Consider the following 144,179-nt stretch of genomic DNA (forward strand, 5'->3'; position numbering starts at 1 on the left):
CATGAGCTGAAATAAAAGATCCCAGAAATGTTCCATACTCACAAAAAGCTTATTTTCTCTAAAATGTTGTGCACAAATTTGTTTAAATCCCTGTTAGTGAGCATTTCTCCATTGCCAAAATAACCCATCCACCTAATAGGTAGAGAATATCAAAATGCGGATTAAACAGCATGATCATTACACAGGTGCACCCTGTGCTGGGGACAATAAAAGGCCACTCTGAAATGTGCAGTTTTGTCACACAACACAATGCCAGAGATGTCTCAAGTTTTGAAGGAGCATGCAATTGGAATGCTGACTGAAGGAATGTCCACCAGAGCTGTTGCCAGAACATGGAATGTCAATTTTTCTACCATAAGTCGCCTCCAACGTCATTTTAGAGAACTTGGCAGCATGTCCAACAGGCCTCACAACCGCAGACCACGTGTAACCACGTCAGCCCAGGACCTCCACATTCGGCTTCTTCACCTGTGGGATCGCCTGAGACTAGCCACCCGGACAGCTGATGAAACTGGGGAGTATTTCTGTCTGTAATAAAGCCCTTTTGTGGGGAAAACTCAGTCTGATTGGCTGGACCTGGCTCGCCAGTGGGTGGGCCTGGCTCTCAGATGGGTGGGTCTATGCCCTCCCAGGCCCACCCTTGGCTGCACCCCTGCCCAGTCATGTGAAATTCATAGATTAGGGCCTAATGAATTTATTTAAATTGAATGATTTCCTTGAATGAACTGTAACTCAGTAAAATCGTTGAAATTGTTGCATGTTGCGTTTATATTCTTGGTCAGTGTATATACAGTTGAAGTCGGAAGTTCACATACACCTTAGCCAAATACATTTAAACTCAGTTTTGTACAATTCCTGACATTTAATCCTAGTAAAGATTATTTCTCTTAGGTCAGTTAGGATCACCACTTTATTTTAAGAATGTGAAATGTCAGAATAATAGTAGAGAGAATGAGTTATTTCAGCTTTTATTTCTTTCATCACATTCCCAGTGGGTCAGAAGTTTACATACACTCAGTTAGTATTTGGTAGCATTGCCTTAATATTGTTTAACTTGGGTCAAAACATTTCGGGTAGCCTTCCACAAGCTTCCCACAATAAGTTAGGTGAATTTTGGCCCATTTTTCCTGAAAGAGTTGGTGTAACTGAGTCAGGTTTGTAGGCATCCTTGCTCGCACACATTTTTTCAGTTCTGCCCACAAATTTTCTATAGGATTGAGGTGAGGGCTTTGTGATGGCCACTCCAATACCTTGACTTTGTTGTCCTTAAGCCATTTTGCCATAACTTTCGAAGTATGCTTGGGGTCATTGTCCATTTGGAAGGCCTATTTGGAACCAAGCTTTAACTTCCTGACTGATGTCTTGAGATGTTGCTTCACTATATCCACATAATTTTCCTGCCTCATGACGCCATCTATTTTGTGAAGTGCACCAGTCCCTCCTGCAGCAAAGCACCCCGACAACGTGATGCTGCCACTCCTGTGCTTCATGGTTGGGATGGTGTTCTTCGGCTTGCAAGCGTCCCCCTTTTTCCGCTAAACAAAACGATGGTCATTATGGCCAAACAGTTCTATTTTTGTTTCATCAGGCCAGAGGACATTTCTCCTAAAAGTACTATCTTTGTCCCCATGTGCAGTTGCAAACTGTAGTCTGGCCTTTTTTATGGTGGTTTTGGAGCAGTGGCTTCTTCCTTGCTGAGCGGCCTTTCAGGTTATGACAATATAGTACTCGTTATACTGTGGATATAGATACTTTTGTCCCTGTTTCCTCCAGCATCTTCACAAGGTCCTTTGTGGTTGTTCTGGGATTGATTTGCACTTTTAGCACCAAAGTATGTTCATCTCTAGGAGACAGAACGCGTCTCCTTCCTGAGCGGTATGATGGCTGCGTGGTCCCATGGTGTTTATACTTGCATACTACTGTTTGTACAGATGAACGTGGTACCTCCAGGCATTTGGAAATTGCTCCCAAGGATGAACCAGACTTGTGGAGGTCTACAATTTTTTTCTGAGGTCTTGGCTGATTTCTTTTGATTTTCCCATGATGTCAAGCAAAGAGGCACTGAGCTTGAAGGTAAGCCTTTAAATACATCCACATGTGCACCTCCAATTGACTCAAATGATGTCAATTAGCCTATCAGAAGCTTCTAAAGCCATGACATCATTTTCTGGAATTTTCCAAGCGGTTTAAAGGCACAGTCAACTTAGTCTATGTAAACTTCTGACCCACTGGAATTGTGATACAGTGAATTATAATTGAAATAATCTGTCTGTAAACAATTGTTGGAAAGATTACTTGTGTCATGCGCAAAGTAGATGTCCTAACCAACTTGCCAAAACTATAGTTTGTTAACAAGAAATTTGTGGAGTGGTTGAAAAATGAGTTTTAATGACTCCAACCTAACTGTATGTAAACTTTCGACTTCAACTGTATATATAATGCCTTCTGAAAGTATTCAGACCTCTTGACCTTTCCCACATTTTGTTAAGTTACAGCTTTATTAGAAAATTGATTAAATTGTTTTTTCCCTCATCAATCTACACACAATACTCCATAATGACAAAGCAAAAACTGTTTTTTATACATTTTAGCAAATGTATTAAAAATACAAATGGAAATAATACATTTACATAAGTATTCAGACCCTTTACTCAGTACTTTGTTGAAGCACCTTTGGCAGCGATTACAGCATTGAGTCTTCTTGGGTTTGACGCTACAAGCTTGGCACACCTGTATTTGGGGAGTTTCTCCCATTCTTCTCTGCAGATCCTCTCAAGCTCTGTCAGGTTGGATGAAGAGCGTTGCTGAACAGCCATTTTCAGGTCTCTCCAGAGATGTTAGATCTGATTCAAGTCCGGACTCTGGCTGGGCCACTCAAGGACATTCAGAGACTTGTCCCGAAGCCACTCCTCGTTGTCTTGGCTGTGTCCTTTGGGTTGTTGTCCTGTTGGAAGGTGAACCTTCACCCCAGTCTGAGGTCCTGAGCACTCTGGAGCAGGTTTTCATCAAGGATCTCTCTGTACTTTGCTCCGTTCATCTGTGCCTCGATCCTGACTAGTCTCCCAGTCCCTGCCGCTGAAAAACATCCCCAGAGCATGATGCTGCCACCACCATGCTTCACTGCATGGATGGTGCCAGGTTTCCTCAAGACGTGAAGCTTGGCATTCAGGCCAAAGAGTTCAATCTTGGTTTCACCAGACCAGAGAATCTTGTTTGGTGGAGTGATTGGCCTGATTGGTGGAGTGCTGCAGAGATGGTGTTCTTTCTGTAACGTTCTCCCATATCCACAGAGAACCTGATTGGCTCAAACACATTAAGAAGTAAAGAAATTCCACAAATTCACTTTTAAGAAGGCACACCAGTTAATTGAAATGCATTCCAGGTGACTACTTCATAAAGCTGGCTGAGAGAATGGCAAGAGTGTGCAAAGCTGTCATCAAGGGAAAGGGTGGCTATTTGAAGAATCTCAAATATAAAATATATTTTGATTTGTTTAACACTTTTTTGGTTACTACATGATTCCATATGTGTTATTTCATAGTTTTGATGTCTTCGCTATTATTCTACAATGTAGAAAATAGTAAAAATAAAGAAAAACCCTTGAATGAGTAGGTGTGTCCAGACTTTTGACTGGTACTGTATATCGTTCTTAATTTTTTATTTAAAGAAGAGGCATTTAAAAAATGATTAATCTGACGTGGCGTGTGAGTGTGGAGAGGTGTTCGTTGCGAGTACGAAGCAAACAGCATGGCCGCAGAGCTGAGGACCCACACAGTTGCTCTCTGTGAGAAGGTTAACTAGGTGGGCGGGATGGGGCGGAGGGGAGGGGAGGGGAGCCATCTTGGCTTAAACTGACCAGGCGGCAGGCGGATAAATACTTCTAAAAGGCAGAGCCAAAGGTCAGGTGGCTCAGAGGTGGCGCTGGGATTCACTCTGGCAGGACAGAGGAGGGAGAGGGAGGAACACAGGGACAGGGGGAGACGGAAGGAGAAGGGGGGACACGGGGACGGAGGAGGGAGAGGGGGGACACAGGGACAGAAGAGGGAGAGGGGGTACACAGGGACAGAGGGGGAGGAGGGTGGAACAGAGGTGAGAGGGGGGAACACAGGGACAGAGGGAGGAGGGAGAAGGGGGACACAGGGACAGATGATGGAGGAGGGAGGGGGAGACACAGGGACAGAGGGTGGAGGAGGGAGAGGGTGGGACACAGGGACAGAAGGGGAGGAGTGTGCTCAATAAACACTCAATACATACAGACTGGGCAGGAAATGTGCTTTCTCCCTTTGTGTTTTGAAGAGTTTTCAATAGCCGAACGTAAGTGTAAAGTCTGAGGAAACGTACTGTAATTACACCCCTTTGTGGATTTAAAAGACCCATACTTCTTACATTCGCCTTTTAAATTCATGTGTGTGAACGCAATTTAAGAAAAAGGGAAGACTCTGACTGCGAAAATTATTTTTTAAAGGTGCAGTGCAGTAAAAGAAATTCCAGTTTTTGTATGATATTTCCACACTATGTGGTTGAAATAGCACTCTGAAATTGTGAAAATTATAAAAAAATGCCTGGAATTTCAGCTTGTGCAGGTGGGATGTAACTTTTGGCCCACATCATGACATCACAATGTGATCTGTTTATTATAGACCAATGACTTTTCATCTGGGTAAGGGGGTGGGCTCTAGACCATCCTATCAGCCAATCAGGGCGATGTATGTAAATATCTTCACATTTGTTTTCTAAAGCCCACACTATCAGACTGAACATTTCAAGGGCCAAAGAGACTCAGGGAAATAAATGATAAAAAATACATTTTGGAGTTTTTTTCATTAAATGGACATACACCACCATTCAACAGTTTGGGGTCACTTAGAAATGTCCCTGTTTTTGAAAGAAAAGCATATTTTATGTCCATTAAAATAACATAAAATTGATCAGAAATACAGTGCAGACATTGTTAATGTTGTAAATGACTATTGTAGCTGGAAATGGCAGATTTTTTAAATGGAATATCTACATAGGCGTACAGAGGCCCATTATCAGCAACCCTCACTCCTGTGTTCCAATGGCACATTGTGTTAGCTGGATTTTCTCCTACCATATCTATTGTGTTATATTCTCCTACATTATTTTAACATTTCTACAAACTTCAATGTGTTTTCTTTACAATGGTACCAATTATATGCATATACTGGCTTCAGGGCCTGAGCTACAGGCAGTTTACTTTTGGCACGTCATTCAGGCAGGAAATGGAGAAAAAAGGGGCCTAGTCCTATTAATAACCAGTGATTTAGATTTGAATAGCAGGACATTGTACTCTGCCATGTTTTCTAGCCCTACTTGATAACCTACAGCAACATTATATTTAACAAAAATTGAATCCTATGGCCTGGGGTGGTCTAGTGGTCTAAGAAGCTGCCTCTGAAGCATATGTACGACGTACCACTGCCAGCACAGATTTGAATCCATCCCACTGCTTTTTCAACATACTCTCTCCTACCTATCACTCCGTCGTGTCTTTACTATGGATTAAGTGATATATGACATGCTATTTTATCAAATCAATTCTCTGTAATTAATATTACCTAATTAAACTAATCATGTAAATGTAATTAACTAGGAAGTCGGGGCACCACGGAAGAATGTTTATAGAGCTGTTGTCTTCCGAATAAACTCTTAAAGACCTGGTAATCTTTTATATCAATAGCAGTCAATTATTAATCATCACCTTATTCATTCTCCTGTGAACGTCGTAAAATTCTTGGTTATCTTCACGAACCCTGGCTAACAAGTTGAATCAGCAATGCAGAATTTGGTTTAATTCTTTATTTACTACATACCTAAATAATCACACAGAATTACATATATACGGGATGGATAATACATTGATTACTAATTATGTCATAAAAGAAAACGTCCCTAGTGGACGAAACCGATATGACGGCTGGTTACACAAAGAAAGGGGGTTGGGTTTGAATGAAAAAGCGGGAAGACTGAGGAACAAAAGGATTGGGTCTCTATTGGACCTTATGAAGCTATGCTATCATAAATACAGAATCTTATGCATTTTAAATAACTGCCCATTCGGAAAAGGAAAATGCAAGAATATATTTACTCTGAGCTGCACTTCGATAGATTGGTCGAAGATGGTTTGCCCAGCAGAGATCTCCCTTTGAAGAATATTTCTGGGCGGATACGTTGTAGTCTGTCGTCGTGTGGTAGAACGGATACGTTGTAGTACCCTGTCGTCGTGTGGTAGAACATATACGTTGTAGTACCCTGTCGTTCTGAGATTGCCGTCCTTTCCTAGGCCAGACACGTTTACAGCTGCTGCTGATTACTCAGCAGCAGCTGTCTAGGATGTATCACTTCTTTAGTGAATATTAGTTCAAAGTTCATACCAAGTTGCCATACTAAGCTCATGCTATATTCTGTCTGGTATAGTCAAAATTCATCCTTCCAGCGTGGCGATCGTCACCTCCACGTTGAAATTAGCCCTTTTAAACGTATGGACACCAGTCCTCACGTCGTCGGGAACATAAGTTAATTTTGTTAGGTTGTAGTTGATATTAGCCCTTTTAAACGTATGGACATCAGTCCTCACGTCATCGGGAACACAATGTTAATTTCGTTAGGTTGTAGTCATTCAACCATTCGCAACTAGAGCTGACGCTGAGGTTGGCTTAGTCCGCCGTGAATTGGGTCACGGTGGCTCTTATAGGAATGTAGAAAAAGGGTTGGTTCATAATTTCCAACCAATGCCTATTCACGTGGGCGTGGCCACTGAGTGAGCATATTTTACTTATGAAAACAATTCTCTCATTTTAAAACTAAAGTTACATTTCATTTTTTCACAAATAGTTTCATATTTAAACATTTAAATTACACTACAATTCCATGTGAATCTGATAACTTGAATGTTTAGACTTTCCAAGATACAGTTTTTGTCGCCCTATCATCAGTAATAATCTCTCAGACAACAACTGATCGTACATCATATTCTTTAAGTATCAACAGATACTTTCAACTGGTTGGATTCCAGAAATATTGTTCCGTTCCCAACCTTTTTTTAAACCTTTATTTAACTAGGCAAGTCAGTTAAGAACAAATTCTTATTTTCAAAGACGGCCTAGGAACAGTGGGTTAACTGCCTTGTTCAGGGGCAGAACGGAAGATTTTTACCTTGTCAGCTCAGGGATTTGATCTTGCAACCATTTCGGTTACTAGTCCAATGCTCTAACCACTAGATTACCTGCCGCCCCGATGTTACCATGCTCTCTCTATGTTAACAAAGGGCTTTCCAAGAGTCCATTCTGTAGAGTAGAGAGAGAAAAGGGGGAAAGGTATTTATGGGAGTCATAAACCTCACCAACAGGGCAACGTCATGACAACTCTCTATGTAATATACATGACAAAATATCTAATGAACGCCCCCACGCTTACTACAGTACTACAGTATGGTTATAAAGACAAAATGTATGAGGCAACTCTCTCTAACCTTTTTCCTCCCCACAACCCTCCAACCTAGCCTCAGTCTCTCCTGAGTGGCGTTCTGTTGGCGCAGCCACAGCCCTGCTGATATATTGCTCTGGACACCTGCTTCAAATTCCATAGCCAGTGAGTGGCATACTTGGCAAGGGAGCTGAAGGCCTCTGCGATTTCAGAGCCAACGAGCGACTGAGTGTTCTGTCCCCAAGGCCAACATCTTTACCGAGATATCCAAATCCTTCGTCCTAGGTCGACTTATCCCTAGTCCTACGTTTCATTATCTGCCTTTTCTTCTTCATCCTCCTCCATTTCCTCTTACTCCTCTTTTTACCCATCTTCCACCACCCTTCATCTTTCTCATCCTCTTCCTCCTCTTCCTCCTTTCCTCTTTCCTCTTCCTCCTCCTCCTCCTCATCACCGTCTCAATGTCAAACAGCCTTTGCACAAAAACAAATAATAGATTTTGTTTGGTGGTGTGGAGAGAGAGGGGTTGCAAATAAACAAGATCCCCACAAAATTGATGAGTGGGGAGTTCCCGCTGTGCATTCAAATTGGCGACGCGCGGTTTGACAGGCCACTGCCGAGCCTGTCTCTAGGATTAGGGGCCCTGAGACGCTGTTTATTTGTGTCCACTTGTTCAGCAGAAATCTTCCTCCTGTCCACCCCTCTCTTTCATCATCCTCCCTTCATCGTCGAGATGCAAAGCCTCTGTCAGGAGGAATAGACCCGACTCGTTCTATTTTTGATGTCTTCCTCATCATTGTGGCTCAAACCAGGAATATGTGGATTACAAATAGGCACCGGACAGTTGAATTGTTAGAAGGGACAGTCAAATTGTTAGAAGGGATAGTCGAATTGTTAGAAGGGACAGCTGAATTGTTAGAAGGGACAGTCGAATTGTTAGAAGGGACAGTCAAATTGTTAGAAGGGACAGTCGAATTGTTAGAAGGGACAGTGAATTGTTAGAAGGGACAGTCGAATTGTTAGAAGGGACAGTGAATTGTTAGAAGGGACAGTCGAATTGTTAGACGTTAGCTAATGCTCGGTATGCAGAAGAACTTTCTTAACTTTTCTGTGTGTTTGAGTCGCAGCCGGTAATTCAGCATTCTATGCTAATATATATAGTCTGACTGAATGGGCCTCAACTTTTTTCCATGCATCATACACATGGAGTTGAAGTAGTACCAGGTCGTGGTACTACTAACATAAAGAGCTTATAGATTGCTTTAGCAGGTGAAAAGTCTTTGCTTGCGGCTTCCCCTCTCTAGTACACTTTGACGTTTTGTTCATAGGGTATTATCCACATTGTGTGTGCGTATGTGTGTCTGTCGGTGCCCTCTTGACTACTCAGTGCTCTCTCTCGGAATGAGTGGCTTTCAATGATCTACCACCTTCAAGTCGCTCTGTAAGTCACTCTGGATAAGACTTCCTGCTAAATGACATAAATGTGCTGTGTATATCATTAGGCATACTTACTTTCAACCATTTGCCTTCATCTCCCCCAATTGAGAATAGCAAATACAACAAACCATAAGCACCCTCACACACACCATTTTCACTGTGAATGTTGGGTACTGAACGTAAAAGAAAAATCAGCACAGCGCTTTTCCCATGAGAATTGTACCCTACACATATGTATGCCGCTTCTACTGATCATCGTCCAAAAATACTAGTTTGCTGATAATAATAATAATACAGGTCAGGGATATAACGCGTCTCGGCTAAAGGGGGGGACTACCTGGAAAAGAAGGAATCCTTACCCTGCTTACCCAAGCAGTTTTACCCCCCATCCCATCCCTCCCCAACCCCGTAAGCAGAGGGTCACACTGAGGCCCCGCTTAGTCGAGAACTGGAAGATAGGAAAGTTTTTTCTTAATCTGTGGTTAGAGGGAACTACATAAAGAATAACATAGAGCAGCTTCGAATGTGTCTCCGTGAGTAAGAACCAACTGACAGGAGGAGTAGAGGGGAAATAATAACAATTAGTTCCATGCAGCCTTGTGTTTGTCTAGTGGCCTATACTGTCGGTGTCTGTAGGAACAAGTCATCTATGTTTCATTGATAAAACCAACATCTTTTTGGCAAATGCCTTCATTAGGGCCAAACAAAAGGAATACACTGAGTGTACAAAACATTGAGAACACCTGCTATTTACTTGATGTAGACTGACCAAGTGAATGCAGGTGAAAGCTATGATCCCTTATTGATGTCGCTCGTTAAATTCACTTTAATCAGTGTAGATGAAGGGGAGGAGACATGTTAAAGAAGGATTTTTAAGCCTTGAGATAATTGAGGCATGGACTGTGTATGTGTGCCATTCAGAGGGTGAATGGGCAAGACAAAATATTTAAGTGCCTTTGAACGGGGTATGATAGTAGGTGCCAGGCGCACCAGTTTGTGTCAAGAACTGCAAGGCTGCTGGGTTTGTCACGCTCAAAAGTTTCCCATGTGTATCAAGAATGGTCCACCACTCAAAGGACATCCAGCCAACTTGACACAACTGTGGGAAGCATTGGAGTCAACATGGGCCAGCATCCCTGTGGAACGCTTTCGACACCTTGTTGCCCTGACGAATTTAGGCTTTTCTGAGGCCAAAAGGGGGGGAGAGGGGGTGCAACTCAATATTAAGAAGGTGTTCTTTATGTTTTGTACACTCAGTGTATATTATATTGGGAATATCGCTGTATTCAACCAGGTGTGTTTCTGTTCTAAATCCTAATGGCATCATTGAGCCTCCAGGGAAAAGCTACACATTATCTCTGCCTTTCTAGCTTTGGGTTGGTTATTTGCTATTGAAGGCTAGCTCAGCATTCATAATGAAACATAGCTCTTGTCATGCAAGGTGGGGGAAAGTTTACAGGATACATACATTTAGGGTCATGTTGCCACTTGTGAAGGGTCAGTGATAATCACCCGCATGACAACGGCCCAGTAGAGTGATATATGGTAATATTCCCTTGTATCTGTAAGAGGGCAGTGTACTTAGACAACCTGCTACTTCCTGGTGAGTGACGGTCTCACAGTTCTATTTCTTCCGTCTTCTACGGTCTATTACCATTCAGCTGTTTGAGTACGACACAATGTTCACAACCTCTTCAATTCACCTCACCGTATCAAATAAGATGTGTTGCTCATATTCCTCCATAATGTATTTCGAGGAGAGTGGGGAAACGGCGAGGGGGGGGGGGCATGTATCCCATCTGATTACAAGCCCTCTCTGACGAGTTGCGGCGTAAACGACGTCTGGCGTGTTTCAAAGGGCACTCTCCATCACCGTTATTATTAGCCAGAGAACAGGCCATCGTGAATGTGAAAAAGTCACTGCAGATGCCTAGATGATAACTCTCATAGTGGATAGTATTTGCTCAGTCTGTTTGCAGCATTTCAGGTTGGGTGAAATATGGGTGATATATTATTAGGAGAGTTCATTTCCAGACAAACTAGATGGTCTCCCTTTGCGAATCATCACTCTCTCAGGTTTATTTCAGATGAAATGTTTTTGGGGCTTCGCTACCTAATTTTTTCAGCCCGTTGTACTTACTGTTAAATTACCACTGCGGATATAGTAGAATGTGGACTGTGGAAATTGGTAATATATATGCAACTTCAAAAGACAAGACAATACCACTTCGGCTTTGGAGAAGTGCATCATTGTGGACAACGGCAAGGAAAACAAAGGCCTGGTTGATTAGTGCAGACAGAAAAATAAGCCGTGCTATGACCACTCTGCGTACTGCTTTGTTGCGATTTTTTTTTTTGGTGGGGGGGGGAGTGAAAACAAGCAAGAGGGAGAGAGTGAGACATTTTAATAAATATATTAAATAAAAATAGCCTTCTATCAGCATGGGGAGGAGGGATTTGAAAATATATTATCCTCAAAGGCTTGTGTCTGCATTTGACTGAGGCTGAGGGAGAGAAGGGTAGGGCCTGTCTGTGGTAAATTATGAAAGGCCCATACTCTGGTGACAGCTCCATGGCTTTTCCTGATACCACTAACACCAGCTGACTGGAGTGATCCATGGCGCTTTGTGGAGACTTCTGATATAAATGCTGAGGGCTAGATGTTCAAGATCCCCGCTTCCCCCCGCTGCCTCTGCCTCTGCTTCTACCTCGCATCTCCATCGCCTAGCATCGCCTCGTCTGCCGAATGGGGGGAATTTGTTATGTTCCCTTTTTTCTCTCGCCCCTTCTCGCTCTGTCTCTTTCTCTTTCCGCTCTCGCTCTCTCTCTCTTTCCTCTCTCTCGTTCTCTCTCTCTCGCCTCGGAATATCAGGACGAGGACAGGGGCGACTTACTCGTCCTTGTGCCTTTTTCAATTTGACAAGCAAGCGGCCTTGGGGGACTTTCGACTCTATTTTCAAATTGACCATTTGTAATCAGGTCTCTGAAGGAGAGAGGAAAGGGGGGAAGAAATGGAGATGGTACCTTTGGTGTTGTTCTCAAGGTAGGAAGTAGGGGGTGGGGTTGGTTGTGATAGAACAGGGGAACGGTTTCGGATGTGCCAACAGCTACGGTGAAGAATTGGAGGGCACATAAAGATATGTGAAGAAGAGAATTGACCTCTTCAAAAAAGGAGAAGAAAAAAATGAATCTATTTATATTTCCTCTTGAAAATAAAAACCTAATACCCTCTCTTTGAAAGATGCGCCACCTCTCCATGAACTGGGGGGCTGGTAAGTCGTGCTCTCACTCACTGCGACGAAAGCCCACCAAGAAGAAGAGAAGCATCCGTTTTTCTGAGGCAAATGCGGCTGCATACATCAACAGCCACAAGGTCAGACGGGCTGCACCGTTCGGCCTGCTCAGCCCGTCTTTGAGCCCGGCAGCCTGAGAAGCGTCGAGTTCTGTCACGCTGGCTGCTCTGCGACCCCATCACACGCTGACATTTCTACAAGATGGGTCCGCTGAATTATGCGGAGGTGGCGACAGCGTCAGAAAAGGGCGAGAAGAAAATAAAGAAAAAAGCTCATTTCCAGGGTGTCTGCCTCGCACCTGAAACCAACAGCCACTAGCTTTCATCACAGCCATGTGCCGCTCGTGCAAAATGGCACGCAGGTAATGGGGGAACAATCAGTGTCGCCCGTCGCTCCGCTTTCGCTGCGGACGACCCCCTTTCTTCGGGGCAGAACGACACAGTGTCACCTCCGCGCCGGACCTTTCCCGAATGAATCCCAATTTGCCTGTTAAGCCTGAGCCGCGAGAGGTGGGTGCATGTACCGCGCACGGGGTAATTGGCATTCTCAGCTGCATGCGTTTGTGCTTAGGTGATGCTGGGTAAACCATGGGCTATACACCAGCGGAAGTTTGCCGGGCGCTAGTTTGAATACAGCCTCTTGTTATTTTTGGAGCTAAAGTGTGGAGCAGGAAGCGGTCTGACAGCCCCGCTGTCGTGGAATGTCAGTCTGAAGGACATTTGGTGTAAAGATCGTCTCAGGTGTCAAGCGGCCAATCATGCGGCTGCTCGAGGTCATTTGTACGGATGTATTGATCGCTACTGTGACCCCAGCTCTCTCCTTTAGCTATCGATCTGTCTCCATAGGGCCACATAAACACAAACAATGCCCACGCCACACTCAGGAATAGCCGCTGGGAACTACAGGCATCAATACAGCCACCCGAAGAAAAATAACAAGAATGGAAAATCCTCAATAGGACGGCTATGTATATGTATATGAAATAGTCATTGTGCTGGAGTGGCCGACTTTGGTGTCTGCCGAGGTCATCTTGAAGCGGGTCCATTTTGTATATTGGGATTCCATTAATGTCGCTGAGATTGTCAACATGAGAGTGTTCCGGGAATGACCGTAAGCCATCTTGGAGGGTTGCTGAGAACGAGGTGGTCCACACCCTACATGGAATACCCTCCCCGATATGCCTTCCTCTGCAGATCTCATATGACTTTTAGCATGTCACCTGGGACTATAAATCATGATTACTGCATTTACATGTTACCTGCGAACACCAGGGCTTTTCATTAAGGTAAAAGGGTTCTGAGGCAGGGCCCGGCAATGGGGTCGCCAGGATTAGGGTGCAGGGGGTGAGTGAAGAGGGGGTGTCAGGGATTTGGGTTGGGAGGGTTAATTACAATAACAATGGGGGCGGCCAACAACAACAAAAAATATCACCCCGGCCAAGCTGCTGTCCCCATTTGTTTCAATAAGATAAATTGATTGCAATGTCCTCTGAGGCTATTTGCATAGCACACATTTACTGTGCTGTTCTTTCTCCCCCTCCTCTCCTACCATCCCTTAGTGTCTACTCACTCCACTTGCCGGGAGTCAGGACAATGTTCCATGGAGACACATCGATCTACTGGGGGAAGGCTGCGTGAGAACACACGTGTGCACATGTATGCAGACACATGCACGCAAAAGCAATGAATCCAAGGAACACCACCTTCAGTGCACGCAGACACATACACTCATGGACAAACACACCACCTTCAGCCTCCGCCCACACACACACACACACACACACACACACACACACACACACACACACACACACACACACACACACACACACACACACACACACACACACACACACACACACACACACACACACACACACACACACACACACACACACACACACACACACACACACACACACACACACACACACACTCTCTCAGCTCCCAGAGCACGTTGTGGTGATTTGAACACCTCACACCTCAGCACCTCAAAGAAAAGTCCTTGTTATTGGTCCAGGAATGACATGTGGTCACATTGAGTGACACACCCATGCGTCTACTAGGGGGCCCCAGGCACTTCGGCTAGGCTGGTGATTGATCATACTGGCCACTGGGTCTGTCTCAAAAGGGCAAGCACAGTTTCGTTCTATTCCAGCACTGACACACCTGATTCAACTAATCAATTAATGACTAAGCCTTTGATTGGTTGGATTAGATGTCAGTGCTGGGACTGAACTAAAATGTGCACCCTCTGAAACACAGTACCACCAGCCATTGAAGTGGACAGTACATTTGAGCAGTTTAGCAGACACTCTTGTCCAGAGCAGCTTACAGTAGCAAGCGCATACATTTTCATACATATATATTTTTTCATACCAGTCCCCTATGGGAATTGAACCCACAACCCTGGCGTTGCAAGCCCCTACTATAATAACTGAGCCACACAGCAGAAACACCAATGGACACACTCTGCTGTTTTGCTACCGTGCCCTTCCACAACCATGTGACAACTGCTCCATCATGGCAACAGTGGTCGTCCTTGTTCGTCCGTCCATCCCCCTCACGGGCAAGGCTGCCTGGCAGGGTACTGCCCACCGGCCTCCAACAGAACCTCCAGCCATGGTGGCATCCATCTCTCCCACACACAGCCTCCATTCACCAGACCCACCTCGGAAATCACACACGCACACAGACACAGACACAGACACAGACACAGACACAGACACAGACACAGACACACAGACACACAGACACACAGACACACACACACACACAGACACAGACACACACACACAGACACACACACACACACACACACACAGACACACACACACACACACACACACACACAGACACACACACACACACACACACACTCCTTTCATCAGTATCAGTCACCGTCAGGGTAGATAGCGCCGGCCGTCACAGGAATGAGTGACGACTGGGCTCTTTACCTGAGGCACTGCATGACAATAGGCCTCACCACGATAGATAGAGTGCCGAACCTGCCTCCCACAGCCTATATAGAACACTCTCAAGCAGAGGCTAGTGTACGATGCCCTTTTAACCAATGACAGGCTTGTTTACTAAACCTAGTGCCTTCAGAAAGTATTTACGTCCCTTGACTTTTTCCACATTATGTTGTGTTACAACCTGAATATCAAATGGATTAAATTGAGATTTTGTGTCACTGATCTACACACAATACCCCATAATGCTAGAGCTGAAATGTCTTGACTCAATAAGTATTCCACCTTTTTGTAATGGAAGCCTAAATAAGTTCAAGATAAACAATTTGATTAACAAGTCACAAAATAAGTTGCATGGACATTATTTCTTAAATGACTACCCCATCTCTGTACACCACACATACAATTATCTGTAAGGTCCCTCAGTCAAGCAGTGAATTTCAAGCACAGATTCAACCACAAAGACCAGTGGTTTGCAAAGAAGGGCCCCTATTGGTAGATGGGTAAAAAAACAAACAGACGTTGATTATCCCTATGAGCATGGTGCATTTATCAATTACAATTTGGATGGTGTATCAATACACCCAGTCACTACAGAAATACAGGCAACCTTCCTAACTAAGTTGCCGGAGAGAAAGGAAACCGCTCAGAGATTTCACCATGAGGCCAGTGGTGATTAAAACAGTCACAGAGTTGAATGGCTGTGATAGGAGATAACTGTGGATGGATTAACAACAGTGTAGTTACTCCACAATACTAACCTCAATGACAGAGTGAAAAGAAGGAAGCCTGTACAGAATAAAAAATATTCCAAAACATCCATCCTGTTTGTAATAAGGCACTAAAGTAATACTGAAAAAAATGTGGCAAAGTCATTAATAACTTTTTCCCTGAATACAAAGCGTTACGTTTGGGGCAAATCCAACACAACACATCACTGAGTACCACTCTTCATATTTTCAAGCATGTCATTGGAAAGTACTAGGGAGTTTTTTATGATAAAATGTGCTAAGCACAGGCAAAATCTTAGAGAAAAAACATGGTTTGGTCTGCTTTCCAACAGACACTGGGAGATGAATTCACCCTTCAGCAGAACAATAACCTAAAACACAAGGCCACATCTACACTGGAATTGCTTACCAAGATGACATTGAATGTTCCTGAGTGGCCTAGCTGTGATTTTGACTTAAATTGGCTTGAAAATCTATGGCAAGACTAAAAAATTGTTGTCTAGCAAGGATCAGCAACCAACTTGACAGAGTTTGAAGATTTGTTTTAGGAATAATGGGCAAATATTGTACAATCCAGATGTGCAAAGCTCTTAGATACTTACCCAGAAATACTCACAGCTGATTCTACCCTGTATTGACTCAGGGGGTTGAATACTTATCTAATAAATATATTTTTGTGTTTTATTTTCCATTACTTTTCCATTACTAAATGTTGGAATTGTTCTTCCACTTTGACATAACATTGTATTTTGTGTAGATGGTTGACAAAGTGCTTTTAAATACATTTTAATACCACTTTGTAACACAAGAAAATGTGGAAAAAGTCAAGTGGTGTGAATTGAGACACGGTGTCACGCCCTGACCTTAGAGAGCTTTTTGTGTCTCTGTTTTGGGTTTGGTCAGGGTGTGATTTGGGTGGGCATTCTATGTTCTTTAGTTCTATTATTTGTATTTCTATGTTTTGCCTGGGTATGGCTCTCAATCAGGGACAGCTGTCTATCCTTGTCTCTGATTGGGAACCATACCTAGGTAGCCCTCTTCCCCTCCTTTCAGTGTGGGAGGTTGTCTTTGTTTGTGGCACTATAGCCTTAAGCTTCACGGTCGTTTTTGTATTGCTTTTGTTGGCGTCACCTTAATAAAAGGAATATGTACGCTCACCACGCTGCGCTTTGGTCTCCTCCTTTTGACGGCCGTGACACATGGATTGTGTATGTGTGCCATTCAGAGGGTGAATGGGCAAGACAAAAGGTTGAAGTGCCTTTGAACGGGGACTGGTAGTAGGTGCAAGGCGCACCGGTTTGAGTGTGTCAAGAACTGCAACGCTGCTGGCTTTTTCGCCCTCAACAGTTTCCCGTGTGTATCAAGAACGGTCCACCTTTTCACTTAGGTCCCCCTTCCAGCATTGGGGAACATCCCACGCCCTGACAAGTTATAAATAGCTCTCTCAGGTATGCAATGACTGACATGACAAGAGGAAAACTGATAGATGCACTACCCAATTTCAGAAATTGCACCTTGTGAATTCTACCATTACAACTTTCAAAAGTAAGTTGAAAGTCGGACTGAGTTCCCCTAGGGGGTGCGCCCCACAGTTTGGGAACCACTGGTGTATATTGTCCTCACATCTATGCAATAAACATGTACTGTATGGTCAAGTCTTGGGCCAAGTCTCCCTTGAAAAGTATATTCTAGAAGAGTTATATTCATATAAGAATGATCACACAGTATCCAACATGTTTCAAGTCAGTGCACAGTACACAACAGACTGGTGGAGTTTTTGCGTTCATTGGAGCGGCACAGGGGAGGGGAAGGTTGTTTCAGACTGGTGGAGTTTTTGCGTTCATTGGAGCGGCACAGGGGAGGGGAAGGTTGTTTCAGACTGGTGGAGTTTTTGCGTTCATTGGAGCGGCACAGGGGAGGGGAAGGTTGTTTCAGACTGGTGGAGTTTTTGCGTTCATTGGAGCGGCACAGGGGAGGGGAAGGTTGTTTCAGACTGGTGGAGTTTTTGCGTTCATTGGAGCGGCACAGGGGAGGGGAAGGTTGTTTCAGACTGGTGGAGTTTTTGCGTTCATTGGAGCGGCACAGGGGAGGGGAAGGTTGTTTCAGACTGGTGGAGTTTTTGCGTTCATTGGAGCGGCACAGGGGAGGGGAAGGTTGTTTCAGACTGGTGGAGTTTTTGCGTTCATTGGAGCGGCACAGGGGAGGGGAAGGTTGTTTCAGACTGGTGGAGTTTTTGCGTTCATTGGAGCGGCACAGGGGAGGGGAAGGTTGTTTCAGACTGGTGGAGTTTTTGCGTTCATTGGAGCGGCACAGGGGAGGGGAAGGTTGTTTCAGACTGGTGGAGTTTTTGCGTTCATTGGAGCGGCACAGGGGAGGGGAAGGTTGTTTCAGACTGGTGGAGTTTTTGCGTTCATTGGAGCGGCACAGGGGAGGGGAAGGTTGTTTCAGACTGGTGGAGTTTTTGCGTTCATTGGAGCGGCACAGGGGAGGGGAAGGTTGTTTCAGACTGGTGGAGTTTTTGCGTTCATTGGAGCGGCACAGGGGAGGGGAAGGTTGTTTCAGACTGGTGGAGTTTTTGCGTTCATTGGAGCGGCACAGGGGAGGGGAAGGTTGTTTCAGACTGGTGGAGTTTTTGCGTTCATTGGAGCGGCACAGGGGAGGGGAAGGTTGTTTCAGACTGGTGGAGTTTTTGCGTTCATTGGAGCGGCACAGGGGAGGGGAAGGTTGTTTCAGACTGGTGGAGTTTTTGCGTTCATTGGAGCGGCACAGGGGAGGGGAAGGTTGTTTCAGACTGGTGGAGTTTTTGCGTTCATTGGAGCGGCACAGGGGAGGGGAAGGTTGTTTCAGACTGGTGGAGTTTTTGCGTTCATTGGAGCGGCACAGGGGAGGGGAAGGTTGTTTCAGACTGGTGGAGTTTTTGCGTTCATTGGAGCGGCACAGGGGAGGGGAAGGTTGTTTCAGACTGGTGGAGTTTTTGCTTCATTGGAGCGGCACAGGGGAGGGGAAGGTTGTTTCAGACTGGTGGAGTTTTTGCGTTCATTGGAGCGGCACAGGGGAGGGGAAGGTTGTTTCAGACTGGTGGAGTTTTTGCGTTCATTGGAGCGGCACAGGGGAGGGGAAGGTTGTTTCAGACTGGTGGAGTTTTTGCGTTCATTGGAGCGGCACAGGGGAGGGGAAGGTTGTTTCAGACTGGTGGAGTTTTTGCGTTCATTGGAGCGGCACAGGGGAGGGGAAGGTTGTTTCAGACTGGTGGAGTTTTTGCGTTCATTGGAGCGGCACAGGGGAGGGGAAGGTTGTTTCAGACTGGTGGAGTTTTTGCGTTCATTGGAGCGGCACAGGGGAGGGGAAGGTTGTTTCAGACTGGTGGAGTTTTTGCGTTCATTGGAGCGGCACAGGGGAGGGGAAGGTTGTTTCAGACTGGTGGAGTTTTTGCGTTCATTGGAGCGGCACAGGGGAGGGGAAGGTTGTTTCAGACTGGTGGAGTTTTTGCGTTCATTGGAGCGGCACAGGGGAGGGGAAGGTTGTTTCAGACTGGTGGAGTTTTTGCTTCATTGGAGCGGCACAGGGGAGGGGAAGGTTGTTTCAGACTGGTGGAGTTTTTGCGTTCATTGGAGCGGCACAGGGGAGGGGAAGGTTGTTTCAGACTGGTGGAGTTTTTGCGTTCATTGGAGCGGCACAGGGGAGGGGAAGGTTGTTTCAGACTGGTGGAGTTTTTGCGTTCATTGGAGCGGCACAGGGGAGGGGAAGGTTGTTTCAGACTGGTGGAGTTTTTGCGTTCATTGGAGCGGCACAGGGGAGGGGAAGGTTGTTTCAGACTGGTGGAGTTTTTGCTTCATTGGAGCGGCACAGGGGAGGGGAAGGTTGTTTCAGACTGGTGGAGTTTTTGCGTTCATTGGAGCGGCACAGGGGAGGGGAAGGTTGTTTCAGACTGGTGGAGTTTTTGCGTTCATTGGAGCGGCACAGGGGAGGGGAAGGTTGTTTCCGAGCGATGCAGTAACAAAAATCTGTTCTCTAAACAAAAGGGCTGCTGGAATAACAATTGCCATGAATCTAATCCCGTTGTTATTGAGGTTCCGGGGGTGGCGTCTTTCAGCGACTACCGTGTGATGACAGTTGTCTTCGAGCAACACTTCAAGTGGCCATTGTTGCGTTTTTAAATTGAATTGGGAACATACATTCTAAAATGAATTGGCTACCCAAGGTATAGGGCTTGGTCTCCTCGGAGTGACGCTCTAAAATCCCTCTTAATTGCGCCCCATTCAGTTCAATTCAAATGGTTTGAACACAACATAAAGAAGGGGGCTGTAGAAGCCCCCTTGAGATAGAAGCTGTTTTTCAGCTTCTATCTCAAGGCCATCAGACTGTTAAACAGCCACCACTAACATTGAGTGGCTGCTGCCAACATACTGACTCAACTCCAGCCACTTTAATAATGTAAAAATGTATGAAAAAATGTATCACTAGCCACTTTAAACAATGCCACTTCATATAATGTTTACATACCCTACATTACTCATCTCATATGTATATACTGTACTCGATACCATCTACTGCATCTTGCCTATGCCGTTCTGTACAATCACTCATTCATATATTTTGATGTACATATTCTTAATTCCTTTACACTTGTGTGTATAAGGTAGTTGCTGTGAAATTGTTAGGTTAGATTACTTGTTGGTTATTACTGCATTGTCGGAACTAGAAGCACAAGCATTTTGCTACACTTGCATTAACGTCTGCTAACCATGTGTATGTGACAAATAAAATTTGATTTGATTTGTAAGGAGTTTGGGGAGTGGTGGGCCTTCTGTGTAAGTCACTCCTGTGTGTGTGTGTGTGTGTGTGTGTGTGTGTGTGTGTGTGTGTGTGTGTGTGTGTGTGTGTGTGTGTGCCTTTTTCCTTTTTTTTCTATTTTCTTTTCTCTCCATCCTCTCCTCCCATTGGCCATAACTACATATAAGGAAACCAAGGTCCAGACCTCGGTCATTTCTTGTAGTAAAAAAAGTATTATACATATGCTGTACGTCAGTCAGGTGGCTAGCTTCGTGCAGAGACTATTGCAGAAACGTTGAAGGGCTCTGGTTAGTATTACTCAGCCAGCTAGAAGGATGAAGTAAGAAGCTAACGTTAAACAGAGCCTACCTCAGCAGCAGCAAAAAAATCAGCTCCTAAATTCTCATAATACCTTTGCTTTACGGAGAGTAGGTTACTGAGACAGACGGTGATGTGGCGCTTAGTAGTGAGGCTGAGGCAGGCTGCAATGCATGCGGGAGGAAGCAGAGGAGACAGAAAGAGCTAGCGAGCAGAGAGAGAGGTTAGGACGGTGGTTCCCAAACTTGAGAAAATCTGTACTAATCTTATCAAGGAACTGGATTTTTTTTCAGTATGAACATCTGGAGATTGGCCTATCTTCCCTATAGGCCTAGTCCTGCATTAAAATGCAATCAAAATGTAGACAATATAGTTGTAAAAATGTCATATGTTTTGTTTGTATGGGTGGTTGTTCGTCTTATCCATTACCCACCTTTTTTTACCAATACATTACTGATATTAATACAGAATCATAAGTAATATTTGAATAATTCATGTGAATGTGATAATACGATCATCTGTGTCCGTTTGTGCGGAGCTTGATTAGTAATGCCTAGGAATACGAACGTGAACGTTATGCAATTCGAGAAAAGAGATATCTATATTAATGGTTTTATACAATACGTCATTACAACTGATTGAACAGTCGCTGATGCTACGTGTCAGTGGGAATCATTTTTCACATTTCACCCGTTTTCGGGGTATAACATTACAGTCGTGTAGCTAATAGGCTATGTGCTTGAATGAACCTACAGCAGCCAAAGTGATGATAATGCCCCCCCCTTCACCTCCTCCAGACCTCACTAAAACTCAAACCCTGGTTACGGCTCTGTCTCCTCCCTGTGATGTCTGAGGGCCAAGGGAGTTTGATTTACCTTCATAGACCTGTTCTACAACGCTAATGCCCCACCCCCAACACACACGCACACACATTCACAGACAAAAAAAACACAGACAGACACACACACACACAAACAATACAAGCCCCCAAAAAGCCAGCCAATGCATAAAGCCCATTTGTTTGTAGCCTTGAACTCCACCTGATCCGCTATTTATTACCGGTATCACTTGGAAAAACTCCAACAGCCAAACACCTGAAGGGGGTTGTAACGGCTGTCAATGTCGTTCTCCTCCTCAGACGAGGAGGAGCATGGATCGGACCAAGATGCGGATTGGTAAGTGTTCATTATTTAATGGCAAACCAACAAACACTACAAATTAACAAAATAACAAACGTGACTAACCTGCAACAGTCCTGTGTGGCCCAAACGCTGACACAGGAACAAACACCCACAAAACACAAGTGAAACCCAGGCTGCCTTAGTATGATTCTCAATCAGGGACAACGATAGACACCTGTCTCTGATTGAGAATCACACCAGGCCGAACACAAAATCCCAACATAGAAATAGAAAACATAGACTGCCCACCCAAAACTCACGCCCTGACCAATAAACACATACAAAACAAGAGAAAACAGGTCAGGAACGTGACATAACCCCCCCCTTAAGGTGCGAACTCCGGGCGCACCAGCACAAAGTCTAGGGGAGGGTCTGGGTGGGCATCTGACCACGGTGGTGGCTCAGGCTCTGGGCGAGGTCCCCACCCCACCATAGTCACTCCCCGCTTCCGTATCCCCCTCCCAATGACCACCCTCCAACTAAACCCACCTAAATGAAGGGGCAGCATCGGGATAAGGGGCAGCAGCTCCGGGATAAGGGGCAGCAGCTCCGGGCTGAGGGACTCTGGCAGGTTCTGGCTGAGGGACTCTGGCAGGTCCTGGCTGAGGGACTCTGGCAGGTCCTGGCTGAGGGACTCTGGCAGGTCCTGGCTGAGGGACTCTGGCAGGTCCTGGCTGAGGGACTCTGGCAGGTCCTGGCTGAGGGACTCTGGCAGGTCCTGGCTGAGGGACTCTGGCAGGTCCTGGCTGAGGGACTCTGGCAGGTCCTGGCTGGACGGCTCTGGCTGGTCCTGGCTGGACGGCTCTGGCTGGTCCTGGCTGGACGGCTCTGGCTGGTCCTGGCTGGACGGCTCTGGCAGGTCCTGGCTGGACGGCTCTGGCAGGTCCTGGCTGGACGGCTCTGGCAGGTCCTGGCTGGACGGCTCTGGCAGGTCCTGGCTGGACGGCTCTGGCTGGTCCTGGCTGGACGGCTCTGGCTGGTCCTGGCTGGACGGCTCTGGCTGGTCCTGGCTGGACGGCTCTGGCTGGTCCTGGCTGGATGGCTCTGAAGGCTCGGGACAGACGGGCAGCGCTGGGCAGGCAGACAGTTCAGACAGCGCTGGGAAGGCAGACAGTTCGGGCAGCGCTGAGCAGGCAAGCAGCGCAGGCGGCGTTGGGCAGACGGCCGACTCTGACCTGCTGAGGCGCACAGTAGGCCTGGTGCGTGGTGCCGGAACTGGAGGCACTGGGCTGGAGACACGCACCACAGGGAGAGTGCGTGGAGGAGGAACAGGGCTCTGGAAACGCACTGGAAGCCTGGTGCGTGGTGTCGGCACTGATGGTACTGGGCTGGGGAGGTGGCGCCGGATCTACCGGACCGTGAAGGAGGACACGCGCTCTTGAGCACCGAGCCTCCCCAACCTTACCAGGTTGAATGGTCCCCGTAGCCCTGCCAGTGCGGCGAGGTGGAATAGCCCGCACTGGGCTATGCAGGCGAACCGGGGACACCACCTGTAAGGCTGGTGCCATGTACGCCGGCCCGAGGAGACGTACTGGAGGCCAGATACGTTGGGCCGGCTTCATGACATCCGGCTCGATGCCCAACCTAGCCCTCCCAGTGCGGCAAGGTGGAATAGCCCGCACTGGGCTAAGCACGCGTACTGGGGACACCGTGCGCTTTACCGCATAACACGGTGTCTGACCAGTACGACGCCCTCTCACTCCACGGTAAGCCCGGGGAGTTGGCTCAGGTAACCAACCCGGCTTCGCCACACTCCCCTTTAGCCCCCCCCCAAGAAATTTTTGGGTGAGCCTCTCGGGCTTCCAGCCGCTCTGCCTTGCCTTAGCCTCATACAACCTCCTCTCCGCTTTCGCTGCCTCCAGCTCCGCTTTGGGGCGGCGACACTCCACTGGCTCTGCCCAGGGTCCTTTACCGTCTAGGATCTCCTCCCAAGTCCATTCCTCTTTTCCCCATTGCTGTTGTTCTCTCCGTCCTTCTCCAATCCGCTTGGTCCTGGTTTGGTGGGTGTTTCTGTAACGGCTGTCAATGTCGTTCTCCTCCTCAGACGAGGAGGAGCATGGATCGGACCAAGATGCGGATTGGTAAGTGTTCATTATTTAATGGCAAACCAACAAACACTACAAATTAACAAAATAACAAACGTGACTAACCTGCAACAGTCCTGTGTGGCCCAAACGCTGACACAGGAACAAACACCCACAAAACACAAGTGAAACCCAGGCTGCCTTAGTATGATTCTCAATCAGGGACAACGATAGACACCTGTCTCTGATTGAGAATCATACCAGGCCGAACACAAAATCCCAACATAGAAATAGAAAACATAGACTGCCCACCCAAAACTCACGCCCTGACCAATAAACACATACAAAACAAGAGAAAACAGGTCAGGAACGTGACAGGGGTTATTCCTCATGTTAGTGGGGTTCAATGCCGTCTAGCTGACAGGCAGAAACTGACGCGGACACACGTTTCGCCGCTCACAACAACAATACCTTTATCCAATTAAAGAACTGCAAGCTTGTTTGCTGAAGTGTGAATGGTTAAATTACTAATATCACCCAGGTAATTATTGTTACAGTTCTCCGCCCCCCCCCCCCTCGGAAGGTTTGCATTGCGTCAGAAAGCAATGTTTACACAACAGTCCAGCGTTGGGTTTTGGCGCCAACGGATAATGATTATGCTAATCCAAACAAAATGAATGCTGTTTTACATTTGGCGGAAATCCGCTGTAAACTCGTGACCTTACTAACCTCCCTAATCCTTGACTGTATACCCACTATAAGGGGCTTACACACCCTAACACACACCCCCATGTCCCTTTTTCTCAGGGCACCCCCCCCCCCCTCGCCCAAAACACCTGAAGATCCGTATGCAAAGTCACAGAGCAATTAAACATAATTAACACCTGTTTGATCAATGAAAGTTGCGCTAACGAGCTTTGAGCGAACAGTCTGATCGGTATTAAGTGGTGAGATTAAAAAGCCATCCCATAGGTCAGGTCAGCGGTGTTCATTTGAATGCATTATTACAAGGGCCTAGATAACTCTCTCATTAGCCACACTCCAACCCTGAGTGACAACGTGGAGGAGAGGGGAGCATGTCGTACAACACTTAGAGCTAATTAGTGTTAGCGAGACAGTGGCACATTGTTGCTCCCCACCACCACCTCACCTCCCTGCTCTCTCACTAGCGAGAGGATGGTGGACGGAGGCATCTCCGTTTACTTAGCACCGATACCGTTTGGCGTGAGGCTAAGGAGGCAGCATTCGACGGGGATTACTGAAACTGTATGTTTTAGGGTGTTTTTAGGATGATTATGGGGCTTGTTTTATAAAGTTTTATTGACCATTTTGGTAGGGATAATTTATGTTTTTGTGGAAATGGTTAGATATTGTTTTGGGGTGTTGTGGTTGTTAAATTGGTGAGTGTCAATGACAAGGGTGTTTCAGATTTTGTCTCTGTCTTTGTTGACATTTTCAAAGGGAGTCAGTTTGCATACTAGCACAACAATAGTGTATATTTCTCTCTTTGCTACTCCTGGTATCATCACATCAGAATATATTCACTTCTTATTTCAAGCTGTTGTCCTGGTGTGATACACACACACACACACACACACACACACACACACACACACACACACACACACACACACACACACACACACACACACACACACACACACACACACACACACACACACACTCAGACACACACTCACTCACTCTCTCTCTCCCCTGTGGTTTCCGCCATGATTGAGGTGGCTCATTGGCCAACAACACATACCAACAAGCTCTCACAGTCTCGCTACAGAGTTAGACGTTCATCCATGTTCTCTAAACGTCAAACTTCGAAGTTTCTCCAAATGTGTTTTTGTTGCTCCTGCTGCTCAGTATCGTTCCATTTCTACAAACGTCACATTTGGAAGTTGAGGGTTAAGTTTAGGCACTCATTGGGAAGGGTTAAGGTAAGGGTTCAGGACAAAAAAGATCCCACAACCTTCTGATCCAGAGTCATGGGATTACACCGATCTACCATCCCCGTCCACAACGCCCTAGCAAAACCCAAGCCTACTTGATGGTAATAATGCTCGCTGTTGGCCCTTGTGGCCGGTTATCTAAGGCATTTCCCGACGTCCTCAGACATGGATAGACATCCAATTTCAACATCAAATTGAACGACCTGGCTGACACATACAGGCGGTTTCTCTCTCACCCTGCTAGGCCTACCTACAGCACCCACACGCCCTGAATACCAATCTCCTTACACGTTGTCCGCTGTGCTCTCAGGAGCGGCTGAATATACTACTAGCGTGACATTTTTCAAGGGGTCTGAGAACCCCTGTCACGGAAAGCCGTCATACACGGGAAAAGTTGGGCTTGAACAGTCATTGGCGACGTCATTTCCTGTTTCTCAGGGTGGACCACAAAGAAAATGATGAATAGTTTGTTATTATTACATTTTTTACATTTTTCTCACATGCATACTAGCGTTTTTTGAAACAATGTTGTTGATTTTCAAAACTCAAAACATTAAATGCATTTGTCAAAATATAGTTGCCTTCTCAAAACATAAATACAATCAGCAGAACTATATTATACCATGCCATCATTATACCATTATACCATCAAAATTGCTAATACATGTATCAAAGTGAACACTACTGCCTGCAAAAAGATTAATGCAAGCATACTTATCTCTTGAGTGCAAGCAGAAAAAACGAAGTTAGTCTGTGTTTTAAAAATCCCAGTAGATCAATACATTTTCTTTGCAGTCACTAATTCATGATGATCAAAATTAGAAGTCCAACTATCCAAAGGTGCAGAATTATGGGCAATGCATATTTTACCAAACAATTTCATATACATCAAATCAAATATTATTCCTGACAAAAAAATGCCATTAATTAATCGGTATCATCACGTATTTAATACAAAGGTTGGTTTGCTCATAGTTTTGTAGACTTTCCATTGGCACACATCAACACAATCCACAATAGAAATAAGGAAAGGTGAATAATACAACGGAGGAACACAACTGATATGAATGTATAGGCCTTATGTATGTTATGTAGGTTATGTTATGTAGAAGTAACACAGCTTAATTCTCTGCACCACTGCATGTCCGCAATATTGTAAAAAAGCATAACAATTAGACAGCCCCCCATTGCCTAGATCTTGCAATATATTGTGTACATGGTATGACACTGATGGGATGATTTAGAATGTTGTGCAGGGGGATTAACTGATTTCTGGAAACAGTGAACACAATTTCACACGTTTCTCTTCTGATGAAAACAACGTGTTAGTATTATGTGAACAAAACACTTAGCAGTGAATTTTGTATTCACAGATTACATTTGTATTTAATGTTTTGCAAAGGGCGGTCTGAGACAAGGTTGCCCAAACTCGGTCCTGGGGCCCACCCTGGGTGCACGTGTTGGTTTTTCCCCTAGCACTACACAGCTGATTGAAATAATCAAAGCGTGATGTTGAGTTGGTTATTTGAGTCATCTGTGTAGTGCTAGGGCAAACACCAACAGGGGGGGGGGGGGGGGGGGGGGGCAGGACAGAGTTTGGGAAACCCTGGTCTAAGATATGCAAGTCAGGTACTAAGGCAAGAAAATGATCAGAAGCTCTATAAATGTATTTGAGCATCATTGCTGTTCTGCTATAGATATGTTTCAACACAGATCCCAAAATTGCTTGTATGCGGTTGAGATCATCTGTAATTTCTGTGTAATTTAGTTCTCTGCATGGCTAGCACTAATTCCGGTTCCTGTCTTCGAGGCAGAAGCATTCGTCCCTCAATCTTGTCTCATCCCCAAATTCAAGAATCAATGTCGAGGCTATCCAAAGCACTTTTTAACTCCGATGTCACGCTTCTTACGACGTGGACAAAAGTAGCTGCGGAGCTCTGAAAGAGCGAGTAACGCCACCTAAAAGCATTTACCCCCCCCCACCACCACAGAAATGGCTTCCAGCTCAACGAAGAGGGGAATGTCGAGGTTGTGATGAGGAGAAGTGGGGGGGAAATAACACAGTACTTCCTCAGTGTTTGGCATGATTATACATTCCCAGCTAAATGTCTGGTGAAATAGGTCAATGGGATTTATAAAGTTTGGGCTGTTTCTTTCTTTCTTTCTTCTCCTCTCTTGTCAACGGAGACTGAGCAATATGATTAGAATGAGGAAAGAGATGAGCTCTGTTGAGAAAGAGAGGGGGGAGAGAGAGGGTGAAAGAGAAAGTGAGACAGGAAAGATAGACAGAGGCATACATATACATATGAGAGAGAGGGAGAGAGGGTGAAAGAGAAACTTCTCCTCTGTCACTTTCTGATTGGTTGAGAGAGAGAATGAGATAAGACCAAGGATGTGAGAGAGGAAGAAATGGGGAGATACATTGAAGCTATCAGTTCAGTACACAAGAGGTACATCTCTTTATCTTGACATTAAAGAAACAATTTCATTACACCATTTCTCCCGGGAATATGCATATGAGGGCAATCAGTAAATAGAAAAGGTAATTATTTTCTAGAAGTCAGCGCCTCTGTACCTGTATATGTCAAGACATCAAACTCAGACATTTTTACATAATTTATTATGGAGATACTAGTTAATTAGCAGCTAAATTATTCAGATATTTATATTCGGTAAATTAGTTCTCTGGCCGTTGAATATTTTATAGGGCCTGTCAAAATATAACAAGTTAAGTTTGGTCAAATACAAATGTGCCTCCCTTGCTAGTTTGTGAGAATGTTCATCGGCACAAATCTCCATCGGCGACTGTGATTGAATGTTACAATTAAACGTCCTAATTCAGAATCAATCTATATCTATCTATATACATGATATATTTGCGGCTTAATTGGAAAGCACATTTGGAAACGGCTTCCTGAGCGACTTTCTGCATCACAGCCTAATCAGAATAAATTCCCCCTGTAATGAATTAAAGTTGAATATTCGTGGGGCTTAATAAAATAGGCTGTAACAGTGAATTATTTAAATGTTAATTAATGTTTCAGCATTCAAACCTGCAATAGGCACATATTATCCCATCCAGACTATCACAAAAGGCCAATCTTGCTGCTCGTTAGGCGCAGTACTAACTTCTCCTTATATTTCATGCAATCAATTCCGGAGCAGTTATCTCATCCATACTGCTCCCTAGCTAGTCACATGGAAAGATGAATCAATCAGTAATGAGAGACACGGGCTGGGAAATTACTCATCCAGTCCAATCTGGAATTTCAAGCAAAAATGACGTACTTTGACAAGCATAAATCATAGGGAAATAACTCAACATATTTTGTTTAACCTCCAATTTGATACTTGAAATAATCACTTTATTATTGTGTTTACCAAATTGAATGTGTGCAAAATGCGTTTTGGGAGTTGGTAGGACTATAGGTTGCACAGTTTTGTATGATCCTAACTGAATTGTATTATTGATATGTCATAAAATGATGTTTTCCACACTTTATCTCTACCCTCGATGACATCATAGGGGGTAATTTTCTTATAACCTTTTCATCTTATCCTTTTGACTGGAGAAAGTAGAACAATGCTGTTTTCACATATGAAGACATTGGTATGGTGCTGGAGAGAATAATTATGGTGCTTTAAAAAAGTAGTGAAGTACCCCTTCACCATACTTATATTCTGCTCTTAAAGGTCCAATGCAGCCATTTTTATCTCAATATCAAATCATTTCTGGGTAACAATGAAGTACTTTACTGTTATTACTGCATTGTCGGAACTAGAAGCACAAACATTTCGCTACACTCGCATTAACATCTGCTAACCATGTGTATGTGACAAATAAAATTTGATTTGATTTGATTTGATTTATTGTTTTCAATTGAAATGGTCAAAAAGAAACACAAATTGCTTCTTAGCAAAGAGCAATTTCTCAAGAAAGAATTTTGCTACAACTTGTATGGGAGTGGTCTGAGTGTGGAGGGGAAAACTGATAACTAGCTGTTATTGGCAGAGAGGTTTGGAACTCTCTTTCTTATTTGTCTATTTACTAATTTACCATCTGATGTCACCAGGCAGGCGAAAACTCCATCCCACCAAAAACAGGCTGAAATTTCAGGCGGTCTTTTCAACAGCTCTTACACTAAAAGGGCATTATTATAATTTTGACAATTTCACAGTATTATTCCAACCTCATAGTGTGGAAATATATAAAACACAGGAAATCGCGTTTCTGACTTCACTGGGCCTTTAATGTTGTTATTCACTCTGTAAAATAAGAGGCAAACTTGAATTAACTTTAAAGCATTTATTTTCTGGGCCAAATGTTTTCAAGTCAGGTTAGAGAAGTGGTGTAAAAGATTGTTAAATCTTACATATATTAAAAAAACCTGCGTAGAAATATTCACTGCTGGTTTCAAATACATTATTGATGGCAGCACAATAGGTTGTTATTCATCACAGACAAAAGAGATATTCATTCTGCTTGACTTAGAGGAGGGCCACGGAGGCATTTTTCACATCTGTTGAAGACAATCTGCATAGCCGACGATACGTCATGCCACAATATGCTTATTAATGCAAACAACAAAGTCGCATAATACATAATACAAATTATGCTTCCCTTCATACTGGGGCATAAATATTTATATTTTATATTCATCTTATTTGTATGCAAAATATATCATAACGACAGATATGGTTTAGGGAGTTATGGATAGATGGTTTGTGATCATTTTTATGGGTTCTAAACACCTTATTGTGTGATGCCACATTGTGTTCATAATCACTTAATTTCGCAACAAAGCTGTAGTTCTATTTAGTTCCACACAGTGGCAGTGTAAGACAACAAAAATATCCTCCAACGTTCACTCGTATCCAAGTTGAGTGAAAGGAACATATTTTAATGCTTTAATAACAAAACAACAAATACATCCACTTATGTAGTTGAAAATAACAAGTAAATATAATTTAATTTGTATAATTTCAGGGTTAAGAAAACATTCAATTTTATACCACCTTCTTACGATACTAACACCATACAACCGAGGCTGTTCAATTGTCAATGCCCACTCAAACTTAAGTGAGCAATTTCATTAATTTATCAGATAAAAGTTGTCCCTCCCCTAAGTTTCCCGTCAAAATATGTAGGTGCATGACATGCCATTTAGTGGTGTTTTGCAATGGCTTGCCCATAGAAAGACCAGCCTCGGCTATGCAGGTTCTACAGTCCATTGTACACAGTCCATACATTAAATGAAGCCAGAATGAACCACACTATGTACATAGAGTCAACACGTGACTTGAGGGAGGATTTTCACCTTGTTCTCTGGGTAGTTTCTCACCGTCGGGAGTTTGTACAGCTGCCGGGGCAGCTGGGGCACGTACACAAATGCCACCCTGGTTTTCTGGTGGCAGGATGACATCTGTTGTTCAGCATGGCTGTTGAAATGAGTTTTATCCACACTGACAGGCTCACAATACAGTACATCTATTTGGATGTGTTTAATACCTTTTATTGAATGGCATTGATGGCTTTGAATTCAATAGAATGGAAAGATGAGATGGTAAAACAGGGGCACAACCAAAACTACAGGTCAAGGTTGACGTACAGTACACACTATTGTTCACAAAGGAACATTTGTATGGAAAGGATTCAGAAGGACACACAAAGGATGTTCCAGTCAGGACCACAAGGGTATGAAGTAAATATTTACATTCCTTACTTTTAGCACAGAAAACGGGTGGAGAGAGAAAAACGGACAAAGCAGCATTCAAATCAAACAAAGATGGTAAAGGAGCATATGCTACAGATAAAGGAGTAAAGACATAAACACATGTTTAGGAGCGTACAGTATGTCAAAGGAACCATCTGAGACTGAGAGCAGGGGTGTATTGTTTACGCTGATTCTGTTGAAAAACGTTTGGCCACAGAAACCGTTTACTGCGAACGGAAAAAGTTTAGCAACGAAAACGAGAGTTTCTATTGGTCCCGCCCTGTTTTGTTCCGTTTGCTTCCGTTTGGTTCTGAAACGGTAAACCGTTTCCATTGCAAGACATAATGAATACACCCCAGGTTGACTGTCATTTGGGCATTACAAAGGGAGACTGACAATACACGTCAAATCTCAAGTCTCTTAGTGACTATCTTTCCTTGCATCATCTGAAAGGATTTAAGAAGTGAGCAAGCCCACCAATAGACCTAGGACTTTTTTGGGTACCTTTATTACTGTCAAGTTCCTTTCAGAAAAGTCATTCTCCATTGAGATGCAGCCATTGCATCTGTCCCTTTTAACTGTGTCGGAGGCTACCATTCAGTAGTCCTGTCCCTGAGTCTTTATGCCGTAGCACTGCAGTCCTGTCCCTGAGTCTATAGACCACAGCACTGCAGTCCTGTCCCTGAGTCTATAGACCACAGCACTGTAGTCCTGTCCCTGAGTCTATAGACTACAGCACTGTAGTCCTGTCCCTGAGTCTATAGACTACAGCACTGTAGTCCTGTCCCTGAGTCTATAGACCACAGCACTGTAGTCCTGTCTCTGAGTCTATAGAACACAGGACTATTTCATCTGACTACTGTCTGATAAACCAGAAGTATCATAATTCTTCCCAATGTTTGGATCCTTTAAGAGAGCTGTCTGACTTTACCTCAGCTCCCAATGGGCGGATCCTTTACCTCAGCCCCCTATGGGCGGATCCTTTACCTCAGCCCCTTATGGGCGGATCCTTTACCTCAGCCCCCTATGGGCGGATCCTTTACCTCAGCCCCCTATGGGCAGATCCTTTACCTCAGCTCCCTATGGGCGGATCCTTTACCTCAGCCCCCTATGGGCAGATCCTTTACCTCAGCCCCCTATGGGCGGATCCTTTACCTCAGCCCCCTATGGGCGGATCCTTTACCTCAGCCCCCTATGGGCGGATCCTTTACCTCAGCCCCCTATGGACGGATCCTTTACCTCAGCTCCCTATCCTTTACCTCAGCCCCCTATGGGCGGATACTTTACCTCAGCTCCCTATGGACGGATACTTTACCTCAGCTCCATATCCTTTACCTCAGCTCCCTATGGGTGGATACTTTACCTCAGCTCCCTATGGACGGATCCTTTACCTCAGCTCCCTATGGGTGGATACTTTACCTCAGCTCCCTATGGACGGATCCTTTACCTCAGCTCCCTATGGGCGGATCCTTTACCTCAGCTCCCTATTGGCGGATCCTTTACCTCAGCTCCCTATGGGCGGATCCTTTACCTCAGCTCCCTATTGGCGGATCCTTTACCTCAGCTCCCTATGGGCGGATCCTTTACCTTAGCTCCCTATGGACGGATCCTTTACCTCAACTCCCTATGGGCGGATCCTTTACCTCAGCTCCCTATTGGCGGATCCTTTACCTCAGCTCCCTATGGACGGATCCTTTACCTCAGCTCCCTATTGGCGGATCCTTTACCTCAGCTCCCTATTGGCGGATCCTTTACCTCAGCTCCCTATTGGCGGATCCTTTACCTCAGCTCCCTATGGGCAGATCCTTTACCTCAGCTCCCTATTGGCGGATCCTTTACCTCAGCTCCCTATTGGCGGATCCTTTACCTCAGCTCCCTATGGGCAGATCCTTTACCTCAGCTCCCTATTGGCGGATCCTTTACCTCAGCTCCCTATTGGCAGATCCTTTACCTCAGCTCCCTATGGGCAGATCCTTTACCTCAGCTCCCTATGGGCAGATCCTTTACCTCAGCTCCCTATGGGCAGAACCTTTACCTCAGCTCCCTATTGGCGGATCCTTTACCTCAGCTCCCTATTGGCGGATCCTTTACCTCAGCTCCCTATGGACGGATCCTTTACCTCAGCTCCCTATGGACGGATCGTTTATATTTTACGATAAGAACAAATCTGACGATGCCTTTTACCATTGAAGCTGAAAAGGACCGTTTCCCCTGTATATGTACAGTACGGTATGTACCCAGACTTTTCCACTGCCACTGAATAGCACAGTGAACAAACCTTGAGCAGAAGTGCACAATTTGCTTACATTTGGTTGGTAAATGTTTTTCCATTCAAATCTTTGTCCTCGTCCTGCACATTTGAATGTGCGTAAATCTCTTCCCTCATAATGTACTGACTTCCCAGTAACCCCTGCGCGTAATCTCTGATTCACTGTTTGTAAATACAAATCTGCATTAGACTATGTGATCATTCATACCTGGGTATGGGCTCCTGTCTGGCGCCACTCCCTACCCAGGCCCAGTAGGATTTTCTCTTAGTGTTACATCAAGCGCTCACTCAACTCTAACCCTCCACCGGGCACAATGAGTGGCATTGTGTATTTTCTTTTACCATGAGGGCTGTATAGGATCTCAAAAAACCCTCATCTGAGCCATATAGGGGCCTTGCAGGTTGAGATATAAGATTACACACACACATTCAAACACACACAAAAAGATGCAGACACACACATGTGCACGCAGGCACACAGACACAGACACAGAAACACACACACACTCCTCTGTAGACTTGTGCCCCCGACCAACCCTGCATTGGCAACAACAGCTTGGCCTGGATGGCTTACAGCTGGCTCCATACTCTGTGTAGGGAATTCTCCATCCTCCTCTACCCTCCAAAAACCCTTTGTACAGATTGACTGGGAATTGGGCAGGATATAATACAAATTTGCATTCACTTGAATAAACATAACACTCTTTGGCCGGGTCCTTGCAGTTCTATGCCAAAGTCAGGGAAGAAATCAGACAAAATCACTTTCTTGCGAAGGGAGCCGAATGAGCTTAGCACTGTTTTACTAAACATTTTCAGGGTTGACAGAGAAAAGTGGTGAGAAGGAACGTCTTAAAGACTTCACAACTATAATGTGTTTCAGATGGGCTTCAAATCAAAATGGCATGAAGGAACACTGCAATGGGCCAAGCTTGGTTATAGTTGATTAGAACAGACTATTGAGCAAAAAATAGCTTTTATTGGCTGATTTTCTCTGTGCCCATTGGCTGTTTAGTTATTTGTCCTGGTCTGAGACCTGTACTTGGAGATGATCCCGGAGTACCCCCTTCCAGAGTGGTACGTGGTCCACGGTCACTCTGGTCAAGAAAAGTCCATGTGGAACAGGCCGAAGCGAACCCGTCGGCCCATTCAAAGTTATCCAGGAAGGACCAGGTGAAGTAACCTAGCACGTCAACACCATCCTCTCTGAGATCTAGAACACAGACAAACAACAAGTTAATAACAGATGGCGCTATACTTATTAAATACGTGACAATGCACATAAAGGGCTAATCTGAAAATACTTTCTTTGCACGTTACAAAAGAACAAGATCCCGTTGTATTATGATAGCCATAGTCTCTCTCTCTCTCAACCTTTCTCTGTTGGCGTGAAATAGCCTACATACCTAAGACAACGGAGCAGGATCATCAAATTGGAATCAGGTGACTCAGCCTCCTTAGTTTCTGGATCTTGCATATATACTAGGATTTTATGTGCAAAGCAACCTTTCAGAGGTTTAAATAGTACAAGAAGTGACTGGTCAAATTAAATTTCAGGAGAAAGTAACATTCTAAAATGATAGATTCTCCATAATATGCAGTACCTCTATTGTGGCCTGCTGTGGTCATTACCTCTGGCTACTCCCTGGATGATGTCCTGGTAAAACCCACAGTGCTGGATGTCTTCCATGTCCACTGGCCCCACCTGGGAGAAGCCATTTTCTGTGATGGAGACCGCAGGGTTATTGAATGTGTCCTGTGAAAAGTGGTAGCTATCATTGTCCAACAAGGCCTGAGTTCACAAATGACAGTCAAACAACACAGTGTGTGTGTGTGTGCGTGTGCGTGTGTGTGTGTGTGTGTGTGTGTGTGTGTGTGTGTGTGTGTGTGTGTGTGTGTGTGTGTGTGTGTGTGTCCTTTGCACTGTTACAGTACTCCACTCATGCTAATGGAAAGTGACAACCAGCAAGAGAAGGAAATTGCTCATTCTCAAATAGTGTTCACCTGAAGCAATCAATGTGACACAATTCGATGTGACAACTGTAATGGATGTTCAATCTGTTTACTGTGCAAAAAAATAAACAATAGCAAGCAACTCTATTAATGTTAATTGCTTTCTCCTCACTCAAGGTTTGGCTCAATTTGATTGGCTCAAGGCAGGTGATTCAATTCATGAATTTAATAACTCTCATGGAAAATCACAGGAAATGATCGATTCTCAAACTTCAATTTATCCTTTGAATTGACTGCTTTTAAATGGAGCTGATGTGGGTTGGTGGAAGCTGTGAAGTGGACATTTTGAAGTATTTTCAAAGTATTTTCAAAGTATTGGAACAGGGCCCTTGTCCTCTTTACCCCTAATGTACTTCAGCAGTTTCATCAGGTCGTCAGGAACCACATCCAGCCATGACACCCCACACACCGGCCAGGACGGGTCCACCAACCCCTCTGCCTCTTGGTCACTCTTCAATCCCAAAACTCCATAGGCTCCACCCTCCAAGACGTCTAGTAGTTCACCGTAAAGATGTCAGCCTTAACAAAAATAATAGGCTCGTCCTTGGAGAACCTGGACAGTCTAGATCCTTCGTAACCCAGTCCTTTGCATTTGACCTCAAAACTAGACCTCATCACTTCTTGGTCGCCCCCGGTCACAAACACGGGCCAGGCGAACCAGCCTACGGAAAAGGCGTGGTAGCGTTCAGTAGCAGCTGTGTCATCAGGGCTGGCCGGGTCCAACAGTTCAGCCCAGTTTTTTTGCCCTGTAGAAGCCACTGTAGCTGTGGGAACATAGCATGTTGTGGACCAACAGGTTGTCAGCCATCCCTGGTTATTTTATCCCCCGGGGCAAAGATGCCATCCTCGTGACCCAGTTTAGCGCACAAGTATGGCTCGTTTGACGTGATCCACAGTTTCAAAAGCAGAAGTGGGCGTTACAGTTCAAATACAGCCGCCATCTCATGTGATTTCCAATCTCCCTGGCCCTGGAGAGCTTGTGGCAGGTCAAAGTGGTACAAACCATAGGCAACACGTCACTAGCCAGCAAGTCATGGATCACTTTGTTGTAGGATCCCGCACACCTGCAGGACAGAGACACGTAGCATAGTAGTGAATCATGGCTATCAAGGCCAAATGAGGCTTAAAGCAGGGACCCTACACTTACAAGACAAGCACACAGCAGAATGTGCCAAAAGGGTCCAGACCCCTTGACAGAGTCTATGGCACTATATTATTACACAATAATAACATATGATGTCTTTTTTCAGCATTTTATATGCCATAGCCATTTACCACAAATAAATACTGAAGGAATTCTGAATAACCAATACACAGACTAAAGGGAAGTCTTCAAAATGGATCCCTGAGTAAGGCTACCTTTTTTATGAACGTGTTGTGTTGTCCCGGCCGGTAGCAGGCGGGGCCAGGGCAGAGACAGGTGGTTGTGGGTCAGGCCTATCTGGCAGATACACTTCAGGTCCTCTTCCCAGAGCTCATAGCTGTTACAGGGGTGAGTGCTATCCGGGATCTTTGGGACGTCTCTACCCTAAACCCTAACCTTAACCATACCTTAACCATTTTAAATGTAAACTTCAGTGGGGTAGGGAAGTCCCAAGGAATCCCGGATAGCATGGACCCTGTTAAGGTGACGTCTCCACTCTAGTCCTCCAACACTAGTCTGGCCCCCTCATGACAGAGTGTGTCTCAAATGTTTTGTCCATTGTTATCTGCGTCCCAGCCCCCTGCAAGGATTCACGTCATAGCAGTATAGATCAGATATAGTATTATTGTTTTACGGAAAAATATGCAGCTTACAACTCCTAAAAGTAGCTATTGTATATAAGCTGATTCCTGATCCTGTAGGAACAGGAAATGTGAATTATTAGGTGGATTATAAGTCGCCCTTTACACTTGTACCCATATATGGGTTGAAAATGGCAGATTTGGGCCCTACTAAGTGCTTCAATTGGAACGTAGGGGCTGTATAATAATATCCTATATATGATGTCAGAGCTCTGGCTCTGCGCTTTACATCGCTGTATGACTGACAGCGGTTCTGAACTTGAGCACAGTGCGTGACAAGAAGTTGCCCTCATCCATCCCGGTAATTGGGCAACTTTTGCAAATGTTTTGTTGTCTGAGTTAGGGAAATGCTGTAAATTAAGATGACTCATTGAGGATTGTAATAAAAGGTCTACAACGTTGATGTCATACAAGCAAGCCAAACACCTGTGAGTCCAGATGTGCACTCCAAATCATAATTCATGTAATATACAGTGTCAACGTTTATAATCACTATGTTTGATGTACAGTTACAAGATGACATGTCCCGAGTGGCGCAGCCATCTAAAGCACTGCATCTCAGTGCTAGAGATGTCACTACAGACCTGGTTCGAGTCCAGGCTGTATCTCAACTGGTTGTGATTGGGAGTCCCATAGTGCGGCGCACAATTGGCCCAGTGTCGTCCGGGTTAGGGTTTGGCCGGGGTAGGCCGTCATTGTAAATAAGACTTTGTTCGTAACTGACTTGCCAGTTAAATAAAATATATATATATAAAATACCCTGGGATGTTCTGAACAGAATGTGCCTATGTTTGTTTATTGTGGAGAAAATTTGCCGCAGCACACACACCTGAATGCACCCATGACTCCTTTCTATGAACACCTAAATTACAGTTTGTTTCTCTGAATTCACTTGTGAAAGCCTAACACTGTACAGTACGATCGTATTTTAGAACTTAGCTAGTCATGTTGGCAATAGAACAAGCTTTAAAGTCATGCCCACCCGACCCAGATTGCGATTTATAATGGACCGTTTTTGGACTGAGTAAACAACCAACGTAATTGTGTAATGGCGGGGATGCAGGGTAGTGTTCCAAGCGAATCAACTACAAGTGTGCTTCTTCTAGTTCCTCAAAGGCACAGCTAGGATAGCTGAAGACTTAGTTGAACACTGTTCTTTTAGTCATAAAAGGGCATTAAATTAGCTTAGGAACTGTGCACACTTTGGAGAGGTGTGTGGCCACTTGGAGACACCAGTTAATCCTCTCACACTAACCCTTGTAATATTTTTGTCTTATGTTGTACCTACCCCACATTTTCCAGGAATCGTCTTATCATGTTACTGAATGCATCCAGAGTATTTTCAGATTTCGTTATCAAGAAATGGGGTTTAAAGTACAGTACATTTAAAATGCACATAAAATCAACAGTGGATTCAGTCTTGTCTCAGGCAGGTGAACTGTTCTGTACACACCTTTTTGAACCTCAAATACACTACACATTTTAAATGTGCTTCATTGCAGGAAAGTTCTCCTGCAACAAGGTGATGAAATTAACATCCTACATCTGCTGCTCAAACAAAACTTCCTTTATGTTTCAATTATTAGGCTAATATCCAGACATGATGCACTGGCTGAGGGAAACAGTCAGTCCCGTTTTGCATTGGCCCAGGGCCGGCTCCAGGCATTAGCGACATAAGCACTTTTGGGCCCCAGTCCCAAATATATACAACACCAGTCAAATGTTTGGACACACCTACTCATTCATGGGTTTTTCTTTATTTTTACTATTTTCTATATTCCAGAATAGTAATGAAGACATCAAAACAATGAAATAACACATATGGAATCATGTAGTAACCAAAAAAGTGTTAAACAAATCAAAATATATTTTATATTTGAGATGATTCAAATAGACACCCTTTGCCTTGATGACAGCTTTGCACACTCTTGGCATTCTCTTAACCAGCTTCACGTAGAATGCTTTTGCAAAAGTCTTGAAGGAGTTCCCACATATCCTGAACACTTGTTTGCTGCTTTTACTTCACTCTGCGGTCCAACTCATCCAAAACCATCTCAATTTGGTTGAGGTCGGGGGATTGTGGAGGCCAGGCCATCTGATGCAGCACTCCATCACTCTCCTTCTTGGTCAAATAGCCCTAACACAGCCTGGAGGTGTGTTGTGTCATTGTCCTGTTGAAAATCAAATGATAGTCCCACTATGTGCAAACAAGATGGGATGGCGTATCGCTGCAGAATGCTGTGTGCCTCAAATTCTAAATAAATCCCTGACAGTGTCACCAGCAAAGCACCATCACACCTCCTCCTCCATGCTTCACGGTGGGAACCACAAATGCAGAGCTTATCCATTCACCTACTCCGCCTCTCACAAAGACACAGCGGTTGGAACCAAAAATCGCCAATTTGGACTCATCAGACCAAAGGACAGATTTTCACCGGTCTAATGTCCATTGCTCATGTTTCTTGGCCCAAGCAAGTCTCTTCTTATTATTGATGTCCTTCAGTAGTGGTTTCTTTGCAGCAATGCAACCATGAAGGCCTGATTCATGCAGTCTCCTGTGAACAGTTGATGTTGAGATGTGCTTGTTACTTGAACTCTGTGAAGCATTTATTTGGGCTGCAATTTCTGAGGCTGGTAACTCTAATGAACTTATCCTCTGCAGCAGAGGAAACTCTGGGTCTTCCTTTCCTGTTGTGGTCCTCATGAGAGCCAGTTTAATCATAGCTGCACTTGAAGAAACTTTCAAAGTTCTTGAAATCTTCCGGATTGACTGACCTTCATGTCTTAAAGTAATGATAGACTGTCGTTTCTCTTTGCTTATTTGAGCTGTTGTTGCCATAATATGGACTTGGTCTTTTACCAAATAGGGCTATCTTCTGTATACCACCCCTACCTTGTCACAACACAACTGATTGGCCCAAACACATTAAGAAGGAAAGAATTTCCACAAATTAACTTTTACAAGGCACACCTGTTAATTTAAATGCATTCCAGGTGACTACCTCCTGAAGCTGGTTGAGAGAATGCCACGAGTGTGCAAATCTGTCATCAAGGCAAAGGGTTGCTACTTTGAAAAATAAAAAATCTATTTTGATTTGTTTAACACTTTTTTGGTTACTACATGATGTGTGTGTTATTTCATAGTTTTGATGTCTTCACTATTATTCTACATGTATAAAATTGTAAAAATGAAGAAAAAGCCTTGAATGAGTAGGAGTGTCCAATCTTTTGACTGGTACTATATACACTGCTCAAAAAAATAAAGGGAACACTTAAACAACACAATGTAACTCCAAGTCAATCACACTTCTGTGAAATCAAACTGTCCACTTAGGAAGCAACACTGATTGACAATAAATTTCACATGCTGTTGTGCAAATGGAATAGACAAAAGGTGGAAATTATAGGCAATTAGCAAGACACCCCCAATAAAGGAGTGGTTCTGCAGGTGGTGACCACAGACCACTTCTCAGTTCCTATGCTTCCTGGCTGATGTTTTGGTCACTTTTGAATGATTCCAGAGAATCTCATCTCGGGGCATTACCTTTCCTAAATCCAATTACTGAACCTAGCTATCTACAAACGCATGAAGAAATGATCACGTGGACAGTTTGACTACCGCCGGCGCCAGATAAACTATTGTTACATACCCTCGATTTGATAAGGGAATGTTGCCGCGCCCCATGCAAAGTTCGGGAACATGGTTTCAGTATCGTTCTATGCAAACAATTCCATTCAGTGATGTTGGTTCTATTTGCCTACATGTAAAAAAGTCAATTATCTTGTCAAATATTGAATTGTCAAGCAAGTAAGAATTGGTACGTAGACTCGGAGCTCTTCACTCTTCCTTGTTCACGATCGATGACGTGAGCTAGCGCTGGACAAATTCTATTTGTAGGCTACAATAAAGATGTAGCCTAGTAAAAAAAAAGGATAGTGGTTAGATGAGGCTAATGTAGGCATATGTATCTGTGAACCTGCACATTGCTCATTAATCACTTGTTACCTGTCCTGCACCCTGGCTGAATTCGATTTTTGAAATAATATTTTCATAAATGCATGAAGTTATATTTTACTTCACAAATGTGCTCATATGAGTTAATTTATTAAAAAAATAACCCAGAGAATGAAATGACATCTTGAATCTTTGGCATGTGACTAGTCCTGTGCGCTTTATTGGGAGATTACAATCTACTAATCAAATTACCAGTCAATGCTAGCCATTACAGACATTCATTGGACTATAGTGACAATTTGCATAGTGTAATATAGTGTAATATAATAGAGATCAATCCTGCATCTGGAGAAATATCTTAATTTATTCATTTTACATTAGTCATATAACATTATTTCATGGATTTGGTGTATTATGTAACCTTATTTTGGTCTCTTTTCAGTCAATATTGAAGGCCACCCAAAATAAACCGCCCCTCTAAATAACTTTCATTGTGTCATCCTAAAGTAATCCTTGTTTTTTCTTCATGAAGAAGGAAAATCTATTACTACAATGACTGTGGTCCGTATGTTTGCACACAGCCTTCTTTTAGTGGACGTCAAAGCCCTGTGCGATCCTGAAATGAAGACTAATGGAAGTAAAAGCTGTGCAGCCCCTGGGTATGAAGTTTCCTGAGATGACTGAGAGGTTACGCTGCTTGTCTGTCAGTCACTCTTCTAAAACCAAGCTGCTCAATTGACCTGAACATAGCAAATATGAGGAAAGACAGACGGACGGACGGACAGCGTCTGGCAACACAACTCTACTAAAATGTATTTATTTAGTTTCTATGGGCCCTTACATGTCAATAGTGTTATACAAGGGTATTGTAGTACTGCATATTTGAATTATTGTATGGTCTCTTCCTGTCTGACTGACTTTGGCTTTTCATGGTGATTGCCCATTACAAAGCTAGCCTGAACTTGTTTGAGAAGTGAAAAGAGGGCTTTGTGTGAAGGCACCTAGAAAGAGAGGAGATACTGGATGCACTAAAAGAGAGAAGGGGGGTTACTTTAATCACATTTGAAAATGAAATAATTGTTTAATTTTCTTGGCCACCTTGTTATCAAAGTAGACATGTGTAGCTAGGTAGATATGTGTGGTTATGCTATTATTACACTAGTAACAACAATGTAGTATTGTTATATTGTTACATACCATTTTTTTTAAAATGCTGTTACAATGTTGTTACTGTATTTATTGCAGTATTACTAATATAGTATGTGTTACCAAATACATTTTATCCAAGTCATCTGCCAAAAAATCTGGTCGACAACAGTATGCAAATACTAACTGGGCAACATTTCCAAATCAACAAGTTTGCTCAGTCTCAGGAACGCTCAAAAGTTCATTGACCAATACTGGACAATATTTTCCATGAAATGTAAGAACATTTCCGACCTATCAACTGCATCAAGAGAGGTTGTTTGCTGTATAACTGCTGATATAAGTGCATCATTAGGCTTTTACTAGACAGTATCGTCTTATATATTTTGGATTTAAAGGTAGATCAAACGTAAACCTGCTCAGAGAGAATCGGAGAAAGAGGCGGTCTATATGGAGTGACGTCAGGGGGTGGAATTGCAACATGGAGCCAAGGGTAGGACTGTGGGAGAAGAGTACTCAATGGAAAGAAAGCCAATGAATACTTTCAGAGAGAGACGTGGACGCTCCAATTGAAAGTCAAGGACAGCAATTCTGGATATTTACTCAAACTTGGAAGGGACCCACTTTAACTCATATTTAAACACAAGATTACTGACTAACTCGGAGCGGGATTATGTTTCTTTCGTTTTTTTAGGAGATGTCCCATGATTTCATTTTGCACCAACAACTGGAGTCGATGGGCGCCACTAAAGTGAAAAGTTGCTTACAGTTGTTTTAGTTAGTTGTAATGCTATTTAAGTGTATCAGTCTACGTCTCTCGGGATGAGTTGTCATAATTAAGGAGAAAGTTTTTAAAGTTAAGGCGTGATCAAATTTCCTGAAATTAGAGTGTGTTATCTTGGGATGACTGCAGCTGTCTCTTGGTGGAGTAGGCAAATTCTCAATTAGATCCGCGCTATTGGCAACAAAGAACATATTTTCTCTAACGCTGAAGTTTCATTGTGTAACCCTGAAAAATCGTTACAATTACAAGTGAACAGTTGTTTTTTTTATTTTTTCGGGAAGGCTGCAAAGACCTTATGACGAAATGGAATTGTGAATCGTGTCGTTTGGCAAACAAAGGATGTACAGACCCTCTCTCGGATTGATTGACGCTGAACACATACATCGAAACCTTTGCAAGAAATGGAGGAGGGAATCCAAATCCACATTATAGTGGACAAGATGTTTGCAACATGACTAAAACTGTCCGGGTATTCTGAATGACGTTTTGGCTCACCCTATTTCCAGAAAGAACCAGGCCAATTTATACTACACACACAATTCCCTGCCTCCTGCGCTACTTGATATTAATATATTATTTTCTTTGCCAATGCTACAGTAGCCTAATTATCTTGGAATATATTTTGAAAATGAGGTTATGTGCGGTTGCTTTGTTGCAATTGTTATTTGTTTTGCTACTCGGAGGCGATGGCTCTGCGGTATCATCTGACTGTAAATCATATGATGAACGTTCAAAAAGCGCAGGGAAAAGCACACCGTCAGTGGCCACGGCGGATAGGAAAGTGGTCTGCAGTAATATGGAACTCCATCAGGTGTTACCACCGGACTCCTTCCCCAACAGAACAGTCACTTTGTAAGTATAGATCAATAGGCCTGTCTGGCATCAACAAAATAATGACGATGCTGTCCCCTTGTTTGGAACAGCTTGGGGATACAGAAAGAACCATGCTGCCAAATATTTGCCTTGTTCATTACCTGCAATTTATTCTGTCTGTCGCCTGTGTTTTGAGAAACTTATTCAACTAATTCAAAGCCTAACACAATATTTATTTGTATTTTTACTTATGACTATTGATAAGTGATGGTCTGAGGTCATGCATAATTCTTCCAATAGTCTATAGCCAACTATATATATTTTTGGTTCTAGTCTGATCTTGTTGGGGTTAATCACTCAAATCTGCTGATGATTTCAGCTACTGACATACAAATACTGTCCATTACAGCTCAAATATAGTTACCATGTCCATAACAAAGGACTTATGTCAAAGATGCTGAGGTCACTATTTGTAGCTGTATTGCCACCTCCACATCCGTCCCTTGTCAGCTGCATACAATAATAGTATCCTTTACATATAAATCGTATGTAACAGATGTCATTGGCATGTCACACTATAATCTAGTCCTGTATGATGGAAATGTCTTAGACCAAAATACCTTTTCATAATTGTAAATGCAGTATATAATTGTACGGCATCCAAAGGGTATTTATGTAGGCTTAAGTCGTCTGCATGCTTCCCAGCCGAAAGAGTTAGGAACAGTTCCTGCATGTATTATGATGCCATTTTTGACGTTTTTGTTCCTTTTTGGACGAAGGCACAGGTTTTTTTCGGATGTCCGGTTGCACACATTTTTTTCTCTCGAGAGGCAAGCCAACGTCGGTAGCCAGAGTCTACACCCTCTCGTTGGCGATTGGTCAACAGTAGGTCTTCTTCAATGAAGTGCCTGTGGTCATTCATTGAGAGACAACTCGTCCTCATGCAAAATCTTTCACTTGAGAAACACCACCACACATCATAGTCAGATGCAAAATTGCGCAACTAATATCTCCTCTGCAAAAGCGTCAAAATTAATGACAGATTTCTTAAGTTATCTTAGTGTAATTTTGACTATTTTGAGGAAATGAAAAAATGGCTGCACTGTCTTAAAATGGACAAACAGCACCACCATTCAACATTTTCAAGCGGTCTTTTATGGGAGTATGGTAGCACTTCAGCCAAACTTTATCATGCTGACACCTTAAGCCAGGGGCGGACTGGGACAATTTGTTTTCCTCCAGGCCCCATTAGCTAGATAATAATAATTTTGTGTCCCCCAAAAAAGTGTTAGACAGACCCACTAGGATGAAATTGGACCAGTCCATCTGGCATTTGCCTGTAATGCCAGATGGCCAGTCCGCCCCTGGGCTAAGCAAAAACATGCAGTGAGAGTTATCGTTGAACACATGTAATGTGTGGTTGGCAACAGTTTTGTATCTCATTTCATTGCCACAACATATGCGATACATGCAACCACACTGTGCATACCATTAAACCACCGCAACCTATTTCACATGCAGTCGCCCCGATGGAGACAAGACTGAAGCTGTGTTTTTGAGTGTACACAAGCCAAGAACATCAGTTCCTTGCACCAGTACTCTACCATTGCCTTGGAATGGCCTATAAGATGGAAACAGCACAAACTTTGTATCTGCACTGTTCTTCATTCTTCAAGTAAATGTGTTTTTGTTACGTTTTTAGACGACATTGTTAAAAGTAGTCCTTGTGCATAGACTGTTGCTTTTCCCGCATACTTTTTCAGTTCTTTCCTCAAGGATTATTTTGCTACTTTGACTTGGCCTGACGTTGGTTAAGTAAGTGACTGATTGAGATATTATTACCTCCGTCATGGTATGTGATATTTCTGTATGCGTTAAAATAGGCTGAACTGCTTGGAGGGCCATCATTTTGTTCGGCCCGACAGTGATTGATTGGGAAGGGTAACATATTCCTAATGTCTTGAGCATTGAACCAAGCTCCGTGATTCAAGGTCTGAAAGATGGCCACCACAGAACAAGAGGGATGATTAAGTTCTCAGGCATTCCTATGGGTTTCCCACTAAACTTCCCATATGTCTCTCAATGTTTTTGTCAACAGATTTCAGGAATAATGATGGGTAGGTCTTCAGGGTTTCAAGGTCTCCGTCAAATAGACCCGCTGCAACTCTGTCCAAATTAGTGACCATGAAACTGTGCTCTTCTTTTAACCGCTACATTTGGGGTGTGTTTATTTACGGCCTGTAAAATCGCCAGGCCTCTCCCGAAGATGTGGTGGTCTATGGGCTGCTGGTTTACAACCTCTCTCGGTGTCCTGCCGATGGGTTGACAGCGGTCTGGACGAGTGAATTTTTTTGTAGTTATATATCAGGATTAGAGGTCGATCGATGGCCGATTTTAATTAGGGACAATTTCAAGTTTTCATAACAATCGGTAATCAGCCTTTTTGGACGCTGATTATGGCCGATTACATTGCAATCCATGAGGAAATTGTGTGGCAGGCTGACCACCTGTTACGCGAGTGCCGCGTCAAAAGGACCTTGTGGCTGCAAGGAGCCAAGGTATGTTGCTAGCTAGCATTAAATTCATCTTATAAAAAACAAACAATATTCACATAATCACTAGTTAACTACACATGGTTGATGATATTACTAGGTTAACTAGCTTGTCCTGTGTTGCATATAATCAATGCGGTGCCTGTTAATTTATCATCGAATCACAGCCTACTTCAACTTTGCCAAACGGGGGATGATTTAACAAAAGCGCATTCGTGAAAAAAGCACATTTGTTGCACAAATGTACCTAACAGTAAACATCAATGCATTTCTTAAAATCAATACACAGAAGTATATATTTTTACACCTGAATATTTAGTTAAAATCAATGCATGTTAGCAGGCAATATTAACTAGGGAAATTGTCACTTCTCTTGCGTTCAGTGCACGCAGAGTCAGGATATATGCAACAGTTTGGGCCGCCTGGCTTGTTGCGAACTGTGTTTCTTCCTAACAAAGACCATCATTAATTTGCCAGAATTTACATAATTATGACATAACATTGAAGGTTGCGCACTGTAACAGCAATATTTAGACTTATTACGGAATGGTTCAGTATTTCACTGAAAGAATAAACGTTTTGTTTTCAAAATGATAGTTTCCGGATTTGACCATATTAATGACCAAAGGCTCGTATTTCTTTGTGTTTATTATAATTAAGTCTATGATTTGATATTTGATAGAGCAGTCTGACTGAGCGGTGGTAGGCAGCAGCAGGCTCGTAAGCATTCATTCAAACAGCACTTTACTGCGTTTGCCAGCAGCTCTTAGCATTGCTTGAAGCACAGCACTGTTTATGGCTTCAAGCCTATCAACTCCCGAGATTAGGCTGGTAATACTAAAGTACCTATAAGAACATCCAACAGTCAGGTCTATGAAATACAAATGGTATAGAGAGAAATAGTTGATGTGTCATAATTCCTATAATAACGACAGCCTAAACCTCTTAAATGGGAATATTGAGGAACTGCGAATATTGAACCACCAGCTTTCATATGTTCTCATGTTCTGACCAAGGAACTTAAACGTTAGCTTTTTTACGTGGCACATATTGCACTTTTACCTTCTTCTGCAACACTGTTTTTGCATTATTTAAACCAAATTGAACATGTTTCATTATTTATTTGAGACTAAATAGATTTTATTTATGTATTATATTAAGTTAAAATAATAGGGTTCGTTGTTCATTCAGTATTGTTGTAATTGTCATTATTACAAATATATATATAAATCGTCCGATTAATCGGTATCGGGGTTTTTTGGTCCTCAATCGATATCGGCGTTGAAAAATCATAATCGGTCGACCTCTAATCAGGATATTCTTTTTGAAGATGTATAGTTTTGATGGTATCACTATTATTTTTGCTCTAGTTGGCTGTACCTGCACCCAAAATCAATTTTTTCCCTTTAAAGCTTGTTCTCCATCTTCTTTTTAAATTGGGAGACAACTTGTTTTCAGCACCTTTATTTCTATGACTGATCAAAATTTGTTTTCTTATGGCTCTTTCTTGTCCATCTGCAGCAGAAATAAGGTGAGCAATATGTTTCAAACATCGAATCGCAATGAAATCACAGTATCGAATCGCAATACATATACATTATCTTCAGAAAGTATTTAGACCCCTGGATTTTTTCAAAATTTTGTTACGTTAAAATTGATAAAATAAAAATCCTCAGCGATCTACACACAATACCCCATAAGGACAAAGCGAAAACAGCTTTATTGAAATGTTTGCAAAATAATAAAAAATGTAAAACAGAAATACCTTATTTACATAAGTATTCAGATGCCTTTGCTATGAGACTTTAAATTAATCTCAGGTGAATCCTGTTTCTATTGATCATCCTTGAGATGTTTCTACAACTTGATTGGAGTCCACCTGTGGTAAATTCAATTGATTAGACATGATTGGAAAGGCACACACCTGTCTTTATAAGGTCCCACAGATGACAGTGGAATTGTCTGTAGAGCTCCAAAACAGGATTGTGTCGAGGCACAGAAAAATGTTTGCAGCATTGAAGGTCCCCAAGAACACCATGGCCTCCATCATTCTTAAATGGAAGAAGTTTGGAACCATCACTACTCTTCCTAGAGCTGGCCTCCGGGCAAAACTGAGCAATCTGGGAAGAAGGGCCTTGGTCAGGGAGGTGACCAAGAATCCAATGGTCACTTTGACAGAGCTCTAGAATTCCTTTGTGGAGATGGGAGAATCTTCCAGAAGGACAACTATCTCTGCAGCACTTCATCAATCAGGCCTTTATGGTAGAGTGGCCAGACGGAAGCCACTCCTCAGTAAAAGGCATATGATAGCCCGCTTTGAGTTTGCCAAAAGGCACCTAAAGACTCTCAGACCACGAGAAACATGATTCTCTGGTCTGGTGAAACCAAGCTGTGCAGCACCGCTCCTCATCCAACCTGACAGACTTTGAGAGGTTCTGCAGAGAAGGATGGGAGAAACTCCCCAAATACAGGTGTGCCAAACTTTTAGCATCATACCGAAGAAGACTTGAGGCTGTAATCACTGCCAAAGGTGCTTCAACAAAGTACTGAGTAAAGGGTCTGAATAATTATGTAAATGTGATATTTCCGTTTCTATTTTTAATACATTTGCAAAAATTTCAAAAAAACTGTTTTTATTTGTCATTATGGGGTATTGTGTATAGATTGAGTAAAGAAAACAATTAAATCAATTTTAGAATAAGGCTGTAACGTAACAAAATGTGTAAAAAGTCAAGGGGTCTGAATACTTTCCGAATGCACTGTAGAATCGTGAGAATCACAATATATATTGTATCAGCACTTGAGTGTCTTGATAATATTGTATCATTCCTGGTAATTCCTAGCCCTAGTCTGGACACAGTGGGACTGGACTGGCCCGATCACAGTCAGGGTCCCTGCTGCTCTGCCCGACCTTCCCTGACCCTGAAAATCAACCACTTCCCCCTACCTGGACACTAGGTCCCAGACCTTTTTGCTCTGTGAGAGCAACACATTCACTCTGCCCTCCTGGCCCTGAAAGCTAAAGTTGGGAGGAGAGAAAGCGCCACAAGCAAAGTTGATATTGTAGGAAATCCAACCTTAATCTAAAACATTTGGATAGTATTCTGTTTATTGATCAATAGACTGCCAATAAGAGTTCTTTAACTTCTCGTTGAGCACACCCCAGAAAATGATTGTTTTTTATGGCCTTTTCAACTTTTCCCCAGTGAATTTACTATGTCAAGATATCCTATGACAGACAAACCATTGTGGTAAATACATTTTTCTGTCACATCACCACCATTATCTCAGGGCAATCTTTTTTTTATCTAGAGTTACCTCTGACTTGTGAAGATAATGGACGTTTCTGGACAGAGTTCACACAATCTTATCTAGCCTTAACTCCTAAACCACAGGTCTGGGGTCTGACAAACCAGCATAGCATGTTCTAAATGTGTTAATTTGGGGCATCCTTGCCATGGGGTTCCTTTCCAGACTTGTTATTTGGTACATTTTAAATAGTCTATTGACACGCCTGCTTCTCTGCAAATTAAAGACCTGGTCCGATGCAGTGATTCAACTTGTGTAATTAGAGGCCATTAATCATAATCGACCTTCCCTCACTTTGACCCACACACTTCCTGTTTCCTGTCTGGAGTGAAACTGAGCACTTCTCTGAATGAAACAAAGTAACTAAGACAAGTTGGACATTTTCTTGAATCATCAACAAAAATCTTCTAGACATTTTGGTTGGTGTAACTAATCCCTCCAATTTTAGAACAATGTTAGTTGGCCATCGTTTGAAATTCAAATCCTTGGAAGACTTTGATTGGCTTAAGTCAAGCTCCTTTGTGCTTCTAGGGAAAGTATTTGGCGACCCTGTTGTGGAATGCATCCAGTTCTCCAGCGTGGTTCTCTCTGGGTTCAGGCTGCTGAATGCATGTCTGTGAAGAAAGGATGAGTGCTGCATTCCCAGCATTTGCACTCCAACTGATACTGCATGCCAAAGTAATCCAAGAGGAAATGACAAATGCGTTGACACAACCAGCTCTGTCAGAAAAGACTTGTGCAACATCAACCCTGGTGCGTTGATAACCTTTGCACCCTTTCATCCGCATAGTGGGCTAATTTCAGGTGTGTCGTGTGAAGAAGTATATATGCGCAACTGCATGTGTGTGAGGCTCAACCTGTTCATGTTTCACCCTATATTAGCACGGCCTCTGTTGAACCATATTCTTGGTGTACAGCAACAGTAGAGCTCATATTTCTTCGAGAGACTTGTTGAGTGTCATTTGGATCCTTCCCAGCAGGCACCTGGGCTTGACTATGTGGCCCAGCGCACACCCTAGAGTCCACCTCCACCAAGAAGTGTGGGATTGATGTCAGGAAGAGACAGGGATTTCCTCGTACTGCATGAAAAGCAGTGTAATTTGACGACACAGTCAAGAGCACTAATTGCACGGTTCGTGGCAGGGAATCATGGGGGACGGCCCGGTATGCATCCAGTTTCCTGAAGACTTAACCTGCAGTGAATGCCATTGGACCATGTTTTTAGAATGGAGTAGCTTACTCAGAATAGTTTGACTTGAGACTTGATGTAAAATACGTTTATATTAGAATGTAAAACATATGAACAAGACAAGTGCTGTGACAATACCAGTATCGCAATTTTTTTTCATGTCAAAAATGAAAACATGAATAAGACCCAACACTTTGGTCCTTTAAAAACCTGCTGTATGTAAATATTGTGCTATAGCATGGAAAATAAATACATGTGACTCTGGATGACAACATGTTCGTTTCCCACATTAGGGCTGTTTTCCTTAAGAAGTTAAATCCACTTTATTTCCCTTGCCAAGATACCAATGAGTATCACGGTACTGGTATCGTCCCAGCCCTAGCAAAGACAAGTACTTTATAGGCGTACAGATACACACACCACATTCTCTTACCTCTATATTTGATATTGTCTTTTCAATTTGAGTGAGCCGAATTTAAAATTGCTGTGGAATCTGAAGGTAGAATCCTTTCTGTCGTTGGTTTGATTTGTTTAGCTGTTCCTACATGAAAAAGCGAAGTTGGCGGGCCGGCAGCCTTTTGAAGTGCTTGTGGAACTAGTACTCGGTACTACGCTGTCATGCATGTCCGGTGGCTAGAAAGGTTTGTTTTGCTATTCAGGCAAGCATTTGGGCTAAAGCAACGCTCCCCGTGTTTTCCTTTGCTGTTGTGTGATGCTTGGAGAAGATAACGAAATCCCAAAGGCCATTCACTGACTGGCGATTGAGTGTTCACAGCCAGGCAGCTCACGGTCTCTCATTACGCACTCAGACCTGTTGAGCATTTGGTTTGCCAGACCATACTTGGGTCTCAAGTTGATTTCAAGGCTAGGCTATACATTTTGTCTTATGTATGTGCGTCTGAACTTCCATATAAGGACATGGGCCTTCCTGTTTGTCTATCTGGAAGGCCCCAGTTCTTGGTTTCTATTCATTTGGCTGTCAGCCCAGTATTTGGATGTTGGCACTGTGTATACCATGCACCTAAAGGAGTTGTAAGGTGACCGTTTTCTATACCTTCTTATACCGTGGCTTACTGGAATTGAAAGGGGATATTTTCAACTTATAACTATGGGAGAGTGACACAGCATAGTCGGTGTTTGAATGACAAGTGTCTTTTTTCAGCTCTGCCCTAACAAAAGTTCATTCTTTCAAAGACGAGGCCTTTGTCTTCCAAATGGGAGACAGTTTTCAGGCCTTAATTTTGTGGAAGATGCTTCCAGGTCATAACTTAATTAAGCAATAATCAATCACAAATTTCAAATAGTATCCTTATGGTCTCCAACGCTACATTTGACCCTTATGTCTGTATCAGTTACTTTTGATGAATGTTCATAGTTTTCCCGTTCACTAAGCTCACATTGATATCCCGTTCATAAAGACGTTTTTCCTCCGACTTTATCCTACCACCAACTTTTTTCAGCTTTTTGCTTATATCTGAAAGGTATTACCAGTATCAAAGCCAAAACGATAATTGGGTAAACTTCTGCTTACGGCTTAGTATGATACGTAGCCGTAATGCTGAGGCGGCAGTGGCACGCACCACTCTCTTAAGCTCTTAATGGTTGCTAAGCAGCACCCGTTAACCATCCTCCTGCCATTTTCTAAACTTTGCGAGGCACGCCCCTTCTCCCATCTCTCCGCATAGCCCACCACTAAGCATGCACTGTTTCCTTAACCACACCTGGATGGATCCATATCACTGAATGACGGAAATATTGGAATAAAGTAGACTAATGCAATTGAAGGCATGCATCAAATTGTTGCTTACTCAAACTGCCAAAGTCATCCAATCGTTGTAATTCATTCTTAGCAATAGCCTACCCGCGTGTGGTCAATGCCACCGCGCTACTTTGAGACAAGCGTGGGGTACATGTCTTGATAAATCAATCAATGTCAGCTTTTTGTTTTCACTGAATGTTAGCTTAGTTGAGGCGAGTGCTGCTCACAATCATCTTGTCTAGTTGACTCATTTATTACAACCTTTTGCCAGCATGTTATGTAGTTTAACAAGTGGATTATTATTTAGCATTTTTTGCTCTTCACTCGCAGTGGCTTAGTAGCGTAGGCCTACTCCCAACCAAAAGCCTGTGACTTCACTGACTTGTCTCAGTCAATGTGACTCTGTTTCACTGAATCCCCATCTGTACAGGCTGTTTAGTTAATTGGTTTCTGTCTGGGCAAATAAGTGGAGGTGGTATAGCTTGTCTATTTGTTGGCTCGTCTATCACTGATCAGAAACATTTAGCGTGCAATAATGTAGCCCAAATCAAGTGTGGGCTTCTTATTTTGCTCGATTGCAGGCTACTTATTTCACTCGATTGCCTATAGGCAACTCCTTAAGCCAGCGGAGGTTGTGAAATATGAACACGAGACTTGCATGTTTTTGAAAATAGGATTGCTATTCTTTTCTATCGATATCATGATGACGATGCTCTCAATGTAAGACCCTATGCCTGCTCACTAACAAAGTGGAGTGAGGGTAGGAAAGAGATGACATGTGGAACAAAAAAGCTTGGGCTCTGTTTCAAAATATATTTCAACACTTTATTCCACACGTTCCCGTGACACAAGTTCAATTTTTTTAAATATTCTTTTATATTCTTACTACAAAATGTGTGTTGGCTGTGTTCAGGGTAGGTGTGTCTTGTCTGTTTTAATGAACAAAATAATGAACTATTGATTTCATTCATTTGGACGTAACAAACTCAATATGCCATTCTATTCTTTTGAAAATACATTTTTATTAGTCTTATGTTTCTTAGGACCTGCCTAGACCAAGTAATAATGGATTTGTTTTTGACAGTGTATATTCAATTGATTTCTTAAAATAGACGCCCACGCACATCTGATCACTGCTACTACCACTCAATGCCGGCATGTACACTGGAGGTGTAACAAGGCATATGTAGGTAAGAATGGGGTAAAAATGTGCCTGTTTGTAAGGGGGTCATTGCCTGAAAATATATATATATTTTATGCAGTCAAACTTCTACCCCTGTGTTTCTAAAGGGTTATGTCTCAAGTGTTGAGAGAGCACCAGTTGACTTTGATTGCCTACTGCCTTTGAGGGGGTTGTATAGTGGTTGGCTTTTTTTCTCAATCCCTGGTTAACTTTGTGCTAATAACCTGAGGCTGGAGCAATTCAAAGGCTGGATTTTCTCATGCAAAAAGAGTGCAAACTTAGCTTCAAGACTGAGAGGCCCCTTCTGGGAAAGAATAACTGTAATATAGATTGTGTTTTTGTCTTTGAATTATTTGCTTCACTCCAAGAGCATGCAAAGAACAGAATTATCACAATGGAGATGGTTGGGTTTGACGGCAAAGTTTGTGTGATCATAGGCTACAATTCATGTGATTTTTCAGTCCCTAGTACATTAGTGCATATTACATGAGATTTGTCTGGATCCCACTGCTCTTTTGTTCCTGGCTCTTGCTCAAGGCGGTTTTATCTTTGTGTCAAGATAAGGGTGGTTCCCCTCCTCTGCCCCTGAGCCCTGAGGAATTTACCAGTGCAGACGCTCAGGAAGCTAGTAGTCAAATGTGAGACAGAGACAACCTACAGGTGGTGCTGATATCAGATGCTAAGTACGCTTCTAGTGACACCCCGAATGCAGACGCTCCGAATGCAGACGTGTAGGCGCTCCGAATGCAGGCGTGTAGGCGCTCCGAATGCAGGCGTGTAGGCGCTCCGAATGCAGGCGTGTAGACGCTCCGAACGCAGGCGTGTAGGCGCTCCGAACGCAGGCGTGTAGGCGCTCCGAACGCAGGCGTGTAGGCGCTCCGAACGCAGGCGTGTAGGCGCTCCGAACGCAGACGTATAGACGCTCCGAATGCAGACGTGTAGACACTGCCAGATGTGTAGAAGCTCCCAGACGCGTAGACGCTCCCAGAGGCAAACGTAAACTGAGAAGCAGACACTTGCCTCTAGGCACTTGCCCTCTGCAGATCAAACACATTGTGAATTGGTCAAAGGTGTCTAGACTGCCAAAAGATTGTCCACCTTTCCTGGATATGGTTCTTCAGTGCTTGATTTGTCTACCTATTGAGAATCAATACATGGTGTTGTAGCTGGCTACATTCACTTTTGAAATTGTATTTTTATTTATTTATTTAACCTCTATTTAACTAGGCATGTCAGGCTCAGTCAGGCTGAAATGGCCCAGTCTATAGGCCTACTTCTTTGCCGTGCTATTCTACAGCTTTCCATCTATTCTTTACAACATCTATTCTTTACATCTATTCTGCAGCTTTACAACATGTATTCTTTACATCTATTCTACAGCTTTACAACATCTATTCTTTACATATATTCTACAGCTTTACATCTATTCTACAGCTTTAGAACATATATTCTTTACAACATCTATTCTACAGCTTTACAACACCTATTCTTTACAACATATATTCTTCGTTGTAGGCTCCTATATGTATCTACAATGCAGAACCCTTATCCCAATGAATATGTGAATGGTATGAGTGCTCAGACGGCAGAACTATAAACAGGCATTGTTCAGAGGTCGTAGTTTATGGTAAACTATATATACAGGTTTCTTTGCAGTCGTGCAAGCTAAGCAGTTCCCCTCGCACTGAGGTCACACACCAGTCAGGATGAGGAGGAGGGAGGGAGGGTGGAATGGAGGAAGGAGGGGCACATGGAGGGAGAGGAGGAGAGGGAGGGAGGAAGAGAGAGGGGGAAGGGAGAACAGAGCTCATGACTCTCAGGAGAAGCCTCTTACACAGATTTATTTTGACAGTTGGAGAGTCACAAGGTTGGAAGTGCATATTTATCCAGGCGGACTTGAATAATTCCTAAGAGTGTGTGTGTTTTGTAATATAGCTGTTATGTCTTTAATTCTGAATACAATTATGCGGTTTTCTATGGAAGTAGCAGGGATATTTGTGGATAAACAAAGCTGCAATTGGAGATGCATGTGCCTACACGTCACTCAGGTCCTGAGATAGAAAATATATTGAACTTGTTATGAACATATCAAATCCAATTTTATTGGTCACGTACACATTTAGCAGATGTAGCGAAATGCTTGTGGCTGTATGTAATAACGCAAACGTTCTGGGTTAATAATGTAAGAAATAACACACACAAAAAACATACTGCAGAGTTGCTTAGGAGCTAGAAGCAGTGTTACCATGTCTGTTGGTGCCATCTTCCTGGCAGCAGAGAGTTTCCCCCCCCCCAAAAAATATGTAGATAAACATAATTCATTCAAAGCATTAATTGCTTTCATCTTTGTGCTCATTATCATCTGTAAAAAAGCCATTGATGTACTTTACTTAGTATTCACACTGGAATATAAATCATCCCTCCCTGAACCTTACAATAAAGCATCATAGGCTATATAAATCTGGGTCAGACCAGTTATTCCTCAATGATTTTCTCGACCCAAGATCTTTGTGTGAATCCCCTGTGGCTCTGCCTAAATCATCAGTATGTGTCGAGAGCAGTGAGAGACTTTGCAGTCTCGTTCCTCACCAAGCCCCGACATCTGGAGTTTCAGCACGCAGGGAAGAATGCACGGGCCACGGGGCCAGTCGTGAAACACAGGAACGGTTTGTGTTTCCTCTCTGAGGGGTTGGGAGCAGGGAAGAGAAAATATCGATAGTCTTCACCAGCCAACCCTGTAATAAAGGTAGCCCTCAACGCCCGTAATGACTCCAATCTGGCCAGGGGTTGTCGGTACTGGTTGTGTGTGACCCACCACATCCCCTCCCGAAAGTCCAAAAATAGGATGACCACTACACAAGCCAGTTGGGTCTTCCCACAACACAAGCCAGTTGGGTCTTCCCACAACACAAGCCAGTTGGGTCTTCCCACAGGAGTAAACATCACTATTCAATTACTGAGCCTTCGGGGGGAGAGGGTGCGAATTGGGGTGTCTAGCACAGGGTGAGTAGAGGTTTGAAAAAAGGGCAAGAATTTGTACTTTGGGGTTAAAATTGGCCAGCTCTTTGCTTATGTTATGCGATATCTAACACTTCAAATGTATGCTCTTCTGACACAGGACATTTTCTCTGCCGATGTTTGATACTTTTGGCTGAAGCCCCCAATAAAAAAATAATAATTAAAGCTTTGGTCATGTGATTGCACAAGTCTTGACATTTGAAACTAGAATTTCAACGACATGTTTTCTGTGAGGCCTCTCCCGTTTTCCACCGTTGAATGAAGAGACTTTTGGTGCATTTATAAATTGAGGCACAATCTGATCTGAATAGATCTGTTGAATGATGGAGGTGTTATCAAATGGTGGACTGCTTTTTGAGTGGATCTCAGTTGCCTGAGCTCCCAAAATTTGGCACTCACAATGTTGATAACCTCATAGCATCTTCTGAGGGCTTTTTTCAATTTCATAAGGGGTCAAAAAGTACAATACTTGCTATTTTATCTGATTTGAATATATTATTGAGGTAACTCAGTAAGATGCATCACATCCTTAATATCTAGAGATCCGATTTATCTCAGACAAATAAAGCATACTTTCATTGAGTCGTCGTTGCCCTGACCTGGACTAGTCTGAACCTAGATTCAGCAATACCAGTGACTTGTGGATCTAGCCCCTATGAAACGATAATACCTGGTTGCCAACGAATCTATCACTATTGAAGTTTGAGACCAAACACCTGAACTGCCGGTGTCTACGATCAAGCCTATAACGTTACATCAAATGACTTCATGTAGCACTCTGGAAACAATCTCAAAGTGAGTCACCGCATTTTTGGATCCGATTATTATACCTTTAAACATCAAAGCGGAAGAGGGGTTGACGGAAAGTATGCAACAGACATTATCGCATTTCGCCTACCTGGATGAATTGTGCACTGTAGAGACACATGCTACCAATTTAGCATCATGGAAGTACATGGTGGGCAGAATAAAGGTGTTTTACCCTCTTCCTGGCGCCAGAGAACATTCCGTGAATGGAGGGTTGAGAGACAATGGGATTACTAGAGCTTGGCTTTCTTTCAGTGTTGATGGAATTAAACATGTCCATAGTGGACTCCTCCTTGTTGGGTAATGAGCTAGTTGTAGTATGTGAAATGTAGTTTAGTTGAAATTCTACTAATACTGCTTACTGCTGAAAGCTGCTGTACATTTGTAGTTAAAATGTTGTCTTTTGTGGTGTATTATTGATGTGGACACTTTTAGTGGTTGATACATCTCTTCTTTTTTCGTCACAGGATTTTAAGCAACAACAAAATTCAGGAATTGAGGAATGGATCCTTCATCGGGCTGTCAACTTTGGAAAGATTGTGAGTCTTATTGTTTTTCATAATGTTCTCATGTTTCCCACAAGCTCTGACCATGACAGAATCAACAATGAGTGTCGTTTATGCCTTTCATCCCTGTTTCCCCGTATATGCATTTAAATTGTGGCCACCACAAAAAAAAGGAATAACACTGCAATGTGCCAATCGATATCAACAATCATGTTTTGCTCTTCACATGCTCTTTGACGAGACACACATTCACTGCACATCTATTGCGAGTGACAACCAGTCAGTACCGAAATCCTGCATGACAATCCAGTAGATTTAGAAGAATCAGGGGCCTTGTGAAATGCACGTTGACTTCATGCCAACAGAACATCCAGGTCACACAACACCAGGAGGCATCCAGCACTTAGCCGAGGTTAATAATACCAGTCAGTAGTTGAGGACTGGAGGGATGGCACTAGAGAGGGTTAAAAATAGGTATGGCCTCCAGGGTTAACTATTGTCGGACAATGGGATGCTCTTAGTAGGACAGTACTTCCGGAATGTGCCGGCTTTTTTTCGTTGAGTCTTAAACAAACCCCATCACTCTTACCAGATATACCATATTATAAACAGGGTGGTTCAATCCCTGAGTGCTGATTTGCTGAAAGCCGTGGTATATTTAAGCAATAAAGCACACAGGCACTATTGGGGCGAGTGACTCTGAATTTACAATGGCTAGCCCCAAGTCATTATTTTTTCTTGTGCGTTTTGCTATTTCGCTATTCGCCTCATGACCCCTGCATGTTTTTTTGAATACGAACTTTCTTTACCCAACCGTGGGACAGACTATGTTTGTTCTCACACTCGGGACTCTGACTCCTTATTGGTTACACGGTCTTTTGGCCTCCCATCCTATTCTAACCAACTCTCGTCGGCTTTGTATTCATGTTACCTGATGAAATTGCTGTACAATATGATCTTGTTGCCATCTGATGCAAATTCAGATGTTATAAATCAGCACTGCAGAGCTCTCCCTGTACTATGCCGTGCCTTGATTGTATTACTGTTGATGATATCTGGAAATGTCCATGTACACCCTGGCCCATCTACAGTTGCTAGCCCCAATTCTGACTTGGTATCTGCTTTTCTGATTTCTGCTCTCGTAAAAGCCTGGGTTTTCTGCATGTTAACACTAGAAGCTTATTACCAAAAATGTATCAATTGAAAGTGTTGGTTCACAGCTCCAATCCAGATGTGTTGGTCATTACTGAGACGTGGTTAAGGAAGAGTGTTTTGAATACTGATGTTAACCTTTCTGGTTATAACCTTTTTCGGCAAGACAGATCTTCCAAAGGTAGGGGAGTGGCAATCTTTACCAAGGAACACATCCAGTGCTCAGTTGTCTCCAAGTCTGTCTGGGACTTTAATGAGCAAGCCTTCCTTCATGACCTGGCCTCTGTAAATTGGTACAGAATCAGCTTGATCCCATCTGTTGAAGATGCTTTGACCTTCTTTTTTGAATATTTTCAGTGGTATTGTTACAAACACACCCCCATAAAGAAAATGAGAATTATAAACAGGTTCAGCCCCTGGTTCGACTGTGATCTGGCAGAGTTACTCCACCTCAAGAATTGCATTTGGCGAAAGGCTCGCCACACGCATACTCAGGCTGACTGGCTATTGTTCAGGCAAATGAGAAATAAGTGCACTCAGGCAATCCGGAAGGCCGAAGTTAGTTACTTTAAGGAGCAGTTCTCTCTCTGTGGGTCTAATCCCAAGAAGTTCTGGAAAACAGTTAAAGACCTGGAGATTAAACCCTCCCCGCACAGCTGCCCATGTCCCTTAAAGTTGATGATGTGGTTGTTACTGACAAGAAGCACATGGCTGGGCTCTTTAATCACCACTTCATTAAGTCAGGATTCATATTTGACTCAGCCATGCCTCCTTGCCCGTCCAACATTTCCTCATCTCCCATCCCTTCTAATGTGACTATCCCCGATGCTTCTCCCTCTTTTCTCCCTGCCCCGCAACAAAGCTTCTCCCTGCAGGTAGTCACTGAGTCCGAGGGGTTAAAGGAGCTCCCGAAACTTGACCCCAAAAACCCATCTGGGTCAGATGGTTTAGACCCTTTCTTCTTTAAGGTTGCTGCCCCTATCATCTCTGACCTTTTTTAACCTGCGTCTGCTCTCTGGGGAGGTTTCCATTGCTTGGAAGGCAGCCACGGTTTGTTATTTATTTAAAGGGGAGATCAAGCTGCTCCTAATTGTTATAGGCCCATTTCTATTTTGCCTGTTTTTATCAAAAGTGTTGGAAAAACTTGTCAATAATCAACTGACTAGCTTTCTTGATGCCTATAGTATTCTCTCTGGTATGCAATCTGGTTTCCGCTCAGGTTATGGATGTGTCATTGCAACCTTAAAGTTCCTCAATGACGTCACCATTGCCCTTGATTCTAAGCAATGTTGTGCTGCTATTTTTATTGACGTTGCCAAAGTTTTTGATACGGTTGACCATTCCATTCTTGTGGGCCTGCTAAGGAAAACTGGTGTCTCCGAGGGGTCTTTGGCCTGGTTTGCTAACTACTTATCTCAAAGAGTGCAGTGTATAAAGTCAGAAAATCTGTTGTCTCAGCCTCTGCCTGTCACCAAGGCAGTACCCCAAGGCTCAATCCTAGGCCCCACACTCTTCGCAATTTACATCAACAACAGCTCAGGCAGTAGGAAGCTCTCTCATCCATTTATATGCAGATGATACAGTCTTAACCTCATCTGGCCCCTCCCCAGATTTTGTGTTAAATGCTCTACAACAAAGCTTTCTTAGTGTCCAACAAGCTTTCTCTACCCTTAACCTTGTTCTGAACACCTCCAAAACAAATGTGGTTTGGTAAGAAGAATGCCCCTCTCCCCACAGGTGTGATTTACTACCTCTGAGGGTTTAGAGCTTGAGGTAGTCACCTCTTGTCTTTATCTCAGCACATATCAAAGCTGCAGGCTAAAGACTTGGTTTCCACCCTGATTCAGATGACCATCCTACCCATGCTAGATTAGAGACATCATTTATAGATCGGCAGGTAAGGGTACTTTCGAGCGGCTAGATGTTCTTTACCATTCGGCCATCAGATTTGTGACCAATGCTCCTTATAGGACACATCACTGCACTCTATACTCCTCTGTAAACTGGTCATCTCTGTCTACCCGTCGCAAGACCCACTGGTTGATGATTATTTATAAAACCCTCTTAGGCCTCACTCCCCCCTATCTGAGATATCTACTGCAGCCCTCATCCTCCACATACAACACCCGTTCTGCCAGTCACATTCTGTTAAAGGTCCCAAGGAACACGCATTCCTCGGTGCGAGGTCCCTCGTCTTTTCAGTTCGCTGCAGCTAACGACGGGAACGAGCTGCAACAAACACTATAACTGGACAGTTTTATCCCAGTCTCTTCATTCAAAGACTCAATCATGGACACTCTTACTGACAGTTGTGGCTGCTTTGCGTGATGTATTGTTGTCTCTACTTTGCCCTTTGTGCTGTTGTCTCTGTCCAATAATGTTTGTACCATGTTTTGTGCTGCTACCATGTTGTGTTGCTACCATGTTGTCTTGCTACCATGCTGTGTTGTCATGTGTGCTGCCTTGCTCTGTTGTTGTCTTAGGTCTCTCTTTATGTAGTGTTGTCTCTCTTGTCGTGATGTGTGTTTTGTCCTATATTATATTATTATATTAAACATTTTTATTTTTAATCCCAGCCCCCGTCCCTGCAGGAGGCCTTTTGCCTTTTGGTAGGCCGTCATTGTAAATAAGAATTTGTTCTTAACTGACTTACCTAGTTTAAATAAAATAAATACAAATAAAAATAATGCACGAGGGGGTGTGGTGTATGGCCAATTGCGAAAGTATTGGCATTTTTCCTATTTTGCTGCCTTACTACCTGGAATTAAAATAGATTTTTGTATCATTTGATTTACACAACATGCCTACCACTTTGAAGATGCAAAATATTTTTTCTTGTGACACAAACAAGACATAAGACAAAAAAAACAGAAAACTTGAGCCTGCATAACTATTCACCCCTCCAAAGTCAATACTTTGTAGAGCCACCTTTTGCAGCAATCACAGCTGCAAGTCTATTGGGGTATGTCTCTAAAAGCTTGGCACATCTAGCCACTGGGACTTTTGCCCATTCTTCAAGGCTAAACTGCTCCAACTCCTTCAAGTTGGATGGGTTAGCTGGTGTACAGCAACATTTAAGTCATACCACAGATTCTCAATTGGATTGAGGTCTGGGCTTTACTAGGCCATTCCAAGACATTTAAATGTTTCCCCTTAAACCATTCAAGTGTTGCTTTAGCAGTATGCTTAGGGTCATTGTCCTGCTGGAAGGGGAACCTCCATCCCATGGCTTTTTTCAGGCCACTCTTCCGTAAAGCCCAGCTCTGTGGAGTGTACGGCTTAAAGTGGTCCTATGGACAGATACTCCATTCTGCGCTGTGGAGCTTTGCAGCTCCTTCAGGGTTATCTTTGGTCTCTGTTGCCTCTTTTTCACTTCACCAATTTGGGATATTTTGTGTATTTTCATTACATGAAATCCAAATAAAAATCTATTGAAATTACAGGTTGTAATGCAACAAAATAGGATAAACGCCAAGGGGGATGAATACTTTTGCAAGGCACAGTACCTCGTCTAAGGGCTGTTCTTAGCACAATGCAACGCGGAGTGCCTAGATACACCCCTTAGCCGTGGTATATTGGCCATATATCACAAACCTCCGAGGTGCCTCATTGCTGTAATAAACTGGTTACCAACGTAATTACAGCAGTATAATTGTTTTGTCATACCCCTGTTATACGGTCTGATATACCACAGCTGTCAGCCAATCAGCATTCAGGGCTCAAACCACCCGGTCTTAAACCACGGGTATGACAAAACATTAATTTGTACTGTTCTAATTATATTTGTAACCAGTTTATAATAGCAATATCACCTCTGGGGTTTGTGGTATATGACCAATATGCCACAGCTAAGGGCTGTATCCAGGCACTCCGCTTTGCGTCATGCTTAAGAACAGCCCGTAGCCGTGGTATATTGGCAATGTACCACACCCCCTCGTGGTCTTATTGCGTAAGTTTATCTTGTGGACGTGCTATGTTAGACGCAGGTGCTTTATTTGTTATAGACTTGGTCCTTGTTCTATATTGCAGTTATGATACAGAATCCAATCCGAGCTTGTTCCACACACCAGGAATTTCTTGGTGTTTCTCTTCAGAAGTCAGAAGAATATCTAGTGATTCTAATGGGAGTAAAAATGATTCCGTGAGCTATTCGTATACCTGTTAGTGAGGTAGTATTTAACTTAGTTGAAAGTATACCTATTGCTTTGAGTGAGAGTTAGGAGAGCAAAAGAAAGATGAGTCAGAAAGTAAGAGTGAAGGCTAGAGAGGAGCAATGCAGAGAGGGGAGAGTAGGCCTGCTCTACTTTCTCTGCCTCCCTGTCAATAGGCAAAGACATTTATTGAGGCGGTGTGCTCTGTCAATATTGAGTGTGCTTCGGAACGATGGCGTGAGCCTGCCGAAATTCATCGTTCCTGCCACAGCGCAAAGCGTCTGTCTTTGGAGTTTGGAATCTCACCGCCCGTGTTTCCCCCGAGATTCCGAGGAAATGCTCTCGGCTCGTGTGTTGTGGACCTCTGGTGATTTATCGCTTTGGAATGGCTTCATGCAGATAAAATAACCAGACCATTAATAGCTTTTACCCAAGGCTACAGTAACAGATGACTGCATCAACGGGGAATTTTAAGGGCATATTTTCCATCAAATTTTTCCAGGTCTTGTTAAAAGGGTCAGGAATCTGCCCGTGGGAGGTACTTGAAACCTTTTTTGGCTGCAGTCAGTCATCTGGTATTGGTTCGGAAACCATAGCCAAGCGGTTGAAGGTTGGGTAGAACTAACGCATCCCCTAATGTTGGGTCACAGTGATTTAAAGTTTGAGAGTTTTACCTAGAATGTACCTAGAGTTTTACCTAGGCATAGATCTGCTTCAGAATATCACTGCACTGCAATGAGTGCACGTCATACTCCGTGGTTCTTTGAGTAATGCTTGGACTAGCCACATGCCTGATCTCACCTGACTCCCTTTCCGTATTAATAAGACATCCGCTCCCAAATTGTTTATGGGTTTGGGGAGAGCTTCCCTCCTGGTTTTTATAAGTGGGTCAGATGCTAGAATTTCGGAGTGGAAGGCCGTAAGATAAACTGGGTGCTTTTTCTGACGCTAAGTGTAAGGGCCTTTGATCCTCCAACGCCGAGGAAGTCTTTTAGTGCTCTTTACTTCGTCTTAATGCATAGTATACGGCCAGTCGCTGTGGCTGGCGAGTTCATTCTCTGTGTGAAAGAACCGTGTAGCCAGTGGCACATTTACCTTAGAAAGCAGCTCCCATTGTTCCCCCCCCCACCCATCCAGTGAAGCTCTTTGCTTTGTCATTCTAATGAAGCCAAGCCAAGGCTAGAGGTGTCGGCAGAGGGATTCACACACAATGCCAGCCCGGCCTCATGCTGTAGTATCCCCGCTTTTCTGCCTTCCAGCTCCCTCCCTCCTCATCCCCTCTCCCTCCCTCCCTCTCTCCTCCGACTACAAAAAATAATTCTGTGCCCTGGTCTGTTTGCATGCAGTGATGCGCTTGCCCCCCCCCCGTCCACCTTACTCCGCACCCTCCCTCCTTTCTCAGACCACAGCCCTCAAAAAGGGGGTTTCTCCTCTGCTTCGGTCTATCTGTCTGTGTGCATTGGTGCGTTTTGAGATTTCAGCTTGTTGTGTGGCAGGCAGGGGGGGAATTGATTAGCCCTCTTCAGCCATGGCCGTGAAATCGCAGGGTACTGTGGCAACAACAGTGTTTTGTGAGGGCCAAAGGTGCCCTGGCATGAGATGAGGTCCACTGAGTCCACATTATCACCATCCTACACGGTAATATGAACCCAAGCTAGCCACTGTCGCACAGTAATTCTCTCCCAAAGCTGACACGGAGTCAAGGCAGAGGGAATGGTTATTATTACAAATGAAGCAGGGATAATCTCTTGTTATTTGGAAGCACTGGAGAGGTTTTGAGTTTCAAAAGGAACCATTACTATGGGGAATGACAGTATATGAGGAAAGCTAGTCTTTTATGCATGTAAGAGAACTGTAAGATTGTGTAACTGTAGGTTATCAACATTGCATAAGATAACAAGTTTCAAGTTGTATTAGTCTTATGTACGGGATATGCATGGTATACATCGTCCCATGTTGACTCCAATGCTTCCCACAGTTGTGTCAAGTTGGCTGGTAGTGGATCTCTACTCCAAATAGCTTGTTCCATTTCATCCCACAGATGCTCAATTGTATTGAGATCTGGTGACTGGGCAGGCAACTGCAGTAAGATTAATTCACTGTCATGTTCGTGGAACCATACCTGAACAATCTTAGCCATGTGGCATGGTGTGCTATCCTGTTGAAAAACATGTATTTGCAGATGGATAAACTGCTGTCATGAAGAGGTCCCCCTTGATTGACAATGTTCAGATATCCTGTGGCATTCAAAAGTTGCTCCACTTTTATCAAGGGGCCCAATGTGTGAGAACCCACCCCACACCATCACACCACCACCATCTGTCTGCAATGTTGACACGCGGCGTGATGGATGCATGTGGTTTTCTCCATGCCCTACTCCTCCTATCAGCAGGAACCGGGATTCAACAGACCAGGCAATGTTTTTCGAATTCTTCAGTGTCCGGTGTTTTCGTTCCTTAGTCCACTGCAAATGCAGTTTCTTGTTTTTTTGCTGAAAGAAGTGGAACTCTGTAAGGTCGTCGGCTGCCATACCCCATTCATGTCAAGCTACGATGAGTTGTGCATTATTTTTGGGGTATTTGGGCACTAAAGTTCTACTGGAGTGTCAGTTGACTAACTGTTGCTCTGCACAATTTGTGTCAGCCTCCTTTGTCCTCTATCAATCAATTACCTGTTTTCAACCACTGGCCTGCCATTGGCTGGATGTCCTTTGGGTTTTGGACCATTCTTGATACACACGGGAAACTGTTGAGTGTGAAAAACCCAGAAGATTTGCAGTTCGACACCTGGCACCTACTACCATATGTTCAAAGGCGCTTCCATCTTTTGTCTTGCCAATCCATTCACCCCCTGAATGGCACACATACACAATCCTTGTCTCAGTTGTCTGAAGGCTTAAAAATATTTCTTTAACCTGTCTCCTCCCATTCATCTACACCAGTGGGTGCCAAACTTTTTATAGTCCCGTACCCCTTCAAACATTCAACCTCCAGCTGCGTACCCCTTCTAGCACCAGGATCAGCGCGCACTCAAATGTATTTTTTTGCCATCATTGTAAGCCTGCCACACACATACACACACACACACACACACACACACACACACACACACACACACACACACACACACACACACACACACACACACACACACACACACACACACACACACACACACACACACACTATACCATACATTTATTAAACATGAGTGTGAGTTTTTGTCACAACCCGGCTCCTGGGAAGTGACAAGGAGCTCATATAGGACCAGGGCAGAAATAATAATCAATAATTTTGCTCTTTATTTAGCCATCTTACATATAAAACCTTATTTGTTCATTAAAAATTGTGAATAACTCACCACAGGTTGATGAGAAGGGTGTGCTTGAAAGGATGCACATAACTCTGCAATGTTGGGTTGTATTGGAGAGAGTCTCCATCTTAAATCATTTTCCACACACAGTCTGTGGCTGTATTTAGTTTTCATGCTAGTGAGGGCAGAGAATCCACTCTCACATAGGTATGTGGTTGCAAAGGGCATCAGTAACAGCGCGATTTGCCAAGGCAGGATACTCTGAGCGCAGAAATCTGGCAGTGGCTTCTGATTTTAAATTCAATTTTCACAGAACCGCTTGTTGCAATTTCGATGAGGCTCTCTTGTTCAGATATCGGTAAGTGGACTGGAGGCAGGTCATGAAAGGGATAACGAATCCAGTTGTTTGTGTCATCCGTTTCGGGAAAGTACCTGCGTAATTGCGCACCCAGCTCACTCGTGTGCTTCGCTACATCACATTTGACATTGTCTGTAAGCTTGAGTTCATTTGCACACATAAATCATACAATTATGGAAGGACCTGTGTGTTGTCCTTGTTAATGCAGACAGAAAAGAGCTCTAACTTCTTAATCATAGCCTCAATTTTTGTCCCGCACATAGAATATAGTTGCAGAGAGTCCCTGTAATCCCATATTCAGATTATTCAGGCAAGAAAAAACATCACCCAGATAGGCCAGTCGTGTGAGAAACTCGTCATCATGCAAGCGGTCAGACAAGTGATAATTATTTTCAGTAAAGAGAACTTTAAGCTCGTCTCTCAAAGCGTTACATGGTCACTGCCCATATTATTGCATAATGCAGAAAATACACGAGAGTTCAGGGGCCTTGCTTTAACAAAGTTAACCATTTTCACTGTAGTGTCCAAAACGTCTTTCAAGCTGTTAGGCATTCCTTTGGCAGCAAAAGCCTCGCGGTGGATGCTACTGTGTTCCCAAGTGGCGTCGGGAGCAACTGCTTGCACATTACCACTCCACTATGTCTCCCTGTCATGGCTTTTGCGCCATCAGTACAGATTAGAGGTCGACCGATTAATCGGAATGGCCGATTAATTAGGGCCGATTTCAAGTTTTCATAACAATCGGAAATCGGTATTTTTGGAATCGGTATTTTTTTTGTAAATGTGTTTTTGAAGAAGAAAAAATTACACCTTAATTTAACTAGGCAAGTCAGTTAAGAACACATTCTTATTTTCAATGACGGCCTAGGAACGGTGGGTTAACTGCCTTGTTCAGGGGCAGAACGACAGATTTTTACCTTGTCAGCTCGGGGATTCAATCTGGCAACCTTATAGTTAACTAGTCCAACGCTCTAACTACCTGCCTCTCATTGCACTCTACGAGGAGCCTACCTGTTACACGAATGCAGTAAGAAGCCAAGGTAAATTGCTAGCTAGCATTAAACTTATCTTATAAAAGAACAATCAATCATAATCACTAGTTAACTACACATGGTTGATGATATTACTAGTTTATCTAGCGTGTCCTGCGTTGCATATAATCGATGCGGTGCACATTCGTGGAAAAAGGACTGTCGTTGCTCCAACGTGTACCTAACCATAAACATCAATGCCTTTCTTAAAATCAATACACAGAAGTATATATTTTTAAACCTGCATATTTAGCTAAAAGAAATCCAGGTTAGCAGGCATTATTAACCAGGTGAAATTGTGTCACTTCTCTTGCGTTCATTGCACGCAGAGTCAGGGTATATGCGATAATAATAAACGTTTTGTTTTCGAAATGATAGTTTCCGGATTCGACCATATTAATGACCAAAGGCTCGTATTTCTGTGTGTTATTATGTTATAATTAAGTCTATGATTTGATATTTGATAGAGCAGTCTGACTGAGCGATGGTAGGCAGCAGCAGGCTCGTAAGCATTCATTCAAACAGCACTTTCATGCGTTTTGCCAGCAGCTCTTCACTGTGCTTCAAGCATTGCGCTGTTTATGACTTCAAGCCTATCAACTCCCGAGATTAGGCTGGTGTAACCGATGTGAAATGGCTAGCTAGTTAGCGGGGTGCGCGCTAATAGCGTTTCAAACGTCACTCGCTCTGAGACTTGGAGTAGTTGTTCCCCTTGCTCTGCATGGGTAACGCTGCTTCGAGGGTGGCTGTTGTCGATGTGTTTCTCGTTCGAGCCCAGGTAGGAGCGAGGAGAGGGACGGAAGCTATACTGTTACACTGGCAATACTAAAGTGCATATAAGAACATCCAATAGTCAAAGGTATATGGAATACAAATGGTATAGAGAGAAATAGTCCTATAAATACTATATTAACTACAACCTAAAACCTCTTACCTTGGAATATTGAAGTCTAATGTTAAAAGGAACCACCAGCTTTCATATGTTCTCATGTTCTGAGCAAGGAACTTAAACGTTAGCTTTTTTACATGGCACATATTGCACTTATTTAAACTAAATTGAACATGTTTCATTATTTATTTGAGGCTAAATTGATTTTATTGATGTGTTATATTACGTTAAAATAAGTGTTCATTCAGTATTGTTGTAATTGTCATTATTACAAATACATTTAAAAAATTGTCCGATTAATCGGTATCGTCTTTTTTTGGTCCTCCAATAATCGGTATCGGTATCGGCGTTGAAAAATCATAATCGGTCGACCTCTAGTACAGATACCAACACATCTTGACCACCAAAGTCCATTTGATGTCACAAAGCTATCCAGCACTTTAAGAAACATCCTCTCATGTTGTCCTGGTTTCCAGTGGTTTGCAGAAGAGGATCTCTTCCTTAATTGACCTCCCGTAAACGTAAACGTACGGACATATACCAGGAGCTGTGCCAGGCCCGCCACATCTGACTCATCCAGCTGTAACGCATATAATTCACAGGCTAGTATGCGAAGCAGTAATTGTTTCAAAACATCTCCTGCCATGTCACTAATGCGTCGTGAAACAGTGTTGTTTGATGAAGACATTGTCTGTATAGTTGTTTTGGCCTTTTCCCCCAGCATTGTCCCAGCCATATCCGCGGCAGCAGGAAGAATTAAGTCCTCCACAATAGTATGGGGCGTGCCTGTCCTAGCCACTCGGTATCTCACCATATAAGATGCTTCTAGCCCCTTCTTATTAGTGGTATCTATTGCTTTTATACATGTCATACTACTCAAGTCGTCTTTATTCTCGCTCAAACTCCCGTGGCTTAGTTTTTCGAATTGTCATGTTTCGTTTCTAAATGTCTGCGCAAGAGTGAAGGTTTCCCGCGAGAGAGTAACAGTTAATGTGATTGGATGTTAATTATTTGACTACCTGTATTTGACATTGTTGTTATTTCGCTGAACACTAGATGGTTTTAATTTTCTTTTTGGCAGTGAAACGAGCCTACTCAGTCGAGGGAAAAAAACTCACACAAATGTATAGCCCCGCTGGAAAATATAAATGTACTGTTTGAAAATGTAAAGAACATTTTTTAATCAATAAGGGATCATAGCTTTCACCTGGTCAATCTGTTGTGGAAAGAGCAGGTTTTCTTAATGATTTGCACACTGTGTGTATGTCTGTGTGGGTGTGTGCTAAGGTGTGGAGAATCAGAGCAGGTGGTCAGTCCAGTTCAAGTGTTCAGCAGTCTGATGGCTTGTAGATACCAACTGGCTCAGAGACCGTTTCTATCAGACCTTATGCTCTGATCTGGTCTGCCCGACGGTAAGCTAGAGAACAACTTGTGGATGGGGTGTGTGGGGACTTTGATGGTGCTGCGTGCCTTTCACAGGCACCGTTTTTAGTTGATGTCCTGGATGGGTGAGAGCACGGTCCCAATGATATACTGGCCTGCTTTCGCCACTCGCTGAAGGGCCTTGTGGTCGTGGACGGAGCAATTCCCATACCAGGCCATGATGCAACCGGTCAGGACGCTCTCTGTGGTGCAGTGGCAGTATTTGGACAGGACCTGGGGCCGCATGCAGAATTTCTTCAGCCGCCTTAGGAAGTTGAGGCGCTGTTGAGCCCTCTTGACAAGGGGTGGTGTTGGTCCACGACAAGTCCTCGACGTGGATGCCGAGGAACTTAAAACTTGTGACTCTCTACTTAGGGCTGTTGCAGTGACTGTCAGCGCCACACCGGCAGTCATGAGTCATGACAGTACAATTTCAAGTGACTGTTGAGTCACGGTAAGCTCCTTTTATGCACTCAGGATATGCTTTGGTAGTACCCAACTTGGTAACTTCCATCAGGTCCTAATGGCCTGGTACTCAGGGCTCTATTGTCCCTCTAACCACTCTGACATCAATGCAAATACAATTGAAAATCACATCAAACACTTATCAAAACAGTAGGCCTATCATACTTGTAAAACTCACCTCACTGTGATGATCAATTTGAAGAAAAGTTCAACAGCAGGTTGAAACAGTGTAAAATATGGTTGATGTGGATGTTGTTTCAAAGCCTAATCTAACTAAATGGACAGTGCTTTCTAAGGTGATCATTCATTCATAACTCCCATACACATATTAGAGCATATGCAAGGCCCCCCCAAAAATAAATTAATGAAAATAATGATTGTGCCTCTCTACAATACATAGCCTACCGCATATTACACATGGCAGAAAAACATAAAACAAAACTGATTTTAAGATGTCTTTGGTACATAATTGGTCTATCCTATACTCCAAAATTAAACACATTCTAGTAATGGCCTTTGAGTGTAGACTGTATTATTATGCATGTTGGATGGACTGGTCACCTTATGCTACCCTCCAAAATATCTATCAATGAGTCTGGGAGAGAACGTAGAGCTCTCTCTAGGCCATGCTGTTGGTTCATTGATTGTGCCGGGCGGCTTACAGTCAGCCTACAATTAACGCATTTGATTTTGATTAGCCACGTGATAGGGATTTAAAAAAATATTTTCATAATTAATTAATTGACACATTACCTTCAGCTATACAGAATATCTCATCAACATTAGAGGTCGACCGATTATGATTTTTCAACGCCGATACCGATTATTGGAGGACCAAATAAAGCCAATGGCGATTTTTATATATATATATATATATATATATATATATATATATATATATATATATATATATACTTAATGTTAGCTTTTTTACATGGCACATATTGCACTTTTACTTTCTTCTCCAGCACCGTGTTTTTATTATTATTTAAACCAAATTGAACATGTTTCATTATTTATTTGAGACTACATTTATTTTATTTATGTAAGAAGAAGAAAGTAAAAGTGCAATATGTGCCATGTAAAAAAGCTAACATTAAGTTCCTTGCTCAGAACTTGAGGACATATGAAAGCTGGTGGTTCCTTTTAACATGAGTCTTAATATTCCCAGTTAAGAAGTTTTAGGTTGTAGTTATTATCGGACTATTTCTCTCTATACCATTTGTATTTCATAGACCTTTGACTATTGGATGTTCTTATAGGCACTTTAGTATTGCCAGCCTAATCTCGGGAGTTGATAGGCTTGAAGGCATAAACAGCGTTGTGCTTCAAGCATTGCTAAGAGCTGCTGGCAAATGCACTTAAGTTCTGTTTGAATGAATGCTTACGAGCCTGCTGCTGCCTACCACCGCACAGACTGCTCTATCAAATCATAGACTTAATTATAGTATAATAAACACACATAAATACGAGCCTTAGGTCATTAATATGGTCAAATCCGGAAACTATCATTTAAAAAACAAACGTTTATTCTTTCAGTGAAATACGGAAGCGTTCCGTATTTTATCGAACAGGTGGCAACCCTAAGTCTAAATATTGCTGTTACATTGCACAACCTTCAATGTTATGTCATAATTATGTAAAATTCAGGCAAATTAATTACTGTCTTTGTTAGGAAGAAATGGTCTTCACACAATTCGCAACGAGCCAGGCGGCCCAAACTGCTGCATATACCCTGACTAACGGCTTTCTTCCTGGGATGAAGGAGAGGACCAAAATGCAGCGCAGTTAGTGTTCAACATGTTTAATCAGACGTTACACGGTGAACATTAACACATAACAAAATAACAAAACGTGAAAGCCGAAACAGTCCTATCTGGTGCAGAACACAAACACAGAGACAGGAAACAACCACCCACAATCCCCAACACAAAACAAGCCACCTATATATGATTCTCAATCAGGGACAACGATTGACAGCTGTCTCTGATTGAGAACCATATTAGGCTGAACACAGAAACAGACGAACTAGACACACAACATAGAATTCCCACCCAGCTCACGTCCTGACCAACACTAAACAAGCAAAACACATAAGAACTCTGGTCAGGACGTTACACTGACTCTGCTTACACTGAACGCAAGAGAAGTGATACAATTTCAGGCACCTCATTGATTACATGCAACGCAGGACAAGCTAGTTAAACTAGTAATATCATCAACCATGTGTAGTTAACTAGTGATTATGTTTGATTGTTTTTTATACGATAAGTTTAATGCTAGCTATGGCTCCTTTCTGCCTGCACTCGCGTAACAGATGGTCAGCCTGCCACGCAGTCTCCTCGTGGATTGCAATATAATCGGCCGATTACCGATTGTTATGAAAACTTGAAATAGGCCCTAATTAATCGGCCATTCCGATTTAATAGGTCGACCTCTAATCAACATGCATGTCCATCTCCTCCTCCTCCTCTCTCCTTTTATTCCTTTCTTGAGCGAGCAGACAGGCTGTCAACAGTTTAGTGAAATGTGTTTCATTGTGAAAACATGTTACTATTGATGTTCCCAAACAGATTTCATTTGGTTTCCCAAATTAAGCACTGTGTAGCTGCAGGAACAGGGTTGGAGAGCCCATGGAATACAGAGTTTGGGCAGGAATATCACCTGTAGTTAGCGAGAGCATGCTTCTCAAACAGTGATTGATGCGTGGAGTGAAACAAGTTTTTTTCTATTCATTTTTTAGCTGCTCATATTAAGCGCATGCTCTGCTATAAAACCAAAGTAGCCTTACCGGTGGGGAAGCGCGCAGCCTCCCTTCACTATTCAGGTGCATACAGATTACATTTAGTTTTTTGCCCCTGTTCCTGCCCATTTGATAACGGGCCATTCTAAATCCAAACTAATTTGACATATTAGTAAAGACCAGAATAAATTGAGAATAGTCTGATGGGTGAAAATATGATCACTTGATGAGGGAACAGCTGTGCAGCCTGAGGCAACGAACAGAGCGCAAGATTTTTTTGCTACTTTCTCAAATCACCAATAGTCGCATCATGCAGCCCATATATGTTTTCTTATACATTATACGGTTGCTTTCATTCACAATTAAAGTTGCCCAATATCGCTAAATCTAGCATTTAGGACCTGTTTCAAATGACAATTTTTACACTCAACATAGCCACTTCATAGTCAAACCATCTCTGTAATAGGAAAAATATCCATTCTATTTCATTCAGCTAAGCTCAAGTATATTCTTTTTACTGTAAAATGTTATAAAATAATGGCATATCTTGTCAGCTAAATGGGGCGGCAGGTAGCCTAGTGGTTAGAGTGTTGGGCCAGGAACCGAAAAGTTGCTAGATCGAATCCCTGAGCTGACAAGGTAAACATCTGTCGTTCTGCCCCTGAATGCCGTCATTGTAAATAAGAATTTGTTCTTAACTGACTTGCCTAGTTAAATTTAAAAAATGAACAAGCCTATGGCATGGCGCATAGCCAGATAACATACAGTAGGCCAACTCATATTCTGTTCTGAAATACATTTTCTTCATTATGTTATGTTTTAGACCTGACTAAAATAAAGAATGGATTCATTGTGATGGTGTATGACCAATTAATTTATTAGACAGTTTTTAATGTAGATGTTCTAAAGGGGCTCATCAGCGGCTTATATGTGTGGTGTCCTGGAGATGCTAAACCTGTTTGTTAACTTCTCACGAGTCACCATCCCGGATCCGGGAGCACCCTCATCAGTAAAAAAGCTGACTAGCATAGCCTAGCATAGCGCCACAAGTAAATACTAGCATCTAAATATCATTAAATCACAAGTCCAAGACACCAGATGAAAGATACACATCTTGTGAATCCAGCCATCATTTCTGATTTTTAAAATGTTTTACAGGGAAGACACAATATGTAAATCTATTAGCTAACCACGATAGCAAAAGACACAACTTTTTTTTCCCACCATTTTTTTCCTGCATAGGTAGCTATCACAAATTCGACCAAATAAAGATATAAATAGCCACTAACCAAGAAACAACTTCATCAGATGACAGTCTGATAACATATTTATTGTATAGCATATGTTTTGTTAGAAAAATGTGCATATTTCAGGTATAAATCATAGTTTACCATTGCAGCCACCATCACAACTCTCACCAAAGCAACTAGAATAACTACAGAGACCAACGTGAATTACCTAAATACTCATCATAAAACATTTCTGAAAAATACACAGCGTACAGCAAATGAAAGACAAAGATCTTGTGAATCTAGCCAATATTTCAGATTTTTTAAGTGTTTTACAGCGAAAACACAATATAGCATTATATTAGCTTACTACAATAGCCAACCACACAACAGCATTGATTCAAGCCAAAAATAGCGATAACGTATAAACCAGCAAAAGATATTAATTTTTTCACTAACCTTCTCAAACTTCTTCAGATGACAGTCCTATAACATCATATTACACAATACATATAGAGTTTGTTCGAAAATGTGCATATTTAGCGGCACAAATCGTGGTTATACAATGAGAATAGTAGCCAAGCTGCCAACAATATGTCGGGAGAAATCTTGGGAGAGGCACCTATTCTAATCATAAACTTGACTAAAAAATACAGGTTGGACAGCAAATGAAACATATATTAGTTCTTAATGCAATCGCTGTGTTAGATTTTTAAAATTAACGTTACTACGACCTACAGCGTGCGTTAAAGCGAGACCGCACCGAAATTAATGGCGGAATATGCGTTTTACATTTTTCAACAGAACAACGAATTAACATCATAAATAGTTCTTACTTTTTGATGAACTCCCATCAGAATCTTGGGAAAGTTGTCCTTTGTCCAAAAGAATCGTTGCTCGGTTGTAGAATGTAGTCTTCAACTTTGGAATTAGCAGTAAACATTAGCCATGTGGCTAAGACGTGTCCAACTCACTAGAACGCAGCACAAATAAATACCCGAAAAATCGCAATAAACTGATATAACTCGGTTTAAAATAACAACATTATGATGTCTTTAACACCTATATCGAATAAAAACAGAGCCGGATATATCTATGGGCTATAACCGGAGCTTTCTAGAACGACATGCCGAGGTCCTTCTTGCGTCATGGCGAAGAGGAGAAAAAGAGTACACCACGTTGCCAGCCTATTTATAGGCCTTCAGATCTGCCTAGCGACTCCATTTCAATTCTCACTATTCGCTGACATCCAGGGGAAGGCGTATGCAGTGCATCTCAACCAATAGAAGACAGGCAAATTAATAAACCGACCTCAGAACAGCTTGCAGAATTCAGCATTCTCACATCCTCATAGGAAAATTGCTCCAACTCCAGTTCTGTTTTACTCACAGATATAATTCAAACGGTTTTAGAAACTACAGAGTGTTTTCTATCCAATAGTAATAATAATATGCATATTGTACGAGCAAGAATTGAGTACGAGGCAGTTTAATTTGGGAACGAAATTATTACAAAGTGCAAACAGCACCCCCTATTGAGAAAAAGTTAATTAACGGTCAATTACCGTGAGACCAGCAATCTTTTGCATAACAATAACCGTCTGACAAAATGTTATGACCACAACAGCCCTATCTCTACTGCAGTCAAGCTGATGTGGATCGGGGCATGTTCCCACCTCTGCTTCCTGAAGTCAACAATCAACCCTCATGGTCACCCTTCTATACAGTAATATGAACCCTGTCGCACAGTAATTATCTCCCAAAGCTGACACTGAGTCAAGGCAGAGGGAATGGTTATTATTACAAATGAAGCAGGGATAATCTCTTGTTATTTGGAAGGACTGGAGAGGTTTTGAGTTTGGGGAATGACAGTATATGAGGAATGCTAGTCTTTTATGCATGTAAGAAACCTGCGAAGATTTTGTAATTGTAGGTTATCAACATTGCATAAGTTAAGATACACTCAAGTTAAACATGTATAAAAAAGTATGGGGTGGGAGATTTCCGTTTTTTCTTCACTTAACTGGACAAACATCAGCAATTTCTCGTGATTGTAACATCCATTTTCACCTTGGAAATAAACTTTGTGACAGATTTGGTAGAGTATACGTGTTAGAAACCTGCCAAAGAAACTTTAACTTTAATATACTTTAATATTACTTGTGGCAGATGAAAATTGAAGAGACTTAATCTTTTCCAACATCCAAATGACAAGCTTATAATGTTTGTCAGTAGCTGCTGCGCTCTTATATTGAACAGTGCATTTGGCTGTGTTTCTACATCTTTCCAAAATGGCTGCAGAGGCTTCTACAGAATCTCAGGTTCGATCTAGTCAGAGCACAAGGATAATTCCGGAATCCCCTAAAGTACTCTAAGGTAAATTAATTCAGATTCCATTATCCAGTCATTTCCATTTTAGCATGGCAAGCAGGCCTAGCGTGTTCTTGCAAAGGGAGTTTGAAATGTGCCAGGTAGTTTGTGGTCGGCAGTTTTGGAACCTGAGGGGGAGTTGGGATAGGTTGCACGCGGTCTACCTCCACCGCTACCTGACTCGCCCCACAAGTTATTCTGCTTCTCTATAAAGGAAATGTCAAATGGTTTAATATTCTGTACTTTTACTGATAATTCTGCCAGTGTAGTGCAGTGCCAAAGGTGATAGTGTTGAATTTGTATGATTATTCTTTTCAATACATGGATGCCACCCCTGGATTTTAATCTTAGTCATGTACGTGACGAGCTTCGTAAACAACTGACAAACAGGTCAGAAACATAACATTTCAGTGACTCGCTTAACCTGTCTGGCACCAGTGGGATGGTAGCGTCCCACCTCGACTACAGCAAGTGAAATTGCAGGGCGCCAAATTCAAAACAACAGAAATCTCATAATAAACATTCCTCAAACATACAAGTATTATACACCATTTTAAAGATAAACTTCTTGTAAATCCAACCACAGTGTCCGATTTCAAAAAGGCTTTACGACGAAAGCACACCATGCGATTATGTTAGGTCAGCGCCTAGCCACAGAAAACCATACAGCCATTTTCCAACCAAGGAGAGGTGTCACAAAAGTCAGAAATAGCGTTAAAATTAATCACTTACTTTTGATGATCTTCATCTGGTGGCACTTCCAGGTCTCCATGTTAGACAATAAATGTTTGTTTTGTTCGATAATGTCCCTCTTTATGTCCAAAAACCTCAGTTTTGTTGGTGCGTTTAGTTCAGTAATCAAAAGGCACAATGTGCGCTCTCAACATCAGACGAAAAGTTAAAGAAAGTACAGTAAAAGTTTGTAGAAACATGTCAAACGATGTTTAAAATCAATCCTCAGGTTGTTTTTGTCATAAATAATCAATAATATTTCAACCGAACAAAAGCTTCTTCAATAGAAAAGGTAAACAAGAAATGCGCGCTCCCGATCACGCGCTGGGCTCATGGCTGGAAATTTTTCCTGTCCACTCATTGAAAGTGCCGTTTCTCCCTCATTTGTCAGAGTAAAAGCCTGAAACAATGCCTAAAGACTGGCCACATGTAGAAGAAGCCATAGCGATCGTGAACTGGGTCCTAAGTCTTTGTATGGTGGATAGGCTTTCAATGGAAAAACAGCCTTTCAAAATAATAGTACTTGCTGGATGGATTTTTCTCAGGTTTTCGCCTGCCATATCAGTTCTGTTATACTCACCAACATTATTTTAACAGTTTTGGAAACTTTAGAATGTTTTATATCCAAATCTACTAATTATATGCATATCCTAGCTTCTCGGCCTGAGTAGCAGGCAGTTTAATTTGGGCACACTTTTCATCCAAAATTCCGAATGCTGCCCCCTACCCTAGTGAAGTTAACATAATCCACCAAACAAAGACCTTTGTTTCCCCCGTCCTCCGTCTAAGACGCCACAGAACCGATCACGCCAAGCTGTCATTTTGGGAAAACCGCAGAATGACCATTAGGAATTGGAATCACAGAAAATCCCGAATTTGAGTTTGAAACGAGTTCAGAAAAATTGGTGCACTGTTTCACCCTTTGACAGCATTCCAGCACTACTCTTTGAGGAAATGGAAGGATCAGTAGATTGGGATTGGTTTTGGTGCTAAACTGTGGGCTGCCACCACTGACGTTTGACACCGTTCATTTGGCTGGCACCGGCCACACCTTGGTATCATCAAGCCTAATCAAGGCATGGATAAATGTGAACCAAAATTGTGCCTTGTTGAACACCCTCCCCCAGAGTCTGAACAGTGGTTAATCTGCGATTCCATAACTTCTGACATTTTGCCCCTCTGTTGATTTACTATGGTCACCAACATCAAACAGTTGGGTAAAGACCACAGCTAGTGTTGACAAAGGCAACAGCAGCATTTCAAAGTGAAACTTTTGGAAGGTATTTAGAGGGGAGAACAGAATTGGCTGGGGAGAAATTATTAGTAGGGTAAAGGTACCGTCCGGCACAGTAAGCAAGTACAAAGATCCTCTCTCTTTTTCTGGCCTCTTACAGGTGGTCCAAGGTGATCCATTTGTGCCTCGCATTTATTGCATTTTTTAAACCTTTTTTTGACAGGGAGTCATACTGAGACCAAGGTATCTTTCACAGATGCCCTATATACACATCAATACACACTACACACATCAATAATACATTATACACATCAATATGCATATCAATACACTAAAAGCAATACACAATCATATAAATCGAACACATTATTTAGTAAAAAGGCTCTCAATCAGCCTTTTTGAATTGCCATAGAGGCACCAATTCATCAAATTTTTAAGAACATTCTTTTTTTCGGCCTTACCCCTTTTCCATTTGTCTTTCAACACCCCTCTACAGGAAAACCAATTTTGCCAATGCATATCAAAAGCAATAGCTAGGCTCCTATGATCCATGTGTAGCCCTGCCTCCCAATCCCCCTCCAGCCAGATGACAGCTCCTGAACATCAAACAGCCCAGTCACAGTTACCCAGCGGCCTTTGTTTGGGGGCTCAGGTGGTGACCTGCGAGGTCTTTAAAAACAGATCGTAATGAGTGACTCGGCAGTGGTGGCGCAGGTGAGCGCTAGGTGCTAGCAGGTATCTGTGACCGTGCTGCCTCGAACTCAGTCCAGGACGAAGCGTGGTGGGGAGCGTTTGTGTGTGGGGCCCCTGGAGACCCACGGCTGCAGTGACTGGGCTGAGGAGGCTTGATTGATTTTGGGGGGGGCGGTGTCTAGTGCCCCTGCCACAGGTGTCTGAGTGGGTGAGAGTCCCGCGGGATATGGGGGAATTGTTGGCCATTGCAGTTATATTGTCTATAAAGAAGTACAATACAAGTACCATAGCACCAGGGGTCAACGGGGTGAGTAAGCATCAGTTGGATTTCAGTTTAAGGACAGTCATACATTCTGCTAAAATTGTAGCTCAAAACTGGCTCTTGGGTGTAGGCCTTACTCTTTGACCTTATGTTGTCTCTGAATGTACAGTGCATTCGGAAAGTTTTCAGACCCCTTGAGTTTCTCCACATTTTGTTACCTTACAGCCTTATTCTGAAATTGATTAACTTAATGTTTTTCCTCCTCAATCTACACACAATACCCCATAACCACAAAGCGAAATCCGTTTTTTAGAAATAAAAAACAAGTATTCAGACCCTTGCTATGAGACTCAAAATTGAGCTCAGGTGCATCCTGTTTCCATTCGTCATCCTTGAAATGTTTTTTACAACTTCATTGGAGTCCACCTGTGGTAAATTAAAATGATTGGACATGATTTGAAAAGGCACACACCTGTCTATATACGGTCCCACAGTTGGCAGTGTATGTCAGAGCAAAAACCAAGCCATGAGGTAGAAGGAATTGCCCGTAGAACTTCGAGACAGGATTGTGTCAAGGCACAGATCTGGGGATGGGTAGCAAAACATTTCTGCAGCATTGAAGGTCCCCAAGAACACAGTGGTCTTCATCATTCTTAAATGGAAGAAGTTTGGAACCACCAAGATTCTTCCTAGAGCTCGCCACTCTGCAAAACTGAGCAATCGGGGGAGTAGGGCCTTGGTCAGGGAGGTGACCAAGAACCCAATGATAACTCTGACATAGCTCTAGAATTCCTCTGTGGAGATGGGAGAACCTTCAAGAAGGACAACCATCTCTGCAGCACTCCATCAATCAGGCCTTTATGGTAGAGTGACCAGACGGAAGCCACTCCTCGGTAAAAGGCACATGACAGCCCGCTTGGAGTTTGCCAAAAGGCACCTAAAGGACTCTGACCATGAGAAACAAGATTCCCTTGTCTGATGAAACCAAGATTGAACTCTTTGGCCTGGATGCCAAGGGTCACGTCTGGAGGAAACCTGGCACCATCCCAACGGTGAAGCTTGGTGGTGGCAGCAACAGCATGCTGTGGGGATGTTTTTCAGTGGCAGAGACTGGAAGACTAGTCAGCATCAAGGGAAAGATGAACGGAGCAAAGTACAGAGAGATCCTTGATGAAAACCTGTTCCAGAGCACTCAGGACCTCAGACTGGGGGGCGAAGGTTCACCTTCCAACAGGACAACAACCCTAAGCACACAGCCAAGACAACGCAGGAGTGGCTTCGGGACACGTCTCTTAATGTCCGTGAGTGGCCCAGCCAGAACCCGGACTTGAACCCGATTGAACATCTCTGGAGAGACCTGAAAATAGCTGTGCAGCGACGCTCCCCATCCAACCTAACAGAGCTTGAGAGGATCTGCAGAGAAGAATGGGAGAAACTCCCCAAATACAGGTGTGCCAAGCTTGTAGCGTCATATCCAAGAAGACTCAAAGCTGTAATCGCTGCCAAAGGTGCTTCAACCAAGTACTGAGTAAAGGGTCTGAGGACTTTTGTAAAATGATATTTTTGTTTTTTATTTTCTATAATTTGGTTTCTAAAAACAATTTTTTTGCTTTGTCATTATGTGGTATTGTGTGTAGAGTGATGAGGAAAAATATTAATTTAATACATTTTAGAATAAGACTAACCTAACAAAATGTGGAAAAAGTCAAATACTTTCCGAATGCACTGTATAAGGCTCTTCTACAATCACCGGCCAGTTTTTATTAGGTAAACACATCTAGTACCGGGTCGGACCACCCTCTGCTTCCAGAACATCCTGAATTATTCAGGGGATTCTACAAGGTGTCGGAAACGTTCACGGGGATGTTGGTCTGCGCAGACGGGATGGCATCACGCAGTTATTGCAGATTGGACGGCAGTACATTCATGCTGTGAACAGCCTGTTCCATCTCATCCCAAAGTTGCTCTATTGGGTTGAGGTCTGGGGACTGACCAGGCCACCCAAGTAAACTGAACTCACTGTCATGTTCCAGGCAATGTTTTTACAGTCCTCAGTTGTCCAGTATTGGTGATTGTGTGCTCACTGGAGCTGCTGCTTCTTTTTTTGTCCCCAGAAGTCCGAAAAATTAACGAGTGTACCATTAATTTTATAGAGCAACCTTTCATATGAAGCTGTTTCTGCCAAGGCTATGTACCATTCGTTAAATGAGGGAGGGTCCTTCTCCCTCCAGTGTCTCAGTATGACTCTTTTGGCTGTGGTTAGAGCAACTTCTAGCCAGTTTAAACATGAGCTTCTCAGTCTATCAATATCTTTAGTGATATTCAGTAATAGCAAATCAGGATTTGCAGGTAATCTTTTCCATTACATTCTGCCAAAAGGTATGCAAGCTAGGACAGTTACAGATCATATGGATTATGTCACCTGTACTTGACTGACATCTCCAGCATAGACTGGATTCTATCAAACCTATTCTGTTCAACCTCAGAGGAGTCCTATAAATCCTATTGAACACTTTAAATTGAATCAGGTTGGACCGGGCATCTCTCATAGGGAGGAGCATCTGTGGTACTATTATATTCCATGCCTTCGTTCCAAAAGTTACCTCCCTGGTCTTTTTCCCTTTTCGGGCCTTTAGACCCTTACAAGTTCCATTAAATCCACCTATAAGGTGGCTATATAGAAACCGTGCGGTATGTGGTAATTAGCAAAGGATTGCTATCTTAAGACTTATATCAGAATTTACAGGGAATTTGTTGTTATTCTGTCCTACCTTAAGCATACAATGTCTAAACTGGAGATGTCTCCAAAAGTCTTGTTTCTGTAAATTATACTTGGACCTTAGTTATTCAAAAGAGAAAAAAATGATTTTTGAAATAGACAACCAATGTTCTTTATCCCCTTTCTATTCCAATCTTCCAAGAAGACCACGTGTCCCCCTATTTTCAATTTAGGGTTGTTCCATAACAAAGCAGAGCTTGTCAGGAAGGTGAAGATTTCTCTTTCTTATGAATCTGACTCCATATTTTATTGTATGGGACATTATTGGATTCTGCAGTCCCACCTTTTGTTGACTCAAATAACCTGATGCTCCGAATGGGGCATTCAATTCCATGTCCTCCAAAATTGGCCTATTAGAATTTTCAGTAAAGAGAGCGGCTATTTGGGCAGCTACAAAATCGTTTTGATATAATTACATGTTAGTGAACTTTAATCCCCCCTTCTCAGTCGTTGCCTGTAGTCTCGCTAGTTTCATGCTGGCCCTTTTACCGGCCCATACAAACTTAGTAATCATTTTGTCTATGGATTTAAAGGTATAGACCGGTATGAACAGTGGTAATATGCTGATGACATAATTCAATTTAGGAGCTATGACTATCTTTATAACCTGTTTTCTACCCCATAATGAGATTTGTAGCTTATCCCAGCTCTTAAACTGGAGTTGAATTTTGTTCAGTAGTGGGTCAAGGTTTTATGAAGTCATGTTCTCTAGACCAGGATTTAAAGCCATCCCAGGTACCTCAAGGTTTTAGGGACCCATTGAAACCTCCAGTCTGCATAAAGCAGTAGTTTATTCTCCCTACCTCCTATATTAACCCCTTTGGTTGACTGATGCAGCCTAATGGCTTCGGGCAAAGGGTTTTAATGCTATAATAAACAGGACAGGCGAGAGACAGTCACCTTGTTTCGTGCCTTGTCCTACTAAAAATGGAGATGATCATAGTCCGTTAGTGACTAAATGTTGTTTTTTTTACCCCTTTTTCTCCCTAATTGTGTGGATTCCATTTGGTAGTTAGTCTTGTCTCATCGCTGCAACTCCCGTACAGAACTCAGGAGAGGCGAAGGTCGAGAGCTGTGCATCCTCCGAAACACAACCCAGACAAGCCGCACTGCTTCTTGACACAATGCCCGCTTAACCCGGAAGCCAGCTGCACCAATGTATCGGAGGAAACACCGTACACCTGGTGACCAACAGAGCCTGGACTCGAACCAGGATGCGATGCAGTGCCTTAGACCACTGCGCCACTCGGGAGGACCTCGTTGTACATACAGTTGAAGTCGGAAGTTTACATACACCCAAATACATTTAAACTCAGTTTTTCACAATTCCTGACATTTAATCAGAGTAAAAATTGCCTGTCTTCAATCAGTTAGGATCACCACTTTATTTTAAGAATGTGAAATGTCAGAATAATAGGAGAGAATGATTTAATTTCAGCTTTTATTTATTTCATTACATTCCCAGTGGGTCAGAAGTTTACATACACTCAATTAGTACTTGGTAGCATTGCCTTTAAATTGTTTAACTTGGATCAAATGTTTCGGGTAGCGTTCCGCAAGCTTCCCTCAATACGTTGGGTTAATTTTGGCCCATTCCTCCTGACAGAGCTGGTGTAACTGAGTCAGGTTTGTATGCCTCCTTGCTCGCAAACGCTTTTTCAGTTCTGCCCACAAATGTTCTATAGGATTGAGGTCAGGGCTTTGTGATGGCCACTCCAATACCTTGACTTTGTTGTCCTTAAGCCATTTTGCCACAACTTTCGAAGTATGCTTGGGGTCATTGTCCATTTGGAAGACCCATTTGCGACCAAGCTTTAACTTCCTGACTGATGTCTTCAGATTTTGCTTCAATATATCCACATAATTTTCCTGCCTCATGATGCCATCTATTTTGTGAAGTGCACCAGTACCTCCTGCAGCAAAGCACCCCCACACCAGGATGCTGCCACCCCCGTGCTTCACGGTTGGGATGATGTTCTTCGGCTTGCAAGCCTTTTTCCTCCAAACATAACGATGGTCATTATGGGCAAATAGTTATATTTTTGTTTCATCACACCAGAGGACATTTCTCCAAAAAGTATGATCTTTGTCCCCATGTGCAGTTGCAAATCCTTGGCTGTTTTTTTTATGGCGGTTTTGGAGCAGTGGCTGCTTCCTTGCTGAGCGGCCTTTCAGGTTATGTCGATATACTCGTTTTACTGTGGATATAGATACTTTTGTACCTGTTTCCTCCAGCATCTTCACAAGGTCCTTTGCTGTTGTTCTGGGATTGATTTGCACTTTTCGCACCAAAGAACGTTCATCTCTAGGAGACGGAACGCGTCTCCTTCCTGAGCGGTATGATGGCTGCGTGGTCCCATGGTGTTTATACTTGCGTATTATTGTTTGTACAGATGAACGTGGTACCTTCAGGCATTTGGAAATTGCTCCCAAGGATGAACCAGACTTGTGGAGGTCTACAATTTTTGTAGGTCTTGACTGATTTCTTTTGATTTTCCCATGATGCCAAGCAAAGAGGCACACCTCCAATTGACTCAAATGATGTCAATTAGCCTATCAGAAGCTTCTAAAGCCATGACATAATTTTCTGGAATTTTCCAAGCTGTTTAAAGGCACAGTCAACTTAGTGTATGTAAACTTCTAACCCACTGGAATTGTGATACAGTGAAATAATCTGTCTGTAAACAATTGTTGGAAAAATGACTTGTGTCATGCACAAAGTAGATGTCCTAACCGACTTGACAAAACTATAGTTTGTTAACAAGAAATTTGTGGAGTGCTTGAAAAATTAGTTTTAATGACTCCAACCTAAGTGTATGTAAACTTCCGACTTCAACTGTATGTTTAATAATATTCTGAAAGCCCTGTCCAAATCCAAATGTATTTATAGTATAATGCAGGTAGTCCCAGCCCACCCTATAAAAGTCTTTCTCTGCGTCTAGGGATAAGGCTGCCACTGAAGTATCCAAATATTTTGCCTTCCAGATGACATGCTGTAGGATTGTCAGATGAATTTCTGCTATTCACAAATCCCACCTGGTCTGGATTTATGATTTTCTTAATGTTATGATTCACCCTCCATAGCCAGAAGTTTTGTAAACAATTTTCCATCAGAATTTATCAAAGAAATTTGACGGTAGCTCCCACACTCATGGGGGTCCTTTCCATTTATGTGTACTTTTTTTCTATTGTGTTGTTGACTGTATGTTTGTTTATTCCATGTGTAACTCTGTGTTGTTGTTTGTGTCGCACTGCTTTGCTTTATCTTGGCTAGGTCGCAGTTGTAAATGAGAACTTGTTCTCAACTGGCCTACCTGGTTAAATAAAGGTGAAATAAAAATAAATAAAATTAGGGTGATTGCTGCATCACGCGTAGGTCGGAACTCAATCGATGTGTTAAATGTTTTCAATATTACTGAGCTAAGCTGCTCTGCAAACCTTTTATAAAAATCACTGGGTATCCCATCCAACCCCGGAGTTTTATCACTGGGTGCTTGTCTTTTTTTTGGTCAATTCCTCCAAAGTAATGGGGTGGTCCAGCCAGTTCCTGTCTTCCTCTGTTAGTTTAGGAAGGTTCAAATTCTGAAAGAATACCTCTGCTTTCTGCATATCTAAAGCACCGTCTGAAGTATAAAGTTCCTGATCAAAGTCTTGAAATATGTCGTTTATTTTTTTCTGATTGGTAATCAGCTTGCCTGTCTTATTTCTGATTCCACCTATTTGAAGATCTGTTTCTCTAGATTTCAATTGACTGGCCAACAGTTTTCCTGCCTTTTCACCTGATTTTGTATCATCTCTGCTTCAGCTTTTTTACTGAATAAAGTATTCAGCTTGTATTTGGTTTTTGTCAGGTTTACCAGAGAAATGTTGTTAGGATTGGACCAATATTCCCTGTCCAGCGTTTTGAGCTCTGTTTCAAGTTTATACATTTTCTGTTTATTTAATTTGATATCTGAACAAGAGAGCCTCATCGAAATTGCAATAAGCGGTTCTGTGAAAATTGAATTTAATCAGAAGCCACTGCCAGATTTCTGGATTGGGCTGCGCTCCGAGTATCCTGCCTTGGCAAATCGCGCTGTTAAGACACTGATGCCCTTTGCAACCATGTACCTATGTGAGAGTGGATTCTCGGCCCTCACTAGCATGACAACTAAATACAGGCACAGACTGTGTGTGGGAAATTATTTAAGACTGAGACTCTCTCCAATACAACCCAACATTGCAGAGTTATGTGCATCCTTTCAAGCACACCCTTCTCATTAACTTGTGGGGAGTTATTCACAATTTTCGATGAACAAACAAGGTTTTATATGTAAGATGGTTAAATAAAGAGCAAAATGATTGATTAGTATTATTATTTGTGCCCTGGTCCTATTTGAGCTCTTTGTCACTTCCCACGAGCCCGGGTTGTGACAAAAACAAATTCTTATGTTTAATAAATGTATCGTATAGTGTGTGTGGCAAGGTTACAATGATGGCAAAAAACAACATTTGAGAGTGCGCTGACCCTGGTGCTAGAGGGGGTACGCAACTAGAGGTTGAATGTTTGAAGGGGTACGGGACTATAAAAAGTTTGGGAATCACTGTATTATGGTAAGCACCGCCCACCCATCTGTCTCCCACCCTAGGAGCATCCTTTTCCAGAAGGAGGGTCTCTTGGAGCATAATCACGTCTGTGTGTTTTTTTTAAAGAAAATTCAATACCTTTCTTCTTTTAGAATATGAACCTAATCCGTTCACATTCCACAACGTCATTTGAATCACATTGGTCATGTCTGAAAGGTTGTAGATATACTATAACCAAAACACGACGACTATGCAAGTATTTTAAATCAATGCCTTTCGGATAGCCTTTGCTTTTGAATCAAAGAAAGTGAACGACTGGTAGTGCACTCCACATAGAACACTAATTTTCCCATAGAACAAATATGTCATAAACATATCCCAAATCCACGTGACATTAAAAAAAAATGTAAAAATCGCCCTCCCCTAAACCAGGCCTTCATCCGTGTGAAGTGTCACGAGGACTTCCCAGCACTGACGCTCCAACCAGAATAAGGAGGTTTTACCAACGTCAATTACAGGCATGACCATATACATGTTGATATGACAGCGATGACATGTCATAGAAATGACATGGATCAACCAAAAACATTGGACATAAAGACAGGCTGCTCATTATACTCCCAAAGAGAAGAGATTATCTTTCTCATGAACTGTCTAATTCCACAAGGCGGGAATGTAAGCAGAGAACCAACACCAAAGGGTGTCCGATATAGGTCATAATAATGATATAAATAAGCCAACTAACACTTTGGATTGTGCCCATCACGCATAGGACGAACATGCGAGTGAAACCCCCCCCCCCCCAAACATAGTTATGTTTATCCTTACTATGACCATAAAACAAATGCTTGGCCTAGATTCCTGCCTAATCTAGTAGTATCATGATATCAACTGTAAACCAGAAAGACAATTGTAGGCAGCATTCACAGCATAAACGCTCAGTGAGACTATTACTCACAACATAGGAAGTTCTATCAGCTTAGAGAAAAATGGTAGCCTACCACGCTACTCAGATCGTTCGGCCTCATTGATGCCCGCGACACACTTCTGTGCCTCTTTTGGATCTGTGAAACGACGTAGTGATCCTCTCACAGTAACCCAGAACACGGCAGGGTATTGCAAGGAGTATTTCAGTCCCCGTTTCATGCACATATGTCTCACCTCCGTGAACGCTTTTCTCTTGTCCTGAACCTGAACCTGTCCTGAACCTCCTTGGAGAAGTCAGGGGAAAACTCCACCTTTGTCCCTTTCCAGTGAAAAGTCCTAAGTTATTTTGCTCTGAGCCGGACCTTGTCTTTCTCACAATCCACTGTATTTATGTGGATTTCGGGAACCCCTCTGATCTGAAGTGTGTTTCTTCGGATGTTTTTATTTATTTGAGCAGGCCTTGAGAGAATATCTATGTGTTATTAGATGCGTAGAAAATTATGTATTACTCATTGGGGAATGGTATTTTTGGATCAAGTTGGCTGCAAATATTCATAATATGTGTTGATTGCAATATGCCGTGACACGAACCAGACACGCTTTGTTGTGCACTTGATGTTTAGTTTGCCTTTTTATTTTCTTGTGGCTTACCCTTTGTTTGTCTTTCACAGGGACATGCGGAACAACATCATCAGCCGTATCGAACCGGGGGCTTTTCTTGGATTGCTCGCACTCAAAAGACTGTGAGTGTTATCAATATCACCATCAGCAATAAATAATTTTCATTTTAATCAAATTTGTCATTTTCTTGGCAGATGGACGAGTCATGGGCTGAACGGTTTTAAACATGCGTCTAAGCCGATCCTCTATTGCATAACATCAGATTTATTATACAGCATCCATAACGCACCAACTCCAAAACTGTTGTATAAAAGAAAGAAAAAAACCTACACACTGGTGTATATGCTCCCACAATGCAACATTTCAACCGAACGGTCTTTGCCAGGTTTCGACAATACTCTTGGCCCTATCTGTTGTTTCTGATATAGAGGCAATTGCTAACTCTCTGTGTCTAGCCTATCCAGTCTATATAAGCGACTGCTGTAAAAGCAACAGTACTTAGTGCCTTTGAACAGAGTGTCGGCAGTCGATCTCTTGTGTGTTCACACAGCGAAGTCGTCAGCCACTCGCCCCTTGTTAAAATACTCCAAACCAGAAGGTGGCAGTAGCTTCGTTTGGCAATGCATATCTGTGGGTATTGCTAATGGTCTAGATTCCAAGCTGTCTGCGATTTTAATTGTTATTTTGTAAAAAGTCCTTATTATATTAGCCAGATGGCCACAGCTAGATCACTACCTAGCAAGATGACGAAGAAACTATTTAATTCACGCTCCATTATCCCATACTGCCAGTGGCAGCCAAGAGCCAAATGTTTAGCTAACAAGCTAATGTTAGCATATTCGTTAGCTAGCACAGCATAGCTAGCTAGCTAAGGACACTGCACTAACTCGGCAGCTGTCTCACCCGTGGATGGGCAGAGAAAATCCCCCTTTTATTTTGCTCTCCCACGTGGGGGTTTGTGCTCTCTGATTGGCTCAAAGTAAAGTTGTTGGCCACTGACAAGCATTGTGATTTTACAAGTAAAATCGGTACGTTCGTTGCTACCGGGTCGGCAGGTACCGCTTTTGTTCTAGCAAGAGAAGGAACGACCTCCCACTGTGATAGACTGCCGATAGGTACTTATCGGCAGTGAGATTCTCTGTGTGTTTTAATGCTTCAAGCAATGTTCTATTCAGTTCTCCAGTCCACTTGGGCCCTTGCCAGGGACCACTTGAGACTGCATGAGGCCCAATCTACTTTCACACATTCATGGAAAGGGGAATGGATGGATGGGCATGTGCGTGGGTCTGTGTGTCTGTGCTAGAGAGAGCGCGTATGAGTGTGTTTGTGCCTGTGCACTCTTCTGAGTGTTTGTGTGTCTCTGTCTGTGTGTGTGTGCCTTTGTGTATTGCAATCATCTTGTACCTGCCGGTCCTTGCCAACATAAACTATAGTTTGGATGCTAGTGCTGTGAGTGAGACAGGAAGGTTGTCTCCTTGGCTTGTGCAGAGCTTCATTTCCCCTTGTCAAGCCTCAACCATTTTACAACCAACTGTAGAACTACACTGCTCAAAAAAATAAAGGGAACACTTGAACAACACAATGTAACTCCAAGTCAATCACACTTCTGTGAAATCAAACTGTCCACTTAGGAAGCAACACTGATTGACAATAAATTTCACATGCTGTTGTGCAAATGGAATAGACAAAAGGTGGAAATTATAGGCAATTAGCAAGACACCCCCAATAAAGGAATGGTTCTGCAGGTGGTGACCACAGACCGCTTCTCAGTTCCTATGCTTCCTGGCTGATGTTTTGGTCACTTTTGAATTCTGGCGGTGCTTTCACTCTAGTGGTAGCATGAGACGGAGTCTACAACCCACACAAGTGGCTCAGGTAGTGCAGCTCATCCAGGATGGCACATCAATGCGAGCTGTGGCAAGAAGGTTTGCTGTGTCTGTCAGCGTAGTGTCCAGAGCATGGAGGCGCTACCAGGAGACAGGCCAGTACATCAGGAGACGTGGAGGAGGCCATAGGAGGGCAACAACCCAGCAGCAGGACCGCTACCTCCGCCTTTGTGCAAGGAGGAGCACTACCAGAGCCCTGCAAAATGACCTCCAGCAGGCCACAAATGTGCATGTGTCGGCATATGGTTTCACAAGGGGTCTGAGGATCTCATCTCGGTACCTAATGGCAGTCAGGCTACCTCTGGCGAGCACATGGAGGGCTGTGCGGCCCCACAAAGAAATGCCACCCCACACCATGACTGACCCACCGCCAAACCGGTCATGCTGGAGGATGTTGCAGGCAGCAGAACATTCTCCACGGCGTCTCCAGACTCTGTCACGTCTGTCACATGTGCTCATGTGCTCAGTGTGAACCTGCTTTCATCTGTGAAGAGCACAGGGCGCCAGTGGCGAATTTGCCAAACTTGGTGTTCTCTGGCAAATGCCAAACGTCCTGCACGGTGTTGAGCTGTAAGCACAACCCCCACCTGTGGACGTCGGGCCCTCATACCACCCTCATGGAGTCTGTTTCTGACCGTTTGAGCAGACACATGCACATTTGTGGCCTGCTGGAGGTCATTTTGCAGGGCTCTGGTAGTGCTCCTCCTTGCACAAAGGCGGAGGTAGCGGTCCTGCTGCTGGGTTGTTGCCCTCCTACGGCCTCCTCCACGTCTCCTGATGTACTGGCCTGTCTCCTGGTAGCGCCTCCATGCTCTGGACACTACGCTGACAGACACAGCAAACCTTTTTGCCACAGCTCGCATTGATGTGCCATCCTGGATGAACTGCACTACCTGAGCCACTTGTGTGGGTTGTAGACTCCGTCTCATGCTACCACTAGAGTGAAAGCACCGCCAGCATTCAAAAGTGACCAAAACATCAGCCAGGAAGCATAGGAACTGAGAAGCGGTCTGTGGTCACCACCTGCAGAACCATTCCTTTATTGGGGGTGTCTTGCTAATTGCCTATAATTTCCACCTTTTGTCTATTCCATTTGCACAACAGCATGTGAAATGTATTGTCAATCAGTGTTGCTTCCTAAGTGGACAGTTTGATTTCACAGAAGTGTGATTGACTTGGAGTTACATTGTGTTGTTTAAGTGTTCCCTTTATTTTTTTGAGCAGTGTATATTCCCTGAACTTATAGCTAACTGTATTTCCCTCAGCCAACCTATAAATCATTCAGCCAACAGCTATTTCATCTTGCATGCTCCTGTATAACACAATGTCAACGTTGGGTCGAAATGAATTGATCAGAAACACTGGATATCCACTGATTATAAATGCATCAATATACTGTGTTTATGGTCAGAAGACACAGCAGTCTTTGCACATAATTAAACATGTTTGGCAGTGGAAATATACTGCACAGACAGGTTGTCAGGAGGTGGTTAAAACATTAATTTGCTCCCGTCTCTGGCTGCGTCTCCAACATATCACTTACAACATATTCCTCAACTAGCAAAAGTGCGAAAGGAGTAGGTGAGGTAAAAATGAGTCTTGAACTTGGTCCTGGTGCTGTAAACAGAAGCCCTGTGGTGACTGCTGGCACGCAGTGCACCTACCCTCCAGCCCGCCCTCTTCTGCTTCTGGAAAAGGGTAATGGAGTTAATTGACAGGGAGGACATGAAAATACACGCTCCCTCTCTCTTCCAATGCAGTCAGTAGCGAAGGCGCCCGACAAAGACTCAGTGTTCTCTCTCTCTCAGCCTCAGCCAATCTTTAATTTCTCCCATCTGTCCCTGTACCTCACTTCAAATAGCCTAATTACATTTTCGCTCGTTTTTAAGACTCTAGCGACTTGGCCAAACCGAGGCTGCTTGCATCATTTATCCGTCTTGTTGGAGAGAGGAGAGCGATGTCAGACTTGACATTTTGCTTGAAGTTTCTCTTGAAAAAACAGACATGTTCAATGCATGCTACAATGTATTACTTCACCCCTTTTCATTGCCATCATTTGTAATGAATCGAAACGTAGGTCAATGTCCATTCCAGTGTACATTGTTAGGAAATGTTATCCTATTTCAACCCAGCTGGACACTGACGGGATACGAGCTGCAACTGATCTGCTCCCACTGTAGTAAATAAAAAGCAAAGCTAACACGACCGCAACGTTTTGAGGGTTGCTTTGGACACGTCATGGGACAAACATCTGATCTGGGATCAGTCACATGGTGCCTGGTCCCAGCTGTTTGGGCCTGACTGGCTAGGGGTGGTGGAGTAGATACTGTAATACCCTGGGGGGAGAGAGCCCAAGGGGAGGCTAGCTCCAACCCTGTTTTACCACCTGATACAGCTAGTCAAGGTCCTGATGTGCAGAAAGTAGGTCTAGACTCAGGTGCGACGTGTCCATATATCAGCTGCATTCATCTAAATGTATACGTTGTCAATAGAGCCATAAGATGCCTATGACGTGACAAAGCACATTTTTGCTGGATGCAACCCATTCATGTATCTCTGGGGTGAAGTGTCCCCTATGTACAGATCTAGGATCAGCCTCCCTTCCCCCAATCCTGACATTAACCATTAGTGGGGGAAATGAAAAATGGACCCAAGATCAGTGTCTAGGGGCAACTTCAAGCTACAACCCCTTACTGGCCTCTCCAGGGCCTTATACCACCCGGCAGCAGCCGCTACATTCCACCGACAGCTGAACAGTCACTGACCCTGTCTTGTTACTTACACACAAGTCTATTTTTGTATCTGCTCATATCACAACAGACCGCTTGCTCTGGGTTTGCTGTAATGTTGAGCGCTGCTGCTACTTTCATGGACAGACCACAAGCTTTTAAAACAAAAAAACATTTGTTGGGATGATGTGGCTATGATTATAGGTGACGATGACAACAATGTAATTTGTGAGAGATGGACATTTTCTCCTTATGTGGGCTGCTTTGACGTCACACTGCACTCCCAACTGCAAAGCACTGGACCATGTCTAGCGCTATGCCATGGCAGCATTGGCAGGGTGGGAGTTTATCCCTTTAACTAAGGGAGTTCCACCCCAGTAGGTGATCCTCCTCAGACACGGGATGCCAGCATGACTTCTTGGCAGCCCCTGAAAGGTTTTTCCCAGGCCAGGCGGAACTAACCACCTCACTCAGTAAATTCCCCAGCTGCCACCCTCCCTAGGAACCACAACAATAATTAGACCAACACCAGGATGTTTACGTAATGCTCTCCACACTTATTTTCTAAGCATTTAAGTGTCTGATGCTGCCCTGGCATTAGGCCTTGGGCTAGGGTTGTAGCTTGCAGCTAGCAGGGTCTAGTTTGTTGGGTATTGTGAGGCCTCTTCTGGCCGTTCCAATGTTACACTTGAGTCATTTGTTTACGTTCGAGTCGTTTATCAGATGCGTTTTATCCAGCTGGAACTGCTTGCATATACACCCACAACCTTGATTTTATACATGGTTGTTTCGAAATGCCTTCCTACATCATTTCTTCTAGTTTGAACTATCTTTGAGTTGATCAAAATCATATTTTCACAATGTTGACTAAATAAAATCCTTGCCCAAACATGGTTTCTTCAAAGATCGATAATACTGCCTGATGTTTGGCAGACACTCTGTGTCAGGTCCTGGCGAAAAAAGACACACTTTGATGTGTCTGACATCAATCATAATACATTAATTTCAACTAGTATAGTGTGTTACTAACAGCTTTGATGTGAAAGCCGCCTCGGGGCGAACACAGACATCGTCTCAAATCACCTTGAAAAGTTGTAAAACTGACAGACCTGGATTTTTCAATCCCTGCCTCTGCCCCAACCTGTCTCTGCGAATGACATCACCAGTCTGGTAATTGAGTTGACAGTTTTCTCCACTTTTTGATTTGTTGAGCTACAATGTGGATTTATTGGAAATCGCTGAGTCACCACATGATGTCAATTGAATCTAGTCATGAATTTCATGCTGTTTGTACAATTTGCGATGGCATATTAAGTTTCTTAGACTATTGCTGCTGTTTGACTTGAGTAAATCAGGACAGAATATAACCAGAATCTCCGTTTCTTTTGCTTTCTACAGAGACCTGTCCAACAATCGCATTGGCTGCCTCAACGTGGACATATTCAAAGGCCTCACAAGTCTAGTTCGATTGTAAGTAGTAGTTATTTTTCCTTTATTACTTTGTTTAAATACGCCAGATCCATAGTATTATTTTTCTTTGAAAACTGTTTGCATTTTCCCCCTATCCATCCTAAAAATAAGTCATTGATAAGGACATTCATGTGAAAGTGATATCTGGCTCCAACGCCCTAATAGTAATTGCCCTGCTCAGAAAATGGTGGCAGCCAGGTGCTGTGATATTAGCATAATACCCATGGTTCCCCCACGTCTCAGTGCCACAGCTGCAACATATTATTCCATGTCCTTTTCCCTACGATGCAAAGGTGAGGATTAAGATATTCCTGGACATCTCAGTGGAGTTGCCAATGACAGGTTGTGTTTGGCTCCTGATTGTGTGATGTGACAGATTGGTATACTTGATTTGATTTGTTATAGATGATTGATAGCCTTCATCTTGTCCTTTCAGAAACCTTTCAGGAAACATGTTTTCATCGCTGGCCCAAGGGACGTTTGACAGCTTGGTGTCATTGAAGACTTTGTAAGTATGCTTTAGAGTTGAGGCACTGCAACGCTATTCCATGACACTCTGTGGCAGTGTAGTGGGTTTTCTATCCGGGCTACTTTAAAGAGTGTAGTACAATACCCTGTTGTAGAAATGCACCAATAGGTGCAGTCTGTAACTTTTATTTCCTGGTTCGCAACTCAAGGTAATGCAAACACGTTCAGCCAAGAAGCAAAACAAAGATTCAAATGGTTCCATCCACCAAGGGCCTAACCCTCAGTTTACAAACAATTGCAGAGAGGCTATAGAAAGGAGATAAGAGGGACACAGCATAGAAAGTAGGATATGGAATGGGGGATCGAACAGGGGACTATCACTTTTGACTGGAAATTAAGCTGAAAGTAATGCTCCTTTTTTAACTCTGTCTGTCCCCACGTTACCTCAGGGAGTTCCAGACGTCGTACCTGCTGTGCGACTGCAACCTGCTGTGGCTGCTGCACTGGATCAAAGACAACAACGTCGGGGTGAAGGACACCAGCTGCTCCTACCCCCGCTCCCTGCAGGGCCAGCTCATCACCTCCACCAAGCCTGAGCTGTTCACCTGTGGTAAGGACGTACACACACACACACCTGGTCCTACTCATCACCTTAAAGCCCTTAAGCTCCACGTACATACAAAGTTTCGTGAGAACACACACCTGTTACCCCCTACACTTTACATCACCTTGTTCAAACCAGAGCTCCTAGTAAGAGACTACCTTTTGATGTGTACACACACATCTTCAAACTCTAGCACAGTCACGCACAACCACGCCCACACATCTGATCTCCTCACTTCGACCTCACATGAACACACTTTTACATGCCGTCAGTCGTTAGCACGCTGTCGTCCAAGACAGATACACAGAATAGATGGACGTACAACCTCTAGCATTTGGCTCTGCACTCTATTTTGAGTTCAGAATCACCTTTATTCGCCAAGTAGCTACCTTTACACATGCTCAGAGTTGTACTTGGTGATATATGCTGCTAGTGATCGACTACATTTAGAGACAGAATACAGACAACGGAGTTTACATACATTATATACAACTAGGTAGAGTGAGTATAGAGCTATAAGATTATTTTTTATTTTTTATTAACCTTTATTTAACTAGGCAAGATCAAATTCTTATTTACAATGACGGCCTACCAATTGTGCTGGGACTCCCCATCACGGCCGGATGTGATGCAGCCTGGTACTGCAGTGACGCCTCTTGCACTGAGATGCAGTGTCTTAGACCACTGTGCCACTCGGGAGAATGAACAGTGTATATACAAATGTACAGTTGATATACAGTGGATGTACAGTGTATATCAAAATGCAGAGAGAGGAAATGCCGTATAGTGCAGTTATTTTGTGTTCAGTTCAGAGATGGCTTGATACTGTGTGCAGCATAGAGGGCATAGTCCTTTAGTTGCTGGTGTTTTTGGGAATGAGAGTTGTCCAATGGCACAGGCGATAAGGGAAGGGCCAGCAGTACGGAGCATTGCAGTGTTTTGTTTGTGCTTGCCCTGTCTTATCAGTTTGGCACTCTTCACTGCACGGTTTAGGAAATACGTGGCACGGCTTTCACAAGTGGAGACACATGACCGAGTGACAAATAGGTACCAACGTTTGACTATTGAAGAGATCCCCTTTTTATTTTAATTTTTTTATTTCACATTTATTTAACCAGGGAGGCCAGTTGAGAACACGTTCTCATTTACAACTGCGACCTGGCCAAGATTATAAATCAAAGCAGTGCGACAAAAAGAACAACAGAGTTACACATGGGATAAACAAACGTACAGTCAATAACACAATAGAAAAAGTATATGTACAGTGTGTGCAAATGTAATAAGATTAGGGAGGTAAGGCAATAAATAATTACAATTTAACATTAACACTGGAGTGATAGATGTGCAGAGGATGTGCAGGGTAGAGATACTGGGGTGCAAAAGAGCAAAAAACAACATGGGGATGAGGTAGTTGGGTGTGCTATTTACAGATGGGCTTCACTTCGCCCCTGGCTTCACACCTGGCTTCACCCCTGAGGAGAATAATTAAGTTGTGAACAAATAACTTGAATTAACCCAATCCTACCCAGACATGCAGTCTAGAGAGAGAGAGAGACACACCCACACACACATTGAAAAAGGTCTACACAAATACACTAAAATGTAACCCCCATACTCCCCTACCCCCCAGATGCACCCCTGGAACTGCCTTCCTTCCAGCTGACTCCGTCCCAGCATCAAGTCGTGTTCCAGGGCGACAGCCTGCCCTTCCAGTGCCAGGCCTCGTTCGTGGCGGAGGACATGCAGGTGCTGTGGTACCAGGACGGCCGCATGGTGGAGCCCAATGCAGCACAGGGCATCTTCATCGAGAAGAGCATGGTACAGAACTGCTCCCTCATCGCCAGGTAAGGGGGACGGTACTGGTGGGCGGGTGGGCAGATAGATAGAAGACAGTGGTAATGAGAACGGCACCCTTAGATGAGTATAGTGGTTCCTCCCAAGGTTTCTTCCTCCAGGGAGTTTTTCCTCACCACTGCTGCTGCTTGGAGGTTAAGGCAAGGTAACTGTCAAGCACTTGATGACAAATGTTATTGTAAAAAGGGCTATGTAAATAGGATTTGATTGATTGTTTCCACAAAGCACAAGTGACCTAACCCTCTTTAAATCAGCTAAGCAGTAGGCCGCAAGAGACAGCTGGGGTACCACTTTTGGACTGGAAATGAAAATGGCAGATTGTGCATTTAAACATCTGATGCAAATGGTGCCTCTTGGCATTCATGGTTAAAACGGTCTACTCTCTCTCTCCGTCTTTGGCAGTAATATTTGATTTACTTGTTCCCCTCTGTTCTTTACTCAGTGCGTTGACCATCTCCAACATCCAGCCTGCTTCAACGGGGAACTGGGAGTGTCGTGTGAGGACAAGCCGAGGGAACACCACCCGTACCGTCAAGATTGTGGTCCTGGAGAGCTCCGTAAAGGAATGCCCACCCGACAGAGTGTCCAACAACAAGGGAGACTTCAGGTGAGGGGATGCTACTTTCACTGTCACATGTTACGCTGGACTAGCTTATTATTTGTCGGTAATCTGCCTGTGAAATGTTTCTGCTAAATGTTTATAGTTGTATTAATCTATTTTATGAATCTAATATATTTATCTATTGCATTAATATATATCTATTGTCTTATTTAATCAGTTACTTGTTTCATTTTAATGGGCTTGTTGAGGTAAACAAGTACCAGACAGTTATTTTTGGAACAAACTCAGCTCTGTGGCACCACCTAGTGGCTGAATATTAGACTTGTTGTTAGTTGCAAAATCTGGGTCGTATTCATTAGGCACCAACCTTACTAACCTGAACTTCCAATAGTTTAGTTTGTCCACTGTTTTGGTATGTTTTGCCACGGTGTGCACTAATGAATACGAACCAGTTGAGTGACTGTCAAAAGCATTTCATCCATTGAGTGAATTAGTAGTACTGGGAAGGAACTAAAGCTCTCCACAGTTTTCAATGATGATGTTGAGCTCAGTAAACCGCTGTTGCGGATAAGTAATCACATGTTCCTGGAACACATCATGTGAATCATGCCACCACATTGTGGCAAACCCACCCTTTTAAGACGTCACTCACTGTCACTCTGTTTCTCTCTCTCTTTCTATCTATATACTATGTCTCTCTCTCTGTACCTCTCTTTCTATCTATACACTATGTCTCTCTCTGTCCCTCTCTTTCTATCTATATACTGTGTCTCTCTCTGTACCTCTCTTTCTATCTATATACTGTGTCTCTCTCTGTACCTCTCTTTCTATCTATATACTGTGTCTCTCTCTCTGTCCCTCTCTTTCTATCTATATACTGTGTCTCTCTCTCTGTCCCTCTCTTTCTATCTATATACTGTGTCTTTCTCTGTCCCTCTCTTTCTATCTATATACTATGTCTCTCTCTCTGTACCTCTCTTTCTATCTATATACTATGTCTCTCTCTCTGTACCTCTCTTTCTATCTATATACTGTGTCTCTCTCTCTGTCCCTCTCTTTCTATCTATATACTGTGTCTCTCTCTCTCTGTCCCTCTCTTTCTATCTATATACTATGTCTCTCTCTCTGTCCCTCTCTTTCTATCTATATACTGTGTCTCTCTCTGTCCCTCTCTTTCTATCTATATACTGTGTCTCTCTCTCTGTCCCTCTCTTTCTATCTATATACTGTGTCTCTCTCTCTGTCCCTCTCTTTCTATCTATATACTGTGTCTCTCTCTCTGTCCCTCTCTTTCTATCTATATACTGTCTCTCTCTCTGTCCCTCTCTTTCTATCTATATACTGTGTCTCTCTCTCTGTCCCTCTCTTTCTATCTATATACTGTGTCTCTCTCTCTGTCCCTCTCTTTCTATCTATATACTGTGTCTCTCTCTGTCCCTCTCTTTCTATCTATATACTGTGTCTCTCTCTGTACCTCTCTTTCTATCTATACACTATGTCTCTCTCTCTGTCCCTCTCTTTCTGTCTATATACTGTGTCTTTCTCTGTCCCTCTCTTTCTATCTATATACTATGTCTCTCTCTGTCCCTCTTTCTATCTATATACTATGTCTCTCTCTCTGTCCCTCTCTTTCTATCTATATACTGTGTCTCTCTCTGTCGCTCTCTTTCTATCTATATACTGTGTCTCTCTCTGTCCCTCTCTTTCTATCTATATACTATGTCTCTCTCTGTCCCTCTCTTTCTATCTATATACTGTGTCTCTCTCTCTGTCCCTCTCTTTCTATCTATATACTGTGTCTCTCTCTCTCTGTCCCTCTCTTTCTATCTATTGTATTATTCGCTCCCCTCTCTTTCTCTTTTTTTTCTCTCTCGATCCCCCCCACCTCTCAGATGGCCTCGTACCCTAGCAAGCATCACAGCCTACCTGCCCTGCAACAAGCTGGCGTCAGGCACGGGAATCTACTCCGGCTCGGTGGGTGAGGAGCGGCTTGCGTGGCGGCGTTGTGACCGTGGGGGCCTGTGGGCCGAGGACAACTACTTCCGCTGCCAGTACCAGAAAGACGTGACTCGCTTCCTCTACATCATCAACCAGGTGACCATGACACTCTGTCTGACCATGTTTGATTTGCTCTCTTTGTCTGTCTTTTCTTTCTTCAACTTATTGTATATCTCCCGCCTAGTCTTCCCTCTTGATTTGTTATTTTTCTCTTTCTTTCTTTTGCCGGCGTTGTCATTCTTTTTGTCTTCCTACACTCAAGTGTTGTTTTTTGAAGCGTTCACCCTTGTGTACAGTCCTTCTAAACCTCTCCGTCTCTCTGTGTTCCAGATGCCTCTGAACATGACCAACGCGGTGATCACGGCCCGCCAGCTGCTCGTCTACACATTCGAGGCCGCCAACTTCTCAGACAAGATGGACGTCATCTTCGTGGCCGAGATGATCGAGAAGTTTGGCAAGTTTGCCGAGAAATACAAGGAGGTGAGTCCCGCTTCAGTCTCCCAGTCCCACCTTGTACCTCCTTTATGGATGAATAAGATGTTCATATAAAGAAGCAGACACACACACTCACACACACTCGGAGAGGACAGTAACATGCACGGCCTCAGGCATAAGTGTAATGAGAGGAAATGGGGTCAGACCCAAAATAAATGTTATAAGTAGAGCTAGGTAATAGTATTTTTTAAGTGTGTGTTTACTGTGTGTGCAAGTGAGAGAGGTGCGAACACGCCACACAGTGTATGCATCTCCAGCTTACTGCTGATACTTGGGCCCTTTATGTTATTCCGCTCCTCATAGTTGATACAGGGGCAACCCTGTCCTGTTTAAATCCGCAGAGGAATCGGAATGAAAGCGAATAAGCTAGGATCTGGAAAAAGGTATTTTTCCTGTCGAGCTGTGGGGGATTGCAAAGCAAGGCCGGGTCAGGTTTCTCTGTCTGTTGGGTTTCACACCTGGCAGTTTGCGCTCATTGGGGAAGGCTTTGAATGTTGCACCTGGGCTGCGTTTCAAACTCGTAAAAGACACACCATCGTCCACTTACCCTCGCCTTAAGCTCTTGGGGGAATCCCCGCAGCCTTTGTCGTCGGTCCAAATGATTAGCCAAGCAAGGGAAGTTTGCAAAGTAAGCCCCTCAGCCCTCGTTTTTAATGGAGTTTACGAGTGTACAATTATGTTGACTTTGGGGCCTAAAACGCACCATAATTCAATGTGCGATGATTGTACATCCGCTAAGAAAAGTATCGCCAAAACTTAAAACGTCAATATGGACATGTCAACATACAAGTGTAAGTAAAAACAAATCTAAATAAGTTAGAAATTGTGCTACTAATGCACAAACACATCTCATAAAAGTAATGATGTTTTTGTTTGGTTAGCTTTTAGAAATTGTAGTAGTAAAACATTTTCCTTCTTCAGAAGTAGCTAGGCAGGCTAACGTTGGTTAGGTAATTCATTTGCTAGCGATCGTACAGTAGGCATATATTAATAATGATATAGTTAATATAAGTAGACATGCAATCATAATTGACTGTAGCGCATATAAAGCACCCACAAGCTACCGGTGACTGGAAACACAATCATCGCGGGATGAACGAGTGACGAATTTCTGGGCAAGGGCGGTCCATTTTAAAAAACATTCCGCCCTCCAAGTGTTTACTCGTCAGACGTCATGACACGTCATCGGAAGTGTCCACTTAATTTGAGGGCTGAGGGGATAGGGTGTGTCTTAAGTGTTTGGAACGCAGCCCTGGTCTAGCGCCCTGTGCCCTCCGTCAGCGCCGAATTCAGCTATTTCCAGGGCGATGATAATAAAGACTACATTGAGTGTTGGATAAAAAAACAAAGCACTCTATTGTTTCGATTGATAAGGCCTGTGTATGCGTGTGCCTCTGCCTGGCCCTGTGTGTATTTGCAGGTAACTGTGTGAAGTTCTGTGGTTTCTTTGTGTGTGTGTTAACCCTGTTCTGTCTGTCTCAGTTGGGGGACGTGATGGTGGACATCTCCAGTAATCTGATGCACGCTGATGAGCGGGTGCTGCGGCTAGCTCAGCGCGAGGCCAGGGCCTGCTCCCGCATCGTGGAGTGTCTCCAGAGGATCTCTGTACACCAGCTAGCCAGCGGAACCCAGGCCTACTCCACCGTAAGATCGCGCCAGATCATGAGATCCCATTACCAAATCCTAAACGGCATCGGGGTGTAAATGCATTGTCGTTGGGAGATGGCGGTTTTGTATGTGTGTTTATACTTTTCTCTTATTCCTACCGTTTGTTCCCAGAATTCCCATAACATCGCCCTGGAGGCCCACGCCATCAAGGCGAGCAGCTTCAATGGCATGACCTGCACACTGTTCCAGAAGCTGATGCCTGAACGCATCGCTCTCCGAGACCTGGGCCCACGCATCGACCTGGACGGCAACCCTGACCGCCAGCTCAGCTTCAAGTGTAACATCACCAGCACCCTGTCCAGCCTCTCTCTTAAGGTCAGTACCCAGGAATGACCGTAAGAGACGCAATCAATCCAATGTGTAGGAAAAAATACTTTTTACAATCAGCACTTGTCAGAAAGTGCTTATAAAGTAGCCTGGACTGCAAAGAGCAAGCAGCAGCAGTCATCGAAACAGGTCCCCTTAGCCTTAACAGTATATAGACTGAAAATGATGCATAATTCATTTAAGATATCGCCATCATTGCCCCTTGAAATGTTTTATCAAAATGAGGTGTGTTGTCTTGAGGTTCACCCATAGCATAAACCTAAGAACAGCTTACCATATAACCATGTCTTTTCTAAGTAAATGCCAATTAAACAATGAACTGTAGACTAAAACGTTAACCAGAATCCCACATTATGCTGTACACTCAATCATACTTTTTTTTATCTCTACGGGACTAAATAAAAGATAAATTAAATAATAAATCCTCTCTTTTTCTCTCCCTAGAACACCATAGTGGAGGCGTCCCTGCAGCTCCCCCCATCTTTGTTCTCTCAGTACCTGGGCCAGGCCGACGACAACGTCTACAAGCTTCACCTGCTGGCCTTCCGCAACGGCAAGCTCTTCCCCTCCACGGGCAACTCCACCCTGCTGGCTGACGGGGGGAAGAGGAGGAACGTGGCCACCCCCGTTCTCCTGGCCAAGATTGGTGAGTCCGACATGGACCCCACTGTACCACTAAAGTATTAGATGGGATTTTGTTCAAGATATTGTTGTGACTTATTTTAAGAGTGAATTTTGTGGTTTGGGCAAAGACTTTTGATTTCGGGATCCATCTGTAATACTTAAGTCAGTTAAGAACTAATTCTTATTTACCATGACGGCCTTGGAACAGTGGGTTAACTGCCTTGTTCAGGGGCAAAACTAAAATATTTTTGACCTTGTCAGCTCAGGGATTTGATCTAGCAACCTTTTGGTAACTGGCCCAATGCTCTAACCACTAGGCTACCTGTCACCCTTTTGTCTTACATTGGATTTTAGAAAAGGTAGTTAAAAAAAGGACCAATAAATAAAAGCACCAGGATATGTTTTGAAGACTAACGCCTCTCTCTCTCTCTCTCTCTCTCTCTCTCTCTCTCGCTCTCGCTCTCGCTCTCTCTCTCTCTCTCTCTGCCTCTGATTGCTCAGAGGGTTTCCAGCTGCGTGGACTGCGTGTCCCGGTAAACGCCACGCTGCGGCGGTTTGCCCGTGGCTCGGACGCCGTGCCCGCCTGCTGGAACTTCAGCCTGCTGGGCGGGCAGGGTGGCTGGCAGAGCGAGGGCTGCCGTGTCCTGCGGCACCATGACAACTTTACCACGCTCTCCTGTGACTCGCTCAGCAACTACGCTGTGCTCATGGTGGGTGGCCAGGGGTGACTCCGGGAGACAACATAAGGCTGTTTCCAACATTAGGGCTGTTTTCCTCAGTAAATGCAATACGCTTCTTCTTTTGTTTTCTTGCCATGATGCTTCTGAGTATTTAGGATACTGATATCGTGACAACCTTTACTTCCTTTTGAGACATTAGCCTTTTCAAGACGAGCTCAACATCTCTTTTCGGTTCACACGTTCTATAAACACGACCTGTTTAGTTTTGGCCCAAGCACGTGACAATCTCCTGAGTTGACGAAATTGGCTCATACCTTTTCTTCATGATTTATTTGTTATTGTATGACACATTGTCTAAAGTGATGACGTTCTAACATTTTGATGTGTGTATCCCACAGGATCTTACTGGGGTGGAGTATTTCTCTCCCAGCATTGAGCCTCTCCACCCAGTCCTCTACGCCACAGCTATCGTCCTCCTGCTCAGTCTGCTGGCCATCATCATCAGCTACATCTATCACCACAGGTAACAGCTCTACCTGCTACTAGAATCCAATACAGTGTATACCTAGTGCATAAGATACCAAGTACCCATCTTACTAGTAGTACGGTATCTAATATTACCAAATGATGGACTGTGACTCGCTTTCGGGTCGCAGCACAAGATTCGAGGCCAGAATGTTTCCTATTGGGTGGGTGACAATGCAAGGAAGTTTGGGGACCAATACTGTCCAGTCTCCACTAATATGTTCACCATTCCACGAGCATATCTCCACCACTCCAAACTCATAACAGATTTTGAATGAATCAAACATACGAATAGACGTGATATTTTATTCCCTGATATTCTTTTGCTGAATCTCACCGTGTCAATTCTGTGTGGTTGCGTGTCCAGGTCTGTCCGGATCAGCCGTAAGTTCTGGCACATGCTGGTCAACCTCTGCCTCCACATCTTCCTCACCTGCGGCGTCTTCGTGGGTGGCATCAACCAGACGCGTTACGCCAGCGTGTGCCAAGCTGTGAGTATTCCTCCCTACCCCCCACCATAACCCACTGGTGAGCCAGCCTATCTGCCTACCAACCTGCCAGCCAGACTGCCAACCTGCCTTCCCTTGCCAAAAGCATCTCACAATTATATGGGGATGTCAAGATGTTGTGGAGGAGGCAAAATTGCCTTTGGCGACATAGTGTGATTCCTGAGTGTACACTTGCTGTTTCCACCATTAAATCCACGAGAAGGGTGGAGAAACGGGACCACATCAGCTGAAGGCAGTGTAGCACCCCCTGCTCATTTGCACTGGGTTCTTTCATTCATTCATTGTCCTTAACACAAAGAGCCCAGCTGGTAGAGAACATCTTGGAAAATAACGGTTTGCCACCTAGAATAAAGGATATCTTACAGCTGGGCTCTACTTTGTCAAGGAACTTTACAAACTGATAATTAGTACAATAACATTTTATGAAGTGAGTTTTCAGAATGTGTAGTATTTTGCTCATAAATTATTAGTGAAGCATCTATGTAGTGCTTATGTAGAATTTGTGAATGCTCTATAAAGCCTTTATATAGTCCAGGCAATATGTGAACAAATCTTGAACTTTTTCATAAAATCATGATACTTGGTACACTCATACAGTTTGGCGCATTGAACATTTTCATAATGAAGTTGTTTGTTTAAAGTGGAATCTTGATCGTGACTGAGCTCGGTGGTGATTTTTTTTCAGGTGGGCATAGTTCTGCACTACTCGACCCTGGCCACAGCTCTGTGGGTGGGCGTGACTGCACGCAACATCTACAAGCAAGTGACCCGCAAGGCCAAGCACTACGAAGAGCTGGACGAGCCCCCGCCCCCTCCACGACCCATGCTGAGGTAAAATACTACAGTTCCCACAATGCACAGTTATGAAAAGGTTTGGTCATAAAACCGAGTCAGACTAACTGTTTAGTGTGTGGACGAGGATCAGTTGAAATGCTGTACAATCACATTTAGCGTTTCTCTCCCTTTACAAGGAGCTGCAAATAATATTATGTGTAGATTATGTATCTTCTAGAAATATAGCTGTGACTTGTGGAGAGAGAGGGTTTGGTTTGTGTTGTTGGTTTAACACCCACCACATGGTGTCAGTACGGAGGCCTGAAGCACACATGCCACCTCTGCAACCAACTCACCACCAATTTGATCCCAAGCAGGTCCTACTCCGTTCTTTTACCGCTACCTTTTCCTACCAGGTTCTACCTAATAGGCGGAGGGATACCGATCATCGTCTGTGGCATAACCGCAGCCGCCAACATCAAGAACTACGGTAGCCAGACCAACGCACCATAGTAAGTAGTGCCAGTTTACTGTCACATTGTATGGAAACCAATTAGTTATTCTACTATAGTGTGTGTTTATGGAAATTGTTATGATTTATATCGACAGAAGGCTTTGTGTATATATAAAACTAGACCCAAGAGAAATTGCTTTTTGTTTTCGACTGGCCAGAATGCGTGTGTGCGTAGCTTTATGTAAATAAGAAATATTTTGTGGGGGTAGGAAAAGTTCTGAGTCCCTGTGAAGTTCCGAGAGCCCTATTGGGGTGCGCTATTTATAGTGTGTGTCTCGGCACCTCACGTCTGCTGCCATTTTCCAAGTCTGTCGGTCTCTCTTTCTTCTCATTCTTCCTCTCTCTCTGTTTGTGTTCTCGCTTCTCTCTTTCTGTCTCTCTCTCGCTCTTTCTTTCCCTCTCCATTTCTCCCCCCCTTTCATTCTCTCACTTTATGGTGGCAGCTGTTTGGGTTGTAATTTGGAAATCTGGACCTGTATCTGTCTGAAGTCTTTGGAGTTGAATTAATTTGCAGCTACTGAGACGAATGGAACCCGCCCCGTGGAATATTCCGGAACAGATACTCTATTCCCGCTTTTCCCATTTTCAAAGAGACTCAATGCATGCATGTGTGTTTTTTTTAACTTGATTTAATGAGCTACGGTTTGAGTCAAACACAAAAACAATGTTGAAGTTGTTATAATTTAAAAAAAACTTGATTTAATGAGCTACGGTTTGAGTCAAACACAAAAACAATGTTGAAGTTGTTATAATTTAAAAAAGGTTTGTGGACCACTTGAATGGGTGACACTTGACTCATCTGGCAAAGATTTGTCATGTCATACTTGTCTTATGGCTTCATTGCCAGGTCGCAATTGTAAATGAGAACGTGTTCTCAATTTGCCTACCTGGTTAAATAAAGGTTAAATAAAAAATAAATAAAAAATTGCCAACATATGTTTTTACTGAATGCAGCTGATATATCGACACTTCTGCACAATACATTTGTCTGTATGATATTGTGCGTGTGTACCACATTTACATAAATATTTACTGTATGTTTGTACTGATGCCTTCCCCTTCTGTCTTCTCCTCAGTTGCTGGATGGCGTGGGAGCCCAGCCTGGGGGCCTTCTACGGCCCCGTCGGCTTCATCGTCTTCGTGGACTGCATGTACTTCCTTAGCATCCTCCTCCAGCTGCGCCGCCACCCCGAGCGCCGCTACGAACTCAAGGAACCCGCCGAGGAGCAACAGCGGCTGGCGGTAGCGGGCAGCGATGCCGGAGACATACCGGCCACACTCCTCCACCTCCAGTCCCACGACGCCTCGTCCTCTACGGTGTCGGCTCCCCATGCCGTGTCCCTGTCAGCGCTGGAGAACGAGCATACGTTCGCGCGGCAGCTCCTTGGCGCGGCGGTTGCTCTGGGGCTCTACGCGTCGCTGTGGGTGTTTGGCGCCATGGCCGTGTCCCAGGAGAGGCCGGCCGACCTGGTGTTCTCCTGCCTGTTTGGCATTGTGGCACTGGCTCTGGGTGGCTTTTTGATGGCACACCACTGCGTCAACCGCCAGGACATGAGGCGCCACTGGGCCCAGGCCTGTTGCCCCGAGAGACGGGCCTACTCGGCGCAGGAGGACGCCCTGCTGCCACTGCCGGGGGCGTCCGCGGCTGGGTCGGTTGGTAGGGGCAACGATGATGCGGCCAAGTGTGCCCATAGCAGCGCAGAGTCATCCTGCACCAATAAGAGTGGCCCCAGTGTGCGAAACTCCACCCAGGGAAGTAAACTGACCAATCTGCATGCAGAGGCAGCGCTGAACAAATCCTTGCCCCTACTAGCCCTGCCCGCCAATGGGGCAGCCATGCTGGACAACAGCCTGACGGAGCACTCGGTGGACAATGAGATCAAGATGCACGTGGCGCCCGTGGAGGTGCAGTTCCGGCCCAACAACAACAATCCTGCCACCAACGGACCCACGAGCCGGCATCACAAGAACAGGGCGCGGGCCCACCGGGCCAGCCGACTCACTGTGCTGCGCGAGTACGCCTATGACGTGCCCACCAGCGTGGACGGCAGCGTGCAGAGCGGCCCCCACAGGCGGCATCGCCACGAACACCACGACAGTCAGCAGGCGCGGTGCAGCCGACGGGCAGTCTACATGGCCTACAGGGAGCGCCACCAGAGCCAGACGCAACAGGACAGCAGCGACGCCAGCACGTCCCTGCCCCGACGCTCGCGCTACACCGACAAGGGAGGGGGCAGCACTAGCGCCCTAGGCAACGGGGCTATCGGAGTAGTGGGAAGTGGAAGTGTAGGATCAACAGTAGGAACAGGTGGAGAAGGAGGAGAAGGTGAGGGGGCTGGGACTTCTGCGTCCGTTACGAGTAAAGACAGTAGTAGCATAAAGCAGCCCAATAACACAGAGCTGGTGGACGGCCAGCCCAAGTCGTACGGGCTCAACCTGGCTACACAAAACGGCACGCTCAAAAACAATGGGCAGATCATGCCTATAATCAACACAGAGAGCTCGTGCTCAGCCAACATAAAAACTGGACTATGGAAACACGAAACTACTGTGTAGTGTGTTTTCTGCACCAAAGACTGCATGTCACGTGCTCTCCCTTCAACTGTGAAGTTTTTGTTTCTATCTTTGTTTTTTATGGTACAATGTTTCAAAAAAATTGTAATTGAAAAAAATATATCTTCAAAATAGTCACACTATTTTGAGTTTGTGAACGTGTGTGTTTTGGATGCCACTGGTCTGTCTCTGTAGTAGACATTTTGTAAATGGTTTATTTTTATATCATTTAATCCTAATTAAATGAGTTTTGGACGTGAAACTGCATGTTCTGTGCCGTTGCCTAGTGTGTATCCACTGGGCTGGTTCTTTTTTATTTTCTAGTTTGTTTCAGTGTAATAAACCAAACGTTTCTAATTCCAGTCACGTAATTGAAAGTTTCTTATTCCCTTTTTCTCGGCTAACCTGTACTCCGACAAATTTCGAGAGGAGTGCAAAGGTGACGTGCAAGCATCTTGGTTTTCAAAAGATCTCTCGCTCTCGGGAGCTACCTTGACAAGCTTGTAATTGGGGATTTGGTGAACTGTGTCCTCTTCTTTTTACACTCACCTGGAGAGTCAATTCTTTAATTGTGTTTGAGGTCTTAGTCTGGATCTAATTAATATATTTTTTTCAGCCCCGGAAGTTTCCAGGGGTCCACTGGTAACGCCTGGGGTAATTGACAGCTGATTCTCAGGGTGGAGTCCGTGTCACTGTCGGCAATGAGAGGAAGGGATCATTAATGCAGTTCATCTTCACCTTCACACCTTTCCTCTCCTCTCTAGCAGACCATCAGCGCTATTCACAGCTGTAAATCCCTGTTAGGAAAGAGTCAGCAGGGACAGGAGCATGATTCGACAACTGAGCAGTACCTTTGCAACACAACGTGTTGGAGAGAGACGGATTGCCATCCTTTAGTCTGTTAGGTGAATCCTATTGTCATCAATTGATATCAGCGACGGTCCGAACCCATTGGTTAGTAATTCCCCTGAGGGCCTAAGGGCAATCCATTCAGGAGGATCTGCCTTAAATGTTGACATTTGTTTGACATACTGCGGCCGTTACTTATCAACCTGTCCGTTTCTGAGCTGTTGTGTGAAGGTCATGTCATGTTGAAAGTGATTCATAAAAAAAATATTGACGAACTGTAACTGTCCCAGTCACAAAGGACACAGCAAAGAAAGTAAAGCCATCACTCTGCTTTTCTGCTAATGATGTATTATAAAGCATATTTCAGGCGGGCAGCGATATATTACCCAGCCATCTTGGAAATGACAAACCGTAATAAGACCTTTTGAATAATGTATTGAGCAATTATGTCTTGATTAGTGTTGGCTTCAGTGATTCCCTCTAGTCAGGAGAGTGAACCTCAAATAATGACAGAGGTTTCAAGGAGTCGATCCCATCTGTTAGGAAGTTCACTTGAGGTTGACACTTCTGTTTACTCTCTGGATCAAGTCAACCATCAGGCTGATTCAGTCTGCCTTGAAATCATGCGGACACCTCCTTGGGCAGAAAATGGATGAATTAAAGATCAGGTATTAAGTCGGGTGCTTTCCCAAATGTGTGTTCAGAACTCAAAGGGTATCCATTTCTTCCAGGACTCGACAGTTAAAAAAAAGCAACTTGAGCAACTTCAAATGTTGACTGCCATATTGAGATGTATAAAATTATATCAATTTTTTTCTCCCATTGAGTATCCTAAGAGCGTTACCAGACGTGTGATGCATCTCTTACATTTTTTACGATTGTTTGCCTACAGTGCCTGGAAGAAGCATCTGGCTTTGTTGTGGAAACTTGCCAGGGGAATAAAAATGGATACCTAATATGAAGTCAGGCCATCTGTGCTAGTCGCAATTAGCTGTCTCGAACTGTTTAGAGGAACATTAATATATTACCTGGAACGTCCTAATTATCTACAACTTCAGAGGCCTGAAATATAGATTCAAATATAAATCAGCAACCAGCGTTTCTAATGATTATGCCAGTGTCAAGCCATTGTTTATAAGGTAAAATATGAATCAAACATTCTAAATCTGGTACTTTCTATTGGATGTACAGTACATACGGTGCATTCAGAAAGTATTCAGACCCCTTTACTTTTTCCACATTTTGTTACATTACAGCCTTATTCTAAAATGGATGAAATGTTTTTTTTCCTCATCAATCTACACACCCCATAATGACAAAGCAAAAAACATATTTTTAGAAATGTTTGCAAATGTATACAATTTAAAAAAAAAACGGAAATATCATGTTTACATAAATATTCAGACCTTTTACTCAGTACTTTGTTGAAGCACCTTTGGCAGTGATTACAGCCTCAAGTCTTCTTGGGTATGGCCCTACAAGCTTGGCACACCTATATTTGGGGATCTTCTCCCATTCTTCTCTGCAGATCCTCTCAAGCTCTGTCAGGTTTGATGGGGAGCTTTGCTGCAAAGCTATTTTCAGGTCTCTCCAGAGATGTTCAAGTCTGGGCTCTGGCTCGGCCACTCCAGGACATTTAGAGCAACTTCTGGAGCAGGTTTTCATCAAGGATCTCTACTTTGCTCTGTTTATTTTTCCTGACTAGTCTCCCAGTCCCTGCCGCTGAAAAACATCCCCACAGCATGATTCTGCCACTTCACTGTAGGGATGGTGCCAGGTTTCCTCCAGATGTAACTCTTGGCGTTCAGGCCAAAGAGTTCAATCTTGGTTTCATCAGACCAGAGAATCTTGTTTCTCATGGTCAGAGTACTTTAGGTGCATTTTGGTGAACTGCAAGCGGGCTGTCATGTGCCTTTTACTGAGGGGTGGCTTCCGTCTGGCCACTCTTCCATAAAGGCCTGATTGGTAGAGTGCTGCAGAGATGGTTGTCCTCCTGGAAGGTTCTCCCATCTCTACAAAGGAACTTGAGCGCTCTATCAGAGTGACCATCGGGTTCTTGGTCACCTCCCTGACCAAGGGCCTTCTCCCCCGATTGCTCAGCTTGGCAGGGAGGCCAGCTCTAGGAAGAGTCTTGGTGATTCCATACTTCTTCCATTTAAGAATGATTGAGGCCACTGTTTTTGGGGACCTTCAATGCTGCAGACATTTTTTAGAACACTTCCCCAGATTCCTTCGAAATCATGGCTTGTTTTTTTTCTGTCAAATGTGGGACCTTACATAGACAGGTGTGTGCCTTTCCAAATCATGTCCAATCAGTTGAATTTAAAGTTTAAAAAAACAGTAACGCAATAAAATAACAAGGAGGCTATGTACAGTGGTTACCGGTACTGAGTCAATGTGCAAAGGTACGGGTTAGTCGAGGTAATTGAAGTCATATGTAAATTAGGCAGCTCCCGTACAGACGGGAGAGGCGAAGGCCGAGAGCCATGCGTCCTCCAAAACACAACCCAACCGCACTGCTTCCTGACACAATGCCCACTTAAGCCGGAAGCCAGCTGCACCAATGTGTCGGAGGAAACACTGCACACCTGGCGACCGTGTCAGCGTGCACTGCGCCCGGCCCACCACAGGAGTCGCTAGTGCGCGATGGGACAAGGACATCCCTGCCAGCCAAACCCTCCCTTAACCCGGACGACGTTGGGCCAATCGTGCGCCGCCCCACTGGTCTCCCGGGCACGGCTGGCTGCGACATAGCCTGGACTCAAACCCAGAATCTCTAGTGGCACAGCTAGCACTGCGATGCAGTGCCTTAGACCACTGCGCCACTCGGGAAGCCCACGACTAAGCATAGATAATAAACCGCGAGTAGCAGCAGTGTAAAAAAGGGGGTCAAATAGTCTGGGTAGCCATTTTATTAAGCTGTTCAGCAGTCTTATGGCTTGGGGATAGAAGCTGTTAAGGAGCCTTTTGGTCCTAGACTTGGTGCTCCGTTACAGCTTACCGTGCCGTAGCAGAGAGAACTGTCTACGACTGGGTGGCTGGAGTCTTTGGCAGTTTTTAGGGCCTTCCTCTGACTCCGCCTGGTATAGAGGTCCTGGATGGTTGGAAACTTGGCCCCAGTGATGTACTGGGCCATACGCACTACCCTCTGTAGCGCCCTGCGGCCAGATATTTTAGATGGTCAGAACATTTTTATTTTTAGATTGTCAGAACATTCCATTTTCAGAGAGAATAACACAGGCCTACAAATAGCAATATACCCAACTATCTCCATCGCTCAATGACCTCAAATGGCCACACAGTTAAACACAATTGTAGAGATTAGCTACTTGTCATTTAAAATGGTTACACTTTGGTTGCTGAATCCATTTTTGGACATAAATGTATTATATGTACTCATTGATACTTGAATATTATAACTTATACATGCCTCATGAGCATAGTTCAACTGTCATACCGCATCAGAACCCAACATATAAGATTGTTTTACTCCAAAGTTTGTAAACAATGTAAATGTAAATAAACACTGTATAGCCTCAAATCATGGTTAAAACTATACAATTGATATCATGGATGGTCAGTCCCTGCATCCATAGCTCTGTCTATGAATTAGAGAGTGGTTACATTTCAACAGCCCCATCCCTTAGCTTTTAGATGATTTGCTTATCTATACAGTACAGTACTCCATGGCAGACCTATCCGTTAACTTTGACCTCAACTTTACAGATGATGGCCCCAGTGAATGGAGTCACTCCATTGTCAACTGGGTAGAATGTCACCTCTCTTGGCCCAGTAGGTGAAAAACAGTCTCTTTGGTTTCACTATAGTGGGTCTCTTCAATGGTCTCATTTTATGGTGTCTATTGTTACCAAGTGTATCCTCACTCATGTAGTAGTCAATAGTTTTCTCTCCACCCTCCACAAATATGAAGACAAATAGCTTTATTAAACGGTCATCTTTAATGTAAGGGCATTGAATTGTGATGACCTGTGTGCTTCTCATGATTTGAATATTTCATTGGTGCCTTTTTTTGTGTTCATTTCTTTGCAAACTGTTAGGAAATGGCAACTTAGAGTCCGTTTACTTTAGACAGCACTACCACATAATCCCACTCCATACCGTCAGATAGCAGTAGCTGTGGTTGTAACTAGAGGGACTACTTTAGATACAGCTGCAACTTTTTTTGTAGTAGGTTAGGAGAACTTACGCAGCGGGTTAGGAGAATTAACGCAGGAGGTTAGGACGATTAGGTTAAGGTTAGGAAACGGGGTTAAGGGGTTTTTCAAAAATTCTCTCCTTACCTGCTACGAAAAGCCACTCGTGTTGATGTGGTGTATTTTTAGAGAGTTCCGTTTTGATGTGCTTCTGCACATCCAGGTCATTTGGACTGTGTGGGAGAGCATACGGTCCCCTTGATGCAGCTTTTCTTTATTTTGTATTCTTGGTATCACCTCAACTAAATACAACTGAATGACCAAACAATAATGGAGACGGCCGGCCTAGAGGGCCAACGCTGCCAGGTCTGAGGTCAGATTCTGGAGAAGGTATAGTCACCAAGGATGTCTGTATCACAGGAGGTTGGTGGCACCATAATTGTGGAGAACATGCTCGTGGTAATAACTGGAGCGGAATCAGTGGAATTGTTTCCAGGTGTTTGATGCCAATCCATTTGCTCTTTTCCAGACATTATGAGCCGTTCTCTCCTCAGCAGCCTCCACTGGTCCGTATAGACAGCGGGATCCCATTGTTTATTTCTTTTCAGGCTCATCTAAGGGATTATTGACTATGAAGATTGCTAGGTGTGGCGCCCATCATGCAATGGGCAGAGGTCCAGATTCAGCTAAGTGTCAGAGATGGGAGAAGAGGGAGAGATGGAGGGGGAGGGACAGAGGGAAGGTGAGATTGAGGGAGAAACTGCGGGACGGACAGAGTGAGGGTGAGACTGACAGAGAGGGGCAGGTAGAGACTGAAGGAGAGAGAATAAGAGGGAGAGTGAAGGGAGAGGTTCATGGAGAGATGAGGTAAGATTGAGTTGGAGAGGAGGGAAGGAGACGGGAGGTATTTATCCCCACAGGTTATCTTTAACAGTTATTTTTTATTCCACTCCTGGAGGAATCCCAGTGTGCTCAATTTGTTGGTCAGTTGAAACACCTTGCAATATGTTACAGGTTTACAAGAGAACCAAGAAATTGCATTCTTTTTTTAAATAATAATTTTTGGAATAATAAAACATACAATCTACATGCAGTGAAGCCGCTCAACATTTACATTGTCATCTAACAGACTCCCATTCAGAGCGACCCACAGAAGCAACCAGGGTCAACGCCCTGCTCAAGGACACGTCGACAGGCCTCCCACCAAGTCAAAACGGGGACCCGAACCAGCGACCTGTCGGCCACCGGCCCAAGCTCCCAACCGCCAGGCCACCAACCCTCCAAGATCCCCCCCCCCCCCCCCAGTTTCCCCCGAGAGCTGCTCCTCAACCGACCGAGACCCCCCCCACCTCTCCCTCCCTTCCCCACCCCCAAAACCCCCCAAGCCATCGTCTCCCAATGCACCAACAACCAAGAAGAAGAGCAAAAGAGAAAAACAACAATGTAAAAACAAAATACGTCAAGGACAACAAAAATCTGAATAGCAAGACCAACTGGATATGTTTCAGTGCATGCGTGTGTGCATGTGTGTATGCACATGTGTGTGCACATGCGTACAAGCACCTGCACGGCATCAACCTCAGGCAAACAGGCATTAGATGTAACAGCATTGCAATATTGCATTATTGATTCGTTCTAAGTAATCTGAAATCTTTTGACTCCATTTAAATCTTCTATGTTAATTGGCACGTTCATGCGTATGGCATACATTTCAATTGGAAAGCATGCATTTAAGGCTATGACTACACAGGATGCCTCAGAGCATCTGATTTGTGTGTACTATATAGCCCACAAAATAATACGACTTTAGACTGCAGTTACATAAGTGCAACATGACCAATATCCCACTGTATCTTCAATAGGGAATGAGTTGAAAAACGACCAACCTCAGATTTCCCACTTCCTGGTTGGATTTTTTCTCAGGTTTTTGCCTGACATATGAGTTCTGTTTTACTCACAGACATCATTCAAACAGTTTTAGAAACTGCAGAGTGTTTTCTATCCAAATATACTAATAATATGCATATATTAGCAACTGGAACTGAGTAGCAGGCAGTTTACTCTGGGCACCTTATTCATCCAAGCTACTCAATACTGCCCCCAGCCATAAGAAGTTAATAGCCTCAGCGTTAGTCTCATCACCCCTAAGCCACACTCACTTGTCACTTTTAGTTCAACAAGTCAACTGCAAAGTGGAGTGAGGAGCAGTGGTGAAAAGAAGTGCTCAATGTTCATGCTTAAATAAAAGTAAAGATACCTTAATAGAAAATGACTCAAGTAAAAGGGAAAGTCACCCGGTAAAATGCTACTTGAGTAAAAGTCAAAGTATTTGGTTTTAGATATACTTAAGTATCAGAAGTAAATGGAATTGCTAAAATGTACTTTAGTATCAAAAGTACAAGTATAAACCATTTCAAATTCCTTATATTAAGAAAACCAGACAGCACAATTAAAACATTTTTTTTTGATTGGCGGATGGCAAGGGGCACACCCCAACACTCAGACATAATTTACAAATGAAGCATTTGTGTTTAGTGACTCTGCCAGATCAAAGGCAGTAGGGATGACCAGGGATGTTCTCTTGATAAGTGTGTGAATTGTACTTTGGGTGTCAGGGAAAATGTATGGTGTAAAAAGTACATTTATTTTCTTTAGGAATGTAGTGAAGTAAAATATAAATAGTAAAGTACAGATACCCCAAAAAACTACTTAAGTAGTACTTTAAAGTATTTTTTTTTACTTAAGTACTGGTCAGGAGGTTACTACTTACTGTTAGAATCACTCAAAGTTGCATGTGAAGGGGAAGCTACTGTGACAGACTGAACCACTAGCTTCTGGGGTAAACTAGCTAGCTTATTTAATGTACTGCAATGTGATTCTAGAGCATTTGCACACATTCATAGGCTATTCATGTCAACAGAAGTGAATGTGCTAGCAGTGGTATTTACAAAACATATCTACACTGAACAAAAATATAAATGCAACATACAACAATTTCAAAGATTTTATAGTTCATATAAGGTAATCAGTCAATTAAATAAATTAGGACCAAATCTATGGATTTTACATGACTGGGAATACAGATATGCATCTGTTGGTCACAGATATCTTAAAGAAAAAGGTAGGGGTGTAGATCAGAAAACCAGTCAGTATCTGGTGTGACCAGCATTTGCCTCATGCAGCGTGACATATCTCCTTCACATAGAGTTGATCAGGCTGTTGGTTGTGGCCTGTGGAATGTTGTCCCACTTCTAATCAGTGGCTGTGCGAAGTTGCTGGATATTGGAGCGAACTGGAACCATTGTCGTACACGTCGATCCAGAGCATCCCAAACAGCTCAATGGGTGACATGTCTGGTGAGTATGCAGGCCATTGAAGAACTGGGACATTTTCAGCTTCCATGAATTACGTACAGATCCTTGCGACATGGGGCCATGAATTATCATGCTGAAACATGAGGTGATGGCAGCAAATGAATGACATGACAATTTGCCTCAGGATCTTGTCACGATATATCTGTGCATTCAAATTGCCATCTATAAAATGCAATTGTGTTTGTTGTCCATAGCTTATGCCTGCCTATACCATAACCCCACCGCCTCCATGGGACACTCTGTTCATAACGTTGACATCAGCATACTGCTCACCCACACAAATCCATACACGCTGTCTGCCATCTGCCCGGTACAGTTGAAACCGGGATTCATCCATGAAGAGCACACTTCTCCAGCATTCCAGTGGCCATCGAAGGTGAGCATTTGCCCACTGAAGTCTGTTATGATACCGAACTGCAGTCAGGTCAAGACCCTGGTGAGGATGACGAGCACGCAGATGAGCTTCCCTGAGATGGTATCTGACAGTTTGTGCAGAAATTCTTTGGCTGTAGAAACCCACAGTTTCATCAGCTGTCCGGGTGGCTGGTCTCAGACGATCCCACAGGTGAAGAAGCCGGATGTGGAGGTCCTGGCCTGGCGTGGTTAAACATGATCTGCGGTTGTGAGGCCGTTTGGATGTGCTGCCAAATTCTCTAAAACGATGTTGGAGGTGGCTTATGGTAGTGAAATGAACATTCAATTCTCTGGCAACAGCTCTGGTGGAAATTCCTGCAGTCAGCATGCCAATTGCACGCTGTGGCCTTGTGTAGTGTGACCAAACTGAAAGTTTGAGTGGTCTTTTATTGTCTCCAGCCCAAGTAGCACCTGTGTAATGATCATGCTGTTTAATCAGTTTCTTGATATGCCACACCTGTCAGGTGGATGGATTATCTTGGCAAAGGAGAAATGCTCGCTAACAGGGATGTAAACAAATTTGTGCACAACATTTTTGAGAAAAGGTTTTTGTGCGTATCGACCACTTCTGGGATCTTTTATTTTGGCTCATAAAACATGGGACCAACACTACATGTTGTGTTTATATTTTTGTATCGTGTAAGTAGGACACACATCTATGGTATACCCTGCTACGTGAGGCTTGTATGCAACTAGGATTACAAAATTCCAATAAGTTTGCCAAAATTCCTAGGTTGGAGGATTCCCGGATTTCCTGTTTATTCCATCCTGATTCCAGGAATTTTCCAACCAAGATTTCTGGAAAACCGGGGAATTTTGGGGAAGATACTGGAATTTTGCAACCTTACGCAATGCTATACAGTAGAATGTTCAGATAGAACTGTGCTGTGTAGAACAGACATTATTCTCTCTCAAGCAGGATAGAGAGTCATGTAAGCACTATCCATTACATTACTTTCTACAATCTTCTAAACGTTATAACTAGCCTAACTGTGGTACTTTGTCAAAAAAACTGATTGAAAGTGACTTTCCCTTTCAGGCAGTACAGTGTGAATTTAGCCAGGGCTAATTAGTTGTAATATTTCATGAGTGAATCTCCTCTGATGAATTTTGCATTTTAAATGAGGCCCACCCCTTACCCTCCCTCGCATAACATGTATTCATGTGAATCACAGTATGATTGGAGATTGTATAAGAATATGTTGATTTGCCCTTCCTTTTGCGTTTGCATCTGATAATACCCATGTCGGATGGATGGGGGGTATGTCTGCAATAAGCATGGCTCTTTAATGTTTTGTACTTGCATACTAGATTGTGTAATTGTATTAATGAATCATCAAGAGACCATTATTCATTATTATGTCAGAAATGAGTAACTGTAACAGATGACATTTTCTCTAATGCTTTCCCCCATATAAGTCAATATTAGCTCACATGTTGTGCTGTGGTTATGTTTTGTGGATATGAAAATATAATCTTTATGTAATGGCTGATCAGGATTGTAATGGATTGTAATCGTCCCTTCTACATAGTGTCAGCTGCCCATTTCGTCAACATGCTAGCTAGCAGTGGCCACCGCAGCCATTTTGGAATGGTAGTGTCAGCCAATCAGCTCCTTTGTTGTTCAATGTGGCTACTGCTAGCTTGCATGAGGACGAAAAGGTCTGTTTTCCTGCAAAACTAGCTGTATTACAATCTTTTCGATGGAGCAGGGTGGATTAAGGTAAAATGTGGAATAGATGTCTTCACGAACATACCCAAACCAGATTACCAACTGGGTCGGAACCAAAATTCTGTAGTTGACTCTCAGAACCCGGGTCGGATCCCCGAAACTGTGTGAAAATACCGACCAGATCCTAAATTATATTTTGAAGAAGAAAATATCCTGATTAAACAGCCTGCTTTCATAGACGTAACATAGTAAACGTAAATCTGAGACACTCAAATTAGTATGATATGTTAAGTTTGGTATGGTTACATAAGACAGAAGGTTACTTAAGGCAAATAAAAAGAGGGTAGTTGGTCGCGGTGGATGGCTGGGCTTATAACGCGAACGTCAAGCAACCTAAAGGTTGCATGTTCAAGTCTCATCATGGACAATTTTAGCAAATTTTGCAACGGCTTACTACTTTTTAGATACTTTGCAACTACTTAGCATGTTAGCTAACCTTAACCCTAAACTTAAAGCCTAACCCATAGCTTGGCTAACGTTAGCATTAGCCACCTAGTTGGTGTTAGCCACAACAAATTGGAATTCGTAACATATCATACATTTTGTAAATTCATAACATATTGTTCGAATTGAAATTTGTTCAATATGTTGACTCAAACAGTTTGTGGGTTAGTGGGTTAGGCCTATCAAGAAGGAGAGTGTTGGAAAGATTTTTCAAATACAGTGGGGAACTATTCGCAATGGATGTCAAACACTCAGTTGACTTTCTGTGTGAGGGGACAAAAAAATTATTTGAGAAGCTGCACAGCCCAAGTTTTTTATTTTTATTTTATTTTACTAGGCAAGTCAGTTAAGAACAAATTCTTATTTTCAATGATGGCCTAGGAACAGTGGGTTGACTGCCTTGTTCAGGGGCAGAACAACAGATTTGTACCTTGTCAGCTCAGGGATTTGAACTTGTAACCTTTCGGTTACTAGTCCAACACTAACCACTAGGATACCCTGCCGCCCCGTGGCAGGGTATCGTGGAGGTGGTGGTGGAGAGTTAATGTGAAATACGATCAGACATCACCAAATGGTACCTTTTAGGCCCTACATTTGTACACAGGCCAGGTAGTTTACTTCTATGCGTGCTCAAGTAAAATATATAAAAAAATAAACATGAATTAAAAGGGTAAAAGATTTACACAGTGAAATAATGAATGGGCACGAATTAGTGGGAGACCAAGAGTGCATTCTGGAGAGAGACATGCCTCTGCCACACACCCCATCCTTTCTTCTTGTCACAACATTTTAAATTAGCGATGTCATTTCTGAAAATACTAAGCTGTAGTGTTGGCAAATCAGTTATTTTAGATAAATCTGAAAATGAATGTGAAACGTTCACTGTCAGACAAGTCAAAACAGTTTACTAGCTTTCGTGGCAATAAATCAGAATTATTTTATCTTTGGGATCCATTTGGGTCCGATACAGACCCGACCCAATTTGGATCCGATTCTCTCTCATCTCTGACATATTTTGGGTCCAATCCACCTTGGACCCAAAGTGGATCGGGTATTGAAAATAAATAAAAAGTGGATTGGGTATTGATGAAAAAAAAAGAATGGGTCCTGTCGATCTCGGATGGGAATTTCATGGCTCCAATTCGGTTCGGATGTCAATTTCGGAATCCAGGAAGACCTCTAATTTGGAGTACAGGGGCATATCGCATCCCTGCATTAGGCACCAGCTCCACAGTGTCTTATTGTAACCATGACTGCGTTCAGACCCCAGTGCAGTTAAAACACGCGTAATGGCAGGGTCGGTACACTTCTGGCAAAGTGTCAACAAGTTCTGTTATCAACTGAGTAAATTGCCTCCCGTTTCAAACCAATGATTACCCCAAGCTGTCCATTGTACTTTAGTAAACAGACAGCAGTGGTGTATAGTACTTAAGTTGTAATTTAAAGTGTTTTTACTTAAGTAGTTTTTTGGAGTATCTGTACTTTACTTTACTATTTATATTTTTCACAACTTTTACTTCACTACATTCGTAAAGAAAATCATATATTATTTTTCTCTATATATTTTCCCTGACACCCAAAAATACTCGTTCCATTTTGAATGCTTAGCAGAACAGCAAAATTGTCTAATTCACACACTCATCAAGAGAACATCCCTGGTCATACCTACTGCCTGTCATCTGGCAGACTCACTAAACACATGCTTTGTTTGTAAATTATGTCTGGGTGTTGGAGTGTGCCCCTGGCTATCTGTAAATACAAAAAAAATTAAACAGAAAATGGTTGGTTTGCTTAATATAAGGAATTTCAAACTATTTATACTTTTGATACTTATTTGAGCAATTACATTGACTTTTGATACTTGAGTAAAAGTATTTGGTTTTAAATAACCTTAAGTATAATTTGACTGGGTGACTTTCACTTTTAGTCATTTTCTATTAAGCCATCTTTACTTTTACTCATGTATGACAATTGGGTACTTTTTCCACCACTGACTGACAGTGTGTCAAAAACAGAGAAAATGTATATTCCCAGTGGTTCTTGAAACCAAGAACTGCAGACCAAGTGTGTGTGTGTGTGTGTGTGTGTGTGTGTGTGTGTGTGTGTGTGTGTGTGTGTGTGTGTGTGTGTGTGTGTGTGTGTGTGTGTGTGTGTGTGTGTGTGGTGTGTGTTTTGTTTGTTATTGGCCCCCAGCATGGCAAATAATTGACTTTGTAACATTATAGCATTGTGTCAACAGAAGGAAAAAATTATTTATTGTGAGTCACCTTTTCATATCCTATATAGACTATAGGATATTTGGAATGTACAGTGAGAAAAAACGTTACTTTGCTTGACCTTGTTTGGCTATTTTTCTACAGAAAGAGCCTAATACCTATATATGTAGATTCATGAGAAGGCTAATCTTTAAAATTTGAAATTCCCTCATTTTGATAAAACCATATACAAACAGAACTTAAACAGTCGTTATAATAAGAAGTAATGTCAAACAACCGGTTCCGATTCCAATTTAGAAATGGACTCATTTGCTTATTGCAGCTGACTGAAGTTTTGATGTGTCGTATGCTCGCCCCCCATTGAGAATGCCATGCGCAAGATTTCTGCAGAATCTGCACCAACTCGTTGGCAAAGGAGCATCAACTTTCCAGTACTCCAAGTCATTTACTCACTGTCGCTCAAACTAAACTAACGACTTTTATAACCATGGATTCAAAGAGAGTGGAAAGCATATCTGCCCGAGTGGATGCTGCTGGACGTTCAACTGGTAGGACAGTATTTGCATGTTTTATTATACAGCCTTTGGGTTGATATGTTGATGCTGATACTAGTCGAAGCATGCCGGTGGAGTTGGCGTGTCAGAAGCGTGGGTTTACCTCGAAGTGCTTTGCATGGAGACGTTTGCTAAATTATAAAATGTTGCATGAGTCATGTTTCTACTTTTGCCTTCTCCGATATTATAGGAACGAAATGTGAAATGTACCGTATTTGGTGTACATACTACAGCTACTTAGCACTAGCCTACCCGTCTTGTCAATTTGAAACAGCTGGTTTTGAATAGAAACACTCGCGTGAGGTTTCGTCCATTGCGTCCTACATGTGTTTTAATTTATTGTAGCCTAATTAGTCGGAAAATGTTGGTCTTTCCTTTTTGTTGTAATATAGCCTATATTAGTTCGAATTTTAGCTATTTACTGGCATCTCTAGTCTGGGTTGTGAACATTTAATGGCTTATGATATATTAATTATATGGTACATAATACGATTTGAAAGTGAAACATTAACATTGGTAACACTGAATTTGTGCTCTTTAATGACTACTTTGTCGGATTACTATAAATGCAAATCCTGCTGCCACCATAATATTTTTTTTTCTTCTTTTTTACCGTAGTCAGGACCACAACTTTGTAGACCGTTTTAGGTCAAGGAATATTGTAACGACCCGGTATTGTGTTCTGTGTTTGTGGGTGTGTTATGGTTCTCATGGCTACTAGCAGGGGTTAAATATGTCAGGACAGATGGAAAGGTTGGGGGGGTATGATGGGTAATCCCGCGGGGTTTGGAAATGCATAAATAGGGGTTACTGTGTCATCTCTCTCTCTTCTGTTCGGGCCTTGATCTGTTCCTATGAGAGTGACCCTTAACTCGACATGGTATAATTGTGTACGTTCGGCATTTAGCGGCGTGGGCTGTGGCCTGAACAATAGCCCAGTTTAGGAATAAACCTGTGTTCTGACCTGCACACCTAGAGTCCGTCTCTTTTCTCTTTATGACCCAGCCGGGTCATTACAATATGTTTTGCATTATATAAAAACGTACACAGTTGAATTGACATTCCCTCCATCAACATTGTTGCTCTTACCTGCTCAACTCCATTACTATATATCTACAAATAAATTACTTAAATACAATGTAACAACACATTTTTATACTGTAGTGTTACCAAGCACATTCTTAAATCCCCCAAAAATCACTAAGATGCGTCCCTGCAACGACTGCATGCATCCTTTAGTGTCGCGAAGAGACATCAAGGAGAGGTAGAGGTCATGGACAACACAAATACAGTTTGTTCTCGAAGTGAGCAAGTGGCCACCACTACGTTCCTAGCCAGGCTTCTTTTCTAATCAGAAAACTTGGTTGCCTTCCAAACTGATAATCACTCTGGCAGCTCATTGCTTCTCTCATAAAGCAACGGAACTGTAGTTAACAGATCCTCCACACATGTCAATGTTTGTTTTGGCTGTTTGCGTCTTTAATTGGGGTGCTAATTATGCCTGCATACTAGGCGTTTGAACCAAAGGATTTCAAGGAATCCAACTGTGAGTGGACAAAGTGTTGTGATCACAACTTTCTCTAACGGGGTCTGTGGAGGTAGAAAGTGTTCCTTATGCGATTGTTTTGTCTAGCTCCTTTTCCCCATACATGTACTCTGAGGTGAGATATGAAACTGTGATTTATTCTGACTGGGTAATTCTGTACTTCCTCAACTCTCTACTGACAAGGCAAATTAACAATGCACTCATTTGATGTTGCGTATTGCGAGAAATGCTCTGGCAAGATTAGCCTAATTGTTTTAATTTGCATATTCATTGCCTTTAGCTGCCTAGTCATTTCTTGTAAAGGGGTTTTTGAATCATGTGGTGTTAAAGCATGCTCATGTTCAGACTGTCTTTCCTATAGATGTTGGGCATTTTGTGGCCAGTTTTAGATTTTGGAGTTGTACAATGGAATTGGTTATGCATTTAAAACATGTTGACTAACTCTGTTGTACAATGAGCATCTGTCCAGTCAGTGTTTGTACAGAACACCTTCTTGTGAGAATTATATTCTGTAATCCTGTAGTGCTACTAGGTACATGCAGGTTCTAATCAGGACATTAATTAGCTGAATTAGGTGTTAGAGCAGGGCTGGTGTAACGTCCTGACCAGAGTTCTTATGTGTTTTGCTTGTTTAGTGTTGGTCAGGACGTGAGCTGGGTGGGAATTCTATGTTGTGTGTCTAGTTTGTCTGTTTCTATGTTGGGTTAAATGTGTTGCCTGATATGGTTCTCAATTAGAGGCAGGTGTTTGACGTTTCCTCTGATTGAGAACCATATTAAGGTAGGCTGTTCTCACTGTTTGTTTGTGGGTGATTGTTCCTGTGTCTGTGTATACCACACGGGACTGTTTCGTTTGTTCGTTCGTTTTAGGTAGTCTGTTCCTGTTTCATGCGTTCTTCGTCTATATGTAAGTTCTTATGTTCAGGTCAGTCTACGTCGTTTGTTATTTTGTAATCAATTCAAGTGTACTTCGTGTTTCGTCTTTCATTTAATAAATTCATTATGTATTCATCACCCGCTGCGCCTTGGTCCGCTCATTCACCACAAGACGACCGTTACAGCTGGAACAAAAACCTGCAGCCCCATTGGCTCTCTAGTAGAATTGGCCACCCATGATGCAGTATAATGTTATTGCCTCCAATCCGTGTGATGTGTAAATCGGCAGGGGTACTCTGCATGTAATCGTATTGCTGACTATGGTTAGCCATGTCATTGCATTGCATCAGCTAACTGATGGCTGGCCAGTAACCCACTCACCCTTTCAGTTGTTGATCATTGTTAGCAAACGCAGATCAAGCATTTCATGTCACTCAAGTGGCAGCACTTGCACTTGGTTGAAATTACTGGGACTACCCCTTTACTTTTCTTGGAATGGAGTTGTCCCTTGTGTAAAAAGCTACAACCAGCCACCCAGCTTGGGGTACTGTTGGGGCAATGATGACTGGCATCCCTGCCTCATTCATTCCCATAGCATATCACTACTGAACTTTTACAGTGGAGGAAGATACATTCTGGAGGCATTCGGCTGCTATTCCTCTGTATTGTTTTCTCTTGTGATGCTATAATTTGCCAGCTACAGTTGAAGACGGAAGTTTACATACACCTTAGCCAAATACATTTTAACTCAGTTTTTCACAATTCCTGACATTTAATCCTAGTAAAAATTCCCTGTCTTAGGCCAGTTAGGATCACCACTTTATTTTAAGAATGTGAAATGTCAGAGTAGTAGTAGTAGAGAATTAATAGTAGAGAATTATTTATTTCAGCTTTAATTTCTCTCATCACATTCCCAGTGGGTCAGAGGTCTGCATACACTCAATTAGTATTTGGTAGCATTGTCTTTAAATTGTTTAACTTGGGTCAAACGTTTGGGGTAGCCTTCCACAAGCTTCCCACAATAAGTTGGGTGAATTTTGGCCCATTCCCCCTGACAGAGCTGGTGTAACTGAGTCAGGTTTGTAGGCCTCCTTGCTCGCACACACTTTTTCAGTTCTGCCCACCAATTTTTTATGGGATTGAGGTCAGGGGTTTGTGATGGCCACTCCAATACCTTGACTTTGTTGTCCTTAAGCCATTTTGCCACAACTTTGGAAGTATGCTTGGGGTCATTGTCCATTTGGTGCTTTTCACACCAAAGCACCTTCATCTCTAGGAGACAGAATGTGTCTCCTTCCTGAGCGGTATGACGGCTGCGTGGTCCCATGGTGTTTATACTTGCGTACTATTGTTTGTACAGATGAACGTGGTACCTTCAGGCGTTTGGAAATTGCTCCCAAGGATGAACCAGACTTGTCGACGTCTACAATTTTTTTTCTGAGGTCTTGGCTGATTTCTTTTGATTTTCCCATGATGTCAAGCAAAGAGGCACTGAGTTTGAAGGTAGGCCTTGAAATACATCCACAGGTACACTTCCAATTGACTCAAATTATGTCAATTAGCCTATCAGAAGCTTCTAAAGCCATGACATACTTTTCTGGAATTTTCCAAGCTGTTTAAAGGCACAGTCAATTTAGTGTATGTAAACTTCTGACCCACTGGAATTGTGATACAGTAAACTATAAGTGAAATAATCTGTCTGTAAACAATTGTTGGAAACATTACTTGGGTCATGCACAAAGTAGATGTCCTAACCGACTTGCCAAAACTATAGTTTGTTAACAAGACATTTGTGGAGTGGTTGAAAAACGAGTTTTAATGACTCCAACCTAAGTGTATGTAAACTTCCGACTTCAACTGTATATTTTGTTTTCCTTGACCAGCGATAAGATGACGGCATGTGGTTTTCTATAGGGGAAAGAACACCATTATACTTAAAAAGACTAGCTAGTTACTTACTAGGCTGATTTCATGATCAGATTTAGAAAAATGTAATTCCCCCCCCCCTGTCTCCCAGGCGCTCTCCACCAGGTTCTGTTTGCTTTGGAGCCAGCTTTTTTTCCCCCGTTGGGTTTTCATGTTGGGAAGCATCTGCTAGGATGACTGCCTGCCGTCTGACTCAGGCCTGAGAGCAAGACAGTGAGAAAGAGAGAGAGGGGGGGAGAGATTGAGAGAGGCAGATAAGGAGGGAGAGATTGAGAGAGGCAGATGGGGAGGGAGTGGGAGAGGGGAACTGGTGGAGTTTATATGCGGTTGTAGCAGAAATAAACAGCGCAGGGATGAGTGAACAGAAGGAGTGAGTTTATGATTGCTGGAGGCCAAAAGGAGAATGGACTGCCTTTCATGTTTAGATAATCAACTCCTAGGCTTGTTTACGCCACAAATTTCACTCTGTTTGACTTCCTTGGATGGGCATGCCAAACAGGCGGTGCCACCGAGGGACAAAGTGCCAGTCTCCTTCACTGTAGTGCTGTAGGCGTCTTACATTTTTATTCATTTACCAGACACTCTTATCCAGAGAGACTTACCGGAGCAATTAGGGTTAAGTGCCTTGCTCAAGGGCACATCAACAGATGTTTCACCTAGTCAGCTCCTGGGTTCGAGCCAGTGACCTTTCGGTTACTGACCCATTGCGCTTAATCACTAGGCTACCTGCCGCCCATTCTCTTAGTATCAGAGAATGCTTTATATGTACAGAGTTGAACTATAGAGGTCTGTCTGCCCATATCCATATCCTGATAAGTACCAATATGTCACGCTACATCTACAACCATCAGCCTCCCCAAGTCAGCGATAGATGTTCTAATCTGAAACACTCATCGTCCCTGCGCTCTTAACTCTTCCTTTATGTCCTGTCTGAAAGCTTTGGAAGAAGAACATTTCATGAGGTTACGGTTGAAGTTTGATATATGATGTAGGAGGCGGAGCATAACACGCAATTAAGTAAAATCATCTATGTGCAGTGGAATGGCCTGTCCAATTGGATTTTTTATGTTCTGCGTGCTGTGATTGGACAGATGGATAGAGAGGCTTATTGTCATCTGTCCACACCTTTGATGACGACGTACCGTTTATATACACTGCACAAAAATATAAATGCAACATGCAACAATTTCAATGATTTTACTGAGTTACAGTTTAAGGAAATCAGCCAATTGAAATAAATTGATGAATCTATTTATTTCACATGATTGGGAATACAGATATGCATCTGGTCACAGATACCTTTTGTGCACAACATTTAGGAAGAAATAAGCTTTTTGTGCGTATGGAACATTTCTGTAATCTTTTATTTCAGCTCAGGAAACATGGGGCCAACCCTTTACATGTTGTGTTTATATTTTTGTTCGGTGTATATTGATTTTCTACATTGGCATACAACTTGTTTGTTGCTAGCGTTCCGCTAACCCGTTTTCTGGAAGCATATTTACATTTGGAACATACTGTATTTGATATTGTGAACTAACCATTTGAATAGTCGTTCTCATTGGTTAAGAGAAAAGGAACACCATCACATTACCATGCACAATAGGAATCAGTTTTACCGTGGAAAAGTTTCACTACCCTAAAATCCACTAAAATCAATCATATGTTTTGGTCAAACTTGTTAAGATTTCACATTTGTGTGCAAATGGATTCGTCCCAACATGACTGTGCAAGTGGTCAAGAGATTTGATATTTCTCATTTTACCAATAATTGTTTTCATTGTTTTTGGGTGCACTACAGATGGAAGTGCAACTGCTTTACCACACTGTTGAAGTAGAGGAAGGTTTGGCATGTTAATTAGTGGTCATGATTTATACCCACAGTCATATAAAGCTCCCTATTAAAGGAGTCTGCCAACTCTATCATTGTCTTATATCATTTCTTATTTCATTACTCAGCATAAGCTACACATTAATAGACAAGAAATGCAGACATTATTTTCATTCTGTAGTTGTTGAAGTGTCAGATTTTGTATTTAGAAACCAACGTTGTCGTACCAGGGCTGTTAAATATTGGTCCTGGAGGGCAGAAACTCTTCTGGTTTTCATCCTCTCCCTCTTATAAGAGATTAATTTAGCATCATGCAATTATCTACCAGGTAGAAACAAAAAACAGCCCTCCAGGACTGGAATACAACCACCAACCTTTTTCCTTGTGTTGCTCGTACTACGTACTACTTAAGCTGAGATTCAATTGGGTCCGTGCTATCCGGGGTCCTTGGGACGTCCCTATCCTAAAACATAACCTTAACCCTTCCCCTAACCTTAACCATAAGCCAACCATAACCCTTTCCTTAACCATTTTACAGTTCAACTTCAATGGGATAGGGACGTCCTATGGATCCCAGATAGCACGGACCCAAATACAGGAAAAAAGTTGTATTCGTTGTTATTAAAAGTGAATTTCAGCACCCAGCGGAAGGACCGCAGTTGTACAGGACAAACAGGTACAGGTAAGCGTTTTCAAGTTTGACAAGAATGGACTGATGGTGACTCGATGTTGTTGCTAGAAAATACTGTGACTAGTTATCAAAATTAACTCTGCCTCGATATAAGAGAACTGAGTTGAGCGTTCCTCAGCTACCCTGTACCTTGTCTGAGCATAGGGTGAGTTCGTAAATTCACTCTGGACGCTCTACTCTGAAATGTGAATGCTCTGGTTCCAGCGTCTAGAGCGCTTGATAACGACGAATTTACGAACGATAAAACAGTTTACAAATAAAAATGGCTGAAAACAGAAAAGGTGTGACTGCTTTCTTTTGGGTAGTAAACAATGTTTAATCTATTTTTGAGAGCAGGATGTCATTGATGATACCATAGAGGGTGTGCTCCGGGTCATGCTACACGGTGAACAGGAAGACAAGCAACAACCGTGTTCCAGTAGCGGTTTCATTATGGCCATCTTCTCTGTGTGGCGTGTCAGTGCTTCCAATGCCCTTTTTTCAGCTGCCTGCTGTGGTGTATCAACCTCCACCCTGTAATCTTTAAACCAAGCTGGCTCCTCTGCAGGTTTCCTTTTCTTCACATGTGGTGGCTTCACAGATTATTGTTTGTCCCTCATCCTCTGGCTGGTGTGCATTGTCCTCCGTAACCACGCCAGCCGAGGACCTCCACATTCGGCTTCTTCACCTGTGGGATCGTTTGAGTCCAGCCACCCGGACAGCTGATGAAACTGTGGGTTTGCACAACCAAAGAATTTCTGCACAAACTGTCTGAAACCGTCTCCGGGAAGCTCATCTGCGTGCTCGTCTTCCTCACCAGGGTCTTGACCTGACTGCTGATCGGCATCGTAACCAATTTCAGTGGGCAAATGCTCACCTTCGATGGCCACTGGCACGATGCAGAAGTGCTAGTGGTCATGGATGAATCCCGGTTTCAACTACCGGGCAGATTGCAGACATCGTGTATGGCGTTGTGTGGGTGAGAGGTTTGCTGATGTCAAAGGGGTGAACAGAGTGCCCCATGGTGGAGGTGGGGTTATGGTATGGGCAGGCATAAGCTATGGACAACGAACACAATTGCATTTGATCAATGGCAATTTTAATGCACACAGATGCCGTAACGAGATCCTGAGGCCCATTGTGGTGCCATTCATCTGCCGCCATCACCTCATGTTTCAGCATGATAATTCATGGCCCCATGTCGCAAGGATCTGTACACAATTTCTGGAAGCTGAAAGTGTCCCAGTTCTTCCATGGCCTGCATACTCACCAGACATGTCACCCATTGAGCTGTTTGGGATGCTCTGGATTGCCGAGTACGACAGCGTGTTCCAATTCCCGCCAATATCCAGCAACAGCCATTGAAGAGGAGTGGGACAACATTCCACAGGCCACAATCAACAGTCTGATCAACTCTATGCGAAGGAGATGTCGTGCTGCATGAGGCAAATGGTGGTCACATCAGATACTGACTGGTTTTCTGATCCATGCCATTATCTTTATTTTCAAAAAGTATCTGTGACTAACAGATGCATATCTGTATTCCCAGTCATGTGAAATCCATAGATTAGGGTCTAATGAATTTAAGGCTGATTTCCTTATGTCAACTGTAACTCTGTACAATCTTAGAAAATTGTTGCATATATATTTTTGTTAAGTGTAGATTATCAGAGATATCTACTACAGCCCTCATCCTCCACATACAACACCCGTTCTGCCAAAGGTCCCCAAAGCGCACACATCCCTGGGTTGCTCGTCTTTCAGTTCGCTGCAGCTAGCGACTGGAACGAGCTGCAACAAACACTCAAACTGGACAGTTTTATCTCAATCTCTTCATTCAAAGACTTAATCATGGACACTCTTACTGACAGTTGTGGCTGCTTCGCGTGATGTATTGTTGTCTCTACTTTCTTGCCCTTTGTGCTGTTGTCTCTGTCCAATAATGTTTGTACCATGTTTTGTGCTGATACCATGTTGTGTTGCTACCATGCTGTGTTGTCATGTTGCTACCATGCTGTGTTGTCCTAATGTGTGTTTTGACCAATATATTATTATTATCATTATTATAATTTTTTAAATTCCAGCCCCCGTCCCCGCAGGAGGTCTTTTTGGTAGGCCGTCATTGTAAATAAGAATTTGTTCTTAACTGACTTGCCTAGTTAAATAAAAAGTGTGGCAGTTGCGGATTAGTTATCAGCAATTGCGAGCGGTTGCGAGTGAACATACGGCTGACCTCCTCATTACTAGTGCACACCTATGATGAGTGTACTGTGTACTACCCCACATTATGCTGTGGGGACGTCTTTCTTGGAGACCCTTCATCCCTTTCAGAAACCAAGCAGACATGTTTGACATCCCTTAATGTATATCTGAAGGAAAATGATCTACATTGTGTTATTTGCTACATATCTGAAATGGACTGCTGGATGGCCATTCCGTCCCCAGAAAGCACTATTTGGTACAACAGCAGTAATGACTGACATCCTGTGGTACTACGAAGAAATTGAACTGCATTTCTACAGACGAAGAACACATGAGATCCCAGCACATGTTCTAGTTGATTGGCATAATTTCCTTGTTTCCTTTCGGTATCTCATGAAAGGTTTCTGCCATGCTGATTTCACCTGTTATTTACTATCAGATTAGTGGTCATGGAGGAAAGATGAGTCAAGGTTTACGGGGAAAGGAAGCTAGTTGTGACTGACCGGCTTGATGCGGTCTTATGTAGCAAAATTTAAAATGGCGTTTTTTACATTTGATAGAAGTAGAGACTCAGAGCTCGAAAGTTGAGGAACAATGGGAAAGTAATTATGGTTTGAAAGTTGATAAACTTGTAACCTCACTTTTGAGAAAATGGCCCATGAATGTTTTGGTACACCTACTGGAGAGCTCTTCTTTGTCTACACCCATTCAGCATCGTTCACACCCTCTTAAACTTTAGATCCCCCCTCCCATCTCTTTAACGGTTCAAATGTGAGGTCATGTACTAAACAATCAAATATTTCAAGACTAAAGGCAGGTTTATACTACGAGTGTGTTTGTAAATTTAATCTGGAGTGCCAGAGTGTGCTCTGGTCGTTCATAAACGTGAAGTGTTGTCAGATTGTCTGTTCGTAAATTCAGAGCGTTTCGCTCTCGGAGCATTCAGAGCGCACACTGGACGGTCTGGCCGAGGAGTAGGGTTGATCTGAGTGTTCTGACTTAGCTTGGGTGCTTGACTACTGCTGTTAACTGGCTAACATTGGCTGGCTTGTTAGCTACTTCCAGACACAAATGAAAGAACAGCTTACGCTGACCATTTTACTTGCCCTAGCAGAGCTGGCTAGGCAGTTTTATGTTATCCAGAGCATTGGTGACTGCAACTGTGCTGCTGGCAACAATTTAATTACGCTTTTTTGGTAACATTTTACTGACACTAGCCATATTCAACTGGTATTGAGCGTTCGTAAATTCGTCAGTTATTCTGTGCTCTGGAACACTCAGACGAGTGCTCTGAAAATCGGAGTAGATAGCCAGAGCGAATTTACCAGCTACCTCTATCCACAGTTGTCGCAGTGAAATCCTGAACATTCTATTGAAATAGTTACTTGCATAGTGGAGTCTTTTATTTAGACATGTAGATAGCTAGCTAAACAATGAGCCATAATCCCAACTCATAACGTTACTACCATCCATGAATCTGCAGGTAGCGAAACAACCAGGTTCAATGTTAGCTAGCTAACTTGGGCTATAACTAGCAATACAAATGGCTCTGCGATTAGAATACTATTACTCCGCAGATCATACACGTAACGTTAGCTAGCAAGATAGCGAGCTAGCTAACAGTTGACTTTCTGACTAAATTAGAAACGGGTAATATCTGAAAATGTAGCTAGCTAGACTATCTTACATGGATGGACGCTTCCCCCTTCTGTCACGGGTGCCATGGTTGCCCTTAGTTTGAAGATGTAATCCAGAGACAGGTGTTTTATACAACAGCCTTCTGTGTGTTATTTGCAATCAAACTGCAGAATGTTCTCCATCTCCTTAGCTATCATACTCTAATTCCACTGATTTCAAAACTCGGTCTTCTAGAAAGTGGAGATCCACACTTATGCAATTTTACTATGCGATACCTTTCAAAAAAGCAGCGTTAGAAAGGATTACCTACACATACTGACCAGCTCATATTATAGACAGAAGTGTGCTACATTGGAGACCAATACAAACTCATCTCTTGGCATGTCCAGCCCACTCTTTTTCTCAGCCAATCATGGCTAGCCGGAAGGTTGCTGTTTTTTTCCGTGGCTAAACCAACTAGGCTCGTAATTTTAACAATTGTATTCGTATTTACAGATGGCATACAAGCTTGTTATTAAGGCACATGAAAGTTCACATGGTCCAGAAGACATTTCTGGCAAAAAATGCATTTTGATTAAAAAAAAAATACATTTATGTTCAAATGGCTCTCCTGTGAAGTAGTGATGCGCGACATACACCTAGTTTCCTGAAACGAGTCATAGTTAGGTAAGAAACACAACTTAGTCTCTTACAGTGCATTTGGAAAGTATTCAGACCCCTTGACTTTTTCCATATTGTGTTACGTTACTGCCTTATTCTAAAATGTATTAAATATTTTTTTCCCTCGTCAATCACACACAATACCCCATAATGACAAAGCAAAAACTGTTTTTTTGGTTGCAAATGTATCAAAAATAAAAACTGATCACATTTACATATGTTTTCAGTACTTTGTTAAAGCAGCTTTGATGCTACAAGCTTGGTACACCTGTATTTGGGGAGTTTCTCCCATTCCTCTCTCCAGATCCTCTCAAGCTCTGTCAGGTTGGATGGGGAGCATTGCTGCACAGCTATTTTCAGTTCTCTCCAGAGATGTTCGATCAGGTTCAAGTCCGGGCTCTGGTTGGGCCACTCATGGACATTGAGACTTGTCCTGAAGCCACTCCTGCGTTGTCTTGGCTGTGTGCTTAGGGTTGTTGTCCTGTTGGAAGGTGAACCTTCGAACCAGTCTGAGGTCCTGAGCGCTCTGGAGCAGGTTTTCATCAAGGATATCTCTGTACTTTGCTCCGTTCATCTTTCCCTCGATGCTGACTAGTCTTCCAGTCTCTGCCACTGACAAACATCCCCACACCATGCTTCACCGTAGGGATGGTGCCAGGTTTCCTCCAGACGTGACGTTTTGCCATTTAGGCCAAAGAGTTCATTCTTGGTTTCATCAGACCAGAGAATCTTGTTCCTCATGGTCTGAGAGTCCTTTAGGTGCCTTTTGGGAAACTCCAAGCAGGCTGTCATGTGCCTTTTACTGAGGAGGGGCTTCCGTCTGAATAGTGGAGTGCTGCAGAGATGGTTGTCCCTCTGGAAGGTTCTCCCATCTCCACAGAGGCACTCTGGAGCTCTGTCAGAGTGACCATCAGGTTCTTGGTCACCTCCCTGACCAAGCCTCGTCTCCCCTGATTGCGGAGTTTGGCCGAGTGGCCAGATCGAAGAGTGTTGGTGGTTCCAAACTTCTTCCATTTAAGAATGATGGAGGCAACTGTGTTCTTGAAATTTTTTGGTACCCTTCCTCAGATCAGTGACTCGACACAATCCTGTCTCGCAGCGCTATGTACAAGTCCTTCGACATCATGGTTCGGTTTGCACTGTCAACTGTGGGCCCTTATATAGACAGGTGTGTGCCTTTCCAAATCATGTCCAATCAATTGAATATACCACAGGTGGACTCCAATCAAGTTGTAGAAACATCTCAAGGATGATCAATGGAAATAGGATGCACCTGAGCTCAATTTCGAGTCTCATAGCAAAGGGTCTGAATACTTATTAAAATAAGGTATTTAATAAATGTGCAAAAAGTTGTTTTTTTAAAATCTGTTTTTGCCTTGTCATTATGGGGTACTGTGTGTAGATGAGGGGAAAAATATTTGTATCAATTTAAAAATAAGTCTGTAACCTAACAAAATGTGGAAAAAGGGAAGGGGTCTGAATACTTTCCAAATGCACTGTATATACTTAGTGTGTCATGCCCTCATCAGTATGCAACCAATTGGCCGAATGAGCATATACTTTACATTGCCCCTATTCTTAGACTAAAGGCTACGAGGCCATTGGGGATTTAGACTTAAAGGCATTACATCCATCTTTATATATTTTCAATCGGTGATTCAATCGGTTTAATGAATGTGGAAGCAGCACCCTTATACTTTATGATTTAAAACCAAATGGCTATTGTATTTTTGGCAGAATGCATATGGATTTTAGCAAGGATCCACAATGCTGTTTGCAAAATCTGTCATAAAACAAATGGTTACGGCTCCATTTATTTAAAGACAGTGAGATTTACAACAGCTATCATGTCGTGGGGCCAAACAACATAGAGCTGTCAAGTGCTGCCTTCATTCATTCCTGATGTACAGTCGTGTGAAAAAGTAAGTACACTCCCTGGAAAGTTGCCTTTCATTTTCATATTTGGACAGATGGATATGTAATCTTCACTTCAACACTATTGACAACAGTGAAAGATTATACTTTGCAATCATTTATTCCACAAAAATCAACAGAAATGCAATTCCATAGTGCGGAAAAAATAAGTACACCGCTAGCTTCAATAGCTTGTGTTGCCCCCTTTGGCTGAAATAATTTAATGTAGCCATTTCTTGTAACTTTTTATCAGTCTCTTACATCGACTGGGAGGAATTTTTGCACACTCTTCTTTACGGTACTGCTTCAACTGTGTCATGTTCGAGGGCTTTCTTGTGTGCACGGCCCGCTTCAAGTCCCCCCACAGCATTTCGATAGGATTGAGATCTGGGCTTTGACTCTGCCATTCCATAACCCTCCATTTCTTATTTTTGAGCCATTCTGTTTGTCAGGAATCAAGGTAAGACCCAGATGCAGACAGTCGAAGTAACAATGTTTATTGTAGCAACAGGGGCAGGCAAGACAGGTCAAGGCAGGCAGGGGTCGAAGATCCAAGGTAAGGCAAAGGTACAGGATGGCAGGCGCACTCAGGATCAGGGACGGGCAGAGTTCAGTTATCCAGAGGTGGAGCAAAGGTACAGGATGGCTGGCAGGCTCAGGATCAGGCAGAGAGGTCAGGCGGGCGGGTACAGGGTCAGGACATGCAAAGGTCAAGAACCAGGAGGGTGAGGAAAGAGAGGCTAGGAAACGATAGGAGCTGACAGGAAAAACGCTGGTTAGCTTGAACGAACAAGACGAACTGGCAACAAACAGACAGAGAACGCCGGTATAAATACACGGGATGATAGGGAAGATGGGTGACACCTGGAGGGGGTGGAGACAAGGACAGGTGAAAACGATCAGGGCGTGACACTGTTGTAGCTTTGCTTTTGTGTTTTGGATCATTGTCCTGTTGCAAGATCCATGTTCGGTTCAGCTTCAGCTTTTTTGAAAGATGGCCTCACATTCTCCTCAAGAATTCTCTGGTACAACACAAAATTCATGGTTGTCTCAATGATGGCAAGTTGGCCAGGCCCCGGGTCAGCAAAGCAGCCCCAAACCATAATGCCACCGCCTCCGTGATTTACAGTTGGTGTGAGGTTCTTCTGTTCAAAGGCAATGGTTCGTTTTCGCCAAACATGGCATCTGGCATTGCGGCCAAACAACTCCACCTTTGACTGTCCAGAGCACATTGTTCCAGTAGTTTTGGTCTTTACCCAGCTGCTGTCTGGCAAACGTCAGTCTTGTCTTGATATTATTTTTTGAGAGAAGAGGCTTCTTCCTTCCTGATCTCCCATGTAGGCCAAGTTTGTGCAGTCTCTTTCTGACAGTTGACTCATGCACTTTGACATTGATTGTGGCAAGAGAGGCCTGTAGATCACTTGATGTTACCCTGGGGTTCTTAGAGACTTCTATGAGCATCTTTCGGTCAGCTCTTGGACTGAATTTGGTGGGACTTCTCCATTTGTAGATGAGCCGTCAGACAGTGGGATGATGTACTTTGAATTGCTTGGAAATTGATTTGCAACCCCTCCCAGACTCATAGGCATCAATAGTATTTCTTCTGAGGGCCTCAGGTAGGTCTTTTGATCTTGGCATGATGTGTTACCACACACCCATAAGGTTAAGACCAAATCAGACCAAGTTTCTAATCTATACGTTTCTCTCTAATGATTTTCTAATCATTTGCACTGGTTTTGGTGCACCTGATTCTAATTTTAGCCATTTCATGTGATGGTAAAGGTAGGGGTGTACAAACGTTTTCCGCATAAGGAAAATACATTTTTGTTTATTTTAATTGCATAACATATTCAAAGTATAATTTTTTTGTTAAATCTGGTTACCTTTCTAAATGAATGTGGTGGGAATTTAGCTCAAATATCCATGTGTCCAAATTTGTACAAAAACGTAACTTTCCAGGGGGTGTACTTTTTCACGACTGGACATTTCTCGCCATCTATGTAAATTCTGACCCCAACTAGCCTTTGGCTAGTGAGCTGAGAAAAGGGAGCCCCTGAGAAAATAGTTGTGACCTGTACGATGTACAGTACTTTGTCTAATTTGTCTTGTGCTCTATTGCCACAATGATACACAGCTCTTCACGGACAGAGGTCTAATCACCAGGTGGCTTATACAGTGTCTTTGGAACACCCTGACCAGTAAGGAGCCACTTGTTATCTGCTGATAGCAGGCACCGCTCGGCTGAATAATTTATGCAGACATTCCGACACACTGACTCAGAACACGGCCCGAGGAGGGAGAAGAGTGGGAAAAGGTTCCTGTGTGTCGTGACTCATGTTCAGTCAAGTGGCTTTCTACTCAGGCTGTAGTGCCATGCTCCATTTAACAGGTGAAAAGGCTGCTCTGGGGACAGAGGGAAAACATGCAACAATGGACTACACTGCTCTCACTATTCATTACAGTTATGCTGAGTTGGCTCTTCCCTAGAGTATTGATAATTCCCATTTTAAAAGTGCTGAACTCTCATTTGGGAAATAATTACCATTAGTGCATAATTATTAGTGTAGTATGAAAATAAATGGTAATTGTATTACATTATTAGGATACAGCAGCCCTTTCAGGTTATTTTATTCTTTACATGCTTATTGTAGATTAGTTTGTGGGATGAGGTTGTGTATCCTGGCTTACACTAACATGCAGAGCCGGTTTGAATATGGAAGTGATCCTTTATTTACATTTGATGACGCATTATTGATATCAAACTGCCCGTATTTCCAGTGTATACAAGATGGATGTTACAAAACAAAATGCAGTGAAAGAAACAATGTTGTGTGTTTTATTTCTGTTAGTCATGTTACTTAGTAACCAATTTAATGTGTCATAAATAGAAAATCAAACAAAATAGACTTCTCAGTTAAGATGTCGGAGAGCTCATCGTTTCATGGCACATACAGAAGGTAACTTCACACTGCAGATACAATAATTCCAGCGTTTCTCTTCTCCCCAGTTCACATGCGTACAGTTCTCATTTCCCTGGTTGTTATCAGGCTGTATGTTGTCCCAGTCGCGGTAGTAAAACCTGGACCCGTCACTCCACAGCCAAAGGCACTCCTGGGTAGCCTATGTCTGCAGACCTCGAGAGGTAGGTTCTGTTCTAACGTAGTTTCCCTTGACACCCATGTCCTCTATATACACTCTAAAAATGTGGGGTCCAACAAGGGTTCATCTAAAAGCCTCAAAGTTCTTCGAAAAACTTTAGGGTTCTTGGCTCTGAAAATTGCCCCCAAAAGGTTCTTCCAAGAACGACAAAGGAGGTGGGGTTAATCAAGGAACCTACTTAATTGGTGGGTTTTCTTGCAGGAACCCAACTGCCCAACTGAAACATTTTGATTTTAATATGAAAGGACAGCAGGTGCAGGCACTTAACTGAAACATGTTAAGATCTCCTCAATTTAAGGTTTGTCCCTTGTATGATCTAAATTGATTGTTTTATGATGATACCATCTATCTTTTCATATATGGCAAATCTTTCTAAAACCCAAAATGGATACAATTCAATGGATATCAGTCAAAGAGAGGTAAGAACGTGTAGGCTATAAGAATATGTTGAAAGCTAGCAGTGTTGGATGCAGATGACTGAACTGCTCACTTGTGTGTCTGTGTCTGCAGGTATACAGACAAGGAGGCGTACAAAGGAATGTCAATTGGTATTATGTTATGCAGAGCACATTTAGCATCCTCCTCCCTTACCTCTTCAAAGAATGTTCCATAGGCCTCTACGTTATGGACAAGGTGTGTGTATGAAAACCATTATCAAAACTGATTTTTTTTCATTAACATTTACTACAAAACGAAGGTATGAATTACTGTTGTGTGCATGTTTTGTTAATCATCTGTATAATTTCTATTTTTGGGATTCACAGACTTCACCCTCCCTACACCTCTGATGAATATAACAGGAAACCTGCTCAATCACCATGCACTGCAAAATCATTCTGGGCTGTGGATACAGAGAACAACAACACGCCAGAGGACATACCCAATATACTTGGGGCTCAGCTGGGAGTTTACCTCATATTTCGATTTTTGATTCTGCTTTGCCACTAAAATCATAATAAACACTGACAACTAAAATATGGTGTTATTGTTATGCATATTATTATTCTTATTTATTATTAATAATAATAATAGGGGAGGGCGGGGGGTAGGGAATTTTTTTTCTTCCCAAAAGGTTCTTCAAAAGTTTCGTTGAGGAACCATTAAAAGGGGTTCCCCCACAGTTTCAATTTGAAGAACCCCTAAAGCATACTCCAGGAACCTTTTATTTTTAGAGTGTAGGAGGAACGTGTTTCACGTCAGTCTCCTGTAAGAGTAAGGATCCGGGGATTTGCCGTCTCCTGTAGGGGTTCAAGAGGATGAAGTTGGGCCTCTAGTAAGGGCTTTGTGCGAAGACAGTGCTCACAAGTAGGAGACAGCGCTGTCAACTTCGCCATGGCATTAGTCTCCTGTTAGAGAGGGTTCTGTTCATCTGCAGAAGGAGGGGAACACCTTTTTATACAGTACAGGTAGCTTTGATGGCCACGTGGAAGTTAACTATTGTTTGAAATGAACGTGCGATGCTGAAATGTTTACAAGCGATTCACATGGCAAAACAGGTTCATATCTACTTCCTTATTTCTTCTGCTGCTGTATGAATGAAACATTTGGATAAAACAATGTTCAGTGTTTACACAGTAAAAAAAAGGCGGTCGACTGCGTTATGAATTCACTCAGTTTAATGTTGTCTCATAGCCTTTGTTTTTAACCTGACCCCAACATTGGCTTCCTTGATCTGGGCTTTGTATCGTCTTAAGATTTTCCCAATGGTATATCATATGACTTGATATGGTCAACGAGGTCATGGTATCAGTTTCCCGGGCTTGTGAGCGGTACAGTAGTATCTGAGCACAAGCGCACAATAATCCATGGCGCTCCTCTCTGTGAAGTGTTCTGTTGAAAATAGCACAAATTGTCGTGTACTAAACTCAATGGCTGGCTGGCTCAGAACCTCCTTAGATTGAATGCTGCAGGTGATTTCTTTGAGGAGATGATTTGCTATGTCCTGTGTTCTGCTATATTTATCTGCTGCTGTTTTGATGGACGACAAGGTTACAGTACTGGTGAATATGTGGGTGACATGAAGTGCGCTCGGCCTAGATACACTCAGCTCAATGCTGCTTCTGTCTGGCCCTGCTGTGGCTACCCACTGACCTGTTGTCATGGAACCACAGGGCTTCTGACCACAATGACATTGTGCAGCTGGGCATGATGACAAGCAAGCATGTGCACGCATGGTAACAAACTTGTAGAGCAAACTCTTATTTAAGCCAAGCACTTGTTGATAAAACAAACACAACATCAGTTCCGTTGTGCATACTTGCTTGGACATAAACTGGACTTGTTTTTTAAGTGAGAAATGAAATGATAGATTATCTTGGAAAGTACAGTAGGGAGGGCCAGGGACTGTTCCCCTCATCTGGGAGAAAACAACTTTGGTAAAACTTTCTATGAACCATAGTGCATTATGAATGCATTCATAGTCCCATCACCCATGATGCTTTAAAAATCTGGGTGTAAGCATCTATAACAGGTTGTGGCTAATGTAATGGCCTGTATTAACACACTATTAGGTGCAATATCCAGAAATCGCCATTTCCTGGTTGCTAAAATGTGAATAGTTTGCCTAATTTCAGTTTGTGACAAAACAAGCAATGTATCATTGTACCATCTAAACCACTGTGAAATATATTTTCCATAACCCAGAACATTGTTTTCAGCTGTTTGAAGCTGGTGTACAAAACCTAAAGTAAAAGACGCAAACATTTCACTTAAGAATGGGAAGCAATAGATATAGCGCACATAGAACAGATCTACCACTTCTTAGACTTGCTTTCAATGACAATGAGTTATAGATCTGTCACTTTTCTATGTGAATTTAGTCGGGTCGCCCCCAAAAAAGATACATATTGCAGCTTTAACACAAATCATCACAAACCTAGGAAGTGTTCACAGAAAGTGATATTAAACCTGTCATGGAGTTTCGAGGACTTGAGCCAAGGCATGTTCTAATGCCTTCATGTCGATGCTGTTAGCTCTCAGTAATGGCCTCCCTAATGGGTTCTACTGTAGCATTATCCTCACATTGGCTTTATGGAAATTCAGAGCTGGGGGTAGATGAGCGTATTGTTTTGAAATGTGTGTTCCATCTAGGGCTGACCCCATTTAGTTGACTGATCGATTGTTTGGTCGATAGGCTGTTGGTCGGCCAAGCATTTATTTTAGTTGAGCAGTTGCAAAAAATGTTAATAAAATGTATGGTACATGTCTTGATTGTCTTGATATTTTGTTTGGAGTGCTCCTGTCAATGTTGAGTAAGGACGCGCACCTGAATACGCATAGAAGTAGGCCTTGGCTATCTGCCCTGCGTGCAAACGTAGACTTATAAATGTGCCCATTTGGGGATCTGATGGTATTTCTAATTGTCTTAACTCACCACCACAAATGAACTGTGGAGCTTCTCAAAGTAATTTTTTCGTCACTTCAAACTTGCTGTAAACGAAGTCTGTTTTTACGTCCATTGAGAATGACAATAGTTCTTCAAAGTAGCCCATTTGAGAAATCTTTCCAGCTCTCTCTTTTGATAACCACTCGGCGTGAAAGGGAAAACAAATGTCATGCTGTGATCTGGTGGAATTGTCATAAAATAGGCTTACCTGATTATCTCTTGCGCAAATACAGCTGTGTCTGTCTGGAGCTCACTGGCCGGGGAACTCTGAGGGTCCAGAATATTTTATATGGTGTTGCAGGTTTGTTAGTGCAAACCTTGGGGCTGGACCAAATTAATAGTTGATAAAATGTTTAAAGTTCCTTGCAGACAGGCCATGCATATCCAGTGTGATTTATTTTTATATTTTCTACCTGCAGGCTGCAATGTTTTTATTTGTTGGCTTTACGTAGTCTATTTTTACATGGTTGGCGATGGTAATAGAAGTTAAGGCCATCACTAGCCAGCTACCACCCGGTTACTCGGTTGAG

The 144,179-nt window shown here is 43.1% G+C and overlaps 1 protein-coding gene and 1 pseudogene across 1 annotated transcript; one reads left to right on the forward strand and one right to left on the reverse strand.

Moving 5' to 3' along the window:
- Positions 1–35,123: 35,123 nt before the first annotated feature.
- On the reverse strand, positions 35,124–38,207 carry LOC120049491 (annotated as a pseudogene).
- Positions 38,208–43,352: 5,145 nt separating this feature from the next.
- LOC120049656 (adhesion G protein-coupled receptor A3-like) lies at positions 43,353–110,468 on the forward strand. Its single transcript, XM_038995992.1, has 19 exons — positions 43,353–44,647; positions 58,893–58,964; positions 89,917–89,988; positions 95,880–95,951; positions 96,388–96,459; positions 96,869–97,029; positions 98,654–98,867; positions 99,320–99,484; positions 101,332–101,533; positions 101,768–101,917; positions 103,415–103,576; positions 103,712–103,915; positions 104,372–104,573; positions 105,053–105,261; positions 105,630–105,754; positions 106,124–106,247; positions 106,951–107,096; positions 107,456–107,551; positions 108,630–110,468. The coding sequence occupies exons 1-19, from the start codon at positions 44,274–44,276 to the stop codon at positions 110,107–110,109; spliced, it is 4,302 nt and encodes a 1,433-aa protein (XP_038851920.1). The 5' UTR covers positions 43,353–44,273; the 3' UTR covers positions 110,110–110,468.
- Positions 110,469–144,179: the final 33,711 nt, after the last annotated feature.

Source organism: Salvelinus namaycush, chromosome 6 (genome assembly GCF_016432855.1).
Source record: "Salvelinus namaycush isolate Seneca chromosome 6, SaNama_1.0, whole genome shotgun sequence".
In the NCBI taxonomy this organism is placed as follows: domain Eukaryota; kingdom Metazoa; phylum Chordata; class Actinopteri; order Salmoniformes; family Salmonidae; genus Salvelinus; species Salvelinus namaycush.

Coding starts and splice junctions, on each gene's coding strand:
- LOC120049656 (XM_038995992.1), top strand. CDS start 44,274: ATGACGTTTTGGCTCACCCTATTTCCAGAAAGAACCAGGCCAATTTAT. Junction 44,648..58,892: donor CCCAACAGAACAGTCACTTT/GTAAGTATAGAT, acceptor TTTTCGTCACAG/GATTTTAAGCAACAACAAAA. Junction 103,577..103,711: donor GAACCCAGGCCTACTCCACC/GTAAGATCGCGC, acceptor GTTTGTTCCCAG/AATTCCCATAACATCGCCCT.